Source organism: Struthio camelus, chromosome Z (assembly GCF_040807025.1).
Source record: "Struthio camelus isolate bStrCam1 chromosome Z, bStrCam1.hap1, whole genome shotgun sequence".
NCBI lineage: Eukaryota > Metazoa > Chordata > Aves > Struthioniformes > Struthionidae > Struthio > Struthio camelus.
This window is the reverse complement of record NC_090982.1, coordinates 51145935-51290113: the sequence shown is the minus strand read 5'-3', so window position 1 is coordinate 51290113 and position 144179 is coordinate 51145935. Positions and strand designations below refer to the sequence as shown.

At 40.7% G+C, this 144179-nt stretch overlaps 1 protein-coding gene across 2 annotated transcripts; it reads right to left on the bottom strand.

Moving 5' to 3' along the window:
* Positions 1–70616: 70616 nt before the first annotated feature.
* On the bottom strand, positions 70617–134347 carry ST8SIA4 (ST8 alpha-N-acetyl-neuraminide alpha-2,8-sialyltransferase 4). 2 transcript variants are annotated; one of them, XM_068928091.1, is made up of 6 exons: positions 133840–134347; positions 129004–129132; positions 128417–128467; positions 118469–118726; positions 105131–105424; positions 73563–74903 (listed from the first exon to the last, which is right to left on the bottom strand). In XM_068928091.1, the coding sequence occupies exons 1-6, from the start codon at positions 133950–133952 to the stop codon at positions 74621–74623; spliced, it is 1128 nt and encodes a 375-aa protein (XP_068784192.1). In that variant the 5' UTR covers positions 133953–134347; the 3' UTR covers positions 73563–74620. The 2 variants fall into 2 exon arrangements, with proteins under 2 accessions (XP_068784191.1, XP_068784192.1); XM_068928090.1 differs by lacking the exon at positions 128417–128467 and having other exon boundaries at positions 70617–74903; positions 133840–134329.
* Between the last annotated feature and the right edge of the window lie 9832 nt (positions 134348–144179).

The window sequence follows — 144179 nt, the reverse complement described above, 5'->3', positions numbered from 1 at the left end:
CAGGCGAAATCTCAGCTTCCTGCTCGCTCCACTCCGCACTGACCACAGCTAACTCAGCCTTCAGCATTGCCTCAGTGACTGAAAGATGCAGGAAGAAAACAGAGGCTGGAAACCACCTAGGAATGGAAAATAAGAGGGCTGGTATTTCTTCCTCTGAGTGTGAGTGTATTACACACCTGTCTGCACAGAAGGGATGTGGTCTTCACGGTGGTGATGTTTTCCCTCCCTTTCTTTAGTCCTGTAATTAATTTTGGGGGTGGCTCATCACTTTATAACATTTCATTTGCACTTGCACATTTAGTGATGTTTACTAACACTTTTTTTTGCAGTCTGCTTAACTCATGTTCAGTCATCCATTCCCTCTTGCTCTCCTCCCCTCACCCAAAGGGCACAACCTTTCTCTGTATTAGTACACCTCTTCACTCCGCTGAGGTGTAACCAAGCATTAATCTTGAAAACATCTGACTCAATGACTGTGCCCGTGTATTGCTCACTCAAAAACGTGTGCAAAGCCTCTGCTGCCACTGATAGCACCTCATTAGGTCTGGTACCCAAGTAATTGCTTGGAAAACTCGTTAAAGAGATTTTTTGAGAATGGCCATGCCAGGGCTGGCTAAAGGCAATGGGCAAAATAGGATGCAACTTAGGGAGCCGGCTGGAAAAAAGTGGTAATTCCTTCCCTTCTGTCCCCAAGGAGGCCAACTATATTAACCAGTTCCAGCCTCTGTATCCTTTGATTTCTCCTATTCACCTTCTTCACCTCAGATTCCCCTGCTAAGCCTTGCTGTACTTGTTCTGCTCTTTGACCCTCACCCACAAGCAAATACTGCTACCCGGAGGACCTCTGCTATCTGAAAATTCATGCTGAGCCAACTTGGTGAGAAATCATGAGCTGACCCCAGCTGAAACTGTGACTCTGGTCTAAGAGCTAATTAAACCCTCTAGAAATTGCAGACTGGGTTTGATCGTTCAGTGTGCTAATTCTTGAGACTGGCAGTGTCTCAAGAGCAGTATGTCCCAACATACTTTTTGCTATCTTTCTCCTGTCATTTCAGCAGTGGAATAGTTCACAATGGCAGATGAAGGGTGGCAGTGCATCTCATTTTACCTGTTACTGTCGTAGCAGATACAAAGGTGTCAGGAGACAAATTACCAATGAATGGACGAGAAGAAATGTCAGATACCAGGAGACTGATACTGATCTGCCACTACTGCAAAGCCTAAAGGGAGACTGCAGAAATGTAAGACTTACTATACTGTCCTGGAACATCCTCTGATAAAACTGTTTCCTCTTTGGGATGAGCCCAGCATACTCATTTAAAAAAAAAAAAAAGGACTCAAACCAAAAACCAAAAATCCTTACATCAAAATAATGCTTGGTCCTGATGTAGTGAAGAAGGGAATAGGAACCAAGAAACATATATAATTTCATAGTTTAAAAATCATTAGGGTTTTACTGAAGAAGAGTAAACATTCATCAGTTTGAAAGAGTGGCTGATTGCCTAAATTGTAAGTATAAGCCTTCTTCCAGCCTTCAGATGCTTAAGATTTCAATAGCATACATCACTGGAAAGTTTTGTTAAATCAGCTATTTTGTACTCCAACTTCTGAACCGAGAGAGAAAAAAATTGGGCTGTAAACTCGTTTTGGACTAGGTCAGATACCTTTAGCAGACCTCGTTTATAGTAGGGAGAGCCAGAGCTGCAAAAAGCTGTGATAGCAGATATTATCTCTGCTCTCCTTTTGTCATTTCCCTCTGCAAGGATTAGTGATCCAAATTCACTGCCACAGAGTTGCTAGTTCCTTCTCATAAAGCTGCCGTGTTTGTTTTATAGGTAGTGGAGGTAGTATGAACTACCCTAGACAAGAGTATTGGATACAGAGTTGAGGGTGTTTCCAGGAAGGGATGAGGGGCAGTTAGACCCAGGAGGGCCCCAGTGATCACCATACAGCGGCAAAGTTTCTGGCCAGCCCAGGTAAGCCAAGAGGAAGTCGTCAGGCTGGAGTTTAAGATTCTTTTGCAGGGGAAAATAAGTGCACCTCTGTGTGACAATCCCGTTTTACCAGGCCATTTCCACCTATCAGTTTTCAGGCAGATTTTGTGCTTTTGTGGAATGCTATTAAAAAAAAATAGTCTGTGCTGCTGTGTCTGCAGCACAGCTTGTCGGCTCAGCCCCAGAATCTGTACAATAAGATCAAGTGCTTTGGGATGGAAGTCTTGTATGAAATATTCATGTTATTCGTGATATCCTTTTACTTCACCATCGTCTCAATTATTGTCAATGCTCTTTAGAAATCTGAAACGTGTGATCAAAACAAAGAGGTGAGACAGGAATATTTGCCCTTCAGGCATTTTCTTTTAGCATTTATTTTTCTGTCTGATTCATGAGCTCAGACACCTGTACAACCTCACCTTCCAAAGTCTTGTTATTCTGCAAAATGAACACTGCTGACTGTGCAGGTGAGATGCAGATTGTGAACTCTTGGTGCAGCACATTACGTTTACACTTTGATCACCAGGTCTCTCTTGTCCACAGGCGAGGTTTTGTTTCGCGGTGTCAAAAGTAATGATGAGGAACCATTGGTGATGCCTGTCAAAGCAGGCAAGTTCACAGCGTAAGACAAATGGGCAGATTTTGTAAATTGATGCAACCAGTCTGAAGAAAGATAAATCACATTTTCCCCAAATTGCTTTGTTCATTAATGTAGACCTTTGTTTCACTAAATGATACTCATTTACCTGCGTTTTCCATGATAAACAATGTAATAGTGTCTTTATTTTATTATTTTACAGTTCTTTCTTCTTCAGTGTTGATTTTGTAAAGCTGCTGCTCAGATTAAAAACTATCCATCCAGAGAGCAGCCCAGAGATGCTTCCCCAAGGTCTGAGCATTTTTTTATATCTCTTCTTCCTTGTCCGCTGCTTGGCCTGCCTTAAACTGGATCCCTTGGGACCGAAGTGCTGTATAAGCAATCCTTGTCAGTGTTCCACGGCTTAGCATAGATCAACTTTATGACTTTTATTTTGTGTTTCTCTCCAGCAGGGAACAATGATATATTTTGTAAATCTTCTGTTATAATGTCTTCCATTTATTATACACATCTGATGGAGCCATGTGTCGTTCTTTGGTTACAGCAGCCGTTGCTTCAGTGCACGCGCTTGATAACCTGCTGTATATGGGAGCATTAACGTGGATCCGAGAGCCTTTGCTCTTCACCAGTGTGGTTAGTTACGTTGGTGATCTTGATGACAGTAGTGCGCATGAGCACGTGTTCAACATTGGACACGCACTATAAATAATACTGCACTGGTTATAAGAAGCCTGTGTCTCAGCCGCCTGGTCTGTCTGTGGCTGTTTTTAACGACAGGAGAAGCCCTTTTTTTAATGACAGGAGAAGCCCTTCTCCTCCAGCGGTGTCTCGCAGGAGGGCAATTTTGTGAGCAGTGTGAGCACCTGTCCAAAGTTCGCGTTCACAAGAGCTGCAATGTCATGAGAGAAGAACCTTCGTATAACCAAGCGGCTGGGAGGGCGTGTAGAAATTTAGGCTCTTCCATATAATTAACTAATCCAGACGTGAGCACCTCCTCTCCTCCCCCTTCCTTCTCAGTTTTATTGCTTACAGGAAAGCGCTCCCCCCACATGCTATTGCATTCATTCAGTAGCTTTGTGTGTCAGTATACAACAGGGATTAAGACTTCCATGAACAATATACATATTTCAGTGAGCTGCAAGTTCCCCTGCGTTTGTAGTCTTTACTATTTCTCTTCAAGCAAATAAACTAACACTTCATTTCACATACGGCAGGTCACAAACAGCTGTCAGATACCTTGCCCGGTGTCCTTGTGGCACTGTTTTTGCGGTATTATTCACGAAACTTGTGTTTCATTCCAGATTCAGTTTTGCCTATGTGTTCAGTGATTAATACAAACTGAAAAATATCTGTAATCTGCTGCCTTCACACACTACTTTCTGCTCCTGTCAGAGCTCATAATACGAGGAAGATTCATCCTAGACAGTGACTTGAATAAGAAACATTACAGGAAAGAAAAGGACAGGGCACTCCATAAATTTTAGCCTTGCAGATAATGGCCATTAATGCCTCCTTTGCAGATTATTTCCTTTCTTTTCATTATTATATTAAATGTTTTAATCTTCACTTGGTATTTGAGTATTTAGATTTTGTGTTCTGAGCATAAAATTCTATTGGCTAACATTCAAAATAAGGGATTTTACAAAAAAAATCTGAAGTACTGATGCCACTTCATTATGTACAGTATCTCATCTTTGGATCGCCATTCCCAGAAACTGTGGCAACATCTTCAGGAAATAATACAACATGTAAAAATGGATATTTTTCTACCATCACAAATACACATTGCATACATTTTGTACCACTGCATGGACATTAAAGATTGTTTTTAATGCTTGATACTGCACAGGTATGTGGAATTGAGTGTTATTAATTGTGCATAAATTGCACCTTTTTCAGTCATCTTTCCTGTTACTGACAATTACTGTAAACCTAAATAATGTCTGTAGTGCAGTTTGTTGATGCAAAAAAATCATTCCCAGTAGAACGAGACATTACAAATTGTGCAAAAATAACATCTTTATTTTTCTCTGGCTCTCAGTTTGATTATACACTATTGAAAAGAAAATATTATTGTAGGTAAGTTCCCTTTTAAGGCCTGGTTTTCTAAGGAAAGAAGTCTCATGACCGCGTTATCTGCATGACTACACAAGTCGTCTGCCAGCCTCTCTTAATAATGAAAGATGCTGGCCCAGTTTGTCTAGCTATGACAAAGTGGTAGAGCTCTCAAAGACTTTATCTTCCTGTGCATTTTGTAAAAAAATGAAAAAATTTAGAAAAAAAAATCACAGGGTAGCCATTAGGGAAGGGAGACCCCCAGAGAAGGGGGCAAATTATAAGTTTAGCCTTCTAAACTGACGAGAACTCAGACAGGAGTGTGACGCTGGAAACTAGGCTTTATTAGTTCCACCGAACATGAAATTACTTTTTTCCTTTGTTTTGGCCAAACTAGCAGTGAATGTTCCTGTAAAACTGCCCAAGCTGGCATTATGTATGAAACTTCCCATGCAGAAATTGGGAAAATTGCCTAAATAAAGCCTCAGTGAAGTACAATTTGTATTCACTTTATGCTCACACATGTCGACTTTCGTGGACACAGCAGGCATGCAGACATTTGAAGAAATGTTCATTCACAGGAAATCATCAGACTACATCTTAAGGTTTGTGCGTGATAAAAAGCTTAGCATCTTTCCAGTTCCAAATTCTGTCAAATTACATCTTCAAATAAACGTGATGTCTTTCTTTTTTTTTAGTTACATATTTCCAATAGAATTAATACTCAGCAAAGAAGGTTCTCAAGAAACAAATTTTAAACACTTTAGTAATTCACTCTTCTCTGTCCTGGTTTGAAAGTACATATTAGACTTTTTGGAAACAGGGGAGTCAATGATTGTCCATCTAAAAGGAAAGATCATTGTTTAAGGTAAATTGTTTGAAGTAAATTTACAAATGTGATAACAGACTGTGCTGTCAATAGGCACTCTAGTATGGCAGAAGGATCATTTCTTTCTGAACTAGCAACAAAAGCTGGTCAAGAAAGTAGCATATATCAGGGTAGCACATGAAGCTCTGAAAGATTTGTATGGACTCTCGCACACCACAAGCCCCCCACTGCATCAGCACTGACAATGCCACCTCATTAGGGGATGTAAAAAAGTTGAATTCTGCAGTCCTTGCCTGTTGTTTTCTTTCCTCAGGCAGCTTTTGAACTGTGCTAACAAAGCACATGGCGCTTTGATTCACAGTGCGGTTCGGACCACATTGTAGCAGCAGTCGGCAGTGGAGAGAGGGGTGCAATGTACTTCCAAACTACGCTGCCGGCGTGCAGACGAGTCCTGCTGCACAGCGGAAGTCCTGCATGAATGTAGCGTGAAGTAAGTAGCTTTTCCTACTACAGTGAGAGGTCTTGAGATGATTTGAAAGCACCCACAATGAGATTCTGAAAGAAACCTCAGTTCTGTTTGTTTTTTAACTTAGTTATAAACAACTACACTATGTAATCGTAGATATTTACACAGCAGGTAGTGTTTTCTATTGCACTCCCCATTATGTGGCCATGCGGTGAATACTTTATTGCAATGTGTTTTACAAAGAGACCACAAGAACCATAAATCTCAATGTCATAGGTTGATGAGGGACCAAAGTATTACCATTCACTGTTACGTTTACAGAAAGCTTTTATGCTGTTTCTGAAAGACTCCCAGCTACTCCCTCTGCCATGCTGCATGGTCTTCAACAGGACTCCAACTGGAAAGGACCTTCTTCCTTTTTTCTTTCTAACTTTTCTGTAGAAATACCTCATTTCTAGGTATTTGAGTGACGCAGTCAGTGATGGCAGTCCTGTCTCCCCCTGTGGCATTGTCCCTGTGGCAGCTGGTACTGTGAGGGAAAGGCAGCTGATGTCAAAGTTCATTTTGCCTAATTTTGCTTTCCAAACACTGCATCTTACTATGACTTCCTCAGAAAGATTGAAAAATCACCATTAAATCCATGGTCTTTTCCATGACTAAGATATACTTAGCGAGTTACTTCTAAACCCTTTTTAGAAAAACTGAATAGATTGAACTTTCATATCATATTGCTATTTTCCCAATCCTTGTATTATTTTTGTAGGTTTTTTTCACCTCTTTTTGAACATTTCTGCTTCATTTGGAAGTGTGGATGCCAGAAGAGGAAACCGTGTCCTAACAGGAGTCTGTTCACACAGGCAAAAGCACTTTTCTCCTTTTATTTATTGCACTGAGAGTTCATACTGAGCCTATTGTCTCTGATGGCCCACACCTCTGATGGTGCTTTCTGAGTCACAGGTTTCCACAACGCTCTCTCACCCTGCTTACAATGTTTTGCATGCTCTGCTCTGGGTATATTACATTTGGCTGTATTGCATTAGTCTGTCTGGGACCATTTAAGCGATGGTTAATGGTTTAACCTTTCAGCTCACTCTAATAGTATTATTATTAACAGAAGTAACAGCAGTACTAGAACAAATTCCAGTTAAATATCTTAATAATAGGTTACTGGAAAGTTAGAATGATTCTCTTCATTCTAATGGGATCCAGCTTATGCAGAATGAGACAGATTATAAGCTGACTCCATTTGTCGCAACAACTTCTGAAATGATTTTGTTTTCTATTGCACGGTCTTTCATAGCATCACAGAAGGAACAGATAAGGTTAAAAACTATCAGGGCAGCAGTTTGCTGCAATCTTCTAATGATCTTGCCTCATACTGAAAAACGCTTTAGTCACATCAGTAAAGACATATTTAAAAAAAAAAAAAGGGCTTCCTGAATTTTCCTAGCATTGATTAATAAACAACTGTATTTGCTCAGGTATGAAGAGGGGTGCGTGGCTTTATGGTCAGCACAAATCCATGTGGACTTGCCAGAGTCATTTTGTCAACAAGGGGAGGGTTTAAACAATTGAGTAAAACCAAAGCAAGCAGGCCCCTAGCTCTTAGGAGGGACACCCTGAAGTGGTGAAAGTCACACAAGGTGCAGGTGTCATGCCTCTCGTAGAGGTGCACGGTGGAGGCTTCCTTAAGCTGCTTAGCGGTTCCTTCTTCTCCCCAGATGTGGGCAGACAGAAGGGAGAGCAGACAGCAGCTCTCTGGCTTTGGGTGTTACTACCAAAAAACTCATTTCAAAATGGTGATTATAGTTGTGAGACCAAAAGAAAAACAGATTCCCTTTTCATTCAAGTTCTTGGAGGTTACTGAACATGTGTGTAAAAGGCTAGAGAGATGGAAACAAGCCCTGGTAAAATTAAGATATAAATCCTTGCTGATAATTTGATTTCTGAAAATCATGGTGGCAAATCAGGAGACTTAGTTCCCTTTAAAAAAGGCCACTTGCAAGCAGCTTTCTGGCACTCTAGCATGGCACAGCCTGCATCTCTACAGCTAAACATTTCTCATCTCCAAGGAAGAATCACCTCTAACATCTTTTATCACTTCTAATTTTGAGAGGAAAAGGAAATTATTGTCCAGAGCTTCTAACTCAATTTAAATTGTCAAACAAAACTCTACTCACAATTGTCCAGCTTTGCATGACAGAGGCTCACCCAAAAGTTGGTTTGCCTGGATTAAAGTGATGTCTCCTGAAGCAGTATTTAACTAGTAAATTAAATTATGTTACATTAAATTTTTGCACATCTTCTGTACAAGTGACTGAAGAAAAGGAAGCTGAGTAATGTGTCTAGGCAGACAGTTCTTCACCTAAAAATATGGTTGAAGCCTATTCTTCAACACTACCATCAAAAATGCGTGCTATGTTGTATTTATGCTTTCTCTAGGAATTTTGGGGGGGGGGGGAGGTGTTTGCTTTGCTTTTGCTAGAGACAACAAAAAGAACAAAAGTTGCTAAATTCAACAATTACTGACCATTGCTCAAGCTCCAAAATACTGAGCAGAAAATTCAGCAGTCATAGAAGCAGAAAGGGTGGAAATGGTCTGAATTTTCTGAATGAACACTATTTCTTTAGTAAATACCAATTTCAAAAGCAAAGCTTACTGGCTTTGATAAACGTAAACCATAACACAGGCTGGGTCTCCTGCCTGCTTGGCTAATAGGCTGCTTCTAGATGGAAACAAGAAATATGAACTTGATATAAAAGTCAAGAGGAAGCCAGCACAGGGAATTTAAAAAAAGAGTAGCATAATTAGATGGCTTTTACAACTGAGTTTGCATTAAGTGTTTAATTATTTTTGATAGCATGGATATTTTCATTTATGAATAATTAACATAATATTTTCTTTCTTAGATTATTGAAGATAATGCAAAAAAAGTCTGTTTAATGGATGTAATAAATTAGAAAGGGACATACACTGTTTGCTCATGCACAGTGTAATCTCGCTAAATTGTTATTGATATAATCAATATAATTAAGTAATAGGATGACAGAAAGGCATTGTTCCCTAAGGGAATTAGGGGATGAATTGAACTATTCTATTTTCTCCTGCCAAGAGCAAAATTACACAGGGAAATTTAAGTTTCTGAAGTAAACTGTTGAGTCTGTTGCCATCCTCTCCTAGTCATTTGATTTGGTCGTAGGCAGCCCTAGAGACTTGTCTAAAGCTTCAGCTACTCCTTACTTACAAGACACAGCTGAGACTCAATGTCATGTCATCTACATATACATATACTCTCATTCCCAGTCATTCTTGATTGAGCTTCTATGTTTTGTTTAATGTTTATGCTACCATATTAAGGAGTTCACAATATTAAGCTATCATTCCATGTTAGTTAAATTATGATGGTTTATTTTACAGAGCTCTTAGGAGAGCAATGCCTACTCGCATAAAAGAAACTAACTTAAAAGGTAAAAACACAGCACCATGTCATGCATCACCTTGCTGTGATGACATTCCCAAATACAGATTTCATGATGTCTATGAATATCCGTAACAGTATGAGTTTGCTATTGTTTTAAGTGCCTTACAGAAGATAGGTTCAAGCTGAAACTAACTTCATCATCATCAGCTTTGTTGCCTTTCTGCAAGTGAAATTCTTGTTTCTCTTCCATACATGCAGTGCATGTTTCAGCATAGAATCAATACTCTCTACTTTTTATGTCACTATAAAGCTATGGGGATACTGAGGGGAAAAACATTCTTTTAGCTGCCAGCCTTAGAAAAAGAATATATTTGAGGAAATACAAGAAAATTTTAGGATGTTGAGTGTATTCTGGAAACAGGTCCACAGAAATGAGAAGTAATAAGATGCTGGGCTGTGAGGAAATCACCACTAGAGTATCTGAGTAATGTTCTTTTATTTTAATTAGGAAATGGTGATTAATGAATGTGTTTAACAGATAATGTACAAAGGTAACAGAGATATCGGTTGTATTACAAACTGAAGCATTTAACCCATATGTTGGAAAGCGAATGTGAAACGCGAGTCTTCAAAGCTAAGTCAACAAAGGGCGTTTTAACAGTTGAACGTCCCAGGCTTGCCAAGTGCTTCATTACACATACTCAGACATACAGTCTGGAAGTATGCAGAACTGATTCCAGTATATTCATTAAGCAACACCACGTAAGGATAGCAGCAGTGATAAGGATAATCATATGAGATTCTAAATATTTATATGGCTGTTTCTGCTGCTGTTGATCCAACCTTGAGACAGTAAGCAAACTGTAGACTTTAAGCTATGTAAGACTAAACAAGTTTATTCTGCTCCAAAGCAGTCTTTTTGTAAATATCCGGAATCTCAAAAAGAACACTTCTGCAGAGAAATAAATCTACTAACTGAGAAATATTAGTATTAATAGGAAGGAAGTTCTGCCAAGTTAATCAAGAGGATTATTCTGGACATCTGTCCCTGAACATTACCTTGGTCAGATACATTGCAAAGGGCTCAACATTACTTTTAGGAAGACTAAAAGGAGGTTAGAGTAGGTATTCATTACAATCCTAAATTACTAACTTTTTGAGGCATTTGACTGTGATGATTTTGTAAAAAATGTTGGTTCTGAAAACAAAACCCCCATTTACCATAATATAAATGTCGTAATATTATATGGGTGTAAATATCCCACATATGGAACTACCAAAGAGAAGCTCTGGGTTCTCACTGAACTGTGAAAAACAGTGCTACAAGAAGCAAAACGTATATTCTGTTTGGTTTATCTTCATTCTTCATGGGTAGAAAAAATCAGGAAAGACTGGACTACATCAGCTTTTGGAGATAGGAACTCATTAAAGGACTGCCCATGGCAACTGAATGCAGGAAGTTCATATAGACCTCAGCAAAGCCCTTCTCACAACATGAAGACATGAGAGGCAGAGACCAAGCACAGGATTTCCTCATATGGCCACTGAGAATCAACATATATTCATTACAGCTAGGACTTATCAAAGATGAACACCTTACTAATCTCTCAGAAATTCCTCTAGGTAGACCACAGCAATATTGGAACAAGACTATAGCAGAAATACTGCTTTGAACTATAAACTGCACTGAAGTGTTTACCTGTCTCGAGAGACCAGCCTTTGTAAACTGTCAAACACTGAGAACATTCTAGGTGCAATTCTATTTTCACTTGCTATGTGCAGACTTCATAATAAATATTTCTTCTTTTACAGAGGTGACAGTTTCCACTTCATAAAAAAAAGTAGCTCTCAAAGAGGTATATCTTTTAAAGGCATGCAAAGGCTTCTAAATGAATAAAAAGCTGAAAGTGCTGAAACTGTTTATTTGGGAAATTGAGGGATAAAGGTCATGTCTAGTGTTTTTTTTTTTTTTTTTGAAGGTTTTGTTATATGATTGCTGGACTCCATCTATTATAGAATTTCATCTATTCTGAAATTCATTTGGAACTCAGCTTTAGTTCTGTTTTTGGTTACATTATTTACATATAAATGACAGAATCATCTCTTGATTTGATATCTGTGGAGTCAGATTGCATAGTTTTATAGAATAAATTCATCCAATTTTTGGAGGACATGCACTCTAAAAGAATCACAGATGCAGCTTTCCAAGGTCATTCAACCTGCCTTCTTCTGGCACGTTTTGTGCTGTGGGGTCTTAGTCCAGTTCTGTTCATTGGCTTTGATACAATTACTATACATCCTTTGCAAGAACAGATGCTCTTTAACGTAGCCTCCCAGTTTTGGAGAACATCACAGCTGAAGATTATTCATGATTTTGTCTCCATACCTTGTCACTGGCTCACCTCCAGCAGAAAGCAGCTTTGACCAGTCTGTTGTCTGTGTCGCATGCAGGACATCCAGGTGCATATTGGGCACCCAGATTTGTGTAGCTGTTCCTCTTGGAGCTCAGATTAGTTCATTTTAGAATTTCAGTTTTCCTGGGATTTGTGAAGGAGCTCAAATTGTGCCTGCATCACCAAGTAGATGGCATAGGGCCACAAAAAAAGAGGCACATTTGTCTACAGTGGGTGCGCACAACTTTCCAGCACTTGGCTACACAGCCAGGAGATTGGAAAACCTGGGAGACTACAGCAGAGCTCCTTTTCATTGTTTCCAAACAAAATTTATTTCGATTTTTCTTCTTGCAAAATTTCAAAAAATAGACAGGATGCAATATTCTTTATAGTTATACTCAAAAGGATGTAGTCATTGTTGAGAGTTCTTTTACAGGAATATACCGTACAATCAATACCTATAAAGTCCTAAATGCAATGGAAGCTTATAGAGAACAGTCAGACTTCAAACAAAGTCCCTTTCTGCCTAGCATAAAATTAAAATTGGTTAACATGCTTGTTGCAACAGCATGTTGTGCTTGAGAACATACAGGCTTAGATGAAGTCATATAGCAAAAATACATCAAGGCCTATGGGAACGTGAGAGTGATGGTGGAATTACTGACTGAAGAACTCTCTGCTTTCTGGAGGCTAGAAAGTTTTTGCTGTACTTGTCTATTCCTACACTCTTTCCTTAGGGAGCCAGTAGTGGCCGGTGTCAGAGACAGCATACCTGAGCAGAAGCAGTTTTGGTCTTCTTTTCCTAGGCCTAATGCAGGAAGGACAAATTCACTGTGAATGGGAAGGAGAACATTTGCTGGAAACAGTAAAAAAGCTGGAACTCAGATTTAGCTGCAAGAGCATCTACTTTTCATTGTAAAGGCATTATGAAATCTTAGAATCCAGTGAGACGGCTCAACTTTACAGAGCTGTTTAATAGAGTTAAACGTGTTTAAAGCTAGGCACATGTTTAAATGTCTTGTTAAAGTCCAAAAACAGATATAACTCCATTAGGTTTAGTAAGTCTTAACTCTATTTGCCTAACTCCTAATAAGAAATAAAAGAATGAAATAATTACTGAAATTTCAAAAAATTGAAATGAAAATATTGAAAAGAATAACACCTTTACTTTTTCCTAGGAATAATTTTAAATATGGGCTAAACTTTCAAAGACTGTTAACCTACCATGTGCCACCCCAGGTTGTGTACTTCTGCACCTGCAAGTCTATTTACTCCTAGGTGAGAATGAGAACATCAAACCTGCACTTAGAACTACATTGCAGATACAAGAAGCCAATGTGAGCCATTTGTCTTTGCAAAAACAATGACAAGATGACTTTTTACAATGTATCAATATACGCTTCATTTATGTTAGTTAAGCATAGGTGCTATGATAATAAAAATAAGCAGCCAGATGATCCTTTTTGTGTACTGATATTGGATGTACTAAAATATTGTTTCAATTTATTTTCCTTTTTTCAGTTGTTGGAAATAATATTGCTTCAGTATTGTATGAACCAAAAGAGTGAACCAAAACCCCCTGAAACACAGGGTTTCCATTTTTTCTACATGGTAAATGAAATAAAGAATAAGTTACTCTGTTAAGTACAAAACATTTTTTAAAAAAGGAATATTTAAGCAATTAGCCGTCTTTTATTTGTAACCTTTCATGAAGTTTCTGAAGAAAAACATTAAAACAGAAGATATTACAGTATTTCTTCCTATGATAGTAGGCTTTATAATAATATAATTAACTTCAGTAGCCGTTACAGTTCTCAGATCAATAGCAATAGCATGTAACATGCTAGGATCAATTACCTGTACATGCCCATAGGAAGAGGTGTCATTATGATTAGAAAAAGACTTTTAAAAGGCAAATCATTGAAACAAGCAAACAAACAAAAACAACAACAAAACCCAAACCAAAACAGTTGTCTTACGTGTCTTGAATGGAGAAGATTTTTCAAAAATTATCCTGGTTGTTGCTTTCAATATTTGAGAGCATTTCTAGCACAGCTAGAAGCAACATCCACAAAATACAATAGGGCCCTAAATTAAACGTAGCACTAAGTAAACAGCAATCAAATGGAAACTGGTACTTCAGCAACCCACCTGCCTTAATCATGTAGCACCTTCCATAAACGACTCAGTTCATTGCACAAATGGAGTGTATTAAACTTCCTCATTTTATCTTGCATGGGGTGATTATAAAGAACGTACAGTCTGAAAACTAATTAAAGGGAAAGTCTAAACAACAGCAAAGGCTAATGAATTTTAAGCAGCATTCACAGCTATATGTAGAGGGGGCTGGATTCACTCCCCCTCCCCTTTTTTTTAAATAAATGTGCACACTAAATACTTACTCAAATGGTGCTGGCCAAACTTTTTTCAACCTATCACAATGCTTTTGTTTGTTGTGATGTGTGTGTGTTGGGGGGGGGGGAGGGGGGGGTGTCAGTTCAGCTTGGCTCCAAGCCAAAAATGCAGTGTATTCGCCAGGACACAGAAGCACCTATAAAACGCAGCAGCTCATTTATGTTGCTTTTCTTTTCAGTTCCTTTGCTAACACCAGCAGTGACAACGTGGGGTGGGCAAGCGCCTGCGGCATGCTAGCGAGGCTCTTTGGCTCCTTGGTCAGTAGCCACCCGCCATGTACGTCTCCTACAATCTTGAGTCTTAGATCCAGCATTTCCGAGCCCGGGATCAAACTCATCAGGGGTGCAAGCAGGTTCCCTCAGACGCTCTTCTTGGATACAGCACAAGGTTCAAAACTTGAGCGTTTTTGATAACAAAATATTATTGGGATAGGACCTGATGCTTTCCAACCGGGTCTTATTGTGAACCTTGTACTACAGCAGATTAAATGTTCATCACTCACGTAGAGAATGTGATAGCAGCAGCTACAGCTAGCCGCCGCCTAAGAGTGGGAGAAATCAGGAACTGAGCCTTATGACAAGAAGTGAGAGCAAAAAGAATAATGCCAGCTGTTTTTGTGCTGTATTTTACATGCTCAGTGCATGCATTTGCAATTTGGCATATTTCCTCCTCTAAAGACAAAAAGAAAACAGAAAAATGTATCCATGCATTTTACTGGCAGGAAATACTTATCAGGAAGGTATTTGCTGTGCAGACTAGTTTTACCTACCATCATTATGCTGTATATATATGAATTTTAAAATAACTTTTTTCTCAATTAATAATATTTCTTTGGTGCTCTTGGGGACCAAAATATTTTCTCGTATGATGAATACACATTTTTTCGTTTCAGTTTTAACTTCTTTTGTGTTTCAGTCTTTGTCAGGGTGTACTTTTGGAACAAACTCCCCAATTGTCCCCATTTACCATGCTTTGGTTCATGTCAATGAACGACTGGATGAAAATAAGACAGAAGATGTATCCTGAGAATGTACCTAACAGTGCAATGGGCTCTAACTAGTGATGGCCACTCAGTCTTTCGAACTAAACTAGATCTAGTCTGAAGTAACTCCCTGAAATGCATATAGAAATGCACGTAGTCTCAGCATCACATTTTTGTCTTTACAAATACATTCCTATTTGCAAAGGTGAGCATAGTCTTATGCTCTTAAATTAAAAATCTTGCAACAGTAATGTGCCTTGTAAGCTGTGGATACGTATGATACATTCCTACAGGAATGTTGAAATGGCTGTAGGCATTACGCTGTTCTGATATATAGAGGCATTGCTTAAGCCTAATCTTACAGATTCAGCATGTCATCTCCTGGTGGGAAAATTATTACAGCACTAATAATAGAATAGCTATGCTGTCTCAAGTAGATGCTGAATAGTTGCTCTGTTCTGGAGCAAAAGACAGTATCCAGGAGGGCTCTTTCCCGCCTTATAAAGGTAGGCAACGCAAGCTGGATAGCTCCAGAGAATATAGGGCAGCAGTGATTTGAAAGCTCTGTTAATTAACTAACTTAAAAGAAATGTGAACCATGTAAGGAGCTAATTAAGCAGAATTGATATGCATAATCTTTAGCTATGCCAACCTTTGTTTTTATATAAAGCTGACAAAGCGCATCAAATACGTTTCTCTCAGCTTGGATACTGAAAATCAGCTTTTTCTTTGGCTGCACTTTCAAAATGACTTGGTCTCCTGTTTCCTCCAAAACTTTTCACAACAAAGTCAGTTGTCAGGGAGTGCCTGCTTCTTAAGGTGGATAATCTTTGGAAATGAAAAGGAAGTATATAAGAAAGAAAGTCAGCAGTCTGCATGTCATAATAGCATTAGAGTGCAAGTAATACATTGCAGATGTGGCTGTATAATTCCAGATCCAGATGAAATGATTTAAAGCACTACTTACCTGCAGCTCCTCAAAATTGTCTCCCACTGGAGGTGACTGTCCCCACAGACAAGGCATCACGAGCTGCGATGTGAGCATGCCGTCCATACACCCTGCTCTGCCTCGCCTGTCTTGTCTGGTCCGCCCAGCCAGCTCACCTTGGGGGAGAGGAAAATGCAAATAGGGGCCCTTAATAGACAGCTGAAGGAGCAGGAGGGTGGCGATAGGCTGGGCCAGCTCCTGCCAGTACCCATGCATAACATCTGGAGGAAAGTTTCCTGACACTCAGAGAGGACCTAGAAATGTTATACTACTTCTCTTTCTTATTCTTGAGTGTGGCATTGGTGTGTTTTCTTGCCCAGTTAGCGCTCAATAATTCAACCTCTGTTGTAGCACACAGCGTATCTCAGGTCTCTCTTTCCTTAACTGGGAACATGACTAAGAGAAGAGCCACGAGGTCCCCTTCTCCCAGGCCTGCAGTGTCCCATGCAAAGTGAGGGAGCTTGGCATGACTCCAGACACCAGTGCCCCTCACTGAAGGGTCTTTTGTACCAGCCACACAGGAAGAGCCTCTATCTCATCACCAGGTGCCCGAAGCGAATGCGAGGGGACAGGAAAGCCATGGACTGAAATGTCTCCGTGCAGGAGAAGGAATGGTAATGGAGACACAATATAGCCGCTAAGTGCTGGTTAAAAAAGCATGTCTGGGACATGTGAATCTCCATATATAGAGATAAGGTCTCTCTGCATCTATTGCAGGGTAAGGTGCAGTTTTTCCTGAAAGCAGAGCATCAGAAACCATGAAAGATTATCTGAAATGGACCACTTCACAAACAGAAAAGCAAAATCTATGCAATGCAAAATTTTCTCAGTTCAAATATGGGTTAAGTCCCCTGACACATCACTAAACCAGTAAAGCTCCTAGTTATCCAAAGTCCAGATATATTCATGTTCTGATGCCCCCCAAACTTTCCAGACAAATGTGCTAGTACAGTGACGCATCCTTTCCTGCGAGTCATATTTGCTTAAGTACTATTCACTGCTTTATGTGCACCATCTTGATATGAAGCGATGGGAATCTAAGAGGACATAAAGGAAAAGCTATAATGAAATGCAAGACATCATTTTAGCACTCTGCTAGTCTTTTTTGTTAGATGAACGTCTGGTGAGAATTTAGACAGTCTTTTTAATAACTTAGATGTTATTATGATTGGGATGTATTTTTAATTAATGCAGAAGAATGGAGATTACTTTATAGGTACCTGTCCCTTATTATTTCAGTATATAGGTCAAAGTGACCACTTTCTGCTGCTCCTAGTCACATTCATGACACGTATATTGTGTATTATTAATTTATAGGCTGGTTTATTCATTCTAATCCTTTGTGTCGGCTATATTTTAAATGTATGATTGTAATTTTGATAGGTCATCCTTAATTATTGTGTAGCAATAGTGTGATTAATTAAATCGTGTGACTTATAAATAACATCATCTGGTAGATATAAAACATTTAAAATGGAATTTTATCTTGTCAGTTTTTCATGATCTCGAATAAATGTTCTGTCAGAGCTGCTCAACAATGTTTAATTATACTAGCTAAATAAATAATTTTCAAAAGCATCATTTAACAAAGTATCATAAATCAGCTTTATCCTATTAAATATAAGAATAAGACTCAAGAACCCTGGGGACTGGCATAATTCACATGACCATGTAGTACAATGACAGTGGCAGTTTCATGGGAACACACCATATCCCTCTAATACGGATGTCTAATGTATTTCAGCATTAAAGTATCCTAGTCACACAGTAAAACAAGTGAATGGCTTTTCAGGCAGAACAGACAACAGGGTCTAATTTGTCAGATTTTTATGTAGCTGGAGATTTTGAGGATGCTTTATTCTCTCCCTGCTCCGTCCCTCATCGCCACCAGAAAACAAAAGCTTTCTGGATGCCAGAACCACCGTGTCCATCCAGGCAGCCAATTCATCAATGACTCTTTTAGATAACAAGATGCTGCTAATAGTTCCTCAGCTGTCTGCTAAAAAGACTTACAAGAGCTTTGGTGAGTGAACTGAGGGGAAATGTGAATCGAAAACGAGAACGCCTGTCAGGTTTCATCATGTGCCTTTCTTCAAAGCTTCATTCGCCCACAGCATGAATCCAGGACCAACTGTTACCTTTTCTTAGAGAAATCTTTTTTTCTTTCTACATCTTACTGGGGGTATCAACATCAAGACAACTAATTTGACCATCAGAAATTTTTGCAGTGTAGGACTCTCTGCCCTGTGCTTTGTGATATTAGGTATCAAGGGGTACTTGGATAACCAAGAGATATACACAGTGCGATGCTCTTGTGTTCTAAAAGTGTCACAAGCTTTAGCGAAAGCTACAACTGTCCAAAACCACATCTGTATTACCTGGCTTAAATAGAGATGTTGGAACAGTCAAAACAAAACAAGCAAACAAAAAACAACAGCAAAAGAAGTAGAACTAGAAATATCCTAGTTACACTGGAGGACTAAAAATACTACCTATGGATATCGGAAAGAACTGACCATTCTCCCACGATGCTCTGCAAATCAGCCCTGCAAAGATGGCATACCTCTCACCAGGAACCCGGGATGGATCGAGGGGCGTGAGCATTGATTTCCTCTCCGGGTGAGAGTGTGCAGCTTGTTCTGCTCTGCAGTCTGGATACTCAGGAAGAGTAAGTAGAAATTTGCATACAGGTATAGTGAATTAGGTTTGTGTTACAATACTCTGTTGCCGTAGAGGGGAAAAGTGAATAGTCTGTTCGTGGTATTTTTCTTATGAGGGTTCAATGGGCGATAAGCAGAGGTCTGACTCCAAGTGAAAAGATCACTTATTTGCAGAGGATCAGCACAGGACTTCTACAGCACTTAAGTCTATGCCAAGGCTTTAACTGAGATTAATACACTGAGGCCTGATTTTGAGAAAATGTTATATTCTGCCATATGTCCTGAAACATCGTCTTGCTCTTTGTGCTGCTGAAAGGCTCTAGTACAGTATCTATTTTGATGTGTGTGCTATTTCATGTAATCACAAAGGCAACAAAACTGTACTAGTTAATTACCAGGGAGGCAGCAACATTTAGACTGCTCTGAATCTTATAGCATATCTTGGACGGCAGCCCATCCTGGTTGTGAAGTCTATTCACATACCACATTTGTTACTACTTAATTTCATTTTTAATTTAAGAAACACTTTTTTCTTTGTTTTTTTATTTGGTTATTATATATTTGGTTAAATATATAATTTAACTGGGGAAATGGCTACTAGAGCTAGGAAAAGTAATTTCTGATCATTCATTAAATTGAAGTAATTGTGTTTAAACATCACTGTTCGGAAATTTAAAGCAAAATCACTACACAACTGATGCATGCAATTATTACTGCAGTGATAGTACGATGTTTTGTGAAGTTCATAATAACAATGAAACAGACTCAATAGAACGCCGCTGTCTAAATTGTGAAATGTTGTATCTGAAATGTAGTTTCGAAGGGCACCATGAAATATTTGGAATATTTGTCTGATAAACGTTTGCAGAGAGCAATGATAATACTGGGATTTGCCAAGAAAGTAACTGAAAGTGATTTCAAAGGAAGCCCTGTGAAAACACTCCTACAAAGGCTTTGCTAATAGGTACATAAGTGATCACACAGAAGTGATTACCTGGCATAATAGTTTCTTTAGATTTAAGTTCCTTTGGTTTCCGTGGCACGGCTCATGAGGTAGAAAGAGGCAAAGATATTGCAGGATCAGGGCCTGTGGATCTCTTCTGAAGAAGGCAAGCTTTGCTTATATTTCACCAAAATGTTGTCCATGCTCCCAAGCTCCCAAAGGCTTGATGGTTGAGCTCTCCCTGTGGAAGAAACAGAACTCAGCAATGAGCGTCCACTGCTCCGCAGAACAGAGATGACTTAGAGATTTTAAAATTTCTCTATGTACTTCAAAAAAAAAAATCCAGTGTCTATTTATCTGAAATGCAGCTTTTCTGATCACCTTTTCATGTTTGTCTATATGTAGACTGAAGTCAAAAAAACATGTTCAAGTGCAGCTTGCACTACACCTTTGGTATAGGCCCAGTATTTTGTGCAAAACGTCAAGTTGTTAATTTGCTCATTATGTTTCAAAACCTTTTTTTCTTCTGAGAAGGTTATCCACAACAGACTTTCCCAAAAATAGCTAAAACTGAATTAAAAGCAGATATTATCAGTCTGAAACTAGGATGGGAAGGGTGGGTTGTTTTGGTATTGTTCATTTTTAGAGAGACAGAGACCTGCAAAGAGGGTTTTGCTTCTCCAATCCTTTTGCTTGCAGAATAAAGTTAGAGGCTTAGATTACAATATATAATGCAGTGTCCTAACTAGATTTTTTTTCTACCTGGCTGTATTGTGTATTCCTGAAGCACTATGAAATAGCTTTTCTTCTATACCATACTTACCTTGACACTGACTTTGGTAATAGCTTGATGACTCACTGGCTAATGGATGGGATACAAAACAACAACCAAGGAGGGCATCAGAGAAAAAAGAAGAGGCCTTGATTATAGATATCTAAATCTACAGTGAAAACGTAATCTATGGATATGTGATAAAATTAATCATCCTAACTTAAATTTTATTCAGAAGATATTTAAAACATCTCTCCTGCTTACCGCTGCATAATCTATAGCTTGAAACACACTTAGAAGCCAAGTGCATTTTCTGCCTGACACATGGAAACATGTTCTTTGTTTGCAAATGCTGATATAAAGACATTTATATCTTAAACGGAGATGTAGGCTGAAAGTATGTAGTTATAAAGAACATAAAGAATAAGCACACAAGTAATATATACATCTTGTGCTGAGGACTACTTTTTTGTTTGTTTGTTTGGCTGTTTTTTTTTTCTTGTGATTTCTTAGCTGTGACTAGAGCTTGGCCAGGACCAAGGAAGAGTGAGGTGTGTTCACAGAGGGAATGGGGGGTGCTTCTCCAAGCCCTGTATATTAATTTGTGGGCTGTACATTACATTCCCTGCTGTGCTTTTCTTCTCTTTCTCACCTGGCTTAAGCAGCTCCCCAGGCTCCAGGAAGAGCTAAGCTTGAATACACCCACGCTGCCTTAAAAGTGCAGTTTGGGGACCCAAGAAGTGCTCCACTGGGCTGGGCTGGGCTGGGCTGACTTGCCCTTTTTGGTTTATTTTTTCATGGGGATCCCTGACCTCTAACTGGTGGCTGTGAGAGCAGCCAGGCAGCCAAGCGCTGACATTGCGGGAGCCACGACTCCTGCTCTCTGCTTTTAGCCCAGGTTCAGGCATGGAGAGCACTTCCTCCATCTCATCCGCCTCCCTCTACACCTTCACGATCAGACTGGAGCTGATAAACCCTGCCCTGCCGACACGGTGCAGAGCCCAGCATGAATATTCACATGGAAATCAGCAGCTTTGGGTCAGAACTTAAGGTCAAGCTCAGACCTTTTGAAGTTTGTTACTTGTGGTACATCTATCCAGACAGAGGTATCACTACAATCAGGTCTTGCAATCTTGTCCATTTTCTCAGTAAATTGCTGCCCTTGAGCTGTAAGAACTGTGCTAGCAGAAACTGCTTTGTGGATACTGCCAGGAAAATTTCAGCTTCTTCTCTTAACATTCAAATGAGAAAACATAAAGCTAAGTGCTTTATGTTATAGAAATTCTAGGTCATCATTACACCCACTTGCTAAACTCTAAAGACAACCTTTTCATTCCCTACCAGACATAAAGCTAGAAATAGCATTTTCTGCTAGAAACTTACAAAAGGCTTTTTTTTTTTTTTTTTTGCTAGTAAGGAATAGAAAAGAAATCAGAGAAGGAAAGGATCTGTAGCATTAAGCAAAGTTCTTCATTATTCAGTCTCACAAGCATCATAATTGCATAGGATAAGGTATTTCTTCCCATTTGCCACAGCAGTTAATAATACAATATTTTTCAATAATATTGAAAAATATATATTCTATGTATATTTAAAAAAATAGATCTATGAGTGCTCAGTACTGAAGATATTTCTTTGTTGTGTTTGTTTGGAAGGCAGACATGAAGCTCAGATACCAATTCTGGCTAACAATTTTTTATTTTTATTTTTTAGCAGCAGCATCTGGCATCTTGGCAGACAACTCAAGCAATTTTGTTGGCAGCTCCTGACTCGTCCCTCAGTGCAGCTACTGTTAATGGGCTGTTTAAGTTATCTCAGCCTCCTAACCATCATTGTTCAGTGATGTGTCCTTGCCATTCAGGGAACTCGCCATGTTTCCATTTGTGCATCAACTTTCACAGAATGGCCTGCGATCCAAAAATTATTAGAATTTTGTGACCAGCTGACACCCTAAAGCCATATAATCCCCACTGCTCCATTAGCATGTATTTACAAACTCCCCTTTGTCTGATTCTTCTCAAATCTCACATGAAATTCAATCCTTTTTACCCTCCAAAGAATTCCTAATTTCTTTCTCTCTGATTCTATCTATCCATTCCCGCAGAAAAGCACGTTGTAAAGTATTTGGTATGCAACTTGTCTGAAAGAATCTCTGATAAACATTTCCAAGACTTCAGGCTATTTTCGCCTCTTCCTCCTCAGTAAATGCTTGCATTTTGCACCAGAGCTCATGTTATTGCAGTCACCACATTACACCTGTCCATTAATACTGGAGACACCTACTTGCTGTGCTGCTGTGCTGTATTGAACAGGGAAGAGTTGGTAGGCCTTATATCTTCTTTTAATTGGAGTAGCTTGATTCTACCATAATTAATGCAAAATTCCTCTTGGAAAGTAAGTAATCTTGGGCCTTACTAACATTTGGAAGTGAAACCACTTAGAAATCCCACAGAAGCCAAGGAATCACGGTGAATATTTAGCAATCACTAGACCATGGAAACAAAAGAATTGAAATAATATGTTAGGCTCCGTTGTCACTACTTAACTACCCGATAGGAAGAAAGGGAGAACCATAGGGTATTACCAAGTTCCTAGTGGCCCTGAAGAGGAAAATATCAGTATTTCTAAAATTTTGAGTTCAGTTCTAACCATTTATTTATTTGTAGAGAGATTAAAAAGTGAACAGAGAATCAAATATGCAGTGGCTCTTTTTCCTACTGAAGAGATGACATGGTTCTGAGACAAGAAATTGCTAGCTTTTTCTTTCAAGTGCCATGGGTGAACCTGTCATAGTCACTTGGGATAAATGTCAGCAGTAGCGGTGCTCTGGAGACACAGGAGGAGATAAAGACGTTTGTGCATGTGTGTGTGAAAGATTATGGAGATGGCAAACCAGTTCTATCCAATAAATATACGAAATATCAGGTTTGTCAGCTACCTATGTGGTTGCGTTCTCAGAATCCAAAAAAAGACGTTTCCCACAGGAAAAAAAGAAATTATCACTGATTTTAGTGGAAGCAAGAGTTCAGTTATGTTTTTTAGGAGAATTTATCTAGCTAGTATGGCTAATATAGATCACGCCTTTGCCGGCGAGCACTAAGCTATATGCAAAAACATGAGGTTTCCTCTCACATCTTTATCTCCTTTACAAAGGAGAAGTGAGCCATCGGTCTGTATTTTAAGATATGACTTAGGTGCTTTACCCTCAAGGGAATTTTAGGCTGTGAATCCCCATACTGAACAAACGTCTCTCCTATCATTTTAATTAGGGAGAAGAGAACCTCATGAAACTGTTGAAGTGCTGTGGAAAACACAACAAATACATGTTGGACTGCTCATCCTGTAATTCTATAAATCAATTAGATTAAACGTATATTGTTTCAAATATATTTAAGTTGTCCTATTTTATATGCACCTCTCACCGTTCCAGATGCCTTTTGAGAAATTATTTCTTCTGAGGAGACATCTATTTCTCCCGTGCTTTCCTGCAAGCTAAAGAAATTTCCAGATCTATTTCCATAAACAATTGTTCATCTCTTCTTTTATAGCAGCAGCAATATCATCAGAACAATAACTCAGGAGCACAGAGAGACTGAAACACTCCTCTGAGATTGCATTGCCACGTCTAACCATATATCATGCCATGCCTCAGCGAAACAGGCTCCGCAAGCCCTTGTCCTACCTTGGCCACACGTGCAGGAAAACCAGGCTGCGATTTGGGCTTGGTGCTGGCGCTCAGCTAGCATCAGCTGCACCAGAGCAGGGGGACGTGACACGTTGGCACACAGCCCCATCTGCTCTTTAGTTTGCACTGCCACAACGACTTGTCAGAGGGGGTGAAAGGGGCCCTACTGTCAGCGAGAGCAACGTCTTTGATACTGGTTTCACCTCAGCAGTATTTCCAGCCTGGTCATAGCGGGAGGGGGATCCGTCCTCAGCCACGTGTGGCCGTACGAGGTCCACAAGCTGCCGTCCACACGGGTGGGCAGGACCCAGCCACCGGGACGCAGGCAGCTCGTGCCGTTTGAGAGGCGGAGGGGTATGCAAGGCGTCTCCTTGGGACTGGCACACACAGGACTTGCAGGAGTCAGGTCTGCAATGACGGCTCGAGGCCAGGCGAGCTATCTTATATCACCTGGAAAAACACCAGACACGTGTCTGGGTAATTAAATCCTGCCAAGCGTGCCCCGAAGGCAGAGTGTGGTGCCGCTCAGGGACACGTAGCAGCACCTGCAGATCCTGAAAGCTGTGCAGCTATTTCAGCACAGCCTCGTCTCTCTGGTGCTTTCCAGAGGCAGAGGATTGCTTGCCCCGTGGCTGCTTTGCTGTTGGTGCTGGGACTGAATCGACCAGAGCTGGCTCAGGAATGGCACAGTGCTCCTGTGGGCAGTGCTTCGGCAGTGACACATCCTGAGTCGCTTCAGCACGCTCTTCCCGGTACGGCAAAAGGGGAGCTTGGGTATTCGCAAGTACTTTAAGATAATTTAGGGAGCTGTTGCTTAACGATTCCTATGCAGAACATTAAACAGACCAAATCACACAGGAATACCCCAAACTGATAAAACTACAAGGAAAAAAAGATTACACAGCTTTTTTTCAGCACAGACTTCTTTCTCTATGGTGCCACAGGATCGCAACTTGAACAATTGTAACTTATTTGAGCCGGGCTCAGAGGTGCTGAGCAGAAGTAAATTCTCCTGAAGCCACTGAGAATCACAAGTTCAACAAAATGCCTTTTGGATTTCTCTTACTTCAAATACTGAGGTCATGATAATTTGTTCCTTAGTACTCAAGAACAGCTCTTTTTACCATTCAAGGATGAGCATTCAGTTCGAGTCCCTACACCATCTATCCAAACTACAGTGCTTTTAACACACCTTTTAAAATCTCAGTCCAGTTCCTATCTAACGAATTACGAAGCCTTTGAAATCTGTGACTGCAAATCAGGCTCCTCAGAACTGCCAAATGCATCTTATACATGGGCAAATATTCTTATCCAGCTTAAAAATAGAGTAAGAGCACTGAAGGGGGATGCAGGAATTGAAATAATCAGTCTCAGAGTTTATCAGCCCTCATGTACTTAACACGCAAAAAGAGAAGTTGGACATTCATAAATATAAAAGCTTTCATCCATAATAACTACTCCTGTAAATGCAGCTTCATGAGATAAAACAGCAACACAAATAACATGCAGTGAACCCCCCACTGTACACAGAAACAAGAAATAGTTCCTTAGTGCAATAAAATAAACAGCATGGGTGAAAGGTTTAGTTCTGGTCATTCCTAGCAGGCCAGCAGACAAATGCATGCATTTAAAGCAGAGCGATAGCACCAGGAACGACAAGCAAGACTCGGAGCCCCAGTTCCCAACTTGAGCAGCTCTGGAGCAGGCGGGATGAAAGCTCATTCTAGAAATACAGAGGAGTTCAGGCTGAAGCACAATGATTTTTCCAGAAAAAAGGGGTCACCAAACCAGCTACCCCACCTGGAAACATCAGTGTGTCCTGCTCAGTGTGTGCTGCTCACCCAAAGGTCGTTTTCTGACCTTGGGGCTACAGGGGCTTGTGCTTTGCATGCTGCTCTCCAGTGTTGTTTGCCTGGTAGTCAGAATTTCTTCTAGTTTTCTCCTGATTTTTAAACCCCTGCCAGGCAGGAGGCAGCATCCCAGCAAACCTGCCGTGCTGCTCTCCAAGGACGGAGTTGCAGGCTCACAGACTTGCAGCCTCTCTTCCCACAGTTTTTTAAACACACATCCCCGTATCAAACAAGGAGTCACTTTGTGTTTTTCCACTTCTGCATAGCTCCAGCCTCTCCCAACCTCAGATAGGCCCAGTCCTGTGGTCCCTGCCTTGCCAAAGGGACCATGCTAGTTAGACGATGTAATTCTGTAAAGTTTCCTAACCAAACAATTCCAAGTATTCAATTAATCTCTGTTGAGCTTAACACCACTCTATTTACATATTTACGCTTTATTTCTTTCCTTTCCTCATCCCAATGTAAGTATTAACCACCTAATATACAAGTGCAAGATTTTATAGGCTTAGTATTTGTTTCAAACATCCCTGTTCTATTCACTGACTCTTTTAAAATTATATATAACGTATATTATATTTAGAATTCATCTATGTATGAGAGAAAAAGTACTCAAGATAGAGGAAGGAAAGACATACGGAATAATTCTCCAGTGTATGACTCATTTTCGAAGCTTATATTACTGAGAGAGTTCTAGTACTATCTAGCAGAAATATCTGGACTTCTTTTCCTTAGCTCATTTTCATTGCTCCTAATTATACTTTTTAAAGTACACTTAATTCCTCACCTCTGCTGCCTTTTTTGTTTTCGTAGGCAGAGTGTCCCAGTGGCTCATTTTTAAGTGTAATGTACTCATGTATTTGAGGCAGAATTAGACAGTATAAAGAAAAACTGAATGCATACATCAAAACAGCCTGTGCCTTCCCTGCCATGAAGCAAATCCCAGCTCTGAGATCCTTTGCTGTAGATCTCCTTATGCCTGCACCACACAAAGGTCTTGCTAGAATAGATAATCTATGTGCATGGTGCTTAGTATATGCAAGATTATATCTTAACTCCACAGCCTTCCTGTAAGTCTCTTATAGTCAGGCCTCTGTCACATGTGCTAAATCCATTACTTGTCCACCTCACGTATATCCGATAAAGGATTTACAGGATTTCAAGAGACATCCCCAGTCTGTGAAGATCATGACACCTGCCTGGTTCCGGCCACTCCATCTCATCCTCTTCCTCATTCAAGAGGCCACGATCCTCAAGGAGGCCTATTCTTGGGCCAAATACCTTTCACTGGAGGGAGTCAAGTAAACAACCTGAATATGTACCTGGAAACGACTGTCTTAGAGGAGCAGCCAAGGCTATTTCTTTAGACTAGACTTAGCAGCACTACAGGCAACTATTACAGTGTTACAGTACTGTAACTATTACCATATCACACACGTTCCATCGCGGATCTAGATGACTTGTTGGCCCATGAAAACGAAACCACTCTTCTCAGGATCAAGCAGAGGTGGTGGCTGGCTGACCCCCTGTTGACAAAAGCAGAGGATCAATAAGAGGTCAGAGAGACTCTTGCCACAAAGATCATGGCAATCTGTTGCACTTTGCGTAGTCTGGGTAAGGATGCCACAGAGCCAGACTACAAAAACTCTGTATAACGTGTCATGCCACACTTGCCTAGTTTTAACCCTTTCCCTAGGCATCTGCTTTTGACACCGCCAGCCTGAGGATACGACTGGAGGACACGGGACCAGATGGACCCCACACAGCTGTTCTTACATCCAAATGGACATATCATAGGCCAAGAAGCAACAAATGGCCAGCTGAGTTCACAAACATGACATTCAGTGCCAACAAGAGATACATCTCCCTTCCTTGTAGCACAGAACAAAAAGAATACATACACACACTATACATCCCCAGAAGAAACAAAACTAAAAAAAAGTTTTCCTTACCATACGTTTCTTTATCCCACATCCATTCAAAAGGAACACTGCTTGACTTCCTTCTTTCCCCTGAAAATACAGGTCTCTGCTTTCTTTTCTCACTTCTTTTTACCCAAAACAGAGGAAAAAAAATGTTTCTCTTCCTTCCTTCCAATCCAAAAGACAAGAAGATTTCCTTCATCCAGCACCCTCCCTTCCCAGTCATCCTACATTGCTTATTACTGTCCTGTTAATGATAACAGGATATCCTGCTAGATACTTATCTAATTTATTTGGTCTTTTATCCTCTTCTCAGCAACAACTGTATACATATGGGTCCAATATTGAATGACTATTACCCACATGCACCCCTCCTGGCCTGAATGCTCCTGAGCTGTTTTTTTTCTTGCTTATCCACACTGCTATATTCTAAAGGCAGGTTAACAAAAAGAAAGCTGAAAAGGGGAAAGAACAGTGTACAGTTAAAGTCAAAAATGTATCTTTATCTTATAAAGAGTACTAACCCAGAAAACGGTCTAATATTGAAGGCAAAAAAATAGAAGCCTTTCTGCCCAAAAGCTAAAAAGAATAGGTCAGTGAGGTAGGTAACAGTCATAGCGCAAGAAAACCTGGATAAACAAGACCAAGCAACAAGAAAGGGAGGCTGTTAATAGAAATGGAACCAACTGTGAAATGACTGGGATCGAAAAAAACCCTGTGGAACAGGAAACACAAACCTCTGGGGAGGTTCTGTAAAATAAAATAAAAAATGAGGAAGTTTTGAGATATAGCCCAGGAAATCCACCCACTGTACCCAAAGCAGACAGAAGCCCTCTGCCCAAAGGTTACCAGGGTAGCTCTTGGCTGAGTAAGGAATCAGGAGAATTACAGTGAAGTTTGTCAATGTGGGACTGACCCATTGCAACACGATGTTGAGGCTCCCAATCGATCCCTGAGGCTCGTGTGCTCAAAATTCCCACGGTGGCCTTCAGCCCGGAGACTGGCAAGACCTGGTGGCCAGTCTGCTCTGTGATGCCTGTCAGTAAGTACTTCTTAGTTGCCTTTCACCGCAGTCGCATTTTGGCCGGGGCTGATGCCTTGTCATTTGAAGTATCTGTGGTGGCAAAGAGAGCCAGCACATATTTGCCGGTGGCTGGAAACCCACAATATTGTGCACTGTTGCCCAGATTAATCTTCCCCACAGTCACTCACGTGCCAATGCCATTTGAAGGCATGCATGAAAGCCTGGGGAATCTGTGGACCTCTGGGGCTGGGCAAGCGTTTTATAACTTTTCCTTTTGGACTTGGCCATAGAGAGGCAGCCGTGCACTGGAGACTTCCGTTTCTTTGGGAAACTAGCCAGAAGGAAGGGCTTAGAAGATCTGTGGGAGACAGATAAGTGAGAAAGCTATAAATGACACAGTAAATGGTTGGTAGAGTATTAAAAACTCTTATGAACTGGCCAACAATCAAATATGGTGTAATTTGAAGGAAAAGGAGGGAAAAATAGAACGAGACAAAATGTTAGAACCTAACACCACAATGGGAGACAGAAGAAAGACTAAATACAAGGATTCACCTCTAACTTCATGTCCTGCATTTATGCAAAATAGGTTTTATGCCCAGAGAACAGCATAAGGGAGAACCTTGCCAAACTGACGGGATAAACTCACGCTGTCAGGCTATCCCTGCCTAACCTGTCAGAGAGAGACATTTCGGACTCCCGGTGCTAGACCTTATTAAACTCAGCAACGCTCTGGGACATTTTACCCTTGCACAGCAATCCTGGGCAAATCGCCACAAAGATCTGGACTGAGAGAGAAGGAGCAGGTAACACTTGCCAGATGGCTGCAGCCCTTCCTGCCTCATGGCGAGAGTGCGAGTAGGGCATCCTAGGAAGGGAGGGGGTGTGTGTGGGGGGGGGATCACACCAGAGTAGCCTGCTTTATACTAGTATCACAACTTTAAGTAAAACTAGGTGAAATGGAACCAGGAAATACATTTATTTCGTTTAGAGAGAGAGCATGGACCCTGGCATTGGTGCCACATCCAAGTCCTTTATGCAGCCAGCAGTGTCTGAGGATACAGCTTGTGATTGCGTATTGCTCTGAAATGAGATAGGAAGAGGCACTGAAACATGACTACACTTTTTGAAACATGAGAATTTTGCTAAAGTATCTCATGCAGACACTTAGAGAGCAAGCAAAACAATGGGGAAAATTAGCACATGACAAAGCTAATGGTATTTCCTTTCCCCTAATGGAAAATGTAGCTTTCACTGACATGGTGCATCCGGCTGCTGTCAGAAAAAACAATCACCCCTTTTCCTTAGTGGAGTTCAATAACCAAAAGAATCATGCTTTCTCATTTCTACAAAGGACATTTGTAAGTTAATTGTGGTAGAATGATGCATGTCAACACCTGAGTGGAGGAAGTGAGGAAATACGACAGGCTGATGCTAATAGGAGATGGAACATGCGAGATTGGTTTTGTCAGGCTAGAGCTTTCTGAGACACCGCAGGGACATCTGAAAAGAGTGAAAACCATTTGCAGGGAAATATACAACATCTTAAAGGAAAAGTTTTCTCCTACCTGATGCCTATATCCTACCTGTGGATTTCAGTTGCCTTTTTTTTCCACTTACTTTGTATGCCAAATTCTTTCTGATTTGAAGAAGTGCAAGTGTATAAAACTTGCAGTACGGTTCCACTGCAGATCATAAAAATACCTTTTGCTTTTTAATAAAATAATTTAATAAAATACTTGAAAGTTTAAGACTGGTAAAACAAGAATTTACATCAATTTTACCATTTACAATTACGCAGGCTGCATACATGCCACCAGGTAAATAGTTCAAAAGATCATGATCTAAAGAGGCAGGCTAAAACATTAATAGAAAAGGCAAATAGCACATAGATGTCAGATGTGGAGTGCATGCTGTTTAGCAAATTTAAGACTAGCCTGCTGGTCAATAATAGCACACAGCAAGAACACTAGGGAAGCAACATGCCTCTGCAGCTACAAGAAGGGCTAAGACATGGTTGAATGTATAAGGAAATCACTGACAGATGAGGGAAGTCTGGATTGCATTCTTTGCTGCTATCCTGATCTATATCACCTAACACTGGGAATCTGATCAATGATTTTAAAAATGATTCTTTTTTCAGTTTAAAATTATTGTTTATTTTTGCAAAGAAAAATATGAATACATGTCGAACTATAACAACATTAATAGAGTCATATCAAACATCATATTGCAGTTACACATTTCTCAAAAAAAAAATCAGCTTAGCATTTATCCAGCATTGTTTTAACTGAGTATTTTTTGGAGCAGATGCATTTAAGCCCCATGTCGCAATTAATTAGCAAAAATAAAAGGAAATCTTATTTTCGTTTTTGCAGAATTGACTGTTTACAATGTTTTTCCACAGTAACATGTCACCGCTTATAATAACTATTTTATTTCACTAACTAACCATATGAAATTGATATTCATGAAAGAAATCAAACTGCACTGTAATATTAAGATGACAAATACTGCTTTCAAGAGCATCTTAATCCAAACTTTCTAAGGGTTTTAAAACTTATTAGTTCCGAGGGGATTAGGTGCATAAACTTCTACTTGCATTTACCAATAGTGATTCTCAGATGTATTTAAGAGTAACGGAGTAATCTGGAGAAGAGCTTTAGGGACAAATGGAGCATGTGTTGATGAAAAATTAAGAGCAGACCATGCATTCAAAATCAACCTGGAAAGTTGCTCACCACCTGAACTGAAATTATATGTTTGAGCTCAGGCTTGTAGATCCCTAGTCCTGATCCTGAATAAAATTCAAGTCCAGGAGAAGTTGATCTATTTCTTTAATTCTCAAATCTAGGTGATTCCTCATGTAGGCACAAAGGGTGCTGTCATGAGGGTGCAAGGAGGCTGCCATGTCTAGACCCCTTCTAATTTTGGACCCAGAGGAAGCTGGGGTTTGTACCATATGGGGGACGGGCCTGTGCTGATCTACCCAAGAGACTAACTCTAAACCTGGGAAGCAGCCAAAGTGCAGACTGCATGGCCTGTGAGAGCACACTGATCTACACCAATGTATTTTAGAGAGGTTTTTTGTGATTTGAAACCGATGAGTTATAACTGATGAAGACAAGCCTCCTAAATAGATGATATTTCTGTTCCTCTAACCCAAATTAGTCATATACATCCTTCTTTCTGGCCGTACAAGTGCAAGAAGAGTACGTAAAATATTTGATAAATTGCTACCGTGTTCTCACTTGTTTTGAGGTAAGCATTCTTTATTAATCCTTTACTGTGCGTAGATTTTGAGACAATGGAAGGAGGCTAGATGCTTCCCTTTGAATTAAGCTCTATTTAATGCTAAAAGTACTGGTACTGACAAAAAGTCATGCCAGACTTGCTGAGCACAGAATCTTCTAAACAGATTTTTAGACTTTATCTTGCTCTCAAACACCACCTCTTCCCCTTACATACAGCTTTCTTTTATAGCAACAGTGAGAAATCAATGGAAGTGACTCAATCTGTAGTCTTAGACAACTATATTATCCCCTTTCAGACTCCTCCCACCAAAATCCACCTTTGCAATGACCTGTACAAAAATTTTTTTCAAAAGTAGCAGGGCACGTGTTAGTGCAGGCGTTACTGTGTGGCCCTCTATCCATGTTTCCTCAGAGAAGTTTTACACTGTGTCTCACCATATAGAAAGTTAGCAAACTCTTTTGTCATCACAGGCATGTCAAAGCCTAGCATGCCTGACATGCAAGCAAATAAAATCTTCTGGCTTCTATGGTGCTATAAACATTAAATAATGAAAGCTGATTCTACATTTTATCCTCATTCCTCAGTAAGAGGTAGAGAGCTCGCCTTCAAACACCACGGTCCTATGGAGAGGGAATGAACAGTACTTTCTGAGCAGAATTGCCTTGCCGGCAAGATGAAAAAGAAATAACGTTGCTAGCATTGCAATGAGCTGTCTGTAACTTACCTTATAGATTTTCACTTTATAAAGCAGGATAGATATTGAAAAATTTTCAAAAATAAACATTTTGGGAATACAGTTTGCCCAAGGAGGAGTTTCAGTTTACCAAAGACATGTTCCACAGGTATCACATATCAAACTATCATCTTTGTAAAGGAAAGAACAGTTTTCTGGTGAAGAATAATTCCAACATAATTTGGAAATCATTTAAATTAAGAAATATTGAGGGGGGGGAAGGGGGAGAACAAAACAAAAACCACACACACATCAGTCAGTCATCAATTCACAGCATTGAAGGCAGGGAGAAAGCTTAAGTCTTTTCTTTTTTTTTTTTTTTTTTTTTTTATCACAAGGGATTCAACTATACAGAATGAAACCAGTAGCTTGCATTTACCTAGAGCATATTTCCTGGAAAATAAAGATGATTTGCTTTGATCTGAGAACAGCAAAAGAGGGAAAAATCTATCACTTTCATTGGCAGTAGTAGTTTCTTAGTTCTCAGACCTTTTTTCCATCTCTCTCCTGTACGGAATCCAGTTTTTCATTATCTTTTTAAGAAGTTTTTATCAGAAATGGAGTCTCACCAATTCAGTTTCAAGATTCTTTTCCTTCTTATTTTTGCTTCCAAGTAACATTGGTGGGGGAACACTCTTACAACTTATTGTCTGCTCTCACTATTAAGGTGCGAATAAAAAACAATCAATCAGATTTTCTTGAATATTTGCTATATTGGTTTTGTTATACTGGTATTGTGGTTTTTGGTCAGTGTGTTACATGGTCAAATGGCTTGCAATATATTAATATATTATACCTAACTCCTTTATCTTTCTCAAGTGAAGGTGTTATTTCAAGGAATAAAAATAGACTTGTTTGAGAAGATCTGTTTTCCATACAATACTATTAACTGACATGAATTACATTTCTATGCTTTACTCTGTTTGTCAATAGAGTCTTGCAATAGCTATTTCACAGTTCTTGTGGAACTCTCCGGCCATCATTACTTAGATCATCCTCTTAATTGTGTTAAAAACAAACAAAAAACACTATTATCATTAATCTTCCCACCTCCCTCTCTGAAAAATTGTCTATTTTCTTGATATTGTAAACTCTCTACCTAGCTAAGGGGCTTAATACGAAATTCTTAATTCCCTTATCAGCTTTCTTCATTTCAGAAGTTCTCATCTGTATCAGTTGCCACGTGACAACTAATTTCCTATTCATTACATATTTCCTATTCATTATATACTATATTATATTGCTTTTCAATTTCTAACTGCTACATTTAATTCACAGCTGAACCAGAAATTACTTATCACCCAAATTCTTGATTCTATATGAGAGGAGCTGGACTCCAACGAACCTTGTAGGAAGGTGTTTTCAGTAGGCATTTTTCCTTTACTTTGTTCTCTTAAGAATGTAGAAAAAGGAAATTAGGAATTTAGAATGGCTCTATTTTTGAAGAAGACAATATGATCTGATGGAGTGATTAAATAAGATGCAAAAGAGCCGTTTCAACAGCTGCGGAAAGCGTCCTCTGCAAAGCACACGGCTGAGCTGCTCTTTCCTCTTATGCACAGGCTGATCTCAGGAAGCTGCAGTAAGTAATAGCTCTGGCTGAGAGAAAGACTGCAATTTGATATTACACAGTATTTAAAAGATGATTTGAAGATGAGGGGTAAAACAAAATTACTAACCAAAGTGATAATTTCTGTACCTCGTTTGACAGAGATAAGAAGATTAAGAAAATGATATTATGGGTCAGCGCAGTTGAAATGAAAGTGAGTAAATGTGGAAGATCAGGTGAATAAACTGGAATCTTTGAATAGCAAATATCTATTGATACGTCTAAATGTCTAAATGAATAAAATAAAGGTTGAGAAGAATAATTAGATAATAAAGGCAGGAGAAATAATCTATGTCTCCTTGCCTTGCCTTAAAGGGAGGGGAAAATAAGAGAGGAATTGGCTGAATACCTCTTTAAAGAAATATTTACTGGAAATTTTACGGATGCATTCTTTTTCATGCAAAGGGCACAGAGCAGAGCACCTGGTGGCCTCCACAAAGCAATGATAATAAAGTTTCTTAATTATAGTAATACAGATAAGCTGTTACAGCTGGCTAGACTGAATAAAAGTCTGATTTATAATTCAGATAAGTATTGCTATTCCTTGATTGCAGTATGAAAATACAAAGGAAGCAAAATCCATAGAAATTGAGAGGCAGCTTTGGGATTATAAAATTGAGTGCTCTGTTCTATGCTGCTAAACTTGAAATTGATATGGGTGAAACCAGACTGTTTCTTATACAGTACAGGAAGATTATCAGTCTTTATGGCTGTTATGAACAGGAGAGATGTAAAAATGAGATCACTGTGAAGTGATATCCTGTACATCCTAATGTATATGCTTACGAGTCCTCAAGATCTGTTGTTAGGATTACTTCTGGATTTTGTCCAATGACGGTCTAATATATAGTACTGAAAGTATGACAGAATAATGACTTGCCTCATCTCTCCTGGGCATCCTTAAAATCATGGTGGTTCTTGCTTCTCCTTCTCCCCTCTTAGAGTAGCAGGTAAGGATACATACCTTGCATACATGACTGCCAAATTTTGGTAGGATCCCTGAACAGCAGGAGCATGTTCAGGAGGTTTTCTCCACGACCAAGTGTGTAGTGTGTTTTTTTTGTTTTTTTGTTTTTAAAGCAGAGTGATGCAGTTGCCCATGCGCCAACACATGGATGGCCACTCAATCCTGGAAGAGGTTTCTGCCAGTCAACCCCAGGTGTACAGAGGAACTTTCCATAGGGCTTTTATTAGGCACCTAGGACAGAGAGAAAGGATTTCAGCACATCCATCTCTTCAGCATTTCCTCTTAGACATTTTAAGGACTTTGGTGCTCAGCATGCTCGTTACTGTGAATGCCTTTTTGAGTGTTTAAATCTGCTCAAATTGCTGTAGGAAATTTAGTCACTTGAACTCAGAATTGTGAGTTTCACTTCTAAGAAAGAAATCTAATCTGAAGGCAGAGCAGTGGAGAGCATCATAACATCTAATCCCCTCTTGGCATTTGATCCAAGAGCTTCACAAAACCGTATAGTGGGAAGTATCAAGCAGCCTTAATGCTCTCTACCCTGCCTCTTGTATGTGCGCACACTTTCAATTATTCTTCATGGTTAGCGTTACTTCTTCCAGCCATAGGTACTTCCATTTGCAACTCTATTTATGATTCTTTCAATCTAGGAACAATGCAAATTGAGTAAAATGCTCTTGCCTTAAAAATAGCTACTGAGTAAATACTTTATGAATACTCTATTTTGCTGTTTCTCTTGATGAATTTCCTAGTAGGGGGTTAATGGAAAGAACTCCTTTCACTGTGATAACTGTGGAAATTCCTGCGCAGATATAACGGCTGGAAATGTGATCTGATTTTCCCAAGCTAGTTCTTCAGAGAGACATCTCAGAGCAACTCACTCCTGGTGCGGAACCAAGTACCATAGCCGTGCTCCCAGGCTTTACACCTTATCACATGCTTAGCCTCTCCAGATGGCAGGTAATACGATAGTCATAATAATCCCTTCCTCTGCTTGCTATGTCCACAGTAACTTGCTGACAAGCCTTCCTGATAACCTTATAAAAATAAAAGGGATCGACTGACAGAAGGACCTGACAGACCCAGCACAGTTGGATTTTCCTCCTGTGCAGGAGAGCAGCTCAAAAGCCTGAAGAAAAGCTTGGAGACGCTCCCCCAGGGGATAACATACATATTCCAGATCGGCAAGTATAAAACACTCTAGACAGAGCAAAACGCAGACCTTTTTAGAAACATGCAGTCAGTTTTGGAAAGGAAAGGAAAGATAATAAAATCTCTATGTGAAAGTATAGGTTTAAGTCAAAGAGACTACTAGCATTTCTGAAACAGATTACCACACACACACGGTTACCAGTATGAAACTTCATTGTCCAAATGATATGTTTTTGTATGTGTAATTCCAGTACTCTGAAGTCTACAAACTATTTTCAGTCAGATACTCCCAATGTTCTGGCACAAGGCTCAACAAACCCTAAATCTTTAGTAGCACCCTACCATATAATTCACAAAATCTGGGAGCACCATAAGTATCCATGCAGGACTCATTGCAAAGCACAAGCAGCAGCACAGATCACTAAGCCATCTCTCCTTTCTCTATAGCTTATTTTTATTATGCTGATCCTAAAACATACATGATATGCTTCAGAGAAGGTGTTTGTTCTTGTCACATCGTGCTTTATATGTCTTTCCTTCTAATTAGGCAGAACACTAAAACAAAGGTTGATGGCTCAGTTGTTGTACATTCACCCAGTGAATTTTCAGCAGACAGTATATTACTGCTTTTATGGTCCAAGTGCCACTATCATATAAGGATCTTGACAAACTATTGAGATAGAAATTTTAGCAGTAATAATTTCAATAAACTGGAAGAAAAAGTTAAATATATATTATCATGATCTGCTGCTAGAAGATGCTGAAGAAATGCATTAGACACACATCAGCTATTTTAATTACCATTTTTAAAGCTTCACTAGTTCTTTTATCCTTTGTGCTTAATAAGCTTTTATAACAGTTTTATATTATCTTCAAATTAGTTTTTTCTTCTCTATTTTCTATAGAAACTAAGAAGGTAACTGAAATATTTTGCTTCCAAGATACAGCTATTTATTTTAAATTCCGGCAGTGTCTCCTTACCATGGTACCGATTATCTAAATAGCTAATAAACAGGAAGAACCTCTCACACAAGACCAATATTTCTCATCTATTTATCTTCAGCTCCTGAATACAAATAAATATGATTTGATACTCTAACCTGCCAAGGACTTCAGAGAGCTTATCAGCTGATGTCCTGAGAAGAGGTCAGGATCCTGCAAATGCAGAGTCCTAATATTCAAATCTGACATGGTACGAAACTTTCTATGACGCAGACAGAAATTTTTGTGGCTGTCAGTGAACACATATTGCTTCCTTTGCTTCATAAAATTCTTCACAGTGATTACATATGTTTTTTTAATACCTGCTAAACAAAGGTCATGCCCTGCAACAGGGATTCTTTCTTAGCTAAACTGCCCTTTAAACAGAAGAGCATGCTCCTAAGCATATAAAACTTTCAAATGGTCAGTAAGAATACTAATGGGGTCTGCGTGTTTTGATGCAGACCTCTGTTTCAGGGTTAGAAAATACATGCTGTTAATTTCTGAGGACATTGCTGATAGTTGTGCAGCAGATCAGAGTAAATTAGACACCCCTGGTAAACAGAGTAACATTTCTTTCAGGGCCATTACTCCAGATCTGTTTTTTTTAAAACATCCAACACAGTCTAAAAAATAAAAATAAAAAAAAACTAAAAGAAAAAATCCACTTAGATAGCCATAAACACAGCCACAGTGCTTAAGAGAGCATTAAAATAGAAAAAATGCCTGCCAGGTTCTTCAGCGTACAAGATGATGCCCAAATGCCTCTTGTGCTTATCTAGCCATTCAATTTTTCATGCCAAAAGTGACTTACATGCTGATAACTCTGTTCTGATCCCTCCCAAAGACAGTAAGCATCTAGAAAACTGTATCCCATCTAAAGTTGTTTGGGCTTCCCAGGCAATGCGTTCTTGCTGTCTTCATATGTCATTACAGTGCCAGTTCATTATACAGGCCTGCTGATATTAATATACACTGGTTTCACCACATGGCCCAGTAGCTACGGCTACTTTTATGAGACTATGAAAAAAACTTACAAGAGAAACATTAATGTGAAGCCTGTGGTGATGGCAGCCAGAGGTAAGGCTTCGTTCCCATCCCGTTCCTCCTTCCGTGACTCTATGCATTCTACATTAGAAAGGTTTTGTATAAAAAACTTAACTAATCAGAACTAAAGCCGGACCGAATAGCTACATTAGACTCTTTACAATACCTTCACAACAATGGTATAACCTGAGACTTTCTGCCTCCGATTTCTCTGTCATTTTTTCCTTCAGCTCTAAGGCTTCATTCTTCACTTATCTTTTAGGTCAAGTCTGTGAGCTGGACAAAGAGACTATAATGGTGTGTATCCACACCATTATAGCAATAGCACAATAGCTAAAATTAATTAAGACCATTTTAATTCTCCAAACAATACACTTTTTATAAAGCTAATGGTTGTACAAGAATAGATAACTTTACAAGCAATGCTGTCCTCCTGAATACAAAATACTCTGAGAGCTTAGAGCAGAAGAGCGCAGAATTGGAGCTGGACTAATTTGCAGATGCAAAAAGCACTGGTCAGGCTCTCCACAAAGCCCCACTGACTTTACTGCTCTCCTTTCTATTTTTACCCTGTATACGACTTTCATTTGTCTAGTTCAAAGGAAATCTCAGTAACAAACCTATCCCTGAGTTCAGCCTTCTGAACTGTTTCATTGTCTGCTTCCGATATGTTGTGGATCTCTGGAACATGATTTCACAACATTTAACCAAATTTGCTGGAGTCAACGTTAGGGCAGATTATGTCCACAAACGTTAGGTCTTCGGCTACACTGGCAATAGCGGAAAAACTACTGAATTTAGACAGTCATTTTTCCAAGACGGTCAGATCTTAATATATGATAATCCATAGAGGGAATCACTGGGCACCACAGCCACTTACCTAACTTCTATAGTCTTTCTTACATCCTTTTCCTAGAGGCAGATAGAAGGAAGGTGGTCTCAGAGTATTTTCATCTTCCTTTGTTACCACTAGCTGGTATCACTGCAGTCACAAACATACAGCTTCCTAGCAGTAAGCCACAGCAGCAACAGCTTTAAAAGGCCCTTAAAATGAACTGTAATTATTTAGAGTCATTAAATCTTTTTCACTATCTTTCTCTGAGATGAAAGCTTTTAAAATCTAGTTCTCTGGAAAATGAATATTCATGTAATTGAAATAAGAGCCAGAAGTACCAGGAATGAATCCTGTACATTATCTTTTTATTTTTGGTTCCTTAAACTCAAAATGTATCCGATTGTCAAAGTCAAGGAATACATATGATAACTTTTTCACTTAACTGGATCTTTCTTGCAATGAATAAAGCTGCTTGTAAGGCCATTTTTTCTTGCTTTGAGAAATGTAAACACAAAACAGCAATAATGATGGCTTTTTACTAAAAACAACTCAAATCACAAGATGAAGTACTTTAATAATGTTGAAACTGCCAGCGTCTCCAAAATGGAACTTCTTTTTCTGTTTTGAATCTTCTGCTATCACTCCTTTCATACTATCATTTAAATAATAATATAACATAGAATGTGGAAATTGGAACAAATTATCAAACGATCATAAAAAGATCTGAAATTGTTTGAGAGAAACTTCTTTTAGTTCCTTCCAGAGCATCACTGTGCAAGAGAGATTTTCTGTTTTGACACAAGAACAACAGCGTTCTCAGTCCTTGAGGCTTCTTGGACTTTCTCAGAGCTGAACAATTCACTTCCCGTGAGGTTTGGTCTGAAGATGTATATTAGCATATGGACTTCTCAGCTCCTGTCCTTCCTAGCGTTTGAGACCATACCCCTGGGTCATCTAGCAGATGAAGGAGGGAGGGAGCGAGCTTTTGTGGGGACTGTCGACCTATGCTATACTAGGGGAATATGGCTTCCAGCAAAGTCCCTTTAAACACGGGGCACTATAACCCTTGGCTGAAATATAATGCCACGAAATCTTCCCAAGTTTGTGGGTTTGTTCTCTAAATGGAGCTGGTCAGCAGCTAGTGCTCTAGGAAGGCTGGAATGGTGGAGCCAATGGGAGTCTGCAGTGCACTTAAATGATATGTCCATGGCAGCGATGTTGGTATGAGAAAGAGCGGGCACTTAGGTGAGGCTCACCTCCATGGCCATGAAACAGATTATATGATGGATGGCTCACATGAGGGCTGAGATTTGGAACTATTAGGACAGGAATTGTTTTTGTTATCTTGCTTTCATCCATTCAGGGGGGAAATAGGGATGTATCTCTCTTAGGAAAAATAAAACAAAAAAAAGAACAAGAACTGCACTAAGAAACCTAACTATCACAAATATTTCCATGCTGAAATTATATCCTTGGTCACAAAAGTTCAAAAAAGGGTAACAGAATTTAAAATAGTTGACAAATCTGGAAAACTATGAATAACAATATAAATTTATATTTGCCTTTAAAAAAGAGGGGAGGATTGTACTGTTCTCGTGGGTGACTGGGCACATATCTTAGACAACAAATACTCTTTCAGTGATTCATCTCTTCTGTTCATCACCTGGAGTAAAGAGGTGTCCTTTCCTTGCAGAGTTCACTGAGATCTGCCATACTGTTTGCCCCTCTGACTCGCATATCTTACAGTAAACTGTACTTCATGGATTGAATTGCCCATTCTGCAAAGGAAATGCAAGATAAAGCCAACAATTTGTAGTGCCTTCCCTAAACTCCCATTGCATTCCCAGGAGAGACAAAAGTTCTCCCACAAGCTAATGGCAGAGGATCAGAGCTGCTCACCTCTACTGCAGCATGAAGAAGCAAAGGATGTACCCCAGGAGATTACACATAACAAGAAGAAATTACACATAGTACCTGGGCTCACCTAACAGATTGCTGCTGCTGGAAAGGGTGTTAGATTGCTTTAATCCATGTAGCATAATTTTATTCTTCATGGAATACACGTGCAGCTCACTAAACATTCACAGTTAAATCATTTCATACAAAGAGAAAACAGAAATGCAAGTCAGAGTGAATAGCATCTCTTATGATCTATAGCTTAGATTTGTTTTCTTTTATTCCAGTACTTAAAAGAGGCTAGCTCTGTCAGAGTCAGCACAGTTTTCAGACATAGGAAAGATTGATATCTTTTTTTCATTTTAAAATTTTATCCATCTTCTTTTTGTGAGGAAAATGTAATTTCCTGACCAGATCTTTACACAGTTGTAGACGAAGCTCTGAAGTACTTCTATACTATGAGTTTCCACCATTTTGCTCCTTTTTGCTCGTTACTAAATATAGCTTTACAAAAGGACACATAAAAACAAACAAAAAAACTCATAACATTCAGCTAAAAAACTCATAACATTCAGCTTTACTTCCAGTTACTATTTATACAGTGCAAAGTTATTCACATTAGATATGCTTGTTGTGGAATATGCAAACTCACTAGGTCCTAACGCTGCTCAAGGACTGAGCCTTACAGTAATGCAAGTGTTAACCAACAAGGCAATGGCTGCTTTCTTGGGGTTATTCTACTACATGCTCTTCCTCCCTAGTTAGCCATATTTCATTAAAAACAACATGATGATACAAAGATAACTTACTTTTCCACTTCCACGGATACATTTGGTAAACCTTTAACTGTATGTAACTGCTTGCATCATTGGGGGACTCCCCAAATATCAGTTATGCCTAAGAGACTAATCACTTTTTCTAGTTCCACTTCTTCTCCCCTTTTATGAATTTTTACATTCATAGAAATAACGGCCCAGATTCAGATGGCCTAAATTCTCCGTGCTTTAGATTGCCTGTTGGCAATTGCCATATTTTCCTTGCCTGAAGGCTTATGCCACTTATGTTACGCTAGAGTACACCAAGCCTACATAAGCTCCCCCTTAAGCTCTGAGATCCTAAAGGTTTCTACATGTGCAAGCCAGCTTTGCAATTAGAAGTGAAGGCATTTCAGACAATTGCCTTCATTCAGAGACTGGAGACACTAAAAGTAAGCAATATCTTTTCATTTATTTAAAGTTAGCTTTCAGGATCTTACACTTGTTTTATTGGCCATAGTATGCACTAAAACTACATTTACTGAAAAACGTGTGTTGTTTAAAAAAAAAAAAAAAAAGCTCCAGTATCTCCATGCTTTTTAGAAGCTATAAACCTTCATATCATTAACAGCTAAGGAAGAGTCTCTAAGCTCAACAGACAGAATTCTTCAGTTCTGCAGTCAAAGTCTCAGAGCTTAATTCTGCTGTCTGTGTACACACAGTACAGGATAGACAACTTTTGAATCTTCATCTTCCAATAAACCTTTTAGCTGACAAGCAAATGAATTGGAAGTTATTTAAAACCCCAAATAAAGACATAAAACACACTTTATAAATAACTGGTTCAGTCAAGGTGCAAAGTAGTCTAAAAAGGGACTGAAAGGAACCAAAAAGAGATTAGACTATTTGGTGAAAGCTAAAGTAAATTGGGAAAGACAACAGTATTTGGAAGCCAAATCCAGTGTCTTACAAATGTTAGAAGTCACTTAACTGTTTCCTATGGATATAAATCCTTATTGCCGTTTGTAAACGAAGATAATTTTCCACTATTTGTTCTAGTGAAAATTAACTGTATATTTATGGGAATACAAGTGCTATCTTAATGAAAACTGTAACAAATCTAACTAAAATTGAACAATATTATCTTCCGATCTTAAAATCGAATCAATCCATTAAAGAATTAACAACAACCTGGAACATAATGAAATTCAATTACTAAAAAGACCACAAGCAAAATTCAACTCATGATGTTATGCAGCTTAGCATGCGTCTCCTGAAAGAGTAATCCCAGAGATCTGAAAAGCAGGGCTTGCCTCCAGCATTTTGAGGCTGCAACTTCTAGGGTATTATTTTTCAAGCAATAGGAACAGCTAACTCTTATTCTGCCTAGACATCATCTGGGATACAGAACAACTTACAACTCTTAACTGCCTTTTTCTTGATGGAGTAGCTTTGCTGAGACACTTAAAATTCATGGTTAACAGTGATTTAAGTTAGTCATTTCTAGAAATACACCCATACATGCACTAATTTGAAATGGAACCTCATTCATGCTGTAAGATTATAGACAGTAGTTATAAGTAAACACTTATTAAGAGTAACGTAAAAATTATTCTTTAGTTTGTGTGATATCTCAGCCTTTGCCAGAGCCCATATAATGCTCGAAGCAGACCAGAAGAGAGACCATGATGCTGATAGCCTCCTCCCCAAACCTGCCCTAAGCAGAGATCAGAGCTGCCATTCCAGATGCCACATACTGTCACTGTTAATTAACATCTCTAACCATAGTTGTCCTTTGGACCCTTGGATCTCAGGTTGGTACAGCTGGGGAAAATTCTTTTTTTTTTTTTTTTTAAAACTCTTTTCACACTTATTACAGGACAGCAAAGGCTAGATCTTCCAGTACAACACAGATGCCACAGGAAAGCACATCCTTTTGTATATTTATGGGGAACCTAACTTCACAGGTGAGACACCAGGTTTTCCCCATCACTTGTTTCTACAGAATTGTTCTAAACAAAACAAGGGATTCATTTCCCTTACTCTGATAACGCGAGTAGGATAATAGTTTGATCTTATATGTGTCCTTTGAACACACCCCAAAGATCATCTCTGTCACTATCTGTTCATATTCTCTCACTTCCATCTGCAGAAGCGGTGTTTCAAGAACGTCAGCTGGAAAGGAGACGTCCTTTCCGGGAGGTGTCTCACAGTACTAATGCAATAGTCCTTCTCCATGTGGTAGCAGAGAGGCTCTTGAAGCTTAGCCTCCCATGTTTCCTTTCCTTTATGCATATTTTGTCTTTTTTTGCTCCAGCTTCCTATGCTTTCATTTCCATTACCTAAACAGTATTCATGTACTTAAGTATTCACGATCCCTTTTGGTTACTTTGAGGAACCAAAAGTAATTTTGTTTGCTTGATCAGCTGACAGTCACCCTGGACAACACATCTCTCACTCTATTAATATAACTTTCTTAGGTAGTCGTTAAGCAATAACTCCGGCAACAGTTCACAGGTTTTAATTTCAGACATAGAAAGCCCTGCTCATGTAAGCCGAAATAGCTGCAGTAGCACAGCTTGTAAAATTAGATGGAAAGTTTTTTCTATAGTGGAGATATATTTGATTTCGCAACTCTCAATATATGTGAAAATAATAATGTAGGTAATTTTTAGATTTTTCATTACTGTTAATTGTTATAGTGCTTCTATACCACTCTTTCTGCAAATATCAGTTTTATTTTATAGTCTTAATCAATATTTCTACATTCTTTGCTAGACCTACTGCTACTAATCTGGTTAAGCTTTTAACTTGGAAAGATATATTGTCTAAAACAGCATTTTATCTCCTTTTCAGAGTAGTGCCTACTGATTTTTTTTTTTAAAGCCCTCTAACTTTAGGAAGTAAAATCAAACACCACTGGAAAAACAACTTTTTCCAAAGTTTTTTTTTTTTTTTGAAATATGGTGTAGAATTCTCAGTTAACCAAAGTTTTCTGATCACTTTTACAGTTAGACCTAAGCTGAAGATCACTTCTAGTGAGAAGCTAAATTTGCAGTACCTTTGGGCATCTTTACCCAAGCTGATACAAAGGCTGTAGGAGCTCTGCTGCTGCCATGGCATGATACGTTTCTGCAGTTTTCTCAAGCTCCGCAGACCTAAATAGGAACAATTTTTGTAAGCTCAAGACCAAAAAAAAAAAAAAAAAAAGTGACATCACTCCAGGGTAAGATGTGTTTTCGTATCAGATGAAATTTCCAGATGCAAACCATTGCATTGCATGAAAGCACTCTTCCCTCACACTGGTATTTCCACATCATCCAGATAAGCCCTGGCCCAGAAAATGAAAGAAAGAACGAGACTTTCACTTCTCCTGTACAGCAATGGGGAAAGTTATTTGCAGTCTGGCCTGAAACCGTTCACTTCAGAAGCGACAGCTTCCTTCCATCATGTCCTTGCCTGGTGCCAAAGGAGAGTCAGACACAGCACAGATGAGAGAAGGTGAAGTATTAACCTCCACCAGGGTAAAATCATTATTTTTGCAGCAGAGCTTATAGAGGTCTAGGAACTCACCAGAGCTGAAGGAGTGCTCCGTGTTGAGTGAAGAAGCCAGGGAGAAGCGGCCATTTAACTAACGAGGGGCATGCTTGCTGAAATTAGAATAATTGCCCTAGTAATGATTAATAGGGGTGTAGACAACTCACAGCTAATGAAGCATCCGCTCCCTAACAGCTAATATTACAAAAGCCTGCTTCCTTTTTCAGCTCAGTCTACACATTAGGGGCTTGTACACCCCTGAGGAAGAAAGGGAGAATAAAACTTACATGGCAAAAATGAGATTAATTAACTGAGAACACATAACACATAAAACACAGTAATAAAATGGCACTGCTTTTTAAGTAACTAAAAGTCCTGAAGAAAAGAGCATAGGCAATTTGGTTGGAGTTTCCTATATGTATATTTATTTTATATATAAACATATGCATTTCACTTCAGAAGTTTAGTGTGATATATATGTGTATGTATATATGTATGTATATATATGCATTTTCAGCCTTTGATGCAAAATAGGTACAAATGCACAGTTGCAATTAGTGAGACAAGGAACTATCTCCCTGTCAGCTGGCAATTAGCAAAATGAAGAACTTCTGGGATGAAAATAGCAACTGATTTAAAAGACTTTTCTAGGTTGTAGGGGACCTGATCTGAAGCAGACTAACAACAGCAGGAAGACTACAGTATAATATTCAGTAGCAATCTCAGTTTCCCAAAATTATAGAAAACCGAGTATATCTACTTAGTTTTTTTGTGTACCATCAAGAAGCAGCAGTTGGGTGGGAAGTTGCCTTGGGAGAGCAGATCTCAGAAACCCAGCCAAGGAGTCATGGATTTAAAAAAAAAAAAAAAGAAGAAGAAGAAGGAGTAGGCCACCAAAGCATGCAGCAGCTGAAGATTCCACCTGACCCCGTCATCATTTGCTGTGAGAAGGGTAGGAGAGAAATAAAACTGAACTCCTCAGGAACTGGGCATCTCTCAGCTCCCCAGAACTCCTTTTTGTTCCTGGGGACAGCGATTTTCTAGAGGAACATTAAGGAAGAGTTGTTTCTCCTGTTCAGCTCAGGAGGTGTCTGCAACCTCTACCCCAGAACCAGGCATGGAGACAAGCATGGCAGGGAGACTGTATGGTAACACGTTCCCTCTCTGCATGGCCATTGGGCTTTACCATATTCAATATTTAAAAGCTTGCTATTTCTGGGTATTGAGGGTCTGGAAACCGACAGGAATGGAATAGGCTCATTTTAAAAGTTAGTATCTTTGGTTACACGTCCTCATACAAATCCCTGTTACCATCCTGCAGCTAAACCAAAGCTGAGCTGCCCATGCAGGAGCTGGCAAAGCATAAGCGGAAACGCAAGTTCCTCTCATGTTTTGTTAGTTTATATAGTGTCTTATCATCATCAACCAGAATGATCTTTTTTTTAAAAAAAAAAAAAAAGCATGAAACCTATGTAAAGGCTCCTTTTTGGTAAGATTATCAGCTTTTGAATCGACCTGATTTCTCTTCTGAGAACTGTTCTTCAGCGGCTGGCTGGCTTGCTCTCCATCCAAGGACATCACATTACCCTGTTATGTAACTCACTGTAGCTGAAGTCACCTTAATTTATATAATCTGCTGCAGAAGGGAGAAAGATCCTTGGAGTGAAAAAGGAACTGTCACTAGTTTTAAGTTTTCTGTTTGCGCTGTCTGTGTGTGAATGTATTTGTTGCCTGTGTCTGCATAAAACACAGCAACCTGTTAGCAAAAGAAGGGGTTCGATGCAAGTTGTTAAAGGTTTCTAAAACTTTGTTTCATTCTTTTTCCCTATGAAATGAGGTCAAGCTGATAACGGTCTCTTTCTGCTTTCCTGCAGATATGCCAAAAGGCTTTGGGTTTGTTAGCGTTTTCACACAGGGCCTGTAGAAAGGTTTTTAGCGCTGTGAGGGTGAGTGTGTTTCCTTTCTCACCTATCCCAGTTTTGCAGTGCCGCCACTCATCTGAAGGAAGGTTTTTCCCCCCCGCTCCATCTGTTTGGGCTTACGCACGCACAAAACGCAGCACCTGCACCGTTAGTGCGATGGGGAGGGAAGGTCTGCTCCGCGCTGCTGCTCCTTCTCCACTCTGCTGCTGCTCGATGCAGTCCCTGCACTACTTTTTGCCTTGCCTCCACCTCCTGTAAACCCCATGTCTTCTGACATTAGTCAGCCATGCTCAGTCTTAATCAAGCAATACACTTTCTCCTAGGGGAAGATTTTTCGGGCATTTGGAGCTGCATATTACCAATCTCCAGGAAAGCCACAGTAGGAGCCTGGGCTTAGACAGGGATCAGTTTAGGCATTTCCTCAGATGTGTAACAGAGCTGCTGCGTTCCCGATTCCGTGTATAGCGTACTTAATAGCATCCCAGTCAGACTTTGTAATTCTGGATTGTATCAGGACAATACGGATCAATATAGGACAGCTTTTGAGGAGCCCAGTCCAGCACGTGTAGGCATGCTGGCTACCTGCTTTATGCATGACAGTGGAGACTAACCTGGATGAGATTAACGACACCAGCTGAAAGGACAGCATTTCTCAGGCCAGCTCCCAAGGGCGCTTTCACCTTAAAGTAAATGGAAGATAAACTAAGTAACACCTTTATCCCTTTGGGCTGATAAACACCTAGCGATGAGATATGGGACCCCTCTTCTCCCCAGAGGCTTCTTCCTTCTTAGGCATTTTTCAGCTTGTTCCTTGGACCCCAACATTCATGACTGCTCCTCTGCAGAAATCAAGTCATCCCAGGTCATATATGCAGAAAATCGCCTGATGTCAAATTGCCAGTAGGAACTGATGTCGAAATTCGCTGATATTGCCACAGATCAATCTCAGATGGATAGATAGTTGATAAAGCAATATACTGGGTTGCAAAGCCGAATCAGTCATAGGCAAGTAAAGGAGAATAATGACAACATCTTTACATTTCCGACACAACTAGAGGTTTAATGTATCATCATCTGCTAGAAATGACTATTTGAGAGTTACATTTTTATGTTACTATTACTTCTCTATCACTGCAGCTGTTGGGTAAAATTGAACTGAAGAATGATTTATTCTGTCTTACATGCTTTTAGCAAAGAAAGAAAAAGATAGAACTAAACACTTCCATTTTGCCCTCTAAACTGTAACTGCATGCCGGGAAGACTTATCTGATTCGAAAAATCAAAGATGTAAAAATTAAAATAGAGTAATAGGGAAAGAAGAAAGAAAAGAATGAAGAGAGAAAGAGAGACTGGTAAGATGAAAGAGCACAAGGATTTTCTATAAACAATTAAGCAGTCAAAAATGAAAGACATAATCATAGACCCTGTCTCTGCTTGACATCACCTACCTGTCTAACTAAACAAGAGTCAATTATAGCTCCTTTAAATGGGTCATCAGTTAAACAAAGAGCATGTAGATGGCAAAATAATCTTCTATGTATTCTGGCAGAATAATGTTTTTTAATTCATGGCACCCTCTGGATAACAATAACAACAAGACTGTAAGAGCTGTCATTTTTTAGAAGAATTTCGAGTTTTGCTTTGTTTCTTAGAACTCACCCTATTATTTAGATACACTCTGGCTTTTAACTACTCACAGAAAGAGAAATTCATTAGTTTTAAAAAGGAGGCAGGTTAAGTCCAAACTGTTTACTTTGTAAATATCATTTATCTTAAATTCAGAGGGGAAAAAAGCAATTTTATTTGATGAATTTTCCTTTTTACTACTTTTCCACAGGATGTTTAAAATGTCTTCCATTGACAAGGTCTTGCTCTGAAGACACAAAAAATGCAATTTTTGTTTTTTAATAACACAGACTTTTATAGATATTAAAACTAAATATTAGGATTTTGTACTTAAGTCTCATCTATATATTCAAAAACTTCTTATCAGACAAGATTTAATCAATGTCATAAGCTCAGGGACACTGCAAGGAGACCCAAGAGAGGGGTTTCTACATTCTTAATTGACGAAATTTCAAGAAGCAGAAATCAAATCATTAGAAGTCAAGGACCAAACATCCAAATTAGCTGCTATTCATATAGTCCAGACTCAGCTGAGATACTCAGCTGCAAAAACAGTATACTTGGCTGCAAGTAGGAACTAGTTGTAGGCAAGTAAAAAGAATAATGAATCATGAGCATGAAACGAATGAGCATGAAATCAGAAACCAGAATGTCATACTTCTCAAAATTGCAATGCATTCCTTTTCAATATCCCAGGGTTTTTGTTTTGTTTGCTTTACCATAGCTAAGTCTATATGTCTGCTAGGCTTATGATTTCCATAACAAAACCCGTTATTTAAGTTTTTGAGAGGCTGAGAGAGATGAAGGATTACCAAAAAAAAAAAAAAAAAAAGCTTTCCTCTCTTTCCTCTTATAATTTGCTGTTTGTATATGGGGGAGAGATACTGATATCTGCAATCAAGAATTTGGGATCATGTAACATCTAGAGAAAGCCTATTTCCAAGGGCATTGGTGGTGTGTGTGTGTGTGTGTGTGCGCGCGCACATGCAAGAGAGAGAGAGAGGAGGGTGGGTGGGTGTGAGAAGAACATTTAGGCTTTGTCTTAGCACAACTGGAAACAATTTCTGACATTGAGTCAGCACCTTTCCAATGAAAAACGAACTTCACTTCTGATAAAAAATAAAGGCAACTTTCCTGCCATAACTTTTCCTGGTTTTGTTGAATCAGGTTTTAATTTTTAACATCATTTCAATCCCAGAAGCTTTCCCCTTTTTACCATTGCAGCCTACTAGCTGCAGTCATAACCCCGTCACCCCTGCAAACTGGTCTGCCCTGTGCAAAGCGTTGCGGTGTGCAACAGCATGCTGCAAACCTGCGGTATCGGGTTGCTCCAAAAATTGGGCAGGTCAGCGAGGCTGAGGGTGACAGACATGGAGCCCCATTCCTCCATCCCCTTGTCTGCTGGGAGCAGGCAAGTGGGAGCCTCCCTGCTGCCGGGGACTCAGCAGCCACCAGCCTAGGTGGGCGCTGCTTCTTCAGACACTGCCACACGCTGAGCACAAACGCCGTATTTGTGTCCGACTGCCTCTGAGGGTCATTTGGTACCAAGCTGAGAGGAATCAGCAATTTTGTTGTAATTTGACGTGGAGTACAGAAGCAAGTAGCTAGGAAAAAAAAAAAAACACAAGCAACTCCTCCCCTACCTCGCCTTACACCCCCAGTTGTTACCTCGCAGAGAGTCAGTCTGTAAGAGACAGTGCAATTATGCACTGCATGCACTAAATAAAATCATCTCTTCCAGCCACTGATTAAAGCAAGGCTAACATTTTACTCGGGCCCTATCAGCTGCAGCACTTCAGCTGGGCTATGGCTGCTGCCTCTAAAAGACTTTGATTTGGCTAATCACAGCTGTTTTTCTGGGATGCTAACTACAGACTCTGAGCAGAACGAATTCATTCCTGATGGCGCCTTGCAGCACCCAATGTCAAATACTATGAACAGAGGCCTGAAAAATGTGATCCATGTGGAATTAAAAGCCTCTGCCAGAACAACTGGACAACCTGCAAGTGAGCAACAGAGATGCAAAGGGTTATTGAGAACCTCCTGGTGAGCGGGCGTTAGCCCTCAGCAAACGACCATAAATTAAACACCCATTCAGTAATTTTCCTTAATGTGGTTTGTATATTATTTTCTAAAGGACTCCTCTGATAGACTTCATCTTAAAATATTTATGAGGCAGCATAGAAAAATGATAGGCGAAACACTTTGCAAGCGATAAAGGAGTTGTATTCTGCCTTGACCCATGCCCATGACAGAACATGGTCAGTAAAGAGTGAAATGGGACCGTTTCATTTCCAATAGCCATCCTTATCTTCCCTCATCCTTGTAGCCTGGTGCCCAGGCTCTTCTGGGAAGAAGTCTTCCCCCGTACAACTACGCCACTGCTCTCCTTGGTTATCCACTGCTGTCACTTTGGAGGTGGCCAGGACACAAGAGACATGATGCTCTGGCAGCAACGGCCTTTTGCTGGCTATTGTTTATCAGCCCATCACTGGTTTAACTTCCTCTTCTCTGCGTAACTGGCAGGGGAAAGGAGAAGGGTGCGGTGGTACAACAGGGGCTATTACAGCTTCCTATGTCTCCGAGCTTGCATCATGCCTATCAGAGCAACTTCAAACCAAAAAACAAAAAACCTACATGGGATTAACCATTCATCTATTTTCTTTATATTCTTTCAGCCAAATTTCCAATCAGGAGGAATATAAATGTAAAAAAAAAAAAATGCTAACAACTAACTATTTTTACTCATGGAATGAGAAGCATCAAGTAGTGATGCATTTAAGATACATTTATTTTTAAAACTGCATGAATACCTGCAGTATATAAACCAATTACACACTGGTCTGCCAAGAATGAGAATGCCTGATGCCACCGCATTTTCATCCTGCAGACCCCATTCAGGCACCTTTCAGAAGATATTAGCCCTCTCAAATTAGATTATCAGCACCAAGCCCTGTCCCTCTTAGTCCTTTACTAACTGCAGACTGCTAACTGTGTTTGAAACACAAGGGAAAGATCACTTTGAGTCCGAACCTTGTGCGAGGTGACCTTATTATAACTCATGGTCCATGAGGGCCTACAGCCCCCCTGCCATAGCCACGCACCCACCAGCCACAAGCACAGCCAAATACCTTAGGGCGACTCAAAAACCTGTAACACAAGAGACAGTAAGTAGTTCACACCGTGGTCAGGGAGATACGGACTTGCCAATCCTGGTTCCCCACAGCTACCTCTACAAAATGGTAGTGACAGCCCCCTGGTTTGTTTTGCTGCCCCCAGCAGAAGTTTTCAAGTGTTGGACCTGCCACGGTGGCTTCCTCATGGTTTCCTGCAGGCTGAGTAACTGCAGAGCAGAGGATTTTTTCTCTCGAGACAGTTCAGGAACTGAGAGGTCTCCTGAGGCCACTGGCTTCAGCAGAGCTCAGCTCAAAGACTGCCCTAACACTGCTGAGGGGCTGCTCCATGGAGCAGAGGACACAAGGAGGGATAAGGCCACCTTTGCAGTTTGTTTCTTTTATCAAGTGAACGAGAGATGCCGGGGCTGCAGCCATCCTATTAAATTGCATATCTTTGAAAGTTATTACCCTCTGAAAATTTGCATAAACATTTCATGCATATTTTATAGCAAAACTGACAAAGCACATTTACAGAAAAGTGGTATGAAACAGCTGAATAGTTTTGGGAAAAAATATATGCAGTCCAATTATGATCACATTCACTTAGTGATATGAGATAATGAGTTAGAAAAATAATGGTATGAACGTTATCTGCTCTTCAAGGACAAAGCTTGTGGAACTACAAAGACAAAATATCACTTTCAATGAGAACACCATTAACTGGCTTTTCTTCTTTAAGATCCTCAGAGTAAAAAGAGAAGTTACAGTCTCCTCAACGATAAATGTTAAAAAAAATGTAACAGATAAGGACTGTATTTCTGCATTTTGCATATGGGCTTTATTGTGCCTTGAAAAAAATCAAACTTGCACGGCTTTCCTCCTCTGCCTTCCCATTGCTCACTCAGACACAAAGTGAGGTTTTACAATCATATTTTTAAAAAGATGCCCACACACACACACCCCTACCTCTTCTTGATACTTAACTAAGTACTGAATTCTGGTTTGTTACTTTGTTCTTCAAATACTTACCATGAAAGAGAAGCATTCCGGAGAAACTCGTATTTTTGCAGTCCTTCAAAACCAAGCTTTATTTTAAATAGCACTTCAATAAGGAGCTTCCTTTCCATGGGGTTTAAAACATCTAAATATACCAGCCACTTGCCTTTTACAAAGTCTGTGTGTTAAAAATCGGTTCTGGCTCAAATTACTAAATATAAAACATATAAAGTATAGAGGTTTTACCTAAAATGTGCCTAAACGGCTAGAACGTATGTTTACAGTCCTGCATTCGGGTAGCTACATTGCTCCTGAAATGAACCACTGTCACAGGGGGGAGAGCATTATATTCAATGGCACAAAGATATTTTACCCTAACCACTGCTACCACGAACGTTTCTCAGTGAGCCAGTCTTTCCCGCCACGGCCAAGGTCTCTGCTACACGCCCCCACCCCAGGCAAGGACAACAACACAGGACTTGCCTTTAATTGTCTAAAACCAAAAATCTACCTACTCTGCCATCAGAAAGCAACTCATTGCAACCTGCCTTCCTACAGGCTACCTGTCGATACTGCTGGACAAACAGAATAAATACCTACCTACAGCTAGGAAAATGCGTTGATGATAGCTCAAATGAACTCGCTTGGCCATTTTTTGTCTGCAGGGAGGAGGGTCTGGGGCAATGAGCGATAACAAAGGCCGGAAAAGCAAAGGGGCAAAGGACTGAGGCAAAACTGGCCTTAAAGAGAGCGTCGTTCAGTGTGTAAACTCTGAATTGCCCCTCAGATGCATCTCTCTCTCGCTCCCTTGCTGGCAGGATACAGAGGTAAGCAGTCAATTTTCCCGCTTTGGATCGCCCTCTCAGCATCAAGCGTGTCATTTGTAGGCATTTCAGTACGTAAATTGCAGTATACATATATAGTAGGTGCTCTAGATTTCATCTGCAATCATGTCACTTTCTCACTATATAAGACCTCCCTTTGGCTAAGTGAAGTTTGAGTTTTGAAGGACTGAAAGATCAGGTACTGTATTACGGATCTTACACTGTGACAATATTTTAGGCTTTCATTGCCACGAACATCAAAAACTTAAATGGAGAATTCCACAGCACTTTTTAAATTACAAGGATTCTGGTACAGATCATTCTCTGTTACACTTCATCATAAAGCTTTGAAGCTGGCTGTACGAATCAGGTCTGCACTTAGTCTTTAAGTGAATTTTTTTTTATCAAAACAAAGATAATAGCTTTCCAGCCTTACAGCAGAAATAATGAATACAAAAATAAACTAAAAATCACAGGGTGTGACACTTCTGGAACAAATAGATTCTCATATATATTACGAAAGAAGACAAGGAATAAAATTTTAGTTTATATACAGCAAAATTTCACAGAAGGTTGCATAGTATAATGAAGAGATCTTCTGTACCTCCCTTGCATAGCAATTTTTCTTAGCACCTTCAATAGACTGGGACAAGCTTAGAATATCTTTAATGTAATAACAAAATGATAACGTGATGATGAATGAACCTTGAACTTTAACAATTATCCTTGAAAGTGAGTTTCCTTCAGGTTCTATATCTTCTGGTCAATAAAGCATAATAATGCTTTCAGAATAATAAAAAGTGATAAAAATGAGTTAGTCTTCAAGTGCAGAGTAAGATGCCATTATATTTCCCTAATTTTCTGGAATACTTCAACAAACTCTCTAGATTTTTTAATTTTCTCTTCCTCACGTTTTATTTAATTTTTTATTCTGGTAGATTTTCTCTCTCCCACATACCTTTCACAATGTGCTTTATTTCCTAATTTCTCATGTTATCTCCATCCTTCCTCTCTCTTCTTTTTCAGTAGTCCTCCAGTGCTTTCGAACCATCCTCCCAGTTCAGTCTTTGATCTATCCCAGACCAATTTTCAGCTTTTCTGCTTTAACACTGCCATACTCACCAGGATCCTTTACTGGTTATAGATGCCTTTAAAAGTTATCTCTCAAGAAACTACTCTTTGTCTTCTCTTACTACTTGGTTGTCTTTAAGCCATTGACCATACCCTTAACGTTTTGCTCGTCAGGCACGTTCTGCCTTCTTTAGCATATCTTTTAGTGGCCCGTTCTCCAAAGATGGACAGTCCTGGGAAATACACAAGTAGGATAGCTGCTTCTTCTTCTTCCTCTAGACCATAGGTAGACCATCATAGGATCTGTTAAATTTCTCCACTTGCCCCACTAACACTGGTCTTATTCCTGCATTTCTATTCCTATCCAGTCTGCCCACTCTACTTTAAGCTTTATTGGGTGTATATAGGCTGTAGCTTTATTTTCACTCCTGGCACATATTCTGATCTTCTACTTTTTCACAAGTAGCAGAGGGTCTCACCCCTCCCTCTTCCAGTACTCCAGAAACACACTGACCATTTGTGGGAGGCACACTGTTATGCGTTAGACATAACATACATACACACCCACACATCTGTTGAAGCATGGTTGTCCTTAATTAAAAAGGCAAATCACTACGTGTGCTGGCTGTCGAGACAACAAACTTCTGTATGCAGAGGTTCCTGTTCCAGCTCCTGCAGCCTGGGGTGCGCCTAGGGTTAACTCCCATCAGAGCAGATCTAACAGCTCCTTGGGGAGAGTGAACCTGCACTTTTATAGCCATTCAGTTTCCCTTATCATGACACCTTATACTTGCTAATAAATAGTTTTGCCCAGGTAAAATCCAGCTCAGGGGTTCAAGGGGTTTTCCATTTACTATTCTTGACTCTGTGTCACTAACGTTTGGGATTTTAATTCAGTATGTGGGTAAAAATACAACAGAAAAGACAAATGAAACAGATGATGAAAACTGAGTTTGCAGTTGCCAAAGCTACATAAAGATAATTCATATTCTTACATCAGATAAGTGAAGTGTAGACAGACATTCATAGCACTAGCAACTTCAGTTCAGGGGAAGAAAAAGAACTTCTTGCTTCTTTCTCCTTCTCTATCATTGTTTAGAATAACACCACAATTCCTTCACTACACGGTTTCCAAATATCAGCTACCTTTATTTAGGAGTCTGTTTATTTTTTTGTACACAAGCAGTACAAGATACATGCATACGTCTCTACATAAAACTCTCTACTTTTTTATGCTAAAAAGTGAGCTCCTCTCAGTAACGGGATCCTGCTCAGCAGTTTTTAATTTCCTCTTGTAATGGAGATGGAAATAAATGAGTATCCAAACTTTTCTGAGATTCTTTTAGTCATCTACAGTCTCTTTGAACTAAAAATTTCCTCAGCTTGCTTCTATGAAGCATCAACTGAGGACACGGTCATATAGAAGATTGTTTCACCCATAGTTTGAGCTAACCAGAAGAAGGTTTTATCTTGCACAGGATAAAATACTGTTAGAGTGCCTTGAAACTAAGCTAACGAATTCTGCTGAGAGGCAGGAGATATTAGCATGGCAATGAACTCAACTAATGTGATTAAATAGGTTTAGGTTCAAAGTTGACTTTTATTCAGTGCACTCAAAAAGCAGGCTGCAATCTTATGTAGTTACTCCTCGAGTCTCGCTCATGTTTGCTGCCTGTGTAATACTGCAGTTCAGGATCTTCATGGAGCTTTCTGGTGCTACAGACTTAATTCTTGTGGCGGTGAAAGCTTTTACCCCCTCTGGAAAGCCACATAAGACATGGGAGTTCCCATCACAGGAGCAGGACCACAATCCTCAGTGTTTCTCGCAGAGATCTCAAGACGAAAGAACTCAGCTACATTATACGGGAAAAATGTTAATCTCTTCATTCTCTTTCTTTTTGGAAAAATGTAACATTTGAAGTTTTCAGGCTATAGGCGCTGATTTTTCTAAACAACTGAAGACTGTGGATTGCCTGTAGGCAACCTGTAGGATGATCAACACGAAGCATTTTGAAAGATCCATATTTTTTAATCCAGAAAAGTCTCACACACCAAATTATGAAAATTGCAGCCTCTGAAACTGTTTGGCCTTGAATACCTGCCTTATGTGGCTGTTCAGTTTGAGAACCATTTACATGGAATATTTGGACTATAACACTTCTTTCTACATACCTGCCTGAACATAAAAACTTGTCCCCATTTTACTCTAGTACAAATTTTCACTTTATGAGTGAAGTAGAATAGACTTTGTTAAGGGCTTATGTGATTTTTCTAAATCTCATGGAAGTCTTGCTATGATGGACATATTTTTCTGGGGAAAATAAATGTGACCATTCACTATTCTAGACAAGTATACATGTGAACAGATAACACCCGAAAGAAAAGAAAATATAGGACCCTAGGGATTAATGTAAAAATGATTGCAACTTTACACCTGAATGAAGATAAATAGGTCCTATATTAGATACACTTATCTCATTCTCAGTAAGTGATGAACAGCTTTGCTATTTTTCTCTGCTAACTGGCCAGCTACGAGAAAGAACTTATTTTAAAAACATGAGGTATCCAAAAACACATGACTGAAGCATACATTTGAAGAATGCTAGAAAGGTTACACTAATTCCTTAACTTCATAAAATTAAGAAATAGATGAGGCCTGCCATCATTTCATATTTCACATATATTTGTCAGCCAAATGGAGAGCTTAATATATTGCTCTTTCACTGAGCAAATCCTTTGTGTAGGCTTGCATTATTGTGAGTGTAAGGAGCCTGAAAATTGAAAATCATCTTTGACCAGCTAATGCTTGCCTAATATCTGGGAGAGTCAAAACGATTGATGAAGGTTTTAGGGGCTTTTGATCATCAAATATTACCTTCAAAGAAACATGCTGTTGTTTCCCAGGCAATACGATTAATTGCATGGCAGCACTTCACTAAACAGAACTAATAACTGAGACAACTTGTACAGCTTCAGGGTTTTTCTTTCAGGGATTACTGTCACCTACATCTCCGATTTACCTCTCTGACCAAACTGTAATCAGATAGGACCATGGGGAAGTATATCACCAGCCAGGACAGGGGCAGGGTCCTGCTGGGCAAGGCCAGGTGCTCTGAAGCTGTGGCCAGATGTTTGACACCATTAGTCCCTGCCTTTCACTAACCACTGCACCATTATGGTGCTCAAGTCATATCTTGCACTCTTTGGTCAACCTGGCTTACAGCTGTGTAAGCTCACAAGGATAGAGCCTCATTTGAAGACTTGTGGGCAGCTGCTTTAAAAGAAAGGGTAAAAACTTGGCCAGTGAAAAATAGTGGAATTGCCTGCCTATTTCTTCTTTGTATCTAAGAAGTGGCTGAGGTCCTAGAAGAGGGGAAAACAAACCACTGAAATTTTACTCTGATTTATACCTATGAAAATTGAGAACAAACTGAAGGAGCATGCTTGCTAAGCACACTCTATGACGATGCCCAAGCCTTTTTCAAATGTGGGAACAGCTTTTAAAAAAAAAAAAAAAAACACACACACAGTATGAGGGCCTAACAGTTGCCATATTTATGAAATAATTGCCATAATTATGAAATGCTATACCTGTTCATTTGCAGTTGCTAATGCAATCTCTCCCCCCTCCACCATCTTCAGCCTGCCTTTTAGCTTCAGTAGTCATCTGAAAGTGGTTATTCAATCAAAAATGGCACACTTTATGATTTCAAGTGTCTCGTGAAGTGAAGAGCATTTACTTTGTGCTCTCCTCACCAAAGATTGAGGCAAATGAGAAATGTTGTATTACATGTAAAAAATAATCGTCAACATCATAACATCTTTGGTTGGGTGTTTTTTTGCTAACGCACATTTATGAGAACTCTGCCACTACATTAAAATGCCATATTCGCTCTCTGCCCCCTCTTCCCAGCCCCCAGGGCAGTTTCCACCAACATACCCTTGAAAGGCATTTGGGGCGTTTTTTTCCAGTTCTAAGATGAAATTTCTGGTTAGAAGAAAGAAGAGAAACCACTCTACAGATGACAGGTTGGTGATACTTAACAGATGGGAACCTGCAGGCCACTGATAAGCTCATGCTCCTGCCAGCTACCGGTCCTATGAGTAACCGTGTTGCCCTGTAAATACTCTGTTGCCATTGCTAGCAATGGACCATAAGCTTTGTACCGAGTTTGCAAGGCCTCAGGACCGAGGCTTGTCAGGCTGCTCCGTCTCAGCTTTCCTTGCTCTGCCTGCAGCTTTGTTTAACTTGGCTCAGCAATTTAGTGGCAGCAATTCCCCTAATTGGCCAGGTGCCTATGGCTAATTTAGTTTACTTTTGTTTATCTTTTTATGGTACACGACAGTTTTATATAGATAGCAGCAACAACTACTTATTTTACGCAGAGTGAGACATTTAGGACTAACGCGGCTGATGAAGTGTAGAGAAACGCAGGCCTGGTACGGCAGAGGAGGCTTGCAAAGGGATGACACAGGCAGTGGCACAGGGAGCAGGCGTGGGACGGTGAGAGGTGGGGCACAGGCTGGCCCTGGAGACCTCATGGCTACAAACAGCTCACCTGTGGCCAGTTAAACAAATGCACACCTGGAGCTGGGTTTTGGGGTAACAAAGAGAAGAAATAGTACCTAACATACATGAAAGCATCTCAAATGTATACAGTAAACTCGGATGCAATGTGGAGCTGCAGAGCAATGAAGAAAGAGAAAAGTGCAAATGCATATTAGCAAACAGAAAAAATGACCTCAAAGGGATCCTAGACTGTGGAAGAAGAAACCACCACCATGAATATGATATTCCTGCTGGTGAGGGACTCCAGACGCCGACAGCTCCCTGTGACACTGCCACCACCACCAGAGCGAAACTCCTGACCTCAGGACCCAGAGGAGCTGGGAATGGGAGAGCACACCACCATGGAAAAAGGGACGGAAACTGACTGATGTGTGCATTACAAATTTAATTGTATTATTACTGTTACTGAGACTGTGTTTTCCTCCTCTCATATAGAAATATCCTAACTATATTATTATTCTTCCTTTTTTGGTAATAATTAGATCTAGACTAATAGTGATTCTTGAGTTAGGCTGTTAAGATTTCAGTGATACCAGCAATCAATTCCTCACTTTATATATAAAGTTATTTTTCCTCTTTGCCCATAAAGATCTTGAGCATAATGTATGTGTTGACCTAACTCTGTGCCATCACATTTCTCTTCTTAGGTATGAGTTCAGACAATTCAGCCAGCAGTAAAAGTGTCCCCAGGAATTTTAAGAACAATGAAATGGAAACTACAAAGGCAAACTAAGGCACAGAATTTTCACAGGAAGCCCCAACTGTTGCCAAGATCTACACGTTTTCCATAAAGTACTTCCCGTTTCCATATATACCATGTCATGCTTTTTTGTACTATCTATCAAGAAACATTTGAGTTAGCGCTAAAGGGGTCTTCTCAGAGCTGGCGAGTCAAAACGGTATCTGTCCTACAGTCTATTTATGAGCACTGACAACACTTTCTCCTCACACTCCTGATCTGATCATAAGATTACTTTGAGCACTCAAATAGGCCAGGGTTTTTCTTCAGGAGTAAGAGAGAGAGATAGGCGGGATGGAGAGCTGTTAGGACAGTCATCACAATGTAATTCAGAGCTTTTTGTACAGTGCTGGCAAGCAGCCTAGCTGATAAATTGGAGATTTAATATGTTTGCATCCTCTGCTGAAATCTGCTTTAATGATCATCTTTTGGCAATGCTCTTTCCTTTTGAAGTACCCTCAAATCTTCGGCCTACTGGCTCAGCTCTTTTTTTAAAAACTAAGATGCTGGTGCCATCAGGCAACAGATTTTTGTCATTGAACTTAGCAGAAAAGTCATTTTTAGCTCAGCATTCCATAATCTCTAGGATCTGTTAAAAAAGTACTTACGGAAGAAAGACTGATTTTCATTCACATTTAAATCTTTCACACTGCTTTAGGCACCCAGACTGTCCTTTAGGAAGATATATTTCACTCCTTCCCACCTCAAACCTTTTGGCACTGCTAGAGTAATACAGAACAGCTTCAGTGTCATCGTCTGTACCTCAAGTCTCGATGTGAAACTTTGTGCCAAAGGCAGTGAACAGTCTTCTGTAGAGCATCCAGGGCTAGAAGGGCTACTGTGTACCACAGGTTTCTGAATTGTTTCTATATTGAGCTCAGTAACTCTTCATAATTTAAAATTCATATTCCCTAAAAGACCACATGAAATGGAGAGGTCACCACTTTCTCACCTAAGCCATCTGCCAGGACTTGAACTTGACTGTGCCAAAGATGATGGCGCTTAGGAGTCCTGTAAATTAAATTTTTACTTATGCCCTTGCCTAGAATCTTGGGGAAATTAAACTAAAATTCCTGGTGCTGAATGAGCTCATTTTCCCCTTCTGATAAACACAAATCGGTTGGTTTAACACAAGCGAAAACCTCCAGCGAAAGGGACTGCTGTTTCTAAGCTAAGACACCGTTCCAAGAATCGAAAGCACACCTGTGTGTACCCGGGTGCCCTCCCTCCTGGCAAGGCAGCCAGATGCACACCTTTTCCCTCCTGCGAGGGCACCTTTCTCACAACAGAGGAATTGCTGGGCGGTGAGGTCCAGCTGCTGCAAGCCTGTGCACGGTCACCAAGCGCTCCCAGTCGCTGCCTTGTGGCTCTAGCAGCAGTGCAGGAAGCGCTCGCACAGGAAGCGCTCAGAGTTTACTCCACTTTTAGGGCTGCTTTTCCTTCCACCTATAATTGTTGAGCCCTAAAGCATCCTTAGGTACAGTTAGCAGGCACACATGTTCATACATTATTCAAATCAGAAACTGTTTCCTCATTTTAAGATAACGATGTACTAGACTCATTTTTTGACTAAAAAAAATAGAAAAAGAAGTAAAAAGAAAAGCCTTGTTTCAGGCTTATTAGACGCTGTGTTGGTTCCCCCCCGTTCCAGATTCAGTAGAGCACTTGCTCCAGAGAGGTCTGGCTCGTCCTGGCCAGGCAACCATGCCTGACCCTGGATGTATGCTGCTTTGCTTAAACCACCCTTGCTGCTAACATGGAGGTCACTTATTTCCCACTGGAATTTGGCTGGCTTCAGTTCTAGCCACTGATTGCTTTTTTAAACTTTTTTCAACCTCTTAGCTCCTGACATTTTTCCTGTGTAACTGTACACACAAGATGCTATCTCATCTTGATTATTACCACATCCTGCTGGGTTTTCATCCTGGTGGAAGGAAACATAAACACTCCTTTGCTTTTTTTTGTCTAGCTCACACAGCATCAGAAAACTTTCCAGCTCAGCTATCAGCTACCTCTAATTTCTAATACTCGGCTTGCTGAAGGAAAGCTCTGAAGGTAAAAGAAGAACCTGATAGCAATTAGCAGTGACACAGTGGTGCCTGCTCTGGAACCAACTCATTAATTTTAATCCTAGCTGTTGCTTAAGGCTAAAATATAGGTTATAAAAAAAGACTAGAAAGGGATGACGTGGTAATGTATGAAAAGAATTGTTGTGATTTGTCAAAAGTAGCTACTTCATAGAAAAGAGTGGGTTTTTTACTCTTTCATTTCAATAGATCTATGTAATATTATCAGTTTTAACTAGTACCAGTGTTCAAGGACCAGCAAACAAACAAACAAACAAACAAAAAAAACAAAACAGAAAGCTTCTACACTGCTTAAGATTCAAACAGTCCGAGTTCCTCAAGCTCAAATTCAAATCAATGAACCTCAAGGAAGTGGAAGCTGTGGGTACTCGGGCTAAGAAAATAAGACTAAATTTAACTGAACATCAGCTGGTGGGTGCCTCACATAGGCACCCAAAATAGAAGGCATTTATCTGCAGTCCTCTAAGCCTTGATCCCTAAGTGGCAGCTCTAATGAGACCGGGTCCATTCTTCCTCCTCAGTATCTGCTGCTGACAAATGGCCACAGCCAGCAGGTAAGAGCACGAGGACCCATTCTCACAAATAACATGAATAGCTTTATCATGCCACTGCTCTAAAATCTGCTCGCACCAAATTATGTTTGCTGGAAGTACTTAAAGTAATCGCTCCCCTATCACCACCCCAAAACCCACCATCCCTCAGGACAAGCCAGGCACCACCAGCCCCAGCCCTATCCCCAGCCCCACAGCCCCAGGAGGGCCTCTTTGTGCAGCCAGCTGCACCCCCTGCTAAACCTCCTCAGCTATGGGGGAACTAACGTCTACTTTCGAAACATGCCCTGCCTCTCTCTCCCTCTTGTCTATACACCTCCTCAGGTGGCTGTTACCTCATTATTGCCGATCACTCTCCAGGACTGTGTTTTTCTGTCATTTACTCATTTCTGCCTGTGGTTTCAGTCTTTAGTCCAGAATATTTTTTCCCTCAGGCAGTAAAATCTCTTCTCCTTAATAAAACTAATCTATGCAGAAATTACCCGCTCGCGACACATGCCAACCACCACCACTCAGTCCCTTGGCTTTCGTTGCATCCGTTTCCTGTCGGCCCTGCAACAGAGAGGTCAGAGCAGCGCCTGTGCTCCGATTTCACTGTCCCTTGACTGTAAACTCCTGATTGCAGAAAATATTTCAATTCATCCTGCAGACCGCCAAAGAGAAGCTGCTAACACACCATTGGTCCATATCAAATTTAAATGTAACGTATGTTTTTCAAATGCCCACACTCATGTTTTGTTTTCTGGGGGTTGTGTGTGTGTATGTACATGTGAAACAAGATACACTGGAAACTACCTTAAGTACTGAGGAAACACTGGTCTCATGAAACATAACGCATATTCAAATAGTTAAAATCTAAGCCAAATCATATGCTATATGCCGTACTGTAGTATGAACCACCATCATGACTCAGGGGAGCTTGAGTGCCTCATCCGAGCCAGGCCACAGAAGTAAAACAGACTTCCTCATTACTTGAGCATAAAAAACATGGACAGAAATCCGGGTCATTCCTGCAGCATTATCATAAAATACCTGGCCTCATGCATAGGCTGTTAACCTAAGTCAATGGAGTTATACACCTAGGCTTACTAGTGAGTTTTTTTTGCTCTGCAATTGGCATAATGCACACATACTTTCCATCTGGTCTCCTTTTCACTTTGGATTGCATCTTCCTCATGTAAGAGGGAAGAGGAAAGCGTTCAAGCCTGTTCTTTGCCAGAGGAGTCACCAAAGTCACTTCCAGCTACTTCAAGAGTGAGATCAGCTATAAGCAAGACAGCAAAATCTACAGTTCTGAAATACACCTTTATTGATGAGCTCAGCCTGAAGTCAAATTTATCATGTCTCTTTCTTGATTTACAGTGCATTCTGCAGGCAAAAGCTACAGCTTAATAATGCCTTTTGCAAATTAGAAGTTTGCTTACAAATCTTGTTTATCAGCTTTATTGCTTCACAGGCATAGTAACTAATTCAGAAGGTCAGCAATTTTTCCAGGCTTTGTAAATTAAGCGAATACATATCTGTATGTCTTACCTATTCCACCCTGTAAAATGTTTATTAGTTAGTCAAAGCAAGTCGGGAAGAACTAGTTTAAACCACAACTCACCTCCTTCTCTTCACCAGCTAAGAACACTGTTTTTGACCAGAGGTCTTTATCAGAGCCACAGTCCTGCCAGACAGCGTCCTGTCACCTCCTGGGAAGCCCAAAGACTGCAATAACAAGAGGCTCCTTTCCCATAAACGTTTTACTATTTCTTTCCCACCAGCTGCATGCCCAGACTTTTTGTTTCCAGGGTTTTGACCTGCAAGAAGCAAACTATCTCTGTACAGTAACTAGTAGCGCACTGGTCACGGTTACTTGTGTATTGCCTTCACGTTAGGTAATCGTCTTGCTGCTGTATTCTTGGCTCTAGCAAGGCGGAGCTGAGGCCCTGCCCAGGTGGCAAGGTGAGGATGGAGTGGCTGCCTGGCTGCACCCAGGCATTTGCCCAGTCTGCAAGGTCTCCTGCTAACTCTCCTCTCACTGATAGCAGTTATAGACAGGATATAGGCCTTACGTGTTCTGTAAAAAACATGAGGAGAGCAAGCAAAGAACACTCTGAGGAGGAAAGTTCCTTCATTAAAAAAGTTCTCTTTGGGAAAAAAAAAAAAAAAAAAAAGCAATGAAGTCAAAGCACCATCTTAAAATTTTCAGTTATAAGTGTCAATTAACTATGCATTTCGTTATAGCATATTAGATCCTCTACTAACTGACCAAGACCCCATTTAGATTTGTGCTACATTACCAGAGAACACAAAGAGGACATCTGTCTCAACTCAGCTACTTCTTGTCTGTCTTTCTGTTGACTTTCATTAAGGTAGCGTTTGAACTGAAACTGGAATTGAGCAATTTCGTGGCTGTATACTAGATTAAAAAAAAGTCAAGTAATTGCTAAGAAATATACTTTATCATCTGAACTGTTTCTTTGCCATATAATTGCTAACATACACTCTGCTGCTACGTGCTATTCAAACAATCTCACAAACAGGATACAAAGAGATGAACAATCTCTCGTATTTTTAGAGAGCCACTGGTTTTCAAACCACAAAGTTCTTTTTTTTTTTTTGTATGACTTGTTTCAGCAGCAAACTGGAGCAAAGCCAAAACGATCATCTTCTTTTAGTGTAAGTCTTTACATGCAAGCCAGCTTTCAGGCTTATTTCTCTATTTAGCTCTAAAAACAAAGATCAAAATGAAGCCGTGAGTTTTTATTAGATTTTCCATTAATCGAAACCCTTTTTAAAAATAGGAAAGTAACCTACACACAAGCCTCTCTAGAGTCACTTGCTTCAACCTAGTCAGCGGAAGGCTTGCTCAAGCCAGAAGCTGTTGCAAGGCTACATAACTACGACATGGGCTACTGCATCCCAAGAACCTGCAAATAAAATTCACCTGGGCTGAACAGTAATTCTCATATACTTCTTAAAAAACAAGTTATGTCTCTTATCAGGAATTTGGCATTGTCTTTCTACATGTCTTCGTATGCTCTAGGGAAGAAGCTACTGAAGGCGAAAGGAGGAAAACCTGCCTTCGTTTCACACCTGGTGCCAACAAGTGAGGGGGTTTCAAACACTCAGAGTAGTAGCAGAGGCTGTGAACTAGGATTTACATTTACTGAGAGACAAACAAATACCTGAACGCTCTTCAGGCAGCTGCATTTCAGTCTTTGCTGCAGTCCTGTAGCTCTGCCCTTGCTGCCTGCAGGTCACTTCAGCCTGGTGTGGGGAAGGCAGTAAGGCTCATGCGATCACACCGCTTATCTGAGAGTTCCTCCTAATAACTTACTGACTCCTTGACCAAATTCAGCCACATTGAACAGAAGAGCAGCTATCTTAGGCATGTTATATTCCTAAAACTTCATGAAAATTGGCAACTTACTGGGAAGAGGGAGGGCAAGCAGCCTGCATTCCCAAAGCAGCAGGAACTTGCTAATTAGGAATTAGCTCATTAGCAAAGGCTTATCAGTCCTTACATGGCTGCAGAGCAGCATTACAGGCACCTTTGCTTGCCTGGCAGGCCACCTTCCACTGCTTTTACAAAAGAGAGGGTGTGGATGGGCTGGTGGGGTTACTGGAGGGAGCCAGTGGCTGGGTGGGAGCGCTGGGGAAGATACTTGGGAAAGGGAGCGGGGCTCTAGTGCAGCTGCCCTGCGAGGAGCTGAGGTTACTTCAGGACGCAGCTATGTGTGAAATGAGGTCTTGCACATTCTGCTTCTTGTACGACAACTGGTTTTGTGTCCAGTGTTAGTGCCTTCAGGAGCGCTGAGTGCTGCTGGCGTGTTTGTGCTGTGCTCCTCCATGCCGTGCCCTGCAGAGGCAGAGCAGAGAGCACTGCTGTGATGCACTGCCGCGGCTGCTCTATCCGTTTCCTAGAAGAAGCAGTTCATCCACATGGAGTACCACACAACAATAGCTATTCTTCTTCTAGGCTGGTGTATCCCCACATAACACTGCCTCAGGCTTCAATTAGTCTCTCTTCGCACACAGCTTTTAGAGTCAGCATGCCCTTGCCAGCAATGCAGCGGCGGTAACAGAGAGCTTGGAGAGCACAGGGACGAACCCAGAAAGGAAAGGGCGATGCTGTGCACTTTAGGGTTGAGAGGACACCTGTGGGTGTCTGCTCTTACTGTGTTACTGTTTTTTCATTGCTGCTCTCATATTGTGTTAGTAACCTTGACTCTGACTGTTGCTTTCCTTCAGTCAGAGGATTGTATAGGAAAGCAATGTGTGAACTAGCTGCTCTGAACATTGCTGAAGTTATTGGACTTGAGGCTGGGTTCTGTTAGTTCAAAGTTACAGGCATTAGTCCAACAGTTAAGAGACAAGGTTTGGTTTGGCTCCAGAACAACTGCCGAGTCATGAAGGTGAGCTGGAGAGATCTGATAGGAAATGCAGGTAGATGAGTTGGATTTAATAGCAGCTGTGCAGCTCTGAAAGCAGCAGAAGCCCCTGAGAATAATATTCAGAATATAGGGAAGCAAAGGAAGTCAGAGAAACACCACCTGGCCTGCACAGCTAGCTCACGGAGATTTTTTTGCCTAGGTGCTTTTTGAAAGGAGCGTGCACCAGTAAGCACAGCACTTGCACCTGCCTAACTGCTGCCATCCAGGCAAATAGGCCATCCCAGCCCTTCTGTGTTAGTGAAACACTTGGTGAGATTGATTTCCCGTCCTTGGGATTTCAGAAATTGATTGCTTAATAACTTGAGTCAAAAAGGCCAACTACAAAAAACAGCCACCTCCTTAAAGCATTTGTTAGAAGTAAATGTTAATATTAAGGATGATGGCGATTATTTGGACGGATTAATTCTAGCTACAGCGCATATTTTCAGACAGTCCCTCCCCAGGCATTGTATCTTGGCTGACCCAAGACAAACTGCTTTCCCAGCTTTACGTTGGTCTGGGGCTTTACTCCTGGACAGCAGCCCAGCATGCTAATAGGCTTTCTTTTGGCAGGGGGATTTCCTGGAACGCCTTCGTGTGGCCTTTAGCAGGGGAGCGTGTGTAAAAGCAAGAATGCAACTTCACTTCAGTAGGCTCCTAATTGTTCTCTGCATGTTATTTGCACATTGACATAATAGTAACACTCAAAGCCGCTCAACCATAGTAAACAGAAGGAAAAAAAAAAGGCCGTTAATAATGATCTGCAAAATGGTCTAGTTCTGAGAAGACATACAACAGTCTTATTTATGTCATTCTAAAGAACGGGAAGGATTGCTGTATGAAAAGACAAAATCTGAATTCATCCCAAAAATACGCAATCACAAATTCTCTCTTAGGCAAGATACAGTATTTTGATATCTGTGTTTTTTTCTTTTTCTGAAGCAGATAAAGAACTGAGAGACTGAAAATATTACAAATCATGATTGGAAATGTCTATATGGGTAGTATATTCGCAGTCCAAACAAAGCACTTTTTGCTGTGTCTGAATGGAAATATTTTGTTTTGTAACACTTACCCGGACTTTATGGGAGTTGCACATTGAGCAGATGTCTGCATTTTCCACTCTGGGACAGAAATTCAGCCTGCACAATGCTTCTTAGATGAGTTATAAGATGCCCCCCAAGCTCTTCCACACGATGCTCCTCAGAGCACCACAAGAGACACTCGTCTGTAGAGAAGAAATGGGTCAAAACTTCCCATTTGACTTTAGACAGGAGCATTAATAGCAACAGAAGGAAGACCATATTTTTGTTCCCCCGAGTCTTTGATGTACAGGTAATTTCTGACAGGTGACTATAGACCTGTTTTTCCTCACTTTTTTAAAAGACTAAAATAGGGTTTTATTTTAAACACTCAAGAATCAAATCCTCTGGTTTTCACTCTATGGCAATTTAAAATGAGTTTAAAAGGTGAGAAGATCTAAAGTACATAAACAAAATTGTAGAAAAGGCAGGATATATGGAATGATTGTAGAAAGACTGCCTTGTAATCAATAGGCACGTCTTCATATCATTAAGCTTACAGGCTGTTGTAACAGCAATGTCAATGGATATGTTTCGGTGAGTATTATGTAAACGGCATTTCTTCAGCTATCACGCAGAGTCACTGTGAGCAAAATCCAGCCAGTAAGACCATATGCCAGGTTTGATCTTCATAGAAATTACTACTGTATTTAAGGAGAGATGAGTCCTGTTTGCTCTAAAACAACAAAAGAGCATCGAGACTCCCCCAATAAGGTCTCTCTCAGAGCAGACCCTTCTTGTTGCATCTTTACTGTTCCATGTTTCTCATTGCACTTTCTTTACATACATGTTAGTCTCCAGAAAACACATATGTATTTTTTCCTTTGGGATCGCAGCATCTCCATTGTGTTGTCTAGCTGTCTGAGTACTTGGCTAGCTCTGTTACCATCTGAGGGCCACAAACAGACAATTACACTGGAAACGGAAATCATGCTTCCTTTGGCAGCGCTCTTTTGAGGAATAGTCTTTCATATTGTTAATCAGGTTAAGACTTAAGGCTCAGAAGAAGCACTTCAATCATGCCAAATATCCTTAAAGTTTTACATTAAGAGAATGGTGGAAGCCTCTCCTTGATTTACACACGTATTTTTCTGGGGACATGAAAGACAGAGGATAAGACAGCAAAACAGATCATAAAAAGGAGGGGCTAGCAAGGCCGTTGTTAAAGGCTGCAGAAGAAAGCGCAGCTGAAGATTCGCAGTCTAAGTAGGTCTTCATTACAGTGCAAGAATTTTTCATTAACACAGTCACTGATCATCAATTATATGCATATATTTTCACAGTAGCAAGTAATTAAAAGACAGCACTTTCCCAAAAAAACCTGATAGCCATTTAAAATAATCTAATTAATATTAGAGAACTACAGGCAGGCTTCAGTAAAATACAGTGTCTGGCTTCTGTGCCATGGAAAAGAACAGAGCTCAGCAAAATATTGACTTTCATGGCGTTCTCAAATTATACACTAGCTCCAGCAGTGTGTGAAGGCTGAATCTGCAATTATAGAATAAAAATATAAAATTCATTACGGAATAGCAATTTCCTCGTAGTTTTTATAGACACGGTAGAGTTGTATATTTGTTTTCGTAGCATGACTGGTACAGGTTTAGAAATTTGTTATTGATTGCATAGGCTTTAAGTATGGAATGTTGTATATGATTTCTATAGGCTATTTTTTCATTTTCTTTTAAATTCAGAAGTATAGGCAGAGGTTAATTCTAGCCCTTATCGGATAAGTTTTGCTCTCCTGTGAACTACTTTAAACATTTTTTAGTAGATCATATTAGCATATAATTTAACACATGGAATAAAATCAATGCCAACCGACTTACAAAGGAATATGAACAGAATATAGCAGAAAAAAATGAAAAAAACTTGTTTATTTTACAGATGTACAAATAATAGAACAATACCCAAAAGCTGTACATGAAATAATATTAAACAGTGTCAAACATGACAATCCTGACAGAATACATATCAATACTTTAAATCACATAAATGGTATTACATATGCTCAGTAGCAATAGTACTGTGCAGGAATGATGCTCTCTGTAAACTCTCTTTCTTTATTTTATCTACATTTAGAACAATTGTGCTTTTCCCTACACAAAGTAACAGTGCTCTTAAAAATAAATAATAATGTGCAATTTAAGAGTCAGATCCTGAAAGATGCCAATCTTGATGCCCACCTAAGTTCTGGACATGTCACTCCCAGTAAAGTTACTGTGAGTAAGGAGTGCTCAGCACTGCCAGATCAAACACTAAAAAAGGTACTGAACCCACGCTGTCTCTTCTTCAAATTGCAGTCAGTTTAAAAAAAAATGGTGATGACTCAAGTATGTGTTGGTTTTATTCTTTAACCAAAGAATGGTACAGTATTTATTAAATGTGGCCTGGATTCTTATTATGTATCAGAGCGTGTAAACCAGCCAAAGTTTGAAAGGTTCAGTAGATCTTAAATCTGGAGAGTGGCTCAGAGCTGAGGGAGAAAGAATTGCCCCAAAGCTGAAAACTTAACAATCAAATATATTTATCTATAATTTTCATGAAATACGAGAAAGAGGCTCTGCCACAGAAACATTAACATATATGTTAATAAACAATTCACAATAAATTTACTTGAATGAAATCAAATTCTTCAATGTAGAGCTGCCAAGAGATCTGGAAAAATATACAGTCTGCTGTCTTGATGTGGATCCCTGTTCTTATTTTTAGCATACTTCTAGGAAGCACGGCTGGCAATTGATACGACTTTCTTGAAGATAAATTTGAAGAATACTCAGTCGAAGGGCATTCCTCAGTCGATCCTTACCAAGGCAGATATCATTGAAATATTTGGGATCCTTCTTTTTATTCTAGCTATTTTGCATTAGTCGCTGATAGTGTTGGATGATAAGAGGGGTAATTATAATAAAGCACACCTGAGCTGTGCCATAGGTCAGGAGGAAGCATGCGCTCTCATCGGGGAGATCGGACTGGGTCCCAGCCTTGGGGAGGAGGGTGAGCGCGGCCGAGGGTCGGGAAGGAGGGCAAGGGCTGGTGGTGTCGGCCGCGTGCAATACAAAGGTGAAAAGCATGCAGGAACCGAGGGTGAGGGCCAGTTTTGAGAAGGTCCAGGTAAGCTACCGTTGCCTTGGAAGGAGGTGCTGCTGTCACGGCCTGTGCAAAACCAAGTCTGAGAAAACTTGCCCTGAATTGCCCTGTTGGACCAGACGTAGTGATAGGGGGGGAGTTTGGACTCCATGGCTTGTGTAGTGCAGCCAACAGAGAATCAGATGTGACCCTTGCCAAATAGGCTCAGGCCAAACTTTTCTCCATCCTTCGTTTGCTGACTTCTAAAGGCAAGCTCCCCTCATCTATCTTGCAATTAACCTCTCCTTGTTTTCATTTATTCAATCACAAAAGTAATTTTTTTTTACGACCACAGGAATTATAGTGTCTCCATCTGCTTTGCTCTCAGAGAAACAATCATATTGGTGTATTAAAACCTTCCCTGAGGTGAAAAAAACACCTGTCAGTTCACATTGTAGTCAATGTGAATTCCCTTTTTGTTGATGGCCTGACAGCGGAGCAAAGAAGAGAGCACATTCCCAGAGGAACAGATACAAGCTAAACAGGCACTTCTCTGAGCTTCTGTGAGACTGACATTTGTGAATCCCTTATCTCAATAGAAAGTCAATCACTGTATATAAAATGCATTTTAAAAAAAATCAGCCCGAACACCCTGTAAAACTCTAACAGAAGGAATAGGAATACACACACCTTTCACTGCAAGCTTACACAGTGTACATATAACACCCTGTGGTTGATCAACAACAAATTAAATACATTCCAGTCTGTATTGCTATTTAGTTCCTATTGATGCCCTGGTTTCAATGCTGATCAGGTTAGGACCGTATCCCGCACCTTGGCATATAGCCTGGATAGGAGAGACTGGTGGTAGCAGGAGACTGCTACTGTTTCTTCGCTATGGCAGAACGATTTTCTACTTCACACCAGCCTCTAGCAAAACTGGCTGCAAGTCAGGGATTTAGGCTACTAAATCTGCATAATCACAGACCTCTAGTCATGCATATGTGAACTTAAGAGGAAACATGGGTAAAAAGTGGCATTTTTTTAACTGCTAAACGTTCTTGAGTTTTGTGCTACGCATGAAATTCTCCATGCTAGCTCAAGGTTTGATACGTACAGCGGGTATAATATTTGGAGATGAGGACCTATCCTAGAGCTGAAAACGTAACAGGATAACACCCCTATGTTGTATCCGCATGCCTCCTCCTTAGCCTCGCCTGCCATGAGAACGGTGGGAGCAGGCGGCCTTCATTTACCCACCCCAAGAGAGCTACAATAGACCACACAAACACAGGTTTTGTACCTTTGTGTACATCGTACTGACGTTCTGCCCTCCCCTTACTCCTCCAATTTCTTGCTCTCTTTTCTGAAAGGAGAGCAAAAGAAATGCTGCTCAGAAAAATCAGTGTGAGATAATACAGCTCTGTGTTATTTCAGTCAGTTACACAACCCTACATCAAGCTGATACAAAAGAGGTACATTAGAGAGATGTATCATCCAACACCATGAGAAATTTAAGTTTTGAAAGATCTGTTTGATCTACAGTTCCTTTATTTTCCATTTAATTGACTAGTTTTGTTCTTTTAGCATGTTCCAATAGGTCAGCTAAGTTCCTTTAGACTTCTTGTTTTCCTTTCAATTAGCAATAAAAATCATATATATTTGAATGTTTGAGATAATCTCTTTGCTCCTGCAGATTTTTCTGAAGAAAAAAACTCTACAGGTAAAGTCAGTAAAGAGGCTTTGTTTGAGATGCTTCATGCAAACCATTTAAGCAACATAAATTACTGTAAATAAAAGATCCAGAAAATGTTTCCTTCAGCAGCAAAGAAACATCATATGAAATGTACACCATTTCTTCAAGAAATGGAAAAAATGTGTATACAAGATAAGAGTAATCTTTGGTACCAAAAATAAGGGCACCTTTCTGTTGAGTGAGTCTTCAGATCTGAATAAAACCGAAAAACTTCTCCTTAAAATAAGGCTCAAAATGACGAATCTCTGAGTGGTTCCATGTAGTGGGTACCGACAGCTGTAGCTAGAAAAACAATCTGGGAGGTTGAGAGCTGTGCGACAGCAGGTTACAACACAATAACAATTGATAAAGTACTTGATGTTTCCCTCCACCCTCCCTCCCTTACCAATTTTTTTCTCCTAAGACAATTCCTTAAGATATATCCTCTTAATTATTCATAACATCCTTGAAATCCTTGAAGGGTTCCAATACCCAAGAGCAACAAAACCCACCCAACAACAATAAGAAAAACAGCAACAAAAGCTGAGGTTATAATACAAGATCAGAAACAGTCCCCTGACTGAAGGAGTTTGCTAGATCTGTTTGATCTTACGGACTTCACTTTCTCTGCGCAATCCCATCATGATCTTCTCTGCCAACGCCTGGTGTATTTCCTCAAGAAACCATCCCATCCACCGGGGACTTCTTCGGTAAGCTCTCTGGCCACAGTGGCAAGTCAGCAATAAGCAGGCTATTTATTTCTTCTTTAATTCACGATGAATGTATCACTGGATCCTGTAAACACTACTGAGTATACATTCAAACTTTGTTCTTAGTGAAAGTGGCACTTTTGAACCCTTACAGTCAAGATAGCTTAGTTTTATAGCACTTTACAGGTATAGAAGCTGGTTATGTACTTCTCATAAAATCCCTTTTCCAATGGCTTAGCGGGTATTGAAATATATCCTCACTGGGATCCCATTGCCATTCCACAACATCTTTATGATGAAGTGCATATTCTGTACTTCTTATTGTACTTTACATGTGCTTTATTGCTGTACACATTTCCCTGTTGTTAGTTTAAGTGCTCCTCTGTTATGTAATACATATAAAGTTTTGAACTCCAGTGGCATCCTATGAGGGCTGGCATTAGAAAAGTACCGATACTTGAGATCATCATAATAGTGATATTTGACTGGTTTTCCATGTAAATCTTTTGGGAATGGCCAAAATCCGTACAGGTGAATTTCATCACAAAATCTGGTGGCAAGTGTGTACATGAGGAGACCGGTGCTGGGTCGTTTGATGTGGACCTTGTTTGTCAGCCAATAGCTGCAAAGAAACCAAGAAAAGTACGTCAAGAAACACCCATACAACTTGATGTGAAAAAAAAAATGTGTGAAGGAAACTTGTTTTAGCTATTCATTTACTTATGCAGACATTTTACACATTAAAAAAAAAAAGGTTCCTTTTACTTCTGTCGCTCATAGCAACAAAAGTAAGCGCCTAAATGGTGACCCTGGTACTGGCACACGTTTATTCCACCTACAAGAAACATCGAAGTGAGATCTATTTTAACACAAGGCTGAGGAAAAGTTAGCCAAAGGAGGATCTGAGTTCAGGCTCTCACCCTACCAAGAATTCCCAATTCCAGCGAGTGCAGGGAAAAGGCAGTTTATCTCCTTAGTCCAGCAATCAGGTAACAGAGACTCTTGCAAAAAACCTTGACCTCTCATAGTATCTGATTTGTCTCATCAAATCAGCTCTGCGCTGACATTTGACTGACATAGTGATTATTTTACAGATCACTCATCTGAATAGAAAGTGAATGGAAATAGTAATGTAATACATAAGAATTTAACTTTCGTAAGCAAAAAAAAAAAAAAAAAAAAGAAGCCTTATTTATTTTGCTTGTGAACAGGTACTTAAAGCTTCCTATTTGCTGGTGGCAGTCTCTGGAAAAGCAAAACCTTATTTAGTAACTTTAGAGTAGTTTGGTTTCGTACTGACTAATACACAAATCCCACTGCAGCTATGGGACTACTGTTTTTCTGAGCTGGTGACAGCATGTCTGATTATGGGTTTAGAAGCCTCAGGGAGTTTCCAAAGACGCAAATGGTGGTTAGGTACATACGGCACATGGGAAGGGAACAGCATCCTGGCACGCAACTCACACTGGCACCTTTCAAAATTGCCACTGAAGCTGGTTTACATCCCCAACCCTGAGAAATAAGACTTCACTAAAATACTGTCAGCCCATTACTGGTGAAGCACTTCTCCCAAGTCTGATCCAACAGTCTGTACACAGAAACAAAGAAGGGCATTTAGAAACATAAACCTGGATCGTTCTGCTGATCCAGGTACAAGAGCAGCCCTATACATAGTTGCGCTGGTCCAACTGGGGGAAGAAGAAGCAAGTACAGAAGACGAACAATCCTTACATAGCATTACCACCTAAACCTAAATCAGTGTATTGTCTCAATATATTCTTAACTAGTTGTGTGCTCTGAATTGCTTCTGCCACTGCTTAGAGAGGAAGTCAAGAGAAATTTGCCTCACTAGGGCAGGGTCTTTGTTGTAAATAGGGTTACCATAGGGTTGGAGCTGTGAGTAGACCACTGTGTTATTTTAAAGGCATTTAGAGATATAGCAAGAAGGTTCCTGGGAACATCTATTCATCGGTATGAGAAAGGATGGCAAAAATAAATCTTTAATCAAACTAACGTTAAAGTGTCTTAAAAGCATCAGATGGTGTACAACTCCAACAATAACCATCCTGTTGAAACTGGCCTTTTCAAGCTCACGCCTCGCCAAAACCACACTGCCTAAAGGCTGATGTCTTTGAATTACAGAAACATATAACTGAAAGAGAAAATTTTTCCATTGTACTCAGTTTCTTTTTTGAAAGCTGAGGGATTGCGCGAGTGGAAAGCAGGTCTAGGCTGAGAGAGTGCTTCTCCAAAGCCAACAGAGGGAATGACTCAGAATTGTGTTTGGCCATAAAAAGCAGAATGGTAAAAGCATATTAAAAAAAGCAAATGCAATAGGGAAGGGTTAAGTGTGCAAAGGACAAAGGTATTGCACAACATTTTCTTCAGTGTTTATACAAACCTAAGTTTTCAGACAGACGAAACTTCTGAGATATAATGCTAGGCAGTTTGCTTTCAGCTCAGAAAACTGACCCGGCATTTTAAAACAAGGCAAGCCAAAAGAGAAACTCTGATTTTAGATCCTTCTTTTTTTTCCATTTTTGCATGTAGAAAAGTTATTGAAAAACTGAATCTGACCACTTTTGGCACTTCATATGACAGACACAGCAGAATAGACTGAACCTGAAACCCAATAACTTAATTTTAGCAGAAACAGATATTTGCCTCTTCAAAAATAAATTGGTACCCACCTTAACCACATGCAGTCAGTCATCTACGTGACTGTCTCTAGCCAAACAGTAATCAGACCTGACACATCTGTTACGTTAGTGACCTCGCACAAGCACTATCATCTGAGGTGAATTTCACCCTTACAGGAATACATTGATCACTGTTGAGAACTAAACTAACAGCAAACAGGCAGATCAGCATATTTGAAAAGGAAACTATTTTTACTGAGCATTTGTGTGCAGGTGTCATGAAAAGATGTCATGAAAAACACTAACACATTAGAGCTTATCACAGTTTTATACTTTATAAGCAAATCTTCTGCTTGTCATACTCAGAAATCATACAGAAGAGAAATGTGACTGCTGGGCTTCTCTTACAAATGAAAGAGATACCCAAACACTATACTCCAAGCATGGTACTGGCTGTATTTACTATTGAGATTTGGCAACTTGAGATCAGTTCTGCTACAGATGAAAAGAAGCCAAGTAATACAATGAATTAAATGGTTAGAGGCATTTAAGGCTTCAGGCAGAAGATTAAAGCTTCCTGCAGCACAACTCATCTGTGCAAATCCCTGGCTCCCAACCTCCGCTGGAATTGATAAAATGTCCGTGTGGTGTAGCAAGCCTCAGTGATTTTGGTCCTGAAACACATGTATAAACGCTTTAGTGACTCAAGTAGCTACTCTAATATGAAACTAGCTAAGGCAGATTTTTAGCAGTTCCCTGATGTTGTAAATGCTTTGACCAATGAACGTTTCTGTACCCGTTTCTCAGTTTGTGGAGCTTTGTTATAACGTCAGTTTTAAGCCTAAATATACCCTTCTTCCCTATGTATCTGAAATGCACTCATTTTCTGTAAAATCAGGATAACAAGGTAAGAGAAGCAACTTACCACAGACCCATAAATCTGAGAAGATCTTTTGTTTCTCACAGATAGTCTCTAAATTTTCACCCATGACCAGTCAATTCCTGATTTTCAGACTGGGTATACAAATAAGGCTAAATCTACAAAGGAATAGGTGTATCTCATCATTTTTGGACAACGGAGCCCACTGTTTAAGCATAACTAGCACTGGTAAGCCCATATATGGCAGGGTGTAACCACATCACACACAACTACAGGGAGGAGACAGCTCCTGTCCCACCCTGCTGCCCAAGTCACTTGGTCTTATGCTACAGAAACTGTTTTGTGGGGCCATGCTGTAAAGCAGATTACTGAACTTATCCATGTTAAAAATAAACCTGCCGTGGTAAGTGTAATACACAACACTGCTAAAATAAGCCATCAAAAACACAAGCAAGAATAGAGTTTGCTGAAATGAAAGAAAGGTTAGTTCACCGCCTAATGGATTTAGGCTGGTTCAGGTCCTCAATTGTTATAAAATTACATGGAATTATTGCCAGGATTGCAACCAGGTAACTAAAAATAGCGCTATACTTTGTAAAATTAAAGGTAGAGAAAGGACATCGCTGGCAGCATAGGAGAGCTAAGGCTCGCTCGATCCCTGGCAAGGAGGCAGGCTTGCGCAGGCGCTGGCTCCTCTACCCACCGCCCTCTGCTCCCACTCCGATCTCATGCCAGTCCTGCCTGCGTGCATCTCAGCTCCCCATCCCCATCCAAGTCTCTTTGCCTCTGCAAAGTTTTTATCTGGCATTGGACATGTTATGCAGGAAGTCACGCTCACATCTCTCTAGGTTGCCTCTTTCATCCAGTCAAACGTGGATCTCTTCTCTACAATCCTCTATTTGGTATACACATTTCAAAGAGATTTCACACGATTTTAAAATTCAGAGAATGCTCTCCTTCATGTTTCACTATATGTTACACGTAAAAATTAAAATAATGTACTCTGAAAGACATCTTTCCGTGTTTTCATTAAGGCTGGCAATTGGTGTTGTCAATAAAGGATTTGAGCCAGCATTATTTGAATACATGCAAATACCTTAGGTATAAAAAAAAATGTTTGTGCCTTCCTTTATAATGCTATTATCTTAGTGACACATAGGTTTTTCACATGTAGCTCCATGCCATAAATAAGACACTCAACATGTTTTACCGCTCAGCTCACCCCACTCCACTCGGTCAGTGCCTTTTCTATATTGGGGGCCCACAATGGGACATGGTATGCCTGCTGTGGTCTCTCTGGGGCAGGGGAGAGGGTGGTGATGCTCCCCTTGATGGGCCAGCCACACTGTTGCCCATAAGGCCAGGGGGGCTGCTACCCACTCTTCCCCGGGGCCTGCTACTGGCTTGTGCCCCCATGGCGAGGAGGTCCCCCCAGCTGCTGGCCCCCGCCGTCGCAGGCGCTCCTCCTGCCGGGTGCAGGACACTGCCTCTCTCCCTGCTAGATCTCCTACAGTCCGCACCCAGATACAAGAATAGTGTAGGAGACGGTGCTCAAAGCCCCGCTGAAGTCGAAGTATATGGCATACACTGCTCGCCCCCCATCCACACATTGGAGGGGGCTTGCCAGCTAAACTTAGTCAAAATGCACAATTTTCGCTTCATAAGGCAAGCTCCTTTTAAATTCGGAGCGAGCAAAGATAAGGTCCTGTTCTGTTCTTATTCATACTGACAACAAACAATAAATTCTAGTTGTTATTGCTAGAAATGAAAAGATTTTGACATTTCCTTGTGGAAGCTTGCTTTCATACTTCCATAAGCAAGCTAAAAAACAGTACTTAGTAGGAAAATACTGCAGTTTCCTACTACCTAGGAGAAAAAACTGCTTTGAAAACTATTATTACTAGCAGTTATTAGTAGTTCTCAATCAATAGGAAGTTGCATATTGGGAGGCTCTGCAAAGCTGTGCCTTGGGTCTAGTTTTAGGCAATAGCAATGCAGTGGTCGAACAGTGTGTAATGCAGTAATGAAACAGTTTCAGTAATGAAACATGACTGAAATGAATGCAAATACCATGGGGGAGAAGTAGAGAATAAGACTCAAAACACAAAATAAGCTTGACAGAGTGGACAAAAAAATAGGATACAATTCAATAAACAGAAAATGCAAGTTACCGCATGGCTTACACAGAGATAATTACCTGCACAGGCTGGCAACAACTGGTAAGGTGCCACTTCTTCAGAGTGGTAGGTGGAGACTGGAAATGGTCATAAGCTGCATAGGAGTCAACAGGGCAAACTGCCGATACATTTACTGTAACACGTCTGTAATTTGAGAGATTTGCATGCCAATTCCTGCCACTAGGAGCTGTAAGAGGGCTTTCCACTCCAAGTAAAGAAGCAGAAATTGGAAATAACATCGCTCTCAAAAGGAATTCCAGTTGCACACTTCCTGCACCCCCATCAGACTCAACGAAATTACATTAGAAATTAAGAGTTTTTGCTGATGTCAACAAAGTCTCTCAGTCTATCTGAGCTCAGGACTTTCTAAATCTACACGTACGTTTCTATTCTTTTTCTTTTTTTAACATTTTACTTCTTCCAGGCTTCCAGTACTCACAAACATTCATCTTTCTTAACCTCAGCTGAGCTCTTAACTATTTAACTCAACCCTGCCTGTAAGAAATTTGAAATAAAATGAAACCAACTGCAAAATAGAGTGTGAGCTGAATATAACAGAAAAAAATCCTTCTACGATCAGGCAATAAACCTTCTGGCAGAATGATTACCCCCAATTGCATGTACAACACTTCAGTAGCTGTACCAATTCTGTTACTGGGCCCTGAAACAGTCACAAAAGATGCAGTGCCATTTACAAAGTAGGTGCACTGTACATTGGTCTCAAGGCTTGTGTAAGGTGTAAATTAGTGTAATTTGTAATGATCTGGAAAAATGAATGGAACCGTGACGGCAAGGAGTCAGAGCAGCCAGGAAGAACACCGTCAGAAAAGCAATTAAATTGAAGATGTAAAAAAGTCTGGCCTGATGAATGTGAGATATATCAATTTTACACACTAATTAATCAGTATTAATAGATGACACTGCTTTAACACTTGGTGTTATTAGCACCTCCACATTTCAGGCTTTAAAAATTCTTAACCTGTTTCTGCCAGATCAAAATATTACCTGTCGCTTAATCTGCAGTCAAAAACCAGCAAACTTCCACCTATAATTAGCAGAATACTTTTACATTTATAAAATGGAATGTATTATTATCAGCAGTGACTTCAGAGGAAATGGTAATTGAATACCATGTTGCTATAGGATAATGACCTCTTGAGGCTATCGACAATAATTAAATTCAAATAAACACAGAAAAAATACAGCCATTTGTTTTTAAAAAAAAGATGACAAATGAGCTTCTGACAAGATTCTATTACAATGACTAATATAGGGGATGATTGATGTCAATCATCGTTACATTAAATGGATACTAGGGAATTTGAATGACAATTACTTACTCCGCTACTGTGGCACACATTACTTCTGACTAAATTCAAACATGACATGGGCTCTCCCAAGGCTGTAATCAAAATGATATGTGTTGTCTGAGGTACAGGAAAAAGCTGCCCTGATGGGCTACTTTCAAACATCAGAAAATTTAGCATATATAATACCTTTACTTACTGTATCTGCATATCAACTTCCCTAGGATTCTGCAGTACAAATGAGATCTGAATCCAGTCGAGCTTATTTCAATGGACTTTCTACCTGGACTGGACTGAATCTGAGAAAGCACATACATGTTTCTAACTCTGAATCGCTCTGAAAGATTACATACCACACTCAGAGCAGCAGGCTCGTCTCTGTGCAAACCCACTCAAACACACTTGCCTGTCCTGAAACTTTGCTCCTTCTACAGCCACCAAATGGAGACAGAATTTTTTAAAAGAGCTTTCTGAGAAATCTCACATGATATACAAAAAGTTACAATATTAGCATAAACAGGTAGTAAAACATGGGGAAAAGATTGCGAGAAAGACAAAAGACCTCTGAGTTACTCAAGAATGCTTTCGTCCGTGGGAGAAGCTAGAAACCATATATTGTCCCCATCACCCTCTCAAAAAGTTAGAGACAAGATACAGAGAAAGGCTACATCGTCTTCTGATAGTCTTATCAGAAGAATAAAGTAACTCCTGTAGGAGGAGAGAGAAAACAGAACAGCCTGAAAAAGTGATAGCTAAGCGGGGATACGACTGAAAATCTAAAATTATGTAGTATGTAGAGAAGGTGAATAGGGATTTCATTACTACTGTAACATAAGAACTACATACTCAGTGGAACTGTTCAGTCCCAGGTCCAAAATGAACAGATGGAAGTGCTTTTCCACACACCACATCACTGAACTTCGGAATTCACTGCATTGCTGATGTTTTGGATGACAACAGTTGAAACAATTACAAAGAGACAAACGAGTGGAGTTTACAAACACAGCGGTCCGGATGATGCTCCTTCTCAGGGGCTGGCTAAGCTGCTGGCCTCTCGCATGCGTACTCCAGGACAACCACTTGACACCTCCTCTGCCTCTGACTTTTGTGCTAAGCATCTGTGCTGGCACCTCTCAGCGCTACGACCATAGGCTAGATAGAGGCGTCTAACGTAAACGGCCGCTTTTATGATCTTGGACCCAGGGTCTGCTTTGGAGAGTATGTACAAAAATGGGAAAGGACGTTGAAGAAAGAGTCACAGAAGTCTTGTCACAGAAACATTGTACACCTTGCTATAAAACTATGCTTGCGACTGTCGATTTTATTATATATTTATTTCTGAGTCAGAAACGTTGGATCGCACAAGGTCTGACTTAGACCTCTCTGGGATCAAAGGCTAAACTTCCACTGTCTTCAGTGAGGCAGGATTCCTATTGAATTTATTTATCTAGTTCTCTACCAGGTGTCAGCTAAAATAACCTCTCCAAACTCAGAAAGGATAAAGCATCCTCTGGTGCCCTATTCCGCCTTCCTACACTTTCACGTCTTTACTGAGATTAATTACGTAAACATTATGAACAACCCTTCATCTGACCCTCTCAACTTATGTGAATGTATTAACTAAAAATTTATATTTGTCCATCCCCTACTGAGATATGCCTTAGGCAGGAGGCTATACAGGAAATCTAGAGTGTGAAAAAATTTAATTGTGAACAATTATGTTGGGAGAGTGACAGCCAGCTATGAAATACTGCTGAGTATTTACATAAGATTTACTTTACCGTTTTCAACGTGCAGTATTTTGAAACAGCATACACAACAACTATTTCACCAAAAGGAATAATGCAGTCTATGAAGGGTAAAAACACTTACACTAAAACTGTCACTCTCCTTTTAGCAAGCTTAATTCACTGCATGGATGTTAACCTTTTTCTCATATTAGGCCTTCATTTTGCTCTGCTAAGTAAATTCACATTCTTGTTTATAAAGGCAATTTTGAAGACCACTCAAGAGGTCGGACCCTACCTGGAAACGTTTCTGTTCCTTAGAACAATAAAAGAAGAAGAAGTGACATCAAGGGCGAACGCAATCACAGTACAGGATACATCCATACCCTGCGCTGCTACAGCTAAGCACGAGCGTGGCCTGCAGGTGGCTGTTCCATGCAGCTGCCACTGTGGAGAACACAAGCCGTTCTGAGCGCTGTCTGTTGGCTGTGACCAAATAATTAAAAACATATTGAAGCTCAGTTTTAACTGTCTTAAAATAAAAGAGTCCAGCTTCCCGGCTATAGGAGACTATTCTGCTTCACACTGTTGCTCTAGCATAATCTTCTCTTAAAGCAGATTTAATCACTGTATGGAAGATCACCTCAGCATAAGAAGGATGCAAGAAAGCATAACATTGCCCTTCTTTTGCCAGTGAATTAAGAAAGGTGGCCAAAGTTAAGACCAGTTAAGCCACGTGAACTCTTTGCTCAGACAAACAAAAGATTTTGATGTCACAGCTGGAATCCTCCACAGCCATAAGCCAAAGACATCAGCTTTTTCTGTTTAACCATCATACAAGCAGTCCATGCTGCAGAGCCCTTGACTCCCCTTTCCTAGACAAGCACTTCCAGAATTGCCCACAAATTTTGCTGATTTTAAAGCAGAACCACTCCATGCAGAGACAACGTCCCTTTCCCAGAGGAGCCCTGCAATACATGGCAGTGCATGACTGTGGAACATGTCATGCTCTTCTCAGAAGAGCAAGCTCTTCTCAGAAATGAATCTTCTCAGAAGGGGGAGGAAGGAAGTTTAGGCTCCTGTACCCTATGCTGTGGTGCAAAAGAAGACTGGGGACCACCATCTGCCTTCTAGTTCAGGAACACTGTAAAGAGAGCAGCAGTGGCTAGAGCATCTGTTTTTAACAGGCCCAGGGCCTTCTCAGAGCACACCTCCTAGACCAAGCTCTCTGACAAGTCAGGGAGAAGGACACATTGCCCAGATCCTCACAAAGCCCGCAGGGAGCTACACGGTGCCCTGCTCATCGCTGTCATGAGTGAGGCATTCCAGAGTGGCAATAAAAGTTAAAACTTATGCCAAAAATTCTAGTTCTTAGAAATATCCATGGTGTTCCCCTAAACACTTACACCTCTGCACCAAACTGCTTGTATGAAGGATCTTTCATTTGCAGCCAGATCATTGCTCTTACTTAGCCAGGAAACTTTTATAAATGCGCTTTTGTTTTTACGCTATTAGGGGGTTCAGATCTGTGAAATTGGTTCATGCAAATGAATCTCTTTCAGGCATCAGAAATAACCAGTAGAAACAAAATTGTATGCTATTTACAAATCGAAGTATTTTTTGATTGTTTAAAGCTTAAAGTGTTTTTGTCTAAAGTATTTTTGTCTGTTATCTTGTACTTATAAAAGAATTTAAATGCCTATATATTCACATGGGTATAAATCCATTCAAAATCTACTAAAGTAGGCAGACCAAAGACTCTTAGGCAAGAAGGAAAAGTTTTCTAAAAAATACTCTGAAATTTCCAAGAAACGTTGAGGTTGCTGTTAGAAACACCCTCCTTTTTGAAGGAGCTGAGCCTCACTCACATATTAAACCCTTGCAGAAGAGACTTAAGCAACAGGAACTGTAAATGTTAAAGAATGAAAAAGAAAAAACAAACCCACAATTTAAGCAATAAACAATACATATTTATTGCTATTCAATACAATACAATCCAAGTTCTACAATTAACCCACAGAGACAGCTGGAATACTTACCTCTGTATATTTTAAAAAGCAGTTGTAATTCTCTCGAAAAAGACCTTACATGAGAAAGGAAACTATGATTTAATAGCTAGTTCACTTTAGATTTCACTGATGAGACTAGCTAGCATCAACGTAAATAACAGTGCATTACTCTCTCCTAGAAGTCCTGAAAGAATCAGGCTGTAAAATAACACCTTACATTAAATTTCAATCAGCAGGCTAAGTGAAAACAACAGGAGTGAAGAGATACTAGTCCCAGCCTGTGTCTTTTGTTTTGCCCTGTGTGTCTTCTCTTTTGCAACAGTAAGTTATGCAAAGCACTAGCAAGAAATGTCTCCAACTGCTTCTGTGAAAAGAGAAAGACGTGACTTCCAAAATGCTAAACATGTCAAAGTAAAAAAGTGATGTCTTTTTTTCAAAAGACAGATAACGTGTAATGGGAAGTGTATTGCTTTCACTCCACAAGCAATATCCTAACCATCAAACTGGCAACGTAACTTTTTTGGTTACTCAAACAAATATTACTGTTAACATTATTTAGACAATATCCAAGTGTAGGTACTTTGAGAGCAACAAATAAGCATGTTTGCTACACTTCTAAATCTTTTTTACATCAGTAGCTCTTTCGAGAACCTAAAGACACTAGGAAATCCTGATAAAGAAAACATGGTTTGAAATGTAGGTACATCTTGATTTCGCTTATAGGAGAGCATCAGTGAAGGCCCTCCTCTGTAACCCTTCCTACAACAAGTAAATCGTACGTGGGCAGCGCAGTTGACTTGCACACAACTCCTACACTGCGTTTAAAGATATCTGTGTTTAAAGATGAGGGACATGGGATTGCAAAGGAGATTACACATGAGGAAACACTTTGAATTTCAGTGGTATTTACATACTACCAGCCTGCCAGATGTTTTGAAGTCAGACTTCAGTCTGAAAAAGCCATGGCAATTAGCTTGCTAGAAATTGAGGGAGATTTCTTGACAAGATGATAGTTTAAACTCTTACGTGAGTACTCCTTGATGTGTAGGGAACGTCTCTGAAGTCAGGCACTAACAGGGGCATAAACACTTTAGCATCAAACATTAAAAAAATTAACTGAACTTAAACACTTGCAAAAAAAACCCCTATAGAATACTATCCTCTAACAAATGCATTAGTAATATCTTGCAGTCAACAGACAATTTCAGCCAAATACTGTTGTCTCAGAATGCCTCATACCAGAAATCAATCCTTAAAATAAGGTCCATAACCATGGAACTTTAGATGTAGGCTTGCTTTTTTTCCCCCTTTTTTTCTACTCCTTTTTTTGTTTTCTTTTACTGGGGGGGTGTGCGTGTGTATGTGGGTAGGTCTGTTACTTCTACAACATAATCAATATTACAGCAAAAGGCAGGAAATTATTTTTCAGAATCGCATCTGTATCAGAGCGCTCCACAACAGGACGACCATTCAAATGCAGAACGGGCAGGGGCCAAAAGGGTCTTTAAAATGTTGCCAGTTATCTGGGTTCCTGCTCCACGCGCAGTCAGCGACTAGGCCTACATTAGCCAGTCGTGGGGACCATGGGTAGACAGATGGTGCCAAATAGAGGATGTCCACACCACAAACGTCCCAGGTGTTTTCCAGCTGCCCATTTGCAGTCAGAGCGTACTTGGTGTGCTACGGGACTGCCCCAGTTTATTGTCATTGGAAAATCATGTGCTCTAAGACCTTCCTGTGACAAAGTACTGAAAATGAGCATGAACAGGGCATTTACTTAAAAAGAGCACTCTGGAGCCAAACTAAAACCATGAACCCAGTGGCAGCTAGCCACTGACCTAAATGGTAGCAGGAACAGTTTTCGGGATTTCTCCAACACGTGCGTGCTAATCTTTGAGGAGTCTCACTAGAACTGGCCTGCTGTATTTGAGACATCAAGATGAATTTTGTATTTTTAAATGAAAGTGATGTCCTTTGATCCTACCTAGAGACCACAAAACCACCAAGAATCTAGATCAGGAGCAAACATGACAACCCTTGCTTGATAGCATAGGCTAGCTTTGGAGCTCATGCGGAAAGATTGACTGCAAATGGGATGTCAGCACAACAGCAAAGCCTGACTTCCCATTGTCATGCTTTGGTTGTCATTATAAAGAACAAAGTAAGTAAATAAGAGGAAAAAAAAGAAAGTGGGGTAGGAGGGTACATGTATGTGCTTGTACGCAACGCATAAATGAAATGGCAGTTTTGAAAGGGAACATCTTTTAGGAAATAGCTGCTTATTCTTCAGGACAGTGAAGAACCAAAATCAAAGCACTGGAATAATGACAACTAAAATATATTGTGATAAAGATGATCCCAACTGGAGAAGCCGGTTGGAAGTACAGAGGATCACTAGAGAAGCCTAAAGATTAACCCTGTTTACAACATAGCACTGTTATTAACAAACTGAACTTCATCTACTCCCACTAATTACTGTCAAGAGGATCATCATGCCCACATGCTCTCTATATTTATTTCACAATAACCACCTTCTCATAGCCTTACTGGGTAGGCTGGAAGACATGCACATCCTGTAATATTTAAATACTGTTTTTAAAAACTTCCCTAACAAGTTTTTTTGTGCATCTTGGAACCTATATTAGAATTTCTCAGGTCCCAAGCTGTGGTGATTTCAGCATTCCCTTAACAACTTCCACTAGCCAAGGTTAGTTTTGTTCTCTATCTTTTTTATTTTTGGTAGAAAAGTTTTTCTTTCCCCAGTGCCTGCTTATCATTGGTCCTTCAAATCATGTATTTATTCCTCACCATCATCTACTACTAGCCACATCATACCCATTTCAGCTGTGAGGGAAGCTGCAGCTTCTCTTACTTTACTCTCTTCAGAAGGTAAGTCACATTCATGGCAACTTTTAAAATATGTTTACTGAGCGAATCTTTTGCTGACATCTGTGGGACAACCCTAGTCTTCAGGCTGTGCTTCACTGCTCAGCATTTGCACAAAAAAAAAATTTAGTTTGCATAGCACCTTTTCACTTGCTCCTTCCTCAAAGTGTTTAAGCTTCTGCAAAGTTACTTCAGTCACTCCTGATTTCACCATGTGACTTTCAAGATGTAGAAATGACCTCCTGTTTGAGGTCAGGCCATCAGGGCTCTTCCCGCAGGTATCATTTCGGTATGAAGTAATTACCTCTGCACCTGCCCATCACCAGTCACTGGTCCCTACCGTTTCAAGCACGTGGACTTTGCTCAGACTGGTGTCTCTCTCCTGCTCTCCAAATATCTGGGAAATGTTGATTTGCTGCCTGGGTACTTAGAAATATTCTTGGTGACACATCACATGACAGGAGGGCCAGGCAGAGTAGAGGCTATTTACTTACCTTGTGAAAATAGCAAAGAATACACATGAATACATATTTATAAAATCATTTAACCTGTTAGGAATTCATTTATGCCAACAAGTATTGAGCCTCTGCAAGTGAATGTGTTTTGTCTTTTGTTGCACGGCCACTTAAACACTTATCTTTGCTTCAGCACCATGGAGGTCATCAGCTGGCGCTCATTCTAGCACACTACATGCCTTCACTTCAAACTGCCCTTCCCTCAACTCATCCACAAAATTCTTAAAAGCCAACCATATTTGCATGTCAAAAGAGGTCACTTTCAATTCATTTAGAGAGCATAGAAGAAAAACAGTGCACTGGCCTTTCTAGACTAGACCTAGAGTACATTTTACAAAAAAAAGAAAGCTAATGCAGACTCTTTCTGGAGAAAGGGTTTTCTTTTTATGGCAAATCAGCTCCTTCTGCAAGTCTGGTGGAAGCAGATATTTTTCACAGTGGGTGCTTCATTTCTACCTTACTTCTGAGCCATATTTGGATCATAACATATTCCTGGAATACAGATAATGGGGCAGAATACATAATTCTATGAACATATGTTAACGTTTCCTTCAGGTTAATTGATTCTGACCTGCTCAAAAAACTCTACATTTCTTCCATTGCTTGGGCCTAAAATAGAATCCACTAGTGATAAATAATAAAATTACAGCAATTTCTTCTTGTTTTACTCCCCACTCACATACTATAAATGAACAAGCTATGTTTACACTTAGATGATCAAAGTCAATGTGTCAGTATGAAAGTTCCAAGCAATCTATTTTTGATTAATATAGACTGAACCTGCAAAATAAATTAAATTTTTATTAACACTGGTTAAAAGTTGCTGGCATGAGTGGGATCTTTCTTCCTTACACTGCCAATACTTTAAAAAGACTCTGAACTCACAAACTCTTGTTCATATATTTCCCTCCTGCCTCATGAGACTGCTTAAATATATGGAAACTTTAAAGGTTAAGATAAAATCATTAAAAATAACAGACAATACTTGAATAGAATGAAGCAAACTTATTCAATAAATACCTTGAGGGTAAAAATGGTGATCAAGAAGCATGTATGTGAATTTATGAGGACTCGATATGGAAGACCTGAGATCTCTTTAGATGGTTCAAAAATCAGTTAATTCTTAGCTAATACTAAATAAACGCCACAATGTCTGTAGCAAAGTACAGTAGCAACGATGAGAAAACAGCACAAAAATAAAGCATTTGATTAACTAGGAAAAGTGTAGGACCAACAAGTTGGATAATAAACCCAAGGAACTATTTGTCATTGTTTTACAGTCTTCCTTTTTCCGTTGTCTCATTCCTTCTATATGAATTCATGGAAGATAAACGATTTTCCTATGTGTTAAGTGAAGCTACAAAATGACCCCATTCATTACCTTCCCATGACTTGTAAATGCATTAATTTAGCAAGTTTTTACTTTCTTCTCCTTCTCCCTGTCCTCAACTTTCTCCCTGTTCCAATTGCTACCCCTAGCAAGGTTATCACAAAGGCTGCAGGTGCAGCTACATGGAAGATCATGAGAGTTTCCTCATTTGTTTCAGTGAGGCTGGGGTTTCATCCAGAGAATCTAATGGGAATCTTTTCTCATGCCACGCTGACATTAATGAAGTAAAAAGTTTAAGCCCAGGTGTGCCCTCTGTTACACCAGTATCTCCCAATTTCCTGCAACACAACCAGAAAGAAACATCTGGTTGGAGCTTCATGGACAATCAGTCCGTGTATAAGCTGGAAGGGAATTCACCTCAGCCTTTCACGGGCTCCACAGGTCTCAGCGAAAAGTCAAGCTTTCTCTTCTTTGCTCCTTTCTATGTCCAGAAAGGGGGGGTGGGGAGGAAACACCCAGCAAAGCTTTGCTGAGCACAGCAGCTGGTTTCTTGGCTGGAACGGCACTTGCATCATGCAGTCTTGCAGACCTATGGAAATGGCTGGTGATAATAGCAATAGCTTTCTGTCACTCATGATTGGAGACAGTAGCTCAGATTCTCTGAATGCGCTAATACTAACGCTCATGACCGATGAACGTGCTAAGCGTAATGAGGGAAAGGAGCTGTGCTGCTATGCCCACGCACTTCTGCTAATGCACTTCAGTTACAGCAGGTCCCTGCGACTCCAGACCAGCGCACTTCTCCAGATCGGGGACCACAAATAGTGCTGAGCTGTACCCTTTTCCTTTGTGGTGAAACACACGCAAGGGACTACGTCGAAATCCCTAAACTCATTTTAACTGGTGAACTAAATCACACTTCAGTATAGATCTTTAGAGATTAAAGACTGGAGCACCACTACGCCCCTATTCTGCTAAATCTCCCATTCAACACGGGTAAATGATGCTTAGAAAAGTTAAGTACGCTGACCGTGCAAGCAAAAAACCTAAGTCTCTTTGTCAGGAAAAGCAGTGTTAGGTTTATGCTTGAGAAATACACTGGGCCCAATCCTAACAAACAGTTATAGAAGTCAGTGTTTATTTGTTACTGCATTTCAAGTAAGTGAGACTAAAAATATAAGTATGTTTTAGAGAGAGTCTATTGCTTTTTTCTCTCATATATATTTTAAATACTACTTATTTCCTTCTCTAAAAAGATTATTAGAATTAGCATGAATTAAATGGAAAGGATGAAGCAAAGGGATGAAAGGGAGGAAGAGAGAGATTACAAGAAGTGTGTTTTTCGTAGTTTGCCCAATAATTGCTGTAAAGTGGTAAAAATGATCCAGAATTTATGAATAAACCCCCAAAGTTAATCAAATGCAAAATTAAGATATTTGAGTCCATAGCCAGTAGCATACTTTAACTATAATAGATGCAGAGCTCAGCAGATATAGACCAACCTATAGACGTATTTTCCCTGGAAGTCAGTTTAACGATTTGGATAATTACCTGAAGCAACGCTGGACATTATGCAAGACAACTCTGTCCACAGAAAAAAGCTCTTTTCTCATGAAACGCGTGCAGAGGTCAGGGGGACGGCAAGTAAAGCAGAGTGAAAGTATGACTGAGTGATATGTGAAATGTGTTGTGTACAGTAAAACCCACCCTGAGGTCCCTTCCCGGGCTGGGCTGGTGCAAGGGCCAGCGCGCCCGCAGGGTGGTGAGTACAGCCCCGGGCAGGTGCCTCGCCAGTCGCTGAGGCTAAAACTGAGAGATTGGAGCCCCCAAATTTCACGTGCCCCACCAGGACAGCTATAGCAGGCAGAGACCAGGCAGAGCATTATATAAGCAGCCTGCTTTCTCCCACCCTTATTTTCCCCCTGAAAGGGCTTTTATTTTACACTGCCTACCTCAGAAAGGCTATTCAAACAGCCTGCACAGCAGCTGAGGTCAGCAAAGCCACTGCAGCCAAGAAAAGAATTTGACCCATATCCTGCACCGTAATGATAGTTCCTCTGATAAACCCATGCTGATCTATTTGAAGGTTGTCTCAAACTCATAAAAAAAACAATTTTCCTGTTGCGTGACTATTACATGACTATTATGTGATTCTGATTTTGCAGATGATGTTTTAGCTACTAGAGAGGTTAAGCAGCAAGATGTTCTACCCTAACTTTGGATTTCAGTTTCACTTGAACTAACGACACGTAACCACAGGTTCATGTTAATCATGAACTTAGGTGCTTGGCTGAACTGTTCCCAAGGGCCCTGACTTCTTCTGAACAGTGGTATTTGTGAGGGCACAAAAAAACATTCATTCACCTTGGGCAAAGCTATTTCCCACCCCAAACATGGGCAAATGCAGGAAAAGGAATTTGCTCCGTAACAATACGGGAATGGGACTGAATGGGTGGGATCCTTTAAAGACACAAGCCATTGCTTCTCTGGGAAAGCCAGGTCAAAGAACTGAGAAAAAGCTTACAGCTTTTGTTTGAACAAAGATGATAATGCCAAGTAAATGTACTTCTGCAACAGAACTCCCCCACCCCCTAAATTTTCGAAACACTGTCAATGCTATAATGGCCATAAAAAAAGAAAATAAATATATGAGAAATTAGAATAAAATGCACCGTGTCCAGTATATTAAGGAAGTAAGAACGCAACAGTGGAAACAAGTACCAGAGTTATTAAATTCAGTCTATGTCACCTCAGAAAACCATGAAATAAATGATTAGATCCCTGGAATGTCTACTTTCCAAGTCTCCTATTCCCAAGAGACTGTTTTCTAACACCTTATGTCAAATGTTAAATTTGCCCTAAAAAGACAAAAAGACACGAGGATGGGGCATGCTGCTCTCTGCTGTGGCATATGAGCGTCTGGTGTCCCTGCAATAGGAGGAAATTTACCTAGAGGACCCCAGGATGAGGACTATGCCCTGTATCACAGAGCAACCTATTGACTGCACTGATACGTGAACCGATATTGAAAACTGCAGACTGTGAACTTCAAAGTATCTTCAGGATGCTCATTGCCCATTGGACTGATAAACAGTTTAAAACGGCTTTCAGCTTGTGCTCATCTCCCCTTGAAGGCTCAAGTCAATAAGGTCTAATCTCAGCTCCTGATAGATGCACTAAAACATGTTCAATGTTATGTTATTTGTTAGACTAACGTCAGTTATACAGAGGAAAATCTGACCTATTTTGATTTAATCAATACAATTTCAAGTCTCCCTTTTAGAGATTATTATATGAAATATCCATTACAGGCACTTAGATTTGATCAATGCAATGAATCAGAGCAGATTAATCAGATATAAAAGGTATTGATTTTACAGTAATAAATCCCACAGCTGTCATTGCATTAACCAGAAAAGCCAGGCTTCGCACAAATAAAAATAAAGTACTTCAGTAAATTAAGGAGGTAGAAATTGCTCCCTAGGATCAAGATTCCATAAAATCTTTAAACAGTTAAAAAAAAAGGTGCACTAAAGCATGTGCTTAAGTGGCGTGTGGTGAAGAACCTGACTGAATAGAAACAATTTGCTGCCTCACAACCCAAGTGAATGCAGAGCTCACAAGTGAGAGATCGTCTTACCAAGTCCATTAAATATGCAAAGCGCACCTCAGCAATACACAGGAGGCCACACGCTGCCATGCCAAAGGACCCGTGCCTTTAGAGAGAGACTGTTGCTCACTTTTCACATCCTATTAGGCTTTAGCTTCGCTGCAAACAATGCCAACAAAAATGCCAATTAGCAGCAATGGGATGTGAAAGGAGCTGTGCCAAGCCCACCAGCTGGTTTCACAAGGACATGTGCTAGACGGAGAAAAAATAATTTTAGGTCACTGCTACACTAGGTCAGAGGCAAATAGATGATACCTATGCAAAAGGCTCCAGATCCCACTACTAATTCCCTAAGCAATGATTTCCCAACAGAAATCCCTGCAGTTTCCAAGTAAGGAGATTAAAGGATGCTTTTTCTCCAGAAAGCTTTCCTATCTTTAGCTTGCTTTCTTCCAAGATCTGCCAATCTGACAGCTTTCTACATCGGCTTCTCTTTACTACTATTTGAAAATGGCACAGAGAGAAACATGTCAAAAGCCTTTGTCATGATTAGCCAGTATCTGTCAAAGAAATTTAGAGATGTGCACTGTCCGTTGTATAACTTGCCTTATTTTCTTACTGGGGGATTCATCCACTTTTAAACATATAACAAAGGCATCCAGGTGAGTAGTTCTCTACTATTACTATTGCTGCTATAAATCAAATAAAGAAAAAAGGAATGATGACAAATTCAAAACAAAACAGCTAGCCAGTTCAGTGAACTGTAAGGAGATTACTTTTTTTTTTTGTTTTAAATAAGCTGTGTAGAAGTATTTTCAAGAATTCTTTCAAAAGGGAAGGGAATATTTGTCACTTTTTCGGTTAAAACCTTTAAGCAAAAACTGATTCGTCTTACTCAATGAATGAATATTAAGCTGAAAGTCATGGTATTTTGCCAAGGGCTTTACTAAGCTACCATGCTGTACCAGCCATGTAATTAATACTAATTTGAAATGAGATCTGCAGTTTGATTTCAAGCTATTCAACTTTAAGTCATCAATGTCATAGAAATCAAGTGTGTTTACATATTGGCACATTTCCCAGATATTTCGTGCCCAAAACTTGTTTTACGTATTACAAACAAGTTTATAGAAACCGAAAATAAAAACAGAGAAAAGCACTATCTACACAGACACATCTCCTCTTCTCTTTCGCCTCTATGCCAGAGGATGAGCGTCATACCAAAATAGCAGCAACAGCTCAGTAATCTCATGATTTAAAACTAGAATGTCTCGGGCAAATTTGGCTCTCCACCACAGCCCTCCTGCATTACCTGTGGCAGGAAGGAGCCTACTCCTCTCTACAGTAACTCCCAGCAGCTTCAGCAGGAGGAAGGACAGATGTCGGCTACCGACAACCTCAGAGAGGAGATTTCCAAATGCACCAGCCAAATCTTCTCCTGCTCAAGCCCCTGCAGGCACACGCTCCAGGGGCTCAGGGTTACACATTTTGTGCGGCCGTGGGGCTTCCCAGCTGGGGCCAGCACGCGCACCTCACCATTTAGAAAGGAGAAGATGCTGCAGCACTGAAGGAGGAACTCCTTGTAAGCACTGTGCCGTCAGGGCTTCCCCTCAGTGATTTTTAAGTGAGTGCTACCTCTGTGAAGGAAGAAAAAAAGTAAATGCTGAGATTACTTTCTGAAGGCTTCCTGATGCTGAGTTGTGTGCTGTGGTCGACCTTCTGTTCCTTGCATCCTCTTCTACTCTGTCCCTTGCAGAGTGAAGGCCTCATTTGGAAAGTTCATGCCAAATACGAACCTTTCCAAAGGCCATGGATGAATGTGACATTATAGGAGCAATATAAAACAAATATTACCCTGCTGGAAACAGTGCCAATTTCAAGGCTGCAGCACTGTTAGCCCTTCTGTATGTCACGTTTCCTCTGAATCTAAGGATTTTGACATAAGCAGAAGCTGTGCCACCTCTTTGTTTGTGTGTGACTCCGATACACCCACTACTCCCTCTCTGCCAACACCTCTGGCGAGCACACCCATATTCAGATTGAAATAGGAAAAAAACAAAAAAAAAAAACAAACAAAATAAGCACCTCATAAGCCTCCAAAACATTCTGAAACCAGTAGCTGGGCTTGCTCTCAGTAATGGCTTGTCTCAGATCCTTTTGCAGGTCTTCTCTGCTTGCAAGTTGTAAAAGAAAACGATTACTCATTCTGGTTGGAAATTCCTCCGCATCCCACTGCTAGCCAACAAAGCGTGACCAAGTTTCAAGAGAAAAACAAGTGCTAGAAACAACTTTCTCTAAGTCAATCTTCTTTGAATACTTCACTAAATGCATGTTTCAAAGAAGGCAAATAATATGACACTTGTGCCCACTAACAAGAAAATGAAAAATGTAAATAAGCTATCTCCTTTGTGCTCAGGAGTTATATCAAGGACGATTTCAGTACAGAAACATTGTAAAAAAAAATTGTAAAAATAAAAGTAACAGTTTTTACATTTTACAAAGAGAGGTGATATTCTTAATTTTTCCTGTGGCCTCAGGCTCATAATGTGAATCTGCTCTCCGCGTTAATCTCCTGGACTGTCTATCCATGGGCACGGGAACAGCATGGCACCTGAGAACGGGATTCGCAGAAACCAGCTGGTCCTGAAAGAGGAGCGTGAGGCTGGATGTCCAGCAAGCCAGAGACTTCGATCTAGCCCGTGGAAAGAATATGAGGATAGGCAAGAGACTTAAATCCCACCCCCTCTCACCCCTCATGCACCTGCCATCTAACCCAGCTACAGGGCCTCTCCAACGCTGAAGAAGCACAACCCAGACCCCTCTCCTGATGGGTCAAAGCCAATCACCTTCTTTCAAAACATGCTCTTTGCTTAAAACTTTGGTGGACATTACAGCATTGACCAAACCACCAGGGCTTTTTACCACCCCAGCGCCTGAAACGCAGCCAGGCTCACCATTTTTCTCACTTGCTAATTCACTGGGCCTCTAATTCTCTGATGCAAAGTGGAAAAGCTTAAGAAGCTTCCTCCAGGCTCTGAAAAGCTTATACTTGGCTGATTTAGCAAATATTTAATTAAATGCATTCCCTGAGAACAGGGAAGGAACAGACCCTTTCTCACTTACCCAATCGAGGGGTGCATCAAGCCCTGGACTCTTGACACAAAAGGAGATGGACCGCTTCCTCCGCTACCTATGGTCTGGAGCAAATGAATCGCTAGCCATGGCATTTGGTAACTTTGGACACAAAATACCTACATTCTGCATAAGCCTTAACTTGAAGCACCCAAGTCTTCCCCTGTATTTGGACCCAGCAATTTTAAACAAACCCTTCAAAGTGTTCCAGTAGAAACTCATGTGAACTAAAAAAGTAGGCTAGAGACGATATTAAGCCAGACTGCTCCTTCATACTCTGACACCTACTACTGTTTATTCAGTTCCATAAACAATGCTGTGACTTGAAAAGAAGTAAAAAGTAACTGTCAGGACCTGCTGGCATCATCTTTTATATATCATGGTCACTCATGCAGAAAAACATTTCACACTTTGTTCTTGATCTAGCTCTGTTTAAAGTCAATGTGACAGCCAGAAGTGTAGTATAAAAGAACTACAAAAGGAACAATAACAGGTATGTACATCCATTTCTGTCTTCTCTCTTTTGTTTTGTTTTCTTCCTGAAAATATAACATAGATCTAAAGAGAAAAAAAAATCTTAGCCTTTTTAAATTTTCTTATTCTGATTAATTATTTCTTTCAGCAGATGAAGGGATTGATTTGGAAAAAGGATTCATAAACGTATACCTGGTATTTATAAACAGTACAATTTGGTGTATCATGACATGGCTATCATAACAGATCTCCCGTTTTACTGAAAAGTTCGGGTGGAAAGGCATTTTTAGTCAGAGCATTCAAAACTGTATGTTTCCTTATTTCCACTTGACCTCAATAATTAACTAACTATTTGAAGAAATCTGTTACTGGCTGGATATTCAACACAAATGCTCCTCATAATAAAAGTTCAGTAAGACCAAAAGTTAACTGCATACGTCTTTGAGAACGTAAATAACTCTTCAGGTAAAAAAAAATCAGAATTGTCTTTAATAAAAGTTTAACTTAGAAGCATGATTACAAAAAAGAAGTAAACCTCCTGGGACGTCCTCACACACACGTGTATCTTACAAGGCTAATGGATGGCTCAACTCACTCATCTCAAAACTAGAGAACCTACTTCCCATCCCATTAACACCATCGGCCCAATACTATTCTCGAAGGACTCCAAGTCCTCTCTACTTTGCTCCTCCAAGGCAAACTACGAAAGCCACATCTGTTTTATTCCTCAGCTGCTTAGCTAGAATTTTGTTACAGGAGCATAATATGGCCCAATGAGAGCTAATTAATTTCGCACACTTTGATAGTTATTCAGAAACATAGAAAATAACAGCTTCTATTCAAGAGAAGGAGAAAAACCCCTACAATTGAAAAATAAGACGACAGTGGCCAAATAGATGTCAAAGTAAATATAAATCTGAAAATACACTGTATGAATAAACTATGTGTTATTCCCTGCTTAGTTTGTTAAGTCATTAGCATCAGGCACAGTGCTGTTGCTCATGGTAGATAATTTAAACTGCAAAAATCTGAAAATAAGCAATTTCCTTACTATTTTTCTCATGACTAATTCTGTTGTTCTCCTCTAGTTGAAGCCTGAAATTTAACCTTAAGAAAGTAAGTTTTACAAATTCTAATTATACCTATTTCTGATAACGAGAAGCAAAGCAGACGCCACAACAAGAGGGAAGGGGAAAAAAATTATCACCAGATAAATAAAAATAAGAATAAAGGCTGTCTGGCTAAGATCATGACCAGACTTTTCATGGCCCACTTTGCCGAATGTATCAGGATTGAGCCTACGTGACATAAGCTGCATAAAAAGCAGACAGTCTGGTGTACATTGAATTTCCTCCCCTCCCTCCACTGTTTTAGCCAGGTTTGCTCCCATTGAAAAACTGTTGCTTTTGCTCGAAAAGTGACCTATCTTGCTAAATCTTCCAGAAACCACAAGAAAAGAGGAGATTTTACTTAAAGGAAGTGAAAGACTACGGCGCGAGGCTTTGAGCCCAAGGAGAGGCTCCCGCAAGGTGCGGGTCCTGCAGCCGTGCCTGAGCTGCGGGCTAGGGCATCAACCCCAGAAGACAACCTCAAGCCTCCAGAAGGGACTGTGCTACCAAATTGACTTCCTTCTTTTCCCTAACACCTTTAGGATATTTACCTCTACCTCCCCTGCACTGATTGCATGGCCAAAACCTGCTTTTTCCCTCTACTCCTCTCCTTCCAGTCATCCAGTCTCCTTCTAGCACCACCTCCTCCTCTCACATTCACAAGGGACCCCCAAGCTCCGGAGAAGGACTAAAGACTTGACACAATATGTAAGTTCTCAAAATCCAAGCTAACTGGCATCCCATTTGTTTGCCTAACTTTGCAAACGCAGCCAGCTCTACTGAGGTGCAAAATCAGGACAGGAGGGTAGTGTACTACAAAACTTCTATTTTAACATCCATATATCTGAAAAACAGGAGTGTACTCCATTGGAAAGTGGACAAAAGTGTGGGGTTTTTTTCCCCTCATACTTTGAAGACTTTTATGACATGATTGGAAAGATACAGTCATTTTATATTTAATGTAACATTTGACTCTTTGCTAAGTGACCATCATTTTCATTTTTTTGTTTCAGCAGTGATTATTTATTCGTCTATGTAGTCCAAACTGCCCTTGCTGAAGGAATATATTTTAGCAGTAAAAAACGAGTAAAGTGTTAAATAAAAAAAAAAAGTGTTTGCACTATTGATTGCTCCCAGCAATTGTATTTTTATTAGCACAGAGCTGCTGGAGAACTATTTGACTTCTGCATGTTTGAGTTTCTCAAAGTATTTTTGCTGTGCTTCCCACAGCGAAGGACACCGGAGCTGTGACGAAGCTGTGTAAAAGGTTACTCCATTCAAAACAACAGCTGTTTGCTTTCACTAATAAAGGAAAAAGGAGTCTGCACTGAGAAGTGACCATAAATAGGCACAGCATACTCTTTACTCGGGCAAAACACCGATTTCAGTGCAAATGCGGCCATACTCAATGCAGGATCAAAGTTAATGTTGTTCTTTCACAGGCTGTAGCAAGGAGGAAATAAGCTTAGCGCAGGGAAATCCCTTGGGACGCCCATGTGCTTGTTCTTTACCCAGAAGACTGGAAGGAATCTCACAAGAGGCAACGCCAATGATAGAGCTGCGGACTGACTAACAGTTCATGGGACGGCTCCAAGAGGAAACGAGGCCAAGGAAACACGGCTGCCACATTACGATGCGTGTGAGAACTTCGGTTTGTGGAGTTGCAGCAGGAAACATGAGAAAAGACTTCTCAGAACACAACAGCACGCCACAAGAGCATAGCACGGGGGCGGTTATTCCTCCTCAGCAAACGTCCTGGGAAATTCATCCGTGGGAAGCAGGGGAAGAGCAGCGCGAGGCACTGGGACTGAGCACTGGCCTCTGCCTACGGCACCAGCAACGCCACCCTCCAGGCCCCTCTCTGCTCTGTACCAGGGACTACAAGAAAGGCTATCCAGAGCCAAGAACATCTGTTGGTCCTACACTCAGTGCTGGCTGCCTACCATCACTGGAAGTAAAAACACAAGACCAGGGCTCCAATCGCAGCCAGCGCTGCTTTCGTTCGCCTGCCGCTCAAGGCGTCTTCTGTGGGAGCTCTGACTCTGTTACTGAGACTGGACTCTATACAGACACTGTCCGCACCTCAAAGGCTATCATTCACTTGGAAATTGTTATTCAAAATAATCCTAATGAAACAGTTCAGCATGAAATCTCAGGTCTATTAATAAATCAAGTTTTCTGAAATTTGGTGTTTAATTCAATTTATTTTTTAAAAGCTGTGTGGTCTGCTCATTAGAATAACTTTATAATTAACCTTCCTGCTAGTGGCATTAGAGAGCAAAGAAAACCTTTTAATCAATTAAGCTCTTCATTTACAGGTTCTGCTTCCATCTTGAACACTGTTAGGTATTGATTACCTCAATTATTTTGTCAATAATGTGTGCACAATTACGTTAAAAGTTCCATAAAAATGCTTTTAGAAACACTGCATGAGAAAGTCATGCAACTGCTCCAAAATCACGTTCAGAATCCCAGATGTTAAGGGGCAATAACAAACTCTATGACCAAAAAATACAAAGAAAACGTGGAAAACCAGATTATCAGATGCAATCACCTGATCTCTTGGACAAAAAACTGCCTAAGTCAAAATCTGAATCTGAAGGCCGCTTAAGGCTAATGGTTAGAAAGGTAATTACCATCCTGGACTTAGTATTTACAAAATCTGTGTTCACAAAACTTTGAATCCCCTGAGATTTTAGAGAAGTAGCCATCACTCACAGAAGTTTAATAGGGCATGAAATCTGCAGAAAAGCAATCTCTTTTTTGAACACCACATTACCTTTTTTATGACCCAAAAAGGGCATAAATGGACAGAAAAAAAAAAGTTTTTCAAAATGTCCTCAGAATATAGTCATTATGCTACTATCTGAATAAGAGCAACTCCCAAACCCTGTGGGCTTTTTATTGCTTTCATTACAAGAGAAAGAACAATTAGGGGAGAGAATTTCACTGCCATCTGCAATTGCTGCAGAACTGCCCTGTTTGTATGTAAAACAGTACATAATTTGGCCACACTTGATCAGAACAGCAGTCTAACAAGACTAATGTCCTGTCTTTAGAAATTGCCTGTGCCTTATGCTTTAAAGAATGATGAAGGAAAAAACTAATTTGCCTGGACAATTTGGCAGTATGGTTCACAGAAAAAGAATAGGGACAATCCTTTCCAAACCTTATGGCCATCAGCCTGCACCCTTTGGCGTTAAATCTCTTTATTACTATTTAGCACGTTAGGTTGGAAATATAAACATTAGTTATAAAATCATTTAGCTCACAATACCCTGTGTTTTCTTATTTTTCATAAAATTTTAGGTGCATTAAATCAGAGCGCTCTGGTCATCAATTTAAATTTACACTGACAAAGGACAAAGTGGGCTTTTTTTAAATGTTGTAAGTTTTTCAGGATAGATACCACCTCTTTCAGACATTTTTCAGCCCTATAACACGGAATTTTTTATTTTTAGGATATGAAGACTTGTAGCTGCAATGCAATAAGGTGTTCAAGTATCAAATAAGACCCTCATTATAGCCGGCAGAATGGACATGATGTAGTCCTCAAAAGGAAAAGCATCGTGATTGCATAAGTAGCAATGAGTCTGTTATCTCTACAGTATAAAAATCTCTGTCTTCCAGTACAGCTTAATGGCCTCTTTTAGCTTATTAAACATAAAACTGCACCTTTTATTCGTCTCCATCAGAATATGTTTTCAACTTCAGGACACTACTTCAGTAGATCCTCCTGGTATTATGTCTTTGGCAGGGTCTAACAAAATCTCAGTGTTTCGGTTGTTATGACTTTGGAAGGATTTCAAGAGATAAAAAGCAACATAAGAGCCACACTGACTTTCCTGACAGATTCTTTTATCATTAAGGTCTAATTTAAAACAGCTCTAACTACCTTCATATAAATTACTATTTAATGCAAAATATGCACACTCAAACAAAGAGTAAAGCCGTATGGCCTTTGGAAATATCAAGGCAAACAAAGGGAACAAAAGAGGGGAATATTTATCTATATGGAGGTTAAATGGAGTTTGGGGACACTGCAAATACAAGAGAGCGCTTGCAAATGCTACAGTCCCATGTGCATGCTCTATGCTTTTATAGATTTTAATGAAAACCACTGAGCTACATTCAAGGGCAAAGACAGGAAATGCTAGCAAGGCTGGCATCCCACAGAGCAAAGGTTGCACCCGTAGCGTACATGCAAGTAATTTCCTCCTGTAAAATAAAACACTCTACAAAAAGCACTTTTTGCAGTTCAGCTTTTCTTATGATTCTTTCATCAATATCGCTAACTCTGTTTCCTCTTCTGGTTTAGACAGTGAAAGATGTAGCACAAACCCTGCACTCTCACAGCGAGGCAAGTGTGCTCTGCTACCCTACGAAAGGGACTAGATGCTCTGGACAGTCTTACTGCATGCTTTAACATGCAGCTTTGTGGGCAGGTTTTCTGCTTTCTCTTCTCATCCAGCAATCTTTAGATTCACTTTATTGTATCCTTCCTGTTTTGCAGCACCTCTGGTCTCTAATAGGTTATCACTGTTTACTTAACATGCTCACGAAGACTTACCCTAGCAAGTACAGAGTACTCAAAAGCATCCAAAACTAATGTTATACAAAAACAAGTTCAGATTCATAAAACAAGGGGAGTTTTATAGGAGTTCCTTGTAGAAAATGTCTCTTAAGAGGTTCATATATCATTTTACAGTGGATTTAAAATAAAAAATGAGCAGATGAACAGATAACTACACACAGAATACCGTATTATGAAGTTTTCCCTTAGAACTAAGTGTGTGGGTAGGTAAACTGCACACACCAGTTTAAATGGCAGCAGAACTAGCTGTCCATTTGTTTCAAACTAGAACTGAAGTTAGCAGCTGTAACTCGCTTAAACTTTCCCAAGCCTTACTCTTCCAAATGGGCTGATCTCATAAGCACATTAGGCAGCCTTAAATTTTACTTTATTTTTCAAGTTACTTCATTTATTTATAAGGAATATTAATTTTTAGCTCAGGCACATTTTAAGAATAGCTTTTGCTTACCAATTTCTCATTTTACGCACCATTCTACTTGAAATATAAACCAAACAAATCTTAAAGATGATCAAATCTGTACAGAGATTATATTCTTTCCCTAGATTTAATTTCGCTTTAAAACAAATTTCATTATTATGTGCTGGTATTTTAAGTCTGCCTTCTAAGAAATTTAAAGAATATTTGTTCCAAATGTTTTACTTCTAGTTGCGTCACTTCCAAATTTGACTCATGAAGACGTACTCACTCTGTGCATCACACTTTGTAACTCAAGAGCTAGACCAAAGATAAATTTGACTTGTAATTCTTGACGTCTTGGTGCGTTTTATTCAGATTATAAAAACAAACAGTACAGAATACGTGCTGACATTGTGCCACCTCCCGCAAGAGCAGAAAAGGGAAGACGAGGTGATTCAGCACTGAAGGTTGAAGAAGGCCTCAGGCTTAGAGCACAGATTCAACAGGCCAGCAAATCTGTGCCGCTGCATTGTACGCTATTGCTAGGTATAATCTAAATTTTCAAAAGCAAATAGCAATTTTGATGGCAGAGCTTTTGCTGCTTTTCTTTCAGAGAGACAATGTGAGTGCTAAATCTTTTTTTAAGACAAGACGCCCTGAAGGAACCTCCAGTTGGCCAGCTGCAAGACTGCGCATCCTGAATTACCATTCACTTTGGACAATGTTGGCTAGATTTAGCAGATGGAAATGAGAACTGCTATTTGTAAACTGAAAGTGAACTTATTTCTTTTGATTTATACACACATGCAAAGACAACTGCACCGGTCTGGGTGCTCTAGGCACTTTGATTACTTGAAAAATTCAAAACATTGAAAGCCCAAAACGTAACTGAAGTGTAACTGAATAACAAAACAACCCTCTACCAGCAAAACAAACAACTCGGTACAAAATTTGAAAAAATTAAAAATTCTGAAAGGGACACCTTTTTTTTTCCTCCAGTGCCAAAAGTGTACCATATGAAGGTCACAACAGTTAATCTGTTTTGGCCACAGCAGAAAGAGGATACCATATTCAAAAGCCCTAATAGCTTCAAAACCAATGTATGTTAGACTTCATTCTCATCTATTATATTGGGGCATCAGTTCTAACAATCCCTCTAATCTTCTCTCTGCTGATGTAACAAGCAATTTTTCAGACTGGTATTATAGTCATTCACGGTTGCACAAGCCAATACCAATACTTTAAAGCATCTCTCCAAACCCCACAAACAGACAGCACAGTTCAAGGAACACCAGCTGAATCGCTTCACATTGCGGTAATTCACCTAACAGGTATGTATTGCACCACCATCATCTTCTGAGTGCTTTTTAGCTCTAAATACTCTAGCCTTGGAGTGACAACAACATGGAAAGCCTTCCTCTAATAGTCATGTTTGACTATGACGTTGAAAAAAGGGCTCCACACTAAACACAGATGGATATTTTTGAAAAACAATTGGCTACATGAATGCTTTCAGTGATTCTGATCACTTTTTTGAATTGTCCAAGCATCTGCCCAAATTCAAAAGGCCTGAAAAGCCCTGGACAGTTTGGGAAGGAGCTGCGTATTTAGAGATCTGCCAGATTTCTTCATTATTTACACAGTCGTTACCTAACACCCTCTGCTTTATAGTTTTTTTTTCTCCATAGCCTTGCCCAAAAGAAGCCATTTAGCACTTTCATTGTCCTCTGGTGTGCTAAGACTCCTACGTATCCTCTGAATTCACTCTGTTTTCTCACCAATTTCTCATTATAATGGCAATAAAAACATTTTGTACATAAAAGTGGAAGCGAAAAGTTATAGCGCTAATGCATTCCAGTTGTTTGCTTTAGAGCAGCCTAAAAGAGTGGACGACATTTATTACCAAACAAATTTACTTCATCATAAATGCAATCCATTACGACAAGAATGGAAATACCATGCCCCTTTTAACATTATGCTAGAGCTTCTTTCTGTCTGCTAGGAAGCCTAGTTATACGAGTCCCATTGTGCCAAGGACAGACCAGTCTTTTCCAGACACTTACCCTCTGACAGCATGAATAAGTCTCAGTGATGGATAGGCGGTTCGCACTTTCAATTTATTCTTAAGGATTAATGCATTAACCCACTCCACATGCTTCTCTCCGCCTTTGACCATGAAAGCAGGGATCCAAAGGACACTGTCATTCAGCATGGATAGTCTATGCACAAATTTTTCTCTGTCACTCTCATTCCGAAAGCCTCCAAACGCTCTTTGTACAACTGATGGGTTCATGGTAATAAAATCAGATTTAGCTCCCACATCTGCAGCAAACTCCACCACAGGAGCTAGATTGCACCTGAAGAGGAAGAAATTAATGGAAAAATGAAAATAAATATGAAACATTAACTCAGAAAAATGTATGCATGAAAGAAAAGCTGAAAAATGAACACGCAAGCCCATTTCAAACTATGTGAGAAAAAAATACCAGTGACAATAGATGTGATATCAATCACATAGCATTTTACCTAGCTTGGACACTCTTCAGATACATTTTTTAAAAATATTACATTTAAATAACTCTGTGAGAAAGACACTTTTCTGTACATTTGAAAATCATGTCATCATGCTTTGAAAAACGCAATGCATCAGTCGCTAGATAAGCACTTACGAGTAAGAGTATGCCTTCTAACATCTATTACCTTTCATTACTGCTCATTTGTCATCAACGTGTTACCATTTCATGGGAACAGCTCACATTCTTAAAACCATGCCAGTCAAATAAGTATTTAATAAGTCAATACAATATTTAAACATGATCTACAAATCAACTTTAGCCAATGTTAAATGGATTTTGGCATTTTAGATTATCAGTGCATCTCATCAGATGTTTTGACATTAAGTATTTTCATTCCATTTTGAAATTAAACGTTTGAAAAAAGCATTCATTTTTTTCTTTTTTTCTATCATTTTTCACTTTTAAATCTTGTTTAATTGGCAGGAACCTTATGCTGTTTTCTAAGCTTGAGTAAAAAGCCATTTCAAGCCTTTTTCAACCAAAGTTTTCATCTCTGTTATATAAGCACATACATACATATATATACAAAATAACATATATCAAGATAAAAGGATGTAGTTCTTTAAAATTATAATATGCATTACATTTTTGCCATTAAGAGAATCTTTCCTAACACAACCGTGTTTTCTAAAGTTGATAACACTGAAAATCGTTCTGGAATGTAAATGATTTAAAACTTTTACAACAAATTAAATTCCCCCAGTTGATTCAACACAAACATGCACACACTCCAATATCAAGGTATCAGATAATTCTGGGAATTTCTTGTTTGCTTCTTGTTTCAGCAGTGGTTTCCTAATTTCCACTGTGAAACTTTTTTCAGCAAAAAATTTTTTTACAAAAACCTCATAACAGGCATTTGGATTAACAGGGTTCTGAACACCTTTATGGATTGCTATCCTGAAAATAGTAAGGAATGTATCTCCACAACATTGCCATGAAATGAGGTGCAGAGATATTAAGTGTTTTGCTCAAGGTCACCCAAGAAATCTGCGATAAAGACTAGAACCTGTTTTCTCAGTCCCAGCTATTCCGTGGGGTGAAAGGAGATACGAAGTTAGGTCAGATCCAGGCCCTGCAACACATTTGCATATTATTATAATCCTAATCTAATGCCTATTTCTTCTACAAATCTTTTTGAATACAATAATCTCTACTTTTACTTAAGCTTATGCACCAGAATCTCCTAATAGCCACATTTTCATCTGATATACAGAGCCGAAGTGAACAGGACAGTACCAGTTAACATCAACTGATAATCTAGTCTTGGATGATAATGTTACTTCCTCAGACCATTATTTTCATTCGGTAATTATCAAGTAAAGAAGTGGTCCAGGTCTTCTCCAGAAATAAGTGTTCAGAAGACTATAAAGGTTATATATTCCTAAGAGAGAAAGTTGCCTGAGTTTCTGATGACATGCGGGCAGACATAAGCTTCCTTAGGAGATGGTTTCACGTTCTTCAGTATCTTTACACTTCTAATCCTCAAACCATCTGCACATATTACAGGCAGCTAAGAGTACTATCTTCTCTAAAGTGGTAGCTAGGGCACAAGCAAAACTCCTGTTAATTTCTATATCGGTTTTAAACATTCTTTCTTAAAAATGTAATGCATTAACCTAGAAACTGGAATTGTCAAAAGGTTTGTACTGCAGAAAATCTAAAAAACAGACTTAAAATCAACCAGTCAAATCCAGTGTGTTACTGTCACTTTGGAAAACGACTATTTTAAACCCTGACTTCTCAACGTAAAGAAGGATTTCTGTGCAGCAGGAATTTTCAGCAGAATCACATGTATATGCAGATGGTAGCATCTATTGCTTACACACATGAGACAGGGCTTGGCATTGCAAATCCTGCTCTCCCTGTGCGCGACTCGTAGAAGCACCTACTCATACAAATCATTGTGTTTAAAAAGCTGTATGCCATATGCAAAGTGTGCACGTATAACTTGGGCCATATGGCTCTAATATGATTCTATATGTCTTTTGACAGCCTATTCCTGATCTGTATCAATGCCTGAAACTTTTTTCAATTCGAAAGTTTATGTAATTAGAAAGCAGCATCCAAGCGTAATTTTCTCTAAAACCTTAAAAAGAACCATCACAGGCATACTAAATACAGGCAACGTCTATTACTGCTTCATCAGCTACATACTTAATATCGAAGGCTGTATTTTATAAAGGTTTACCACGTAAAGTATCTAGCAATATACATTTTTAACATGTGGCATTTTCCGATTTCTCAAGTATAATTTAGGAGCAATGAACAGTCCAAATGCACTCAGTGACAATGGAGTTGTCTGTGAAGAGTTATTAAAAATCTTAGTCATACTTTTCATGCTTTAGTGTCACAAATTAGACATCTGATTGTAATGTTATAGGCAGGTAAGGTATTTTGCTTTCCAAATGCTGAGCACCTCTTAGCATTTGATCTTTTAAAAATTCAAGCATATACATATGTATTACTAGCAGTACTCAGGTTTGAAATAATGTGATAATAAAGCACATCTGCACGTTGAAAGGCTCCATTTTCAAAGAAGTAGCTCACTAAGGCACTGCCAACATTTTACTGTAGCAGAACACTGCCATAAGACGCATTGCTACAGTAATACCCAGCTCTGTTAAGGGAATAAACAATACGATATTAGTTGTAGTTGGCCAAGTTGTAAGAATAATAACCCTGGTTACAGCCACTTCCAGTTTTCCTAGAGGTTCCTTCCTTCAAAGGATGATTCCAGTGCTCGTTAAACCAAAAATATCACATCGCCTGTTTGCTTTACACTTATCTCTAAAGTAGACAAATACAAAACATCTGCTAAAATCTGCCAATTAAAATTAGCACATTCTTCAGTAAGGAGTAAATGGTACAGTTATTTCCAAAGTGTTTACCTGTTGGTTTAAGGGTTTAGTGACCGACCCTAATGCTTACTCTGAACTGCAAGTACCAGACAATATTTCATTTCTAGATGAGTTCTAGAAAATTTTATAGGAAAAAATCTTTCAGGGTATCTTTTTTTAAAAAATTTTTGGAAGATATACGGATAATAAAATTACAAGGGGTTAAACAGAATCACTCAGTTATCCATGCTGTTCAAAGTTTCAGGAAAAAAAAAAACTAATAAGGACCTTGAGTAAAATTACACATGTGCAATCTTGTAAGCACGTTAAACATCTACATATATTTATACAGGCTTGAACATGTTTGTTGTATGTTCACCTCATAAAGCAACTTTTTATCATCATCTGCATGTTCTTACTTCATGGAATAAGGTTTCTTCCCAGAACTGAGCACAGAGCTTATTAGCAAAGACAAGCTAAAACTGAATGCATTCTTGTTATTTTTTCACATTTGTCTGTACACACCATGGACCTCATGACATTCTTCCCTAGCCATCAACCAGCTCAGGGATTCATGATTCTGGTATTTTTCAGAAAGATCCAGATTCTAAACCTTGCAGTAGTAATCTCTATTGAGGCCTTACTTCTACTCCCAGCTATCCACACCTGAAACATATAAAACTAGCTATTGCATATTTGCATATACACCTGAGTATGTGTAAATAGCTTTTGGTACCAAGATAAAAGCTTTCTGAGCTTTTATCTTAGTCTCTAATGCATCTTTATGCTATGCTATAGCTGCACACGGTTGTTGGAATTTAAATTTTTTTTTTTATTTTGGTAGCAGACAGCAATGACCTTCTGCTATCCATCCTCTGGCCTCTCTCAAGAAAACACCCTAATCCGAGACACCCATAAGCATATATCTAACTTTATTCATATTCTTATTTGTCATTAAGTCAAACTAAGGAGCCTATCTCTGAAATAGGCACTGCAATATCCTTCCCTGGTTATACTCTTTAACTCCAGCTCTTTTGGGATAAGGCACAGAATGCCAAAGACATCCACAACTGGGATTAGGAGGAAGGAGCAGTTCAGCAGCGAGGCTTTGCCATTACAGGCACAGCACACAGCAAGGAACTTGCACGCAGCAAGTGAAACTGTACCTTTTAATGAGATTGACGTTGCTAAATCAAATCCAGAAGGAAAAATATTTGAATACATAAAATAAATATATCTATATATACTTTAAAATATATAGAATATATTAAAAAATGACATTTATTGAGCTTCCTCTTTCTGACATGCCGCGTTACTGACACCTTGCAAATATAAGGCTGTTTAAAATTTGACTCCACAATTTTGTGCAACAGACTACCACTACAGATAAATCCTTTCTGTCTGAAAAACTTCAGCGTTGCCTTTACCTTACTTAACCTGGAAGCAAGAGGGCTACAGGTCCAATCGAAGCAGGACAGGCTTGACTCCAAGGTTACTTACTATTACTGAGAATACGTGAACAGGTTGGAAGTAACAGTTGTATATAGCACTGAAGATTGACTTCGGCATGTAAGTAAATAGCTGTAAATATGAGCATTGAGAATGATCTATCACATTATATAAAGGCTTGTAAAACACTCTCTACCGAGCCCATGCTATTGACTGTTTACAGAGGAACTAATGAAATATGGATTTCCCCAGCAAAATAAATTTTGCAAAGACTGATGGGTTTCGTTAGTTCCTTTGTTGTTTTTTTCCTTAAAATTCTCCGCAAGTGTATTCTTTGAAACTAACAAGCTATTTTTTCTGCGTAGTTTTTTTTAATCAGAAGCTTTAGCTCCTCTTTTTTTTTTTCCCTTGCATTAAAATAGCAAACAAACTGAGACAGTATTTACTCCCTTACTCTTTCCAAGCACTCTTTCTACAATAGAAGTGTTCAGAAACTGATCTTACGGTATAAAAGATTTGGCAAAGTTGGAGGAGGCTCTTAGGACAAAATCTAAATAAGTGGAAAGGTTTACAATCTATGCGACTGGTAGTTAGCGGAGGCAATACTAGCCTAACTAGTAGAGGGAGAGTAATGATTAACAACCCCGCATGAATGCAGCTGTGGTCACCCGGAGCAGCGGGCGTTGCACCCGTTACCCCTCCGTGAGCAATCGGGCAGACGGCACAGAGAGCGGGCTGATCGCCTTTTCCAATAACATGGCACTAAAACAGCAGACAAGAACAAAAGTAAAAAAAAGTAAGTAGCTCCAAAAAAAAGAAGAAAAACTGACAGCAAGAGAAGACAGATTCAGGTGAGCTATCAGCCACGTCATACGGAGGGGAACGTTTCTGATGTAAGGGGTGTGCTTGCGCCGAAGCAGCACCCGGCAGAGGTGCGTGCCTCTGCCACCGGCAGTAAGTCTCTCTCTGCCACCGGCAGTAAGACCAAGGCAGTACAGCGGGAACACACGCCGCTGTGCCATCATCTGAAGGAGCTCCAGGGTAACTAAGTAACTATTACATACACAGTCAAAGCAGAAAATTAGCCCATGTGTGAAGTACTGGCCAAACACACCTAGAGCATACATTATTTTTTGGAGAGCAGGGCTTAACAAAGTCATGAAATCATGTTCATAAAAGTACACTCAAATGGGAATTCAGTTATTCTACAGAGCTGCTGTTGGACTTGCTAGGTCACTCATAAACATACAACTCATCTATATGCACACACATGTCCAATATGTGATCTTTATGGGCCAACATCTCGGTCTTCTTTTTCCAGTTAATTTTAAATAAATGCAATGGAAACTTGCCTGAGTAAAAGTGATTAATTACTCTGTTCTATTTTATTTGACATTGAAAAATAAAAGAATATTCTTCATACAGTAATAATGCATGAATTGCCCTCCAAATCTGTATACTTGTTAATCCTTTAACAGTCTGTGTACTTGAGGGTTACAGGTTGAAAGAAATGTTTGGAGACCAATGTAAAGCCCAGACCACACAGAAATGCCGTAAAAGTGTGCTCTCTTTCATTAACGTCTCCTTGTAGAGCAAAGCCAAAAATATCCAGCACACAATATTAACCACATGTGCTCTGAGAAACCAATAAATGAAGATTAGTTTGTTGCTGGAAGACTTATACATTTAAACTAATCTGAAACATAAGGAACTAACACAACTAGTATCAAGAACATAAATTCTTCTCCCGAATAGCCTGCAAACTTTTAAGTTTAGATTCACATTCAGACTCCTGTAAGAATCAAAACTGGAATCGCGAATTCCAATTTCCAAAAGATTCATCATGTTTAAAAAAGCATCTGGGTGGGGACCTGAAATTCAAGGCTCAAGCACAGAGGAGATTTCCAACTGGAGCAACTTCTACCCAGACAGACAGCACATCACCCTGACACCTGCATATGTGTAGCACGTCACCTCACGCCCTCCTTCGAATGAAGGCGTGCAGCAGCAGCACGACTGCTTTCAGGTGGACATTCTCGCCCCCCGCCCAAAAATGGGCATTTGCTATTAAAAACAAACAAACCAACCAACCTTGCAAATGATCAGCAAAATGTATGTATTCTAGGATGTTCTGTGAACTTGTGGGGCTCCTGATAAAACTAGAATTGCTTCACATTAACTATATGAGTGTGGATTAGCAGGGAGTCCCCTGACACACACCCCACTTCATGCCTGTTGTTACCCTCAGGGCGGCACAGCCGAGAGTCTCTCCCGACAGCCGTAAGCTGCGTCTACACTAGCGGCTCGGCTCCAGCAGAACTGCGCATGCTAGTCCCACGCGGCAATCACCCCTGTCCTTTCTGATGTGTCATTTCACGTACACTGTTCCTGACTCCATATCCCCTTTTCTAACCCCTGTCGACATGAATCCTGAATTTATGCCTGATTTCACTTTAGTAAGAAGATGCATTTTTGCAACATCACCTGCTAATAAGCTTCCTTACTTGTTGCTCCCCAAACCAGAACTTCTACTCGTGATCATTAAATTCCTTCTTCCTGACATCTTAACACCAATGACTGAAATGCAAGTTATCCTCAATTGAGGCAGCACAGCGAAGTGACAGAGAAGGTCTAAATGGCCTTAAATACTTACTTAGAGACAGCAGCAACACACATGATTTACATCTTTATTGGGAGTTCTTGCTGCACCATTACCCATGAATTACTGAGTTGTTACTCTTGTTTCCAATACTGTTACTTTGACACCCTCATAAAGAAAGAAATTTATATCTCCGAAAGTTTGCTGCATACTAGGGGGAAAAAGAACTACAGCTGTGAAATATTGAGAATGAGATTTTAATCACAGAAAACGAGAGAAATGGAAAGAAGTAGTTTCTGGAATACCGGTATCTTTGCTTTTTCACGTGCATGTACACGCTACTCCTCATAAAGGGCTTACTCTACAGGGCAGTTCTCATGGTGCTGTGGAAGTGCTGCTGTTACGGCATGGAGAGTAGTGCTGCAATTCCCTGACAGCAGAAGGCGTTAAATATTTTTGATTGTACTTTCAGTAAATTCAGGCAAAATGACTGTTTTCATTGTTTTGGAGAAGCACTTTGGGGTTGTGAGTTTGGAGCACCCCAAAAAAGCGGCAATTTGAACATGTCCTAAATAGTAAGTCACACCTCTTAACCAGACAACGCAGTCAATGAAGAAATGGATTAGTGAAGCAGGCTTGCTACAGAAGCAGTAACTTCTGGGAGAGGAGGCTGCAGTTTACTGCCCGCTCTGTCTGCGGGGGTTTTGCCGCATGGGGGAATCACGCCTGCTGTGTAATCCTGAGTCCTGGCTGCTTTACAACTTTCTAATCAGAAAAAAAGGTTAACTCTTTCCTGCATTAGACACTGCTTGGAAAACTACTAAATTAAAATATCTGCATTATGAGAAATAGGAAATTAGTAACTTAAAAATGAAATTTTACCTACACTTCCATTTTTTTTTCCTTGTAGTGTAATTATAACCCTGTGTAACCCTGTGAGCTCTAGATTTGGATGCTCACAGGACATCTGTTTAAACTAAGAAACCACTTTACTTATACGGTTTTTACAAGTCACCCTTTATTGCCAGTTCCTTAGTTTTCTGAACATAGTTTGGGCCAGCCCTGACAAGTTCACTGTCCAACTTCACTGGAAATATCCAATAGCAGCCCTGATGCTCCCCCTTTCTCAGGTACAACAAATCACAGAGCAAGATCATCTGGAGACAGGAGCCTTTTGGCTTTGATTCCATTTTATATATTGTAACAGTTTGTAGGAAGAAAAGAGGGAGAGGACAAAAAAAAAAGAAGAGCTATCATATTTGAGAGTTGAAAAAGGTCTAATGAGCTACCAATGAAGCGTTCAAATGGTATTTTTCAGGTAAGAATCACATCTTGAAGGAAGGCTGTAAGACTGGCAGCTTCTCTTTTGGCAGATCTGCTGGCTCTGTGCACCCAGTTCTACAGTTACAGAGGTTATGCTCCAAGTAAGGCATATTAAATAAATATTTGGATATAAAAGCTGATACTTACAGGTCACTACTAAACAACAAAAACAAAACAATCCCAGAATACAAGTGCAGTAACATCCTAAATCTCATGCTTCTGACAAATTTGTGAACATTTTCCCTATTAAAGGAACAAAGCAGAAGAAAGAAGATATAGCAGCTTCTCTGCTTACATTCTCTGCTTACATGTTAAAACTGTTTTATTCCATGACTTTTTTCCTTTTTTTTTTTTTTTTTTTTTTTTAAGAAAAGTAACAACTAGAAGGGCCTGATGCATCTGCAGAATCTGGAGACACAGAGAAATTCAAACTGTTCCGCTGAAAGCAGCAGCTGCCACACCTCCACGGCATCATTCGAAGGTCTAGCCTTTTCCTACCCTGAACAGATCTGCTAACTGCCGCTCATATTGCAACTGCTTGCATGCAAAACCAAGACATCAGCGGGGAAGTGAGATGGATTCTGTTTCTCCTTATACACGATCAAGCAACAAACTTCTTGCATGAGTGCAAGTTCTTTCTACGTCAACCTTGTTGAGCACAACAAGAATGACCAAGTCAGAAAACCAAAGTCAAAGGACCTTGGAAAAATAAGTGCTGCATTTGACTAGCGATTTTATTTTTATCAGTGATGACTTACAAGGCAAGGCTATTCAACTTAATTCCCAGAAGCTGGCTGAGTTAGCAGGAAAACAGACTGCTAGGAGAAGAAAAGGCGCCTGTAACATATAAACTAGGCACTTCATTCTAAAGGAAGAAGCAATTAAATAATAACCTCATGGCTCTTCCTTGTCAGAGCAGTTCTCTGTTAATCAAATAGCTTCGTTTAACACATATGTCAGCTATTTCAGGTCTGTTCTCCATGCAGGTCAACTGAAATGAATGGGACTTTTCCAGAAATAACGTTACTGTGAGCAAAACCACAAGAATCTGCTATTCATTTACTTTTTTTTTTTTTTAAACAAAAAAACTCCAAAACTCTATTTTAACCCCTGCTTTTGAAAAGTTCCCAACATGTATACTGGATTCTATTAAAAATAACCAGGATGATTTCCACTGATCTTCGACACCTTTCAAATTCTGAACCTAAAGTTGCACTGAATTCTCTTCAGTACTTACTGGCAGTCCAGGAATCCCAAACTCCTTTCTTAGCAATGTTTACTCTTCTTATTTTACAGCATGCCTCAAACACAGGTTATAGTTATTTCAGGAAGTTCTATGTAACTAGCGTATTGCAAAAATTACCACTTCCTATAACTAGCTCATCTGTTCTCTGATACATGCAACACTGCTAACACAGCCCTGGCATGAAAAAGTGTAGGCCACAGGAGAATAAGATGCATCGCACCTAAATCTCAGCCGGAAGGAGCACCATGTACCTGACCCACCAGCTGCAGAAACAGCAGAAGAGCAGCAGTGTGTAGAAAGTGGCTCCTGCAGCAGGGCTGGCCCATTTACAGCTCTTGTGTCATCAACTTATTTATCTCGTATTTTACGCTTCTAATTTATTTTATGGAAGGGCAGATTTTGGAATATTACAGGACCCTTTTCTGGATATCGTATCAGAACATAGCATGCTTTGGTTCACCACCGCAAAAGTGCTAGCGGTGCCAGGATCAGTAGTCACTTAACAGGATGTAAAAACTTCAAAATGTAAAAAGCAAAGCGATATGAGAAAGAAGAAAGAGTCTACAGTCAGCATAGGTTTTTTTTTTTTTTTTTAAACAGAAGAGAGATTTTCCTTGCTTCCCAGTTTAACTAGATCGGCTCAGATTTTCCACTGGAAAAGAGAGGCATGATTTCACTAGACTTGTGGAACTAATCCATTTTATCCTAGCAGAAGATGTGTCCCTAGACTCTTGATTTCTGATCCATGAGAACAAAATAAGGCCCTGTATGATTAACTAATTAAAAAAAAAGCTACTTTAATGTTCAGTAAATACAGTAAAGCTGGTTAAGCTGACAAAACATTACCTCGTTTGCAAAAATGACTCATATAAGCACTTTCAGTGGTGTCTAAAAAAAGGAACTGTGTTCTTTTCCCTGTAAAATTTGCTGACACAGTTACATGTTGACTTGTTTATTATGTGCCTCTAGTTTAGGTTCCTATTTTAAAATACTTTTCTTAATAGAAGTACTCTAATTATTTCCTGTTGTAGATGGATCAATGGTCCAGGAGGATATATGCTGGAATATCTCAAGGAAAGGCCAGTTATTTGTAACTCTGGATGATTTTCAAAGAGAATGCCAGACCTCACCAGGTTTAAATCCAAGTGCCAGGTACTGACCATCTCCTTGTATCCTTGGCAAAGCATATATTTTGGATCTTTATCAGTTATTGCTAACATCCTCAGATCACCTTTAAAGAAGCTTCAAAATTCAAGATATTTGATTGATTGTAGCATAATGCAAATACTGGCAGATGTCTATTATATCTTCTTCACTGTAAGGAATCTTCACGATCAGCTTTATCGTTAAATTAATGATATCCCTAATGTTTTACCTAGCATGTACAGGATTCTCCTGTTCCAAGAAATTTCTCTCAAACATGCACACTTTTGTTTCAGAAGAACATACAGTAGAATGAAAATCAACTGAATTATCTACCCAACCAAAATAGTATGACATATTTATCACAGCACTTAAGTATAAGGCATTCAGCACCATGAAAGTTTTGTTCATCAGTCTACACACCCAGTAGCACTCATGATTTAGTTTATACACATAGTAACTGCTTTCCAGAACCGGGTCAGGTACTGACTGAAAAGAGCACATTTTCCAAACACACATGCAGCCCCCATCCACACATACATAAGTAAACTTCACATGGTCTAACTGTGCAGAATCTGTGAACTTCTAAAATGCTTAAAGCGTGATTTGTAAATTCAAAAATCTTACTGTATTAAACTGCCCACATACTGTCAGGTCAAGTACTCTATTCCTGGAAGCTCATGAAAAATGCGCTATGATGCAGAATATCCTATGATTGTTATACTGATTATTACAGCTAGTCATACACCACAGGAGAGATGTGCCATCAGTTGAAACAGCTGATTAGCAGGCTTACCTTCCTGATGTCCCTACAAAGCTTCATCATTCTTCTCTTATTTGTATATAAATCTGTAAGAATCATATCTTTACTTCTCATCGCTCAAATTAGTTAAAAACTCCTATCGGATATCACTCCCTAGTTTCACTACTAGCTAAAATATGGGGAAGGGTTTGGAGATGACTTCAAAAGCAATTCAGCACATGGTTTACGTAAAAGCGTGTGCTTTGCTGCATTGGGCCTTTTGGAACGACAGTCACGACATCACCTTCTAAAAGAAAATTTTCATCTAGAAAAACCACTGTCTAGATTTTTCTGTAGTCTGTTAAGTGGAACACATCTGTCCTTTGAGAAAGTACAAAAGTATGCCCATAGACTAAATGTGGTTGGAAAGTGTAGCATTTTTATTGGATTTCTTCTACAATAAGGATGCTAATTTGAAAGACTGGCCATGGCACAAGCAGCACAAGCAAGAAAAATGAGAGACTGGTGTGTTATTGACATGGTGGCCAATTGCTGGTACGCCTTTCAAATACAATACAACTTTCATGTGTAAATCCTCTTTTGATTTTTGAATTGAAGGACTATGATTTCCCTTCTACATATCCTTTCGATATTTTTTTCACTACCATCTCTCTTCAAGGCGAGAAAAAGCAAAGCGAGGAACCTGCAATGATAACTAATTCTACATTGTCTATCACCACCGTTTCACCCTTCTCAAACCAAATCAATTGAAACTTCTACTTCAAAAGCAAAAGGACCCATCTTTTGTCCAATGTTCTCTCTATCCATATAACGTCACCCTGTCAAACGAAGCCAACTATTTCATCTCCTATTGATCTGTGAAGCCCAAACATATTACACTGTGCATGTCTGAGTGAAGAGCGAATAAAACGTGAAGCATATGAACGCTTTTGCCCAAATTGCAGGGATACACTTTTAGAGCAGTGTGAGAGATTTAGATGTGTGACTTCCAATTACCTTAATGGTAGCCATCTGGTTCAATCCCAATGCATTACACTGAAATTTTACCCCATGCTGCACATAAATAACGTAGTAACTCACAACAGGTCATCGCTATTGGCCGAGAGCTAAGAAGGGATATTTTGGAAAAAGAAAATACTTTGCATTTATCCTACCAACTCTTCCATCAGAATAATTATTGCGTCTGGAACAACAAAAAAAAAAAAACAGAAAAAAATAAGTGGCACAAATCCCTCTGCTCTCTCCAGGTGTGCCCCTTCTTCTACTTTCACTGCAAAAAAGACTCTTCTTGTCAACTACACAGGAACATATTTAATTTGGGGAATTCCACAGGGAAAGGTACTGTTTCAGATAAATTATTCAGCAATTTCAAATAATCCCTGAAATTTGTGTCTCAGATTAAAGCATTTCTCACAGCTTTTGTCCAAGAAACAGATAGCAGCAACAGCAGATGAGAGCTCACCTTATTACAAAGTCGTGGCTATCAATCTCTTTTCCGCAGCCGCTGTCCAGAAGGATGCCAGAATTTCCAACAACTGCACAAGTTTTAAACCGCCGATTCTTCATTGGGGAAACCTCAGGGAGGAGGCTGTGCAAATCCTGAGAGATGTTTAGGGTGCGACGCCTGTCCAGCACGTAATGGATTACGTCCCCCGGCTTGAAGCTGCTTTTGACCACCGAGACATCTCTTTCAGCGTCCAAGAACCGAAGAATGTTCTTCCTGTCAACCAACCAAAAGGCAGAGATAAGACCCAGCACTCACCGCTCACAAGGAGTTTATCTAGCAGTCGCACCGGCCGTACAGAGCACGCAACACGAAGCAGAGGGCAGACAACTCCGGATGGACTGAGGTCATTTCCCATGCTCCAGAACAGATTGAAAGCAAAGCCGTCAGGGCGGAATTCAAAGGCTTGATTACAATATTACCTGCAGATATTACAGCAATAGAGCTCACTCACTTTATATAGATAAAGGCACTGAGAGACCAGAGGAAGATGACTTTAAAACTCAGAAAGAACACTATTTTTGATTACTTTACAAAGCTTTGGTGTATGCAAGGATTTCAAGAAAGGACCAGAACAGTTTGTTTTCCTAAAAACGTGCTGATTACAGAGATGGGGTATTTATGAGTTAGGAAATAAATGCTTCACTATACTCTCATGTCTCAAAAGTCAGCTTGGTTCAGGAAAGGCCATGTTTTCTTTTAGATTCTTATTTCACTATAAGAATAACGTATTTAGTTTAGCTTAAACTTGCTCCTAATTAACTGAAGGCTCAGCCAAAGTTATCCTAATTAACTTGAAATAAGAACACCCTCAGTCTTTTGCACCAATTTTACAAAATCACCTTAAAACCACACTGCAAATTGAACGACAACAGCTCAGCACACAGCTGAGCTGTCAGCTGAACTCAGAGAAGCACTTCTAGGGAGCTCTTATCATCGCTTTAAATCAGTTTAGTCCAATCCTTCAGCTTGCGTCTCTGCAATTAAGCACTTAAACTGCTAACGGGGTTCAGCCACACAAGATCAAGCTATCAGACAGCACAGGTTGAGGGAACAGGGGCAATCAAGCATTTGTACACTCCCAGTCCATGGTAAATAACAGGTAAAGTACGTCTGCTTAAATGTCAACTGATGCAGTTAAGTCACAGTAATCTGTACCTGCTTGTGAGGTCTAGGAGGGAGGTAAAAAATGAAGCTCTTTAAATTCACCAGCTCAGAAAAGACACTTTGAAGGACAGTGGTTCTGCAATGGCTGGTGCCTGCACTGGCAGCCTCATGCAGCCTTTAGCTGATGTTTGTCCTCGTGAGGAGAAGCCGGGAGAGACCCCAGCCACCACTGCGGGACCCCCGCCAGCCGGGGACCACGAATGAGCCCAGCCTCACACGATGCACTGGTGTTTTCCACTGGTGTCAGCAGGTAAGAGATAATTTAAAGCAGAACATTTTGTTGAGTAAGGGGATGCTATTTTTACATAATCAGTTTTCTGAGTGGAACTTCCTTAGATTGGATCAAAACAGGAAAAGCCCGTACTTAGAGCTGCCGCTCCTGCAGTCGCAGCCCCACTGAGCACCGGGATGGGGAAACCACCCCCGAAGGCGAAGAGGGATGAGCAGCAGGAGCTCCCGTCCCCCAGGAAGCTGCCGCTGCTGCCGCCGCTGCCGCGGGGGCCAGCGCACACCCGCCGCTTGTGGCCCCTTCCTTGCACAAAACAGCTGCGCTGGGATCGACCTTACACACCGAAGGGGAAGTGAAACGCCATAAAAAATATATATATATATACTGTTTTCAAGTGTTTCCTCTCACGTCTTAAATGGGGAGGAAAAAAAAAGAAAAGAAAAGGGCGTTCGCGGTTCCCTTTTGCAGCTGTCACGCATGGATGAAGTGGCACCAGGGCAAAGACGTCCTCTGCCGAGGCAGGTGAGGGCCTCTGAATAATGAAGCAGGGTAGAGGATATTAAAACCTTGAGCGCCTAAAGCTTTTGTTAAGTGGTATAAAAGGCCAGGTAAGGCATTTCTGTAAAGCACGATAAAGCCTGTTCCTCAGCCTGTAAGTTCAAATGGACGTAAAGCCCCGCAGGCTTGATGAGCTTCATTTTGTGGGCACCCTGCAACAGATAGGTAAATGGTTAAAAAATGAAAAAGAGAGGGAAAGGAGGACTCACCCGATCCAGCAGCATTAAAAAACACCTCAGTTAGTAATTACTAGGAACGGTGCCATCAGTCCTGGGGCCCAGCACAGGACCAGGGGGACGCACCAGGAGTCCCCGACAGCACCGGGCGAGCTATTTGGAGGCTCCCACCTCTCACACGCCCTGGCACGAGCAGGGGCAGCCACTGCGAAGGCTCAAAAAGCCAGAAAAGCTACCCGCAATGTCGAGAGACGAGGGCTGCGGCGGGAAACTGAATCACTCGGGAGCGTAAGGGGCTTCACTTGACTTACCTAAAGCCCCCGCCCCGACAGCAAGAATGAACAAGCCCGTTATCACTTGTGTTAGCAAACAAAGAGGCAACGCTTGTGCAGGAACAGAGCAGCCTGTGTATTATTTTAAAACATGAGAAACTGCAGTGAAGTTATGGAAGCGGTGTCATAAAAATAAGACAGGGCCTTGGCTTCCTGTATTGGGGTGGGTAACTTACCAGCAAAGTTTGTTTACGTACACCCTTAAAGTCTTCCAGTGGGTTTCAGATGGAGCTGAATTAGACTCAGGTAATCCATCATTAGCAGAGCTGAAATGTCAAAAATGCTTAAGGAATTTATTTTCCATTAAAATTTTGAGATGAGCAAAAGTCACTGAATCTCAGTACGCTCTCACGTATTAAAAGTATATTTTCACCTGAAGTTGTGAGTAGCACCTTCAATGGCAAATGTGCAAGCAGGTGTTAAGTGCACTTGTAAGAACCCCTGTGCCAACAGGAGATGTGTAATAACGCTAGCGTTCAAATATTTCTAATTGATTCATTTGACTGTATTCAAACATTTTTAATACTGGAAGGAATGTGATTAAGCATGCAGATGTTCATGCCATTGTTTTAAGTTCCTCTGTGCTACTGACTCATCTGTACTGCAGGGATAGTGGTACTTCCCCTTTTCACATGGGTGCTAAGAAGAAAAAAATACACTAAGGGATATGACAAAAAACTAAGTACAAAGCGTACAAGGGTGTCTTGGTCAATCTCGATGTTGGTTAAAAATAATTTAAAAGAAGTGCTAATTCGCATTCAGAAACTTCACAGCTCAGTTAGAGGAAAAAAGGAAGGGAGAAAAAACAATGCTTTTCAGTGACCCTTGAAGCAAAGGTGTTGAATGGAAGGAACCTCTGCAAGCATAAGCTAGAATGTGTAAAGAAACTGTTTTTCTGAGGCGGTCTTCGAGTTTTGTTTTAATAAAACTCTCCCTGAGGTGCAGTCGGAGCCCTTCCCAGGCAGGTGAGGCAGGTCACTGTGGTTAGCTGAAGCCCAGCAGCTTTTTGCAGCATGCTTACATGACTCTCAGAAACGTGGTGCCACAATCTGTGGTTTACCTAGGTTTGTTTTGATAACCAGAAACAGATGTTCATAATACTAAAACACCAAGCCCAACTCCTGGTTATCTGATGAACTATACACAACAGATACCGCCGCCTTTGCATAGCTTTCCAAAAGATACAAAGATATTATATTCTGGGGCAATGTGGTGACATGTTTTCTATTTATGTGTCCTTTTTATTCTGTACAATAGTCTCTGTACTACACAACAGTATCACCCTATGGCAACCTCTCCCACCTCTGCCACAGAATTGTTTGGATTAAGAAAAATAAATAAATAAATCACTTAAATATTTGACTTCTAGGATTGCAAATAGTTTTAAAAGTCCTTCCTTCCGAGCAAGGCAGCGCTGGAAAGCCTCACGCTGGGGCTTGCCTGGCCTGAGAAGCCCAAGCCAAGAGATGAACTTGCTGAAGGGCCTCCTCAGTGCCGGGGAACCCGGCTCGGGCACCAAGCCTTAACGCTGCTAGGACTATGGGAACAAGGCCTGCCATAGGGTTATTCAGTCCACGCCCTGTCCCACCGAAGATGTACACTTGCTTCTGGCACATGCTTATCTAATATATTCCTAACAACATCCAGGGGTAGGGACTTGGCAAACGCTCCCTGCCGTGGGTTTAAGCACCTCCCTGCCCTCCCCAGCAGCATGTTCCCCCCACTGCTAACCCAGGTGCGTCTTGCCGCAACCGAAGCCAATTCCTGGTCCATGTACCTTGGATTCGGAGAACAGGAAATAATCAGGTAAAAACGCCTTACTCTTTGGCAAAAGCCTTCACATACTGCAGGCTAATAAACCCTCAAATTTTCTAATTTTTTGTTTCTTTTTTAAGATAGTTCCTTGTTTTTAGACCTCTGAACCTTCTTGTTGCTCTCCTGTGGGCTTTCCCCAACTGATTCACACAAGCCTTTACACACCTTGATTTGCCAGAGATTTGCCTCTCACCCTACGGTTGCTCTTCGCCCTCCAGCGGGGAGGCAGAAGGCGGGTCTCAGCTTTTAAAATCATCAAGGAAGACAGCTTAGTGGCTGATTAGATGCTGCTTTCCTTGAAGAGGTGCTCCTGAAACCAACCTCAGCCAGAGGAAGCTGAACCACAGCAGCACCCTGGGCCGAGCTCGACCCCGGGTACAAACGCCAGTGACTCCCCCGTCTCCCAACGAAGCCGACGGGCACCGCAGACACCTCCGAGGGCAGGCTGTGGCCTTGCATTACCGCACGCTGCTTTCTTGTTTTGTCATTTTTATTTAGGCACACTAAAAACACTCCTGTCTCAGAGGAGCTCTGCTTTCCAACTCTGCTTGCCTTTAGCACCGAAAGAGAAACAGGTAGTTCAATCAAATGGCGTGCGTACGCTTGAGTGAGGGGAAAAGTGCACAGTTTAGTTTGATTAATTATCTTTTCTTTCCAGTATTTCCTTTTTATGCTTTCTCTATGCATATTGATCACAAGGAGGCTTTTAATAAATTAAGACCAGTTAGGACTTTTAACCATAGTTTACATAGTTCCAGCTCCACATTTCAGAACGTGCACGTTATGTGACCGTACAGAGAGGATTTTTCACATGCTACCAAAACAGGAGATTGATGTTTTGTTTTTTCTAAAGAACCACTGATTATGGAAAGGCCAGTGGTTACTCGAATCCAAATATTTTTATTTGCTCTGTAAGGCAACTCACCATGAATATTTCAATCTCAAAATGCTGTGTTGATCATTTTGATAGTAGCTAAATAGAGAGATCTAAAGTTAGTACTTAAATTGAACCCATGCTCTTCAAGTTTTAGATTTTTTAGACTCACTTGGTACTTTTTTTTTTTTTGTGTAAGACAAACATACAAAATCCTTCCAACACATAACCAGCAAACGTTCAGTGCTGCTAAGCAGTCTTCCAGACAAATAGTAAAGAATTACTCAGTAATTTTGGTGTTTGTCACATACGGGTTTTTACTTCCCACTATAGGAAGACCACCAAAAAAAAAGCACCAAAGCACATAGCATCTCACCCTCAGGAGACTCCCATTTCCACCAAAGTCGGTGTAGATTCCCACTGACTTTTTCTCATGTAATTTTGAAAATTTACTAAGATTCAGAGTAGATTTGTTAAAAACATGCATAATTGTGACTAACCATGGAAAGCTTTCCAGCGCTCCTCAGCCCAGAGCTGACCGCAGCAACACCTGGGTACACGGAAGGGTCTTATCTGCCCCCCGCTTCCCTCCAAACCCTTTGCGGCTCCCCTCTTGCCACCAAGGTCACTTCCCAGCTGACACACATGCTAATCATGTCATAAACCTTCAATAGGCACGCAAAAGTGCCTGGCCACTGCTTATCACATGAAGGTCAGCCACATATCAGTTTTTATTGATTTTAAGCAAGTTAAAGTCAAAAGAACAGAGTCAGTGGCGTTAACCACCCCAACCAAGAGCAAATGTCAACTTTTCAGTGGAGGTAAGGCTCCAAGGGAAATAAAATGCTTTGCAAATTTCTGAGAGCTTTAAGGTTTGTTACAACTAAATCAGCCTGGAGAGTCCTGATCTGCATGTCTTGGAGACACACAGGTTTGGAAGGGAACAGCCTGGCTGGCCCCAAAATGTCGCTCGAAAAGCTTCAGAGCTGCTCCGGTGCCAGCTCTGCGTCTACTGTGCACACTTCAAGGCCATATCATAGCTGTTTCATATCATCTTGCAAGACAAATAAAGATAACAATCTGAGCCCTTCTTATGGGGGAAGTCTTGCTCGCTCTCTCTTTTTTTTTTTCCTTTAAATGGAGCTGTTAACATATTACAAGTTCTCACACTTCTCTGACAGGAAATTTCCACTCATCGAGTTCTCACCCACATCACAAATAGATAAGCACATCCTAGACACGCACCGTTTTATTCTTCATTTTGCCTTCCTGCAATTCAAAACCTCTGTCCGTTCCTTCCAACGCAAATACATGCCCCCACTTAATCAGAAGTGGAAAAAGAAAGTCATGCACTCCAGCCTCAACCGTATTTCATTTCACATAGTTCACAGAGGTGCTGGCACTGGTCCTGCATAGCAGGCTTCCCCAGATGGGTTTGTATCACCTCTGCCACATCTCTCCATTCTGAAAGCATGGCCTTTAATGGAACTGAAATTTCCCAATTTCCATAATTGGAAAACCTTCAAATTGCCACAGACAGTAGGCAGGATTTAGACATGAAACCCCACAGAAGGTGGATCCTCTCTCCTCTTTCCCCACATGACTGAAGCATTCAGACAGTGAGGGAGTCAAGCCAGCACCAGTGGCAAGTGCGGGCACCAGAATTACTAATTATTCTTAAAAGAAGTTGTCAGCAATCAGAAGGTACCGTCCATTTGAAAAAAATCACTCTGCCACTAGAGCAAGATTGGTAAGGCAGCAAATTTGATCCAGTCTCTAGTAATCAGCTAACGATACCCACCATCCCCACTTCAATCATGCAATGTCAGGCTCTTTCTTCCAAGCAGGCACCTCCAAAGGGGCTGCTACACCCCCTCAACTGCTTCTCCTGGTCACAAAGTCCAGGAGAGCATCTCGGGACCCCAGATGCCCTGTGGAAGCTCTTCCTCCTCCCATGGGGTCCTGGTTATGGAGCGTCTTCACTCATTGATTCCTATGACCTGGTGAAGAATTCATTTCCAATACCAAATAGAAAAGACCTCTGCGGTTGATAAAAAGTGGTCATTAACTCGAGCAAATACAAAATGGCAGGAGAGGACACCCATGGTCAACAGAGCAAGTAGCAAAGCACAATGTCCCAGCTACAAGCCTGGTAGGTCCAGACACAACACAAAACCCGTTGTCCTTGCAAAAAGCAAAACTATAATGTTTTTCCACATTTTAAAATTTTTATTGTGGGTTTCAAGCTGATGCAAGACACATCAGTAGCTGCCATTTTGGGTGATTATAAGTTTTACGAAAGGTCTGTATGCTGTACACTAATGGTTTCACAAATTATTCTTCCACTGCTAAGAAATGACAACTTTTTATACATTATTCAACAGGCGCTAGCTTTCTTCATTATGTTTCTCTCTTACCGTCGTTTGCTATGGTGAACCTCATACCACAAGTCAAACACCATTCATGTTAACGGTTGCAATAACAGAGTATGAATCATCTTCATGGTCTATACAGTGCACGTATCGTACTTTGGAGGACCCAACAGTTGGTCTAACGATGAGAACACTCTAGGAGATTGCTACGTACACTTGAAGTTAGTCCTGATAGTTAAGCATAAAAATATTTATGGCTAAAATGCTTCTTGCTGCTGTCACAGGGAAGAAAGGTATATAGCAAACCTCCTGCCAAAGCGAAAGAAGAATGCGTGCTGTTTAGTCCACAACAAGAGCAGGGCACACATTACAAGGGGTTGTTTGTGGTTTCTGCAAGGAAAAAATGTGGCAAACTTCCCTCCCTCACTGCTGACAAGCGTACCTGAATATGTTGCACACATTAGCAAAGAGGATTTCTGGAAAGAACATGCACTGGCTAGCAGCCCTGCTTCCCTTGACAGTCGGCATCAAATTTTGGCCCTTAGTCACATTAATCTAAAATCTGGTATCGGTTCAGTGAAAACATCTGCTCCTCTGACCTGCTGTTCATGATGATAGCTATGTCATCTCAAAATGAGACCAAAGTGGACATCCAGATAACCTCAACTTTATGCATACTGCTGTGCAGAAGATCTTTGCACTGGCCAAATGAGATCTTTACTTTTTAAACTAGTGTATAGGATACATGCTTTTCTTCACTGTACTACTTAGACAAAAAATAAGCTTCACTGTTTTTAAAAACTACAAAGTAATTACATCATGATGTTTCTTAAGAGCGTATTTATAAAGTGAGAGAGTTTTCTCATCCTCCAGCAGTAAGAAAAAAGGCATTGCTTTTGAAACTCAAGTTTTTGGTACAGTGAGATATGTATGCAGTAACAAGCTTAAAAAAAAAAAAGTAAAGCACTCATTTGTCTGAACGATATATTTTGCTTTTGAAATAGGTGAAAAACGAGCACCTCGGAAGTATCCCAAACCCCAATTTCTCTCTGACTTTTACCTAAAGAGTTATTATAATACTATCATTTGTTTATTGTTTGGCTTTAGCAGCAAAATATATCGGTTTTAAATGGTTCTGAAATACGATACTTAATTTGTCACCAAAACGGGATGACTGCAAAGAGTTATTATAAGGTTCTGATTATAGTCTCTCAATGACTTCCAAAGCAAATCAGTTTACACCACAAGCAAAACTGTGTGTTTTTTTTTTCTTGTCAGAACTATAGCCTATGATTTGAAATTTGGACACTATTCTTTTTCAAGTTACTATTTGTCCAACTTAAGTTGTCAGTTACCTCCACGTAAATCTTAAATATTGTTATCGATATAGGAATTCTGCTCATTTTCCCCAAATTACCTTGGAGGAGAATTTAGCTTTTACACAACAACTACACATTGGTCAAACAGGTGACATCTACACTGAGGGCCTTGGGAGAAAGACCAGCCCTGAGGCCTGGGAGTACACCTCGGCTGAATATTAGAGTGAGAGCCAGGCGTTCACTTGTGCGAAACCCAGGTGCTGGGGGTGCAGCTTGGACCCCTGGGGGTCCCTCAGGCCAGGGCACCCAGCGGTTTGGGACAATACCATGCACCATGCAGCGTAACACAGCGCACCATGCTTGCCCGGCAAGATGCAGCTGCTGAGATACAGCCGCAGAGTATCAGTAGAGCAATTACTGCTGCTACCCAAAATCTGCTGCTCTTCTCATCCTTATCATGGTTCCCTACTGCTGCAGTGGGGCTGTGCTAAGTCCATCATAGCTCAAGAACTTCAAGAATTATAACCGCTCCACAGATTACTTTTACTACAACTTTGTACACGTGAATCATTTCTGAGCTATTAATATCTTTTGCTTGTTTCAGAATGAAGAACATAAAACAGCAGCCATAAATCCCAAAGTCCCTTGTTCAGAGAGGCCATGTCTTTCATACACGGAAGCATTGCCTGCTTAAGGGTTTCATAAGCTGCCCTTTAATTTAAACAAAATCAAAGAAAGAGAAGTGACACAGAAACCACATTTTAATTAGATCAAATTCCTACTCAGCTGTAAAACAGTGTTCAGATCCAGAAAATCAAACATCCACTCCGCTATGCCTTTGCTGCTGAAAAATCTCTTTCCTACCACCTTTCACAGAGCAGGACAGGCTCAGCCCGCCATCCCACTAACCTGAGCTCCACACCCTGCCCTCCCTGGCTACCTTCCTAAGACGGGGGGAGCCTCCGAGCCGAGCCGTGACAAGAGCCCAGTAACGGTTGCCCTGAGGCAACCATTAGGAAACGTCAAAACTGTCACTCCTTAACTCTGCCCTTGTGTCTACCTACTCTGTTCTTGTGTCCACCTCTGCATGGACCTGAGTCTCCTTCGGCCTCCACCTGCAAGGGAAGGAGAACTGTCATGAGGTGGCAGTGGCGTCGACGCAGCTTGGACCAGGCGCAGACATTCAGGATAGGTGTCATATCACCTAACAGCCTCTCTCTTAATCCCTACATCTAAGTCATCCCCCTAAGCTCCCTTTGCAGTTAAGGGAGAAGACTAGGTACTTTCAGCGTATTTTCACCTGTCCTGTTTTAGGCAGCTATGGTAGGATGAGACAAGATCGTGTCCTAAAAGTGCCAATTTCTCACCACCAACTGTAAGGGAACGCTAGACAACCAGCTCAATGCAGACATGCATAACATAGACGTTGTCCTCGATGCCTCATCGAGGGAATCAGATGAAAAACTGTTATTTATTCCTGTGAAGTGCAACTTTACTTCGAAGACCGAGGTCATTTAGTTGCATTTAACATTGCACCTAGGTAAGTTATAGAACATCCACCTGCAACAGTGAATCAAATGACTATGATAAGTTTTCTAGACCAGAAGAATTATAGGCAATAGTATTACAAAATGAACTTCAAGACACTCACCTTATCTCCAGTACCAACGAGGAATTGATTTTCCAACCTTCTACCGATTGCTGGAAGATTGAGGAACCCTTTCGAATTGTTTTATCAGAGCTATTGATCATTGATCTACTCAAACTCAGTTCACCATCTCTGCAATGCAACACAGAAAAAACACAATTATGTTAAGGCTAGTTCTAGTTTGAAGTAATTTAGATCACAAACACCAGTGATATTTTCTCTTTGTCCACGACAAAACGTAGCAATTGCCTCCCATTCTCACCTACTCTGCTCGCCAAATAAAATAAACCATACCTAAGAGAAATCTATGGAAGATCTCTATCTAAGATTTTAATACTTAATTTGAAAGCTTAAGTATATTTTCAGTTTTATTGCAATGAACAAAACAAAAATTACAATGAACTCCAAATTGTGAGGCCGGACCTGGTTTGCCTCAGTATACACGTGAGGCAGATTCTGCACGCCCCTGTCCCAAACTTCCACTATTAAGCTAGGAATTAACTTTCACTCCTTCCTCCAGCAATTTATCTTGTTATACATTAATGGCCTAATTAACTCTCTTTGCCTCCTACTGGTACTAGGAGACTTCCACGCCAGGAGTTCTGGGGTTGCAGGGCACACGAAACACAAAATTTCCCTGAGACTTCCTGCAACATTTGCACAAACAAGGCCAGGCAACCTCCGTTGTCTATCCGATTGACCAATCTCATTATATCCATCCATTTTGGTAGGGTAACCTTAAAAAATAAAAGCTGTAGTAAGCAGCGGCTGATGATCACTGAACATTTGATGAAGTACCATACAGTTACCAGTCGCAACCGTATCAGCCAACAGGTCACACATATGTAATAGGAAAGCTAAAACACTGCAAGCAGAACTCAGGTCTTAGGTCTAAAATCTGTTTTTATTTCCATATATGCAACCATACTGTTTCTATTTATACACCAGAGCACCATTCAGCCCTCTGAGTTCAAACATAGTAGCGTAATCCATAGTTGTTTAATGTATCAATCTCTTTGGGTATAACATTCTCCCATGCAGAATGCCTTATATCTGAGAAGGAGTATATATCACAGTAACATAGAGAAATCTCTATCTGTTAAGAAAGGAAGACTTCCCTGAAATATTACTAATAATTCCACTTGGCTACAAATAGGACTTTTGACCAGCAGACATTTGACCAACAAAATGGAGCATGAGAAATGTTTCAGTGTAGTCTCTGAAAGAGACCACAAGCTTTCTAGGGAAATGCTAATTTTTGTTTCCCTGTCTCTGAAAGTGCTTAAAACAATGGGATCCTGGTGCATTGTAAGAGCTACTGCAACATTATTACAGTATATATGTGTACTAGCATTTGATAAATTATACCGCAGATTAAACTAGAACTAACCTGCAATGGGACATTAATTAGGCTAAACTAACAAAACTGGTACTTTGTGTTCATTTGCAAAAACGGCCATGATTGCAAAAGCTCCTGTAAGTAGTAAACAATGTTTTACACTTCATCTAAAAAAAAAAAAAAACCCAAACCCCAACCCCCAGTGCCACTGGCACCACTCTCCCCTCCTCACCCCCCCCCCCCCAAACCAACAGGCTGCAGCAAGGACGCGGCGCTGACTCAGAGGTAAGAGTGCCACCTACTGAAAAACCCACAACTCCAGGCAGTTTTGCACAGGTGCACCACCTGTACGCAAAGCCTCCTACTCACTCCAACTCGACCCGATGGCAGCATGTTGTGGAAGCCACTGAAGTGAATGAATAATTACAATGTATTTAATATTTGCTTTTCGATGTTTTTAATTTCACATTCACTAAGCTAGTTTACGGTTGCTTTCTCTTCCACAACTGTTATGACTGTGCTTATTGCATATCCTGTTCTGCAACAAGATAGAGTGTATGCATCTAAAGGAAAATTACCCAAATGCATCAGGTAAAGTACACATATAAGAGTACTTCAGGGAAGTCTCTAGTTTATGCTGAGTAAAAAGTTACCCATTAGGCACTTCAGGCAACAGTGAAACAGGTGACAAAATTTAGCTGTTTGGAACATAATTTGTTGCTAAAGTACTCTAGCATTTGAAAGGTGATTGTCTCGAGTATTCACAATTTACATCTACAATGAACTATATATATGGCACAGAAAAACAATGTTAAATTATGTTGCCATGAGCTGAAAGAAGGTCCTAAGTGCTCCGTGTTAAAGCTCTACTACAAACACAGAGGTGTTTACTGATATGCTCCTCTCCCTTTTATTAGTAGTTTAATTTTCATCTAAAATAATATTTAATACAGTCATGCATAAGAAGCTCAACTTACACCAGGAAATTCTTCATTGTGTAAACAAGTAAGCGTGAAATGAACTGGGGCCACTTTGCCTCTTCTAGAACTGCAGTAAATCCCCCTTGATATTAATAGAACAACTGCTGTTAAAAATGATGGTAACTTGTGGCTTATGGTGTCAACCTCAGCTCCGAATTACCTCGCTTTGGTGACCAACCAGACTAGTATAAGACCATCTCTTATCCTGCACGTAGTTTGTTAAATGCAAAAAAAAAATAATAATAATAATACAATGCATGTGTGTTATTACTTGAATAACCTTTAAAGGGACATTACTGTCTAGACATTACTGTCTAGTTAAAGATTGTCATGCTTTTACAATTATTGTCCTAGAGATTTTGCTGTGAAAACATAAGGTGTTTAAGGCGTAACATATGCTTTGGAATTGCACAGATTCTTATATAATACCCTATTTCAGAAAACCTGGGATTTACTGGCGGTGTCATTAATAAATACAAAAAGGGCCACCTCATGCATTCAGAATGTGAGATTACTAGTACTTCTGGAAGTAAAACATTCCACAAAAGAATGACTTTGTTTTCCCTTGTGGCCCATCAAAAATAACCAAAACAGTGGAGTGAGCCCTTCTACTGGAAGACAGGCAAGAGTCGTTAAGTGGCGGCAGAGGGAAATAGGAGACTTAGTCTTCCTGTTTTCTGATTCTTACTGCTGAGGGATGGGGCAGAAGGGCTGGGAAAAGGAATGGTATCCCCACATCCTTAGCTAAAGGACGTAGGACCGTACTGCACAAGAAGTTTCCCTGACACCAAAAGTGTCGAGATATCACTAAAGGACCTGGCAGAAGCACGTTGTATGTTTAACTGTCAGAGAGGTAGTACATAGCTGTGACTACATACTTTGTTTCATGTAATAGTAAAGCATCAGTTCATTTAAAATAATATCAAATACAATATATCATAAGCTGGAGGGTTTTTTTTTTGCAAATATGTAGCAATTATATCTAGTGACTGACTTCTGAATCATTTTAGCAACTGCACCTAGTCTGAGTTGAAGGATCGTATATTTTGAAACATGGATATCTTTAGTTAATGCTCATTCTCCCTGACACATTAGTTCTCCCGTGCATTCTTCTCCACCTATAAACATACATTTGAACTTCAGATGTCTTGTTCAGTACACCGAGACTACAGCACTGCTGCGAAACCTGGGCTTACACTAAGTTTCGACAAGAAAGTAAGTTACCGCCAAGTTGTAAAAGCCTTTAATACGTAGGGAAGCAAACACCACACCATTAACCACGCATGGGGAAAACCCTCTCACACCTAGCCGATGCCGCCGAGGTGGGCGCTGCGTGGGCACCGCGCGGGCCAGCAGCAGCCCCAGGTTTGTCCCCGCTGAGGTGCAAGGACAGGAGAAGAAGCCGGGCCACCAGACCTGCTCCTTTTCGGGAGCCACCTGCCAGCCCCGACACAGTGGCGCCTGCCCTGGTGTCCAGCGGTGCCCAGCTGCGCACAGCTGCCTGCACACACCCCCTCTCCTGCCCCGCGATGCCCGGGGAAAGGGGTCTCAGGGGCAGGGTCGCAGGGGGGCACCTGCAACCTCCTCACTCCCCCCAGCCCCAGCTAAGGCGAGGGCTTATAGCAAAGGACGAAAACCTGCTGCGGCCGCACCCCGCCAAGCGACGGGCACGAAGGCAAAGCAGGAGCCCCCGCTGCCGCCCCCTTCTCGAGGGCGTTACGGCAGCCGGTGTGAATTTACACACGCCGTGAGCACAGACAGATCGTCCCCTTCTGGGAAAAACCAGGCTTGGCTGAAAAGCCAACTTCTTCCCAGGACAGCTGCGAGTCAGGGGCAGAGAGGAAGAGCGGGGGCACGCACACGCCATGCGCTGCCACAAAGCCAGGGAAAGCTGCTGCGCTTCACGCACAAAACGGCAAGGGACTTTCCGTCTTTCCTTTTTAGTCGAAGACAGGCAGGAAGGGAAAAAAAAAAACATAAAGCAGACGAAGGTCTAAGCGAGAGAAGGGGGCTTCCCACGGAGGCGCCTCCGGAGCCGGCGGTCCCGCTCCGCAGCCAGCCGGAGCTCCCCCCTCCGCAAACTCTCCGCCCCGGGGAGCACCAAAGTTAGCAGCGGCTCCCGGGCAAACTTGGGGCCGCCGTGGGCTCCCGGCGGCCGCGCAGCACCGCGCACCCGCGGCCACAGGCGGGCGTCCCGGCTGCGCCCCAGCCCCGCGATTTGGGGCAGCAGCAACAGGCGCAGCCGCTGCCCGCGGCGCCCAGCGCACCCCCCCCCCCAGCTCCCTACCCCCTGCCGCCGCTCCGCACCCGCGGAGCCGGGTCCGGCCGCTGCCGCACAAACGCCGCGGGTCCCCGCCGGCGCCGCCTCCGCACCCGCGCCGTCCGCCCCATTTCCCGCCGACGGGCCGAAGCCCCGCGCCGGGCGGGGTGGGGGGGCGCCCCGCGGCCGCGGAGGTTACGCGCAGCCGCCCCCGCCCGCGGCCTCCTCCCCCCCCGCCCCCGGCGCGCGCCCGCCTTTACCCGGGCAGCGGGGCCTCCTGGCGCTCCTCGGGGCGCGCGATCTCTTTTGTCTTGTAGACGATGAGGAGGATGCTGATGGTGCACGCCGTCCACCGCTTCCGCACGGAGCGCATGTCGCCGGCGGAGCGCGGCCCCCGCCCCTTCCCTTTGTCTGTCTGTCTGTCTGTCTGTCCGTCCGTTCGTCCGTCCGTCCGTCGGCCGGCCGGCCGGCCGGGCAGCAACTCCCACGCCGCGCCCAAGACACAACACACAGGCACAAAACAGAAATTGAAATAATAATAATAAAAAAAATAAAAAAAAGAAAGAAAGGAAGAAAGAGACAGAGAGAGAAGGAGCGGGCGGTGCCGCCGGCCGGTGTTAGGGCTGAGTTTGGCTTTCTTTGCCCCCTTCCCTCCGCTTCCCACGAGCGGGGCTGGCGGGCGGCGGCAGCTCCCTGCCCGCCGCGCTGCGCGCTCCTCCCGCGCTGCCGCTGCCCCGCTCCGGCTCCCGCTCCCGCTCCGGCCCCGCTGCGATCGCGGCGGCGGCGGCGGCCCGGGGGCGTCGTTGGCCCCTCCCTCCCCGCGGAGGGGCGGGGCTCGGAGGGGCGCGGCCAATGGGCGCCTCGGGGGGCGGGGCCCGGCGCCTCCGCCCCGCCCCCTCGGCCGCGCCCGCGGGAGATGCGCGCCGCGGCGGCCCCGGGCTGGGAGCAGCGCGCCAGCTTCGTGCCAGGCAGGCAGGCAGCTGCAGCTGCTGCTGCTCCGACTCCTGCTGAGACGTCTGTCCTTGAAATGCGGCCGCAGCCCTTACAACGCATAAGGCAACTTTAAAGAAGGGATCGTGAACTCGCACCCGCTCTGCTCGGTAGCCCCCGGCCCGCCCCCGCGTGACTTGGCTCTCCCGGGCTGTCGGTATGCTGCGCGGCCGAGGTCCGCACTGTGGAGCAGGCTTCACCCCCACCACCGCTCCCCTCCCGCGGGCAGCTGGGAAGCTGTAGTGACAAAGACCGAGCGACTCCTGTCCTCCTGGCTTAGGGGACGTACCCACAGGATGGCCGAGCCTTCCCTCGGCCCGTTTGGTCTCGTGTGCTGTCTCCAGAGCTGGCTAGTACCAGACATTTCGCTGCAAGGTGCGAGAAAATTCAGAGTTAAGCAGGGATTTTTCTTGCCCAAGAGAGCATGCCCTCACAGGCATTAAAAGAAAAGAGAGGTTAGAGAAATCCTTGAGCATGTCAGGGCTGCTGATGGTCACTATGTTCTAAAAATCTTTCTTTTTTTTTTTTTTTTTTTTTTTAATAGGAAAGGTTTAATGCAGCCACAGTGGAGAGGAATGGAAACTTTGCAATTCCTTCCACACAAGCTAGACCCAGCTGTTTTCTACATTCTTCTGGGCTGTGGCACTGATAACCTGGTCCCGGAAAGCGACCTCCAAATAGCAACAGCAGCAAAAGGTGGAAACCCACTCTGTCTGTGAGTGCAGACTTCAAATTTCACTTAGTACAAAACATACACAGTCTCTTCTGAAAAAAAAAAAAGTGCATTCAATACAGAACCCTATTTTAATACCACCGTAAAGACTGCACAGCTAACACGGTACGAAAGTTACAGGTCCATCAGCTCTGTTAGCCCTGTTGAATACCTGTGAAACTCTGCATTTTACTTTTTCCTTTTAGGTGTACTCACCAGCAACAGATGACGAGAACGCATACAGAGGCTCCAAAATTCACTCACCTTCAATGGTGGCTTCACTTGGTACCACCCATAACTGCCAAGAGCAGCTTGCGATGTCACTGCAGTTCCTGGTTTCATGCCAGACCACAGGCAGAGTCAGCCTTCGTCTCCTCCTTGCTGCACGTCCTCCCCCTGAAGCTGCAGTCCCGGCTGCCCCCGTGGACTGGCCCGCGTGGGGACGCCCCGCTTGCAGCTACCCAGAGGCACCAGCACTGACAGGGAAGGGTGTCACGGGTGGAAGAAAGGGCTCAGCAGGGCCTTTTCTCTTCGCGCTCGGGCTGCTTGCGGTCGAGCTGTCCTACACCCGGAGAGACCCAGCAAGCTCAGACTGCCCCTACGTCCAGGGAGGCACCGCCACCTCACCCAGGCGAGAGGGCTGCCTTGTTTATAAAGCTGTCCGTGTGGTTTTAAACACCATCAGCAGAACCAGCATGTGCTCTAGGATCCTCTTGGGGAACCTACCTAGTATTTTAACTATAAGCTCTGAACCCTCAGCAATCCAGCACTTCTGTTCAGTGATGTTATTTAAGAGGTAAAACCGTCAGCTCACACTCACATAAAGTGGGGAGGAAAACGCTGCCCCAAAAGCACACATCAATAGCCAGTTCTCTCTGGCTATTCTGCTCTTCTCAAAGACTGTTACTGCCAGCAGCTCCGCTGTCTGGCTTTCCATCCATCTGACCCTGCAGGGATTCATTTACCTTCCGCGCCTGCCGTCCCAAGCTCTCAAGCTGTTTGTGTAGTGGGGCCCTCGAGGCACAGGAGCTGCTTAAAAGTTGACCCAGGGCGACTCACCAACTTGCTCAGCGCTCTCCCATCGCAGTTCTGGTCCCTCAGAACTCACCTCACCACGGAGACCGTGGTAAAGGAGACCCCTCTCAGCTCTTCCCACCAGCTTTCCTTCCATATATAACCTTGTTCTCTGGCTCTCCAAGGTGCTCAAGTAACAGGCAGAAGCATACAGGGTATAGGTATATAGTACGTATATAGCATAATTTGAGCCAGGTGGTGCATTTCGTTTGTAAGGACAAAGTTTATTACAACACTAAATGAGTTTACTGTATAAAGAATTTAAGCATTCGTTACCTACTACTTCACCAATTCCTTTAATTACCTTTCTTTAATGTATCATCAACAGCACTTCATAACTCTAAGAAGCTATCTAAATTATGCCTTGAAATGATTTCTTCTTTCTTACACAATCTAATGATATTTAAATAACAAATAAAGTTTATATCAAATAATATGGTTTATTTTATATGAATTAAAGAAATGGTTTAGCTCTGCAAACCCAGAAACACAATCAGTAAATCCTATTTCATGGCAGCTGGTGATGACAGTAAAATTTCTTTCATAAAGGAGTAGTGGAGGAGCAAAAATGTGAATAATACAAATAATCATGCATTTAAGCAGTTCAAATTTCAAAGTGCTAATTAGTTCCTACGGCAAAGAGTTCTTGAAAGGGCTGCATTTCATGCTGAAGGAAGTAGCTAGAGACTGGAAACATTTACATTTGTTAAAACGTATTACCATATAAAGTCTTTCTTGCATTAAATATATTTCATTTTGTGTGTGGGTGCCCAGAAAATATCTTCTGACTTAATTCTGTTCTCGTTATCACCGAAGACAGAGAAACATTGGAAGAGATTGCCTGGGGAAGCTGCAGAGTTTCCATCGCTGGATGTCTTTAGGAACAAGTTACACAAATCTCTCAATTCTTAACTCAAGGTGGAAGGAGAGATGATGCAACTTCTTCAAGTCCCTTCTAACTCAGTTGGGGTTTCTAATGATTTTCATGTGAATCTGTTCTAATTACAGTAAAATTCGGTCTCTGATTCTTATATCCAGCTTTTAACAGCACACTCAATGCTGTGATGAGGTCACGTACATGCTTCTCTTTCAAGAGTAGGTTTGGTTAGTGCTTTATTCCTGTACTTGCTTATCACTTAGTATCTAACGCAACATGTTTAATAGTATTAACTATTCTAGCTATGTCGTGTAAAAGAAACATCAGTTAAAACGATGAATGATTCTTTGGGAAGTTTTTAAGTACTGCTGATACTTAGATCTGTTTTCACACAGGCATCAATATCCTTCAATGTTTTCATTGATGGCTCAAGCAAAGATATTAGACATCCCCATTGCTTGCTTCATGTTAATGTGCACAAAACACTAATACTTTGCAAAATAAGAACTCTTACAGTCTAAATTTGAGTATCTTCTGTACTTCTATTTATCATTATCCATACATACCTTTGTTAAAATAGCTTTCTCTTTGATATGTCATCCACTTGTTATTGTAGTGGTAGCATAGTCCTGTACTATATTTTTAGCATTACTGGCATTTCAAATAGCAGCATTTCTAATACTTCAGCACTGTAAAGCAATGGCTTTGCTAGACACAGCAGAATTAAAGATGAGGCAGTAAACTGCTTTTTTGTATAGTTATTCCACTATGTAGGACTCAAGGTCTGGGCTGGTGATGCTTAAATTTGTCTCGATGTTCAGAGACACAGAAAGCAGGTCAGAATCTGTATTCAGATTGCACTCCCACCTCCCCTTGCTTTTTTTTTGTGACTAACACGCAATGATGACTTATTGTTTGCAATTGCCTTACAGAACAGCCACAGGATCAATAATGTGGAGACAGTTGCAATGAGCTTACACAAATCTCTCAGCAGTTTCTTTGTGTGTGTGATAGGAAGAGAACTTCTTTTTCTCTGAAAGAAATGCTACAGTAATTCCTTAGAAAGTGTTAGAACTAAATCCCAATGAAGCCATATGCTCTGTTTTACCTTCTTTTGTGCAGTCATGTATTTATCCAGTGCAGAGGTCCCCAGGTGAAGTTGCAGTGTAGCAGCAAGGAAGGATGCTTAATTTAGGAACACGCACTATTGTGGTTATTGCACTGCAGGTTTCCCTGATCCAGGCACACTTTTATATGGTAGTAAAATATAAACCAGATTAACATTTCAAGCTGAATGATTATGCAGACAGAGGCCAACCTAAAAGAAAGATAAAAAAGCAGACATTGGCAGTTGTCATGATCTTGTCATTATTTCTGTGACACGGAGTATTGCAAATGTCCCATAAACCTTGGTTATAAACATGCAAATTTTCTGCTAACTCAAAATGGCTATCAGCTATTACGCCTTTCAGGAAGGCTAAAACCACACTGTTGTAAATCAAAATGGCTATCATATTCCTAGAGGCTGCATGCATGAAATTCAATAATGATGAGCGCTACTTCCCATATTTTGTTTTCAGTGAGACTCAAGACAGTCTGCCTTCAGGGAAAGTGATCATACTGTATATTTTATAATTGGGATCAACAGAAAAAATGAGGAAACAGAAATAAGAATGAGAGAACACTGGGAATAGAATAGAAAGAAAGAAAAGGAAATAGATACAAAAGAAGGATTTGAGTGGAGAGACTAAGGGAATTAGGAACTGGTAGAGAGGGAAACAGTTATGCATCTAGCCCAGTAAAAGAAAAGGTAGAAAAAATCAAGTCAAGAGTGGGACAAGAAAGCACTTGCATGGAAGAGCACGACTTATTCAGACCATGTGAAGAAGCTGAGGTTAAGAACTGCACACAGCTGTGTTTGCCTTTTGTCTAGATTTGTCCTAACCAAAGAAAAAAAAAATCTTTGAAAGGGAGAGCAGAACAGGTGTCTCCCTTGCTTAAATTGGCCTGAGCCTGTGCTCAAGCCCAACTTCACTTCGCTGTTTGGATACAAGTCTGTTCTGGAGTCTGTATCCTTCCAGAAGATACACCATTGTTTAGCTAGGAGTTTGCTGTTTACCTATGAGTTTCCTATTTGCTCAAATGAATAAAAGTCAAGAAAATTTCTAGCTTATTTCCAACCTTGCAGTTTAGTAATGTGTAAATTACAAACACAAATAAAATGTAACCAGATCAGTGATTACATCTCCAGAAAATACTCCTCTCTCTGATCACACCAAACTTCCAGGTCACTTCATAAGGGGAACAACACATCTTTTCCTTTAGACTCTGAACCTAATCCTAGTGACGGATTCCTAGATCAGGGGTGCATTCCTAATTAAGACTGCTGGGAGCTAATCAAGAAAACTTTCACTCCTGTCCAGCCCCTCAGAGACTTTCCTCATGAGTCATGAGAAATTACTAAGAGTTTGAAAGGACTGCACATACTTCTTAGGACGCTAATTGACCTGTCCACATTGCAGGCGAGGAGGTGAAGAAGGACCATTGCCATACATTAGCATTGGAGTAGTCCTGATTTTTCATGCTTGCAGGGAAGCCCAGGACCAAAGCGCAGCCGCATGGCCCAGGATGGCTGTAACTCAGCTGCCATGAGTCTCCTCCTTTCTGAAGGTGGCCTTAGACCTGTGATCTCAGCAGGGTCCCATTAGTACGTCTGACCCAGGTCGTCTGCCCTATTTGGGTCCTATGGTGTTGCCAAGACGCCTCCTAACACTGGCAATGAGGTCAGATATCTCTTGCCTTGCATACTCCTTCAGCATGGCTGGTCCGGGACAGACTCAGCTCTGCCTCTCTGCCCTGCTCCGCCATGCTTTAGCAAGCTCCTAGGGACCTGGAATCACAGCTAGGTCAAGCTAGGCTTCACCACAGCTCAAACCCATGCTCCAAATGCAGGCACTTACTCAGTCAACCACCCTTGCCTGAAGTTTTAAGTCCTGTTTTACGACAAGAGGCAGTAGGTAAACACAAGACAGGAAATCGCATTCCTAATTGTAGCCAGGTCATGTTGTCAGCATTGCAGCTACCAGACTACTCTCTAATTCTTACTGCAGACGTGAAGTTAAAGGAAGAAGGTGAAGCGCATAATCATAGTGGCTTTACCTATATTAATATGGACCTTGCATGGTGGAAATTTTTGTTTTTTTTTCAAGTGAGTAATCACAGTTACAAAAGCAAGGGAGATGCAATATTAAATGACTTTTTAATTTATTTGAAAGGCTATACTTTAGTGTCATTTATTTATAACACTTCATAATTCACTACTGCGTGCAGAGCAATATATTTTCTAAACACGTTATAGTGAAAAGATAACATGGGACATTACTGCAGGAATTTTCCATGGCAGAGAATTCGAAAGAGATTTTATTTTCCTCAGAAGTTATATGGTACATGGATTTGTGAGACTCTACTATATTTTAATAACTGTGAATGGTCTCCCAGTGAGAACCATCATTTTACTAACAGCTCCCAGCAGGACACCCACCTAGGCACTATAGATCTGGACCTAGGGAAAGAAGCTTTTTGTTGGAATTCATGACTGCAGGAGGAGCCACACAATCTTTGGGAACTAGCTCTCATTTTTATTATTGCTATTTTTAATTTTGCTTAACTTAATGGTGGTTAAGCTATACATAGATACATACCACAACATTGCTGGCCTTCTATTGTTTTGTGTTAAAAAATGCATAAAAGCGCTTCCCACCTGCCTTCAGCTACATTTTGTTACTTATCTCTGTTTGACAGTAACACTTAGAGGCATTTACTGAGACCAAGACTAGAGCTGCTTGTGAATTTTTTGACAAATGCTTTTTTTCATTGGAAAAGTGTAATTCAGCAACACTTTCATGGAGTCTTTATAAGTTTCAACGAAAGAAATTGTTCTCCCTGTCCAAAATTGAATTTACGGTCGGTGGGAAAGGTCAAATTTACTAGGAATTTCTGCGCTGTTCTGCGCTCACCTGGCAGATACAGGATTTGGACTCAAATCCCTGTCAGAGAAGGTTCTTTGGCATCGTCAGTGCTGTCTTCAGCAGCACCTTATAGACCTTGTTTGGGCAGATGAACAAGCAAGCCCTTTTTGTTGACAGCTAGGCTACCTCAGACTAACCTCAGATTGGAGCATGCGGGCAAACTCTCACTGTATAATAGCTGACAGACACACTGTACCTCGGCAGCGCACTTTCTGCTGTGGTAACCTGTTTGGGAAGCTGTACTCTCAGCCTGTGTTGCTGTGATCAAATTCATTTTTAATCACGGTCTTCAATGACAGTTTTACAGTTTGAGTGAAAAAAAGGAGGCTTACTCCATTGCTTAGTGCTTAAGACAGGACAAAACCCTTGGTATACCAAATTGCAAATAACGTTTTTAAGCACTGGACTCTTCAGGGCAAGTCATTCTCCCTAAAGGGCAATAATCTCCTTTGTCCATAATATCCAAATGTCACACAGGCCAGTGGGCAGACGTATGAAGCAGATCTGAGGCTGAATTTCTGATTCTGTTGAAGGAAATGCTAAAATTTTGATTGACTTCAGTAGGGCAGCAGAGCACTTCAGCTCCCTTGCTTCCCAGTCTAACACTCTACTCAAAACACAAAGTTGCTAAATATAACAAGAATATATCAGGCAAGATAACTAATTTAAGTGAAGTACGTTGCATTAAATATTATCTCTTAGGCTAAGAAGTTAAAAAAAATGACAAAAAGAATAAATGTATTCCATGGAAATTGCATTAATAATCTAATCCTATTACTTGTAGTCTGCTCAAAGAAAGGACAGCAGGAAAGAATTTTTTTTTTCTATATTTTGATGACTCGGGAAAAGCATACAAAATTTTAACTGGTCACAGTTATAGAAGCCCTTTAGAAGCTTTTCAATGTTAAGACTTACTCATCTGAGGAAATGTAAGTAGTGTATCAACTTCAGAGACTTTTTCTTTTGGCTCTTAAAAATACAATTTTCATTAAATGAAAGCCAGAGAACTTTTTATTTTTGCTGAGAATACTTTTAGAGTTCTTTAAAGCAAATTATGTCACAAAATCAAACACAAGTATTTTTGATGGAAAGGAATAGCACAATAAATATTTTTATAGTTCAGAGGAATGCTGTGAAAAGCAAATTTGATTTACCAAGCTTATAACACACTGTGAACTTTAACATTTAAGCTAAAGGAATGTTTGACTTTGAAATCACTGTTTTAGCCTTGCCTGAAATAATATACTGTGTTAGGGAACGAAATATGTTTACACACTTGTAAAGTGCTATATGTTAAAAGATAGAAATATGCTCTAATTACACAGGAAGGGACAAATATGAGTTTGAAGTCCTTAAACAGGAAATTGGCACCTACATGGGCAGAATTTTGACAACAGATTTTTATGTGGCTATTTTGGCCAGCTAGAGAGTGGGAAAGTCTACCTTTGGGCTAGGCTGGACAAAAGCATAACATGATTAATCTAGACCCCTTCCCATAAGCAGGTTGTTCAAAATGATTTTGCTCAGCTACGGCAGAACTGCTGAAGTCTGGTTGCGTGTTCCCAGGGGAGAATTTCTACAGTGCAAAGCACGGTCTGCGCTTCCTCTCCGTCTCCTCTCCTCAAAATAAAAATACACCAAGGAGATGGAAGAGGAGATACAGGAGAGCTGTGGTCAATCTTCCCCAGCAGTGACTGGGAATTGCTGTGGGGCCAGGTCCTACCAGCCCGAGCGCTGGTGCCAGGCACAGAAATATTCTGTGCTCTTGGGAGGAAGGGAGGGCTTGTCGAGCCCTTTCGCATTGCTAATACACCATTTATGGTGAGTTCTAGTGGGCACTGGATTCCCAGAAATAAGTGACTTAAAATTTATAGTATAATACAAAAGAGTCTCTCTCAGTTTGCATGTATTGACACCCAGTTTTTGTAAGTATCTGTGATGCATTAGCCAATTTTGAGCAGCTCACTGCAAATGGGCTTTAGCAGTGCCTTTCTCAGAGTCTTTCCCTGGACAGTGCAATGCTGGATGCATCTCAGATCTAGGACTTCTCTCAGTATGATTATTAAGATTTGAACTGTACATCTTGCAAAATAGCGTTCTTGGGGGTGCTACTTCCACAATTCAGGTTGAGGATTTTCAAGACATCTGGCATATCCTGCCCCACACAAACACTTCTTTGCCCTCAGCAGATACAACTTTTCCTGCACACACTGCTAATTCTTTAGCATCTGTGTAGGGAGGGGTTTTTTCTTCTTCTCTCAGATCTAGTGAATTACCCACCATGTTGTTTATTTGTTTTGTTTTGTCTGCACAGGATGTTTTTCTAACGATTTGATGAGTGTCTCTTAGTCATTTTCAACTTTAGATTTTATCTTGCTGAGGTCTTTGTATATTCTGGAAAACAGCTTCTAACTTCTGCGAAATTAATTTGATTCCTTACTGTTCAAGTGAGAGTACCTTCTTCATGAGGTGAAGCTTTTACAACCATGTTGAACAATATTGCTTAACAGTTTTCTTTTTTTCAAGCATACTTCTCCTTCTCAAATTCCAGTGGGAAGATGAAAGTAGAAGTGAAAATCTTGTATTTTGAGTTGTTGTGCAGGTATCATTCCTTTTACCTACACTGCACAGGCTCTATAAGTGTTTCTTCTCGGTCTAGTAGGTTTTGGGGGTTTTGTTTGTTGGCTTGTTTTAAATGGTTTGTTCCATATTCCAGCTACTATCATGCCTCTAAGACATGACTCATTTTAATCGATACTGCTGCAAGACTTCCTCCTCAGTAATGTCACTCTTTTTGGACTTCCCAGTTAAAAAACTATCGCTTGTGTGTTTCATTTTCATATTAAGTACAATGGTCCCCCAATTTCTATTGCAGGCCTCGAGTGCACGTTAACTGAAGCCCCCACTTCAGTTCATCCC

Coding starts and splice junctions, on each gene's coding strand:
- ST8SIA4 (XM_068928091.1), bottom strand. CDS start 133,952: ATGCGCTCCGTGCGGAAGCGGTGGACGGCGTGCACCATCAGCATCCTC. Junction 128,468..129,003: donor TCGTTGGTACTGGAGATAAG/GTGAGTGTCTTG, acceptor CTTCCCTTGCAG/GTGGAGGCCGAAGGAGACTC. Junction 74,904..105,130: donor CTTATTCATGCTGTCAGAGG/GTAAGTGTCTGG, acceptor GTTTCTTTGCAG/CTATTGGCTGACAAACAAGG.